Source organism: Corythoichthys intestinalis, chromosome 2, assembly GCF_030265065.1.
Source record: "Corythoichthys intestinalis isolate RoL2023-P3 chromosome 2, ASM3026506v1, whole genome shotgun sequence".
Taxonomy (NCBI): Eukaryota; Metazoa; Chordata; class Actinopteri; order Syngnathiformes; family Syngnathidae; genus Corythoichthys; species Corythoichthys intestinalis.
The window spans coordinates 54,683,598-54,809,719 of NC_080396.1; the positions used below are offsets into that span (position 1 = coordinate 54,683,598).

The following is a 126,122-nucleotide window of genomic DNA, read 5'->3' on the forward strand; positions in this document are numbered from 1 at the left end:
ACTTTCCTATATATGATTTTGAAATTAAGAGTTTTCCAGTAAAATATTGTCTAAAAGTTGTAAAGCAATAAAACAAACAACAAAAATGAATAAAACGAACAATAAAATATTTTTATAACGGTTCAAAATTGTTTTTTGAACAGATCATGTGACTAGCACCTTAGACGGTCATTTTCTTTGCCTAGCCAAAACCACTTGAGGGATATCTAATTTTTTAAAACCTAAGCTTTCAAAAGCGACAAAAACTACTGAGCAAGAACCAAGGTTTGAAAATGTGGACCATGAAACACCAGAGAGCCCTGCTAAAATAGTGAGTGGAGTTTAAATTTGCCCCAATAAAGACACTAATTGTACAACAGAGCCACCACCGGCGTGCGTACCATATTCAATGGATGACGATCTTGGTGAAAATGATAGCGGTCCTAGGCAGCCTGATTTAGAATTCCCCTCAAAAAATATGGGGAACAAAAAAAAAAAAACGCTAATTGTCAACTTATTATTATTATAAATAATCTTATAAGTTAATTTTATTGCTGACACTGCGCTTCGTGGTCATCAACATGTGACCCCCCTTGCCCCAAAAGTCAAACTCCGCCTATGTTCCTATGACCCCCAATGCTATGCCGAATTAATAATTCAAGGGATAATTTTGAGGCTAAATAATCTGACAAATAAAGAAAAGTATAAAAAAAACATTGTTATTGAAATAAAAACACTTACCATGAGGGCGGAAGTCCGGTGACGTAACGAATATGCAAGCCAATCGAGAAGGAGGAGAGAGAGAACAGGCAGCCATACATACACCGTAGCATTAGAGCATAACATAAACAAAACATTTTTGGTGTAATTAAACTGGGCAACATGATTAATGTTCACTTGTAAGCCCAAATGATTCAGATGCACTTTGATACAAAGTTCTATCACCGGAGGCAATAAGGTTGAGCAGCAGATGAGCAGATGGGGGATTCTGCTCATGTGTGATGCCGGTATGCTCCCATGTCTGCCTCACAGTTCTGAGATCAGGGTTCAATCCCATGCTCTGGCTTTTCTGTGTTGAGTTAGCATGTTATTCCCTTTCCTGTGTGGGATTTCTCGGGATTCTCCAGTTTCCTCCCACATCCCCAAAACATACAACGTAGGCTGATTGAACACTGTAAATTATCAATGCATGTCATGGGTGCATGTATGAATAGTTGTCTGTCTGTAGGTGCTTTTTGGTTACACTGGTGTAGAGATTTGGAACAAATTAGATCCTGCAGTGACCAGCTCAGGGTCATTGGCTGTTTTTAAGAGGAGGTATAAACAAATTTTATTAAACAATTATGTTGATGACTCAATCTAACTCTTGGTCATGATAAGAACTGTTCAAAAGGAAAATAAATGGGTGACAACTCAAACCTGTAAACAAAACCAAGTGTACCCAAAACAAAGGAGGGTAAAAAAAAAAAAAAAAAAAAAAAAAAAAGAAAATAACTCAAAGCTAATGCAAACAGAACTCAACCAGACATCAAAAGGACAGATAATCATTTGGCTCTGTAAGTGTACAGACAGTTGACTTTTAATAGTAGTATTGTGACATTCTGTAAAGACATGGAACTGGTCAATTGGTCACTGAGTGCCCTGGACAAGATCTTCTCTACAATGCGATCAGAACCCGGACAACGTGCCTGCCCGGGAAACACTTTCAAGTCTGTGTATATGTAGGATAGCTGGGGAAAATGGCTGCTTCTGTGTCTTACCACACTCGAAGTTGAAGACATCTTTTTGTTGACTGCTGGCTGCGATTCTTCTGCAGGGGCTTGGAGCCCACTTGATTCGTCGGACCATCATTAAAGTGTTGGAAAGCCAAACGAGATCAGTGGAATTGGACACTACTGCGGCCAGCGCTATCGCCGGAGTGCATGCCAGCCTCAACAAGACCAGTGATGACATATTACTGGTGCAGAATGACCTGGCGGGATCCAACACTGCCACAACAAGAATGGTAATGAAAATTACTACGGAGCTGCGCAACCTGGAGATGAATGTTAATCGGAATGCAGCAAGGAATGTAAACCGCGACGAGGATTAAATCGACGAAAGGGGGTGGCGGACACGGCCTGCCATCGGTCCTCAGCTATTCCCTATCTTCTGGATCGAATCAACTGAATGAATTATGAACTAATCTACTGGATTTAATCAACATAACGAGCACATCGCGCGATCGACAAGGACTATTGGGAAAATGAACAATCAAGGGGAGGGAAAAAAAAAACAAAAAACAAAAAAAAAAAACCTTGTCATCTCTACACAATCTGGAATATCAAAAATTGTTATTCGATAATTTCTGCATCCTATGGTATACTGGGGGCGGGACTCAATAAGCTTCGGCTTCTCCCGTCTGCCCTTTTCTTATCGGGTTGAATTAAATGTAAACACATATGACTGTGTATGTTTGTTTGGATTTGTCATGCCTGAAGGGAAAATAAAGAAAGAAAGATTGGCTGGCAACAATTCAGGGAGCATCCCATCTGCTGCCCAAAGTTAGCTCGGATAGACTCCAGCATCCCCGCGACCCTCGTGAGGATAAGCGGCAAGGAAGATGAATGAATGAATATCCCACCTGTCTTACCTGCAATGACTGATCAGTAAGGTGACCAAATGTCCTCTTTCTCCAGGACATTTTGTTCATGCTTCATGCCCTGTCTGATGTGTCCAGGTGTTTTTTTTTTTTTTTTAACTTTTAAATTAATTAAAGATCATGCCTGTTTTTCCTTTGGGGTGTGTGCAAGATAAATTACCAAGAAACATAAGTTATATAGCCTGCAGCACTAATCAGGATTTGGAAACAACAAACAAATGTGGTAACGGTTTCTTGTTATAATTGTGTGGAAAACATCTCTCTTCAGTTGGACAGAAAATAAACTGATGCTTACATATTTCAATATCCTCAGGTTTGGAATTTTTCTTGCAAGTGTGCTCTTTCGTTACTTCTCTTGGTCAGTTGTTGTGTTGTTTTTGATTGCCTTGTCTTTTGCGACAGGCATCTTAAAAATTCCTATTCCCTTTGATCGTCAGCACTGCAGCCAAGGACGGAGAGTTGGCTATTGGCATTCACTTCTTCAGACACTATTTCAGTTAGATTATTTCTAAATCATCTACAACAAAGAATAATCTCATGCAAAATCGAAGTACTGTATGTCTAGTGGCTGCCTGCCATCTATGCATCTGTCACGTCACACACCATAAACCAAAACAAAAGAATTCCTCCTTTAAAGTCCCCCAGGAAATGGAACTGTGCAGGCTATAGGGAATGCTTGGCTAAAAACAAGAAAAAATCCAAACAATGCATTGTGGTATCAGTGCAGTGCGGAAGAATCACGTTATTCATAGTGCACATTTCTTAAATCATGTTTAATTTAAAGAATATCTCGGATATATTGTTGTTAGTTAATGTTATTTGGTGACACGTTATAATAACTATCCGTTTTACTAGTTAATAGATCATTAGTAAACTGTTGATAAATGATTTATTGTTGATTTGTGAAGTATTTGTTAACAATTTGTTAAGCCTTTACAGGGTGTTCCAATAAGGTTGACCCCATTCTAAATGCCCAAGCTAGTTGATGGATCTTAATAAAACTATATACACTTTATGTTGAAGTTTTATTGGTTAAATATACAAAGAAAAGTACAAATATTTGTTGGTTCTATGGCAGATTTTCATAAATGTGCAACATGAGCGCTGCCTGCGAAATGCCTTCTTTTGAAGTGAACGGCATTTCTTAACCTGAAAAGATAGAAATGCCAAACGTTACACACAAAAACTTGAAACATTTCTACACAAACTGTGTTTCAGGTTAAAAACACCCTGTATATGCTTAACAAACTGTTAACAAATACTTCACAAATCAACAATAAGTCATTTATCAACAGTTTACTAATGGTAAAACGGATAGTTATTATAAAGTGTTACCTGCTATTTTACAATAACTACATTAGAATGTGAATGCTGTTTTATTTTAAAACGCAATGTGATGTTTTCTTTTGGAGAAGCCCAATGGAAATGAGGAAGACCCTGGTGCCTTTTGTTATTCCCTGAGCAGTGAACACGGAGTGGGAAGCAGGGAGTACATTGTCAATTGGAATGCAGCTATGAAATGAGTGATGGTGATTTTTATTTTTAACAGAAAGCATGACGCTTGCTTTCCCCCCAGCCATCCATAAATAAGCCCTGGGTTCCAATGTCGTGAAAAAACAGTAATGGTTTATGGTCCAAAAATGATGGTAATACTGTAGTACTGAGGTGAGAGAGTAAACCATCATCTTTGTGCACAGTTGATCTGACTTATCAGTCAGATAAAACTATGTACTGTAGCAAATGGTATCCCATTTGCTACAGTACATAGTTTTATTGTACCCAATAAAAGTATCAAGTAGTGTTGTAACTAGAGGTGTGCGGAATTTCTGATTCTTAGATTATTCGCAATTCGGCCGTGGAAGATTCGAGGACGATTCACAGACATCCAAATACCGATTATTGAAATATGCCAAATAAAGCGGAACTTAAGCACAATCAGCGCGCTTTTCGGGACGCAATGGGGAACGGACAGAGAGTGAACATCATGCTGAACTCATGCCGCTAGATAAAAAAACAATAATACCTGACTAAGGCCGACAACCGCTACAAACTACGCCCACATAATGCTACGGTAGATATCGAATGTTTATAGAACTAGATGCGAAATGACAGACTCGGCGCCGTTAGCACGTGTATAGAAAACTAGATGCGAAAGGACAGACTCGCCGGCGTTAGTAAACAGCCGCCATCTTAAAGCAGTAGACTTCTGTGGAAGGCTTTTGTAGCGAACCTTCCAAGCGAAGCTAATTAGATTTTTATGTAAAACACTCCTAAATCTTCAAAATCTTGACTTGAATCTATCTTTAAATAATGAAACAGTGTTACAACTTTCACATGTCGAAAGTAGACAGAAGGGAAATTATGAAATAACAGGAGCATTTTTAACTTTAACGGTTGATTCCCAACCTTAAATTAACTGAATACAGAATGGGGACTTGAGGATTTTATTTACTGTTTTGAACTGTTAACTTTGTACTGAAATAGTAGTTTATTTTAGCCTGAGAGGAGTTTTGTACAATTTTTGTAACTAATATACGAAACATTAAAAGCAGCTAATAGCTTGGGGGTGGGGCATCAATGATCGATTCATAATCGAATCGTAGCCTCTGAATCGTAATTGTAATCGAATCGTTAGGTGCCCCAGGATTCCCGCCTCTAGTTGTAACGCTCAAATGGGACTTGGTCGAGACCACATTTCGAAGATCTTGGTCTTCTAGGTTTTGATTCCCAAAAGTCTAGGTCTTGTCTCGATCGCTAGCCAATGTGGCGCATGTTGAATATTCAGTCAAGACCAGCACTTCAACTTCATTTATGTGATTTAGGAGTCTTGGTCTTATTTTGCTCTCATCTTTGAGGTCAAAAGTACAACATGAGCGATGGATTTAGAACAAATAGCGCCCATCAAACAGTAACCTGATTATCAGAGTAAAAAAAAAGCCAATAATAAAAGTGTAGAGTTGGTCATTTGCTTTTATCCACCATTCATGTAAAAATTTTGAATGTGCATATTTAAAACTGACAAAACAAACCAGGCAAGGACAGATGTGTTGAATAAATAACATTAAGGACAACAACACAACAACAAAAACAACAATAAAAGCTTGTGTTCATTTTGGGTGTATGTATTTATACATACATACACACACGTATACTGTATAATTTCATATTTTACTGTAAAACACATAAATATAACATGTAGTCCATATCAGGACTTCTTGGACTGAGGTAGGGTGAGGGGCAGGGGCGCCATGGGGCTGGAACAAAGATGCCCTGTACCCATTAGTATTTGTGTGTACTGTATGTGTGGGGGCGGGGACAAGGAATACAGTATTGGCAATAAAGTTGTAGTGGTCGTTTGGGAGATATTGTAGGCTCGGAAAATAGCTGGGCGGGCGGGGGACGACCATCACAATCAGCGTCCCAGTCGGCCCGCCCAAGACTTCCTGCTGAGTACGCACACGCATGCTGCATTAATGCGGATAAAACGCCAAGCTGTCCGTTCCTTGAAGCTAGTGAGGGCGCTCACAAATATGTGTGTGTTGGTGCAATATGAGTTCCAGTGGCGACTATCGATGCCGAGACAGCCCAAATTGCCCGCTTTGGAGCTCTGTTTGCCACCTCGCCCCCCCACCTTTCCTCCCTTTACTGTTCCCGAGCCCCTTCGTGTTGGGGTCCGGCAGGTGGTCTCGTAGAAGAATTGCTTCTTCACCACGTTGTTGATTGTGACATTGGGCAGCACGGTCACCTCATTTCCAGCGATGTCTGTTGCCCGGGTCATGTTGCCCACCCAGGTGTTAATGCTGTCGCACACTGAGTACTCTCCTCTGTGCATTGTGTGCAACCCTGCTCTGCGCCTCACCCGAGTCCCCCTCACTCCTTCAGTGTCATAGCCCTCGCCCTCCAGGGCGTCATGAGAGGGCGGCACTTCACTGAAGACAACTCGTGGTGAGGAACGGTACCGTCTCTTGGAAAAAAGTTTGGGATCCACCACTGGCACGGAGGGATCAGGTATCTGTGAGGGTTCCCGGTGACGCCTCTTGGTCTTGTGGTGGCTGGTCCTGTGAATGTCACCCGCCAGCACCGCAGACTGGCGCTGCTGTCCTAATAGGTGATTGGCTTTTGTCTGCTGTCCTGCTTTGAGGTTGGCATTCCCGGCACACTGGGCCAGTCCACCTCCCATGTTCAGTACAGCCTGGGCACCGATCAGGAGGACCAGGACCAGTGGTGACGACCTCATGGGCACGTGTCCTGAGACCAATGCAGGAAGTTAAAATTATTTCTCAATATTGCTCAATTGAATTCATGACAACTGGATTTGCTTGTTCATAACATTTTTAGCTACCATACTCAGAGGTGGGTAGAGTAACCCAAACTTTTACCTGAAGTAAGAGTAGCGTTACCTCAAAAGAATGTTACTCAAGTAAAATGAAAAGTAGTCATCCCAAGAAACTACTTAAGTGCTAATAAAAAAGTATTTGTTGAAAAGAATACTCATGTAATAAGTTGCTGCTTACAATGACTATTGTTTATTTTTAAACAATTGTATATGTATTTATTGGTGCCAAATAAAAACTGAGCCAGAGCTTTAAATGTGCGCTTTGAGTAATGTTGACGGCAGAACTCTTTGGGAAATAGTAATTTTTTATGGTGCTTTAGAGACACCACGTTGCGTGTGGTCTTGCTCTGTGTGATTGTTATAATGGGGTCATGAAATTATTTGTTGCGATGTCTCATTGGTAAACTGGTAGAGCTGTTGTAGGCATCTCAAGCAAATCTAATACTGAATGTAGATTAAAGAGGAAAAATGTAACCAAAGTAGTGGCGTAAGAGTAGCGTTTCTTCTTCACGAATCTACTCAAGTAAAAGTTAAGAGTATAGTGGGGTAAAACTACTCTTAGAAGTACAGTTTTCCTCAAATAGTTACTCAAGTAAATGTACCACGTTACTTACTACCCACTTCTGCTTATACTATATGATAAATATAAATTGCTGTGCAAGACTGACACTGACTGTTATACTTTAATCTTAATTGTGTCCTGAAGGGTAACTTTTTGTTTGAATATTTTTTGTGTTGCATTCTAGACATCACACAACCATACCACACCCACTTGCAGGTTAAGTAGAGATGTTTGAATGAAGAGGCAGCTCAAGTTGTGCCCCAGAGCATTTTCAGCAAGGAATCCAATGGCCACCAATATACAGATGTCTACTTTGGCTTGGTCATTTAATAAAAAAAAAAAAAAAAAAAAAAAGATTTATTTATTTTATTTATTTATTTACTTTTTTTTATTAGAGCTTACCTTTCTACTGCTGGTATGACTGTCCCCTCAAATAAGCGCATTCGTTCCAATACATTTTTGTTCGTCAAGCAATCGAGCTCCTGAGTCTTTTATTCTGCTCCATACACTCAGCATAGGGTAACATAGAATGTAGTAGTACAGTGGTACCTCTGCTTAAGAACGTCTCTGCATACAGAATTTTTAGGTTAAGACATGCCTCCACGGGAAAATATGGCCTCTTGTTGAGAAAGAAATTTCAGGATGGAGGAAAGTGCAAAAATGCAGTATGGCTGGCACTCGCAGCACCCAGAGTTTACTGAAAGTAATATACTTATAGCCACTCTGCCATTGGCTATTGCCTAACATTCCTGGCATCCAATTGGCTAAGATGGGACCTCTACTGTATGTGTATGTATATGTGTGTATCTCAGCATCCTCTTGATTCGTCTCTCATGTTCCGACAGCTTTACATGAGTGTTTTAACTTTTATTCTTTATTTTTGGTATTTTACATTACGCACAACTCAAAATTTATGTTTATTGCATAATAATCTAATTGTAACAGGTATTTGTTACATGTTTTGATGCATTTTTAGGCATTATAAAAGATTTAATTCAGAATTTTTGGGGGCTTGGAACGGATTAGGGCATTAACATGGGAAACGCGTGTCTACTTGAAGGAATTTTCAAGTTAAAGGGGAAGTTCAGAATTTTTGACATTAGGCTTACTTAATCTTCGAATTAGTGGGGGTTTAATTAGTTGGTGGAGTTGATTTCAACAAATTCTGTGGAGTTAGTTGTTTATTAGTTTCAGGGCTCCAGAGTGGCTAAATCAGAAAAAAAAATTACCTAGACTTCACGACTTGCTTCAATCAGACGTCACTCGACAAAATGCGCTGCCCATCGAAAAGCAGTCAATAATAAAGCTAAAGAAGGCAGTTTACAGTATGGTCTATTTACCTTAGGCGTCATTTTTCCTCCACTATTTGATTGCTTAGGAGAAGCCAGGTTTGCTGGAGGACATCATGTCTTTGGATAGCCCAAAAAAAGAATTGCTTGGAACGCTTTGAGTTCGCAACTGGTACCATCCAAATGGGCTAAGTCCGACTTCCCACCTTCCTTGAATGCAGCATGAGCATGAGTGACCGGCGCACTCCTCTCTATTGTGGTCTATTACACATCTAACCCGAATTAAGCGGTAGATGATGGATGGATGGAAAAATAGTCCTGCAGAAATAGATGAATTACGGCAGTTTGGTGTGAATTCCTTTGGGTATTTCCATGGGTATTTCTAACAATGACCTGCATTTTGAATTTATTTGACTATGTTAGATCTGTAAATATCGTTTTTTATTGGCATGCTAGGAAGGGACCATTGACTCGCATAAGCTTAGCCGCTGAAATTAATAAATAACTAACGAACTGTACAGAATTTGTTGAAATCAACAACACCGACTAATTTAACCCCTGCTAACTAAAAGATTAAGCCTAATGTAAAAAAATCTGAACTTCTACTTTAAGAAACTACTTCCAGAACCAATTCATTTTGTAAATTGGGGTACCACTGTATGTTTTTTTGTTGCACATGAAGAAATGAAACTACAACATATATAATGGTTTTGTCAGTCTTACCATGCAAACAACATTATTTTCACCACAAAGACGCACCTGTGGAATAAGTCCAGTTAAAGTGGGAGCCCACGGTGGACTCTCGAGCCAGACTCAAGTGCAGGCCGGGGCCCTCATGCCTGCCATCTGGACCCCCCTGAACCACAGCTCCAAAACACTTGCTGTTCAGAAGAAAACCAAACAGACAAGTTTAGAATTTCATTATTTAAATCCCAAATATTAAAGCATTTGTAATGTCTGAAAAGCATTGAAGCTAATGATGCCCAATGTGTAGACCTACATTTAAAAATGGGACATATGTTCCAACTCAACCAAGTACAGACTTTAAAGTATAAGAAAAATGCACATAATTGAATTTTCTATGTCTCTGTATACCAAAACAAACAAAACACTTGTCACAGCTTTGTATGCCATTGTCAAAAAAGGAATCACAAATGAGAAAATATTATTATATTCATTAGGTGGAGATTAACATAAAAGGGTTGCTATATATTTATTATACTTCTCAATTCACACACACACGGCACAATCTTTGCATATCCCTTTTTGCTTCAAGAAACTGTTTGCCTCTCAGAACTTAGGTTTGTCATCCATTTGAATGCTTGACATCTCCCATTGATTGCCTTATTAGATGTCACAAATACACTCATACCCATTACATTAGATACAGCGCACTTACGCTCTTTGTGGGATCTGACATAAATGCTGAGTCCATAACTGTTCTGGCATAAAAGAAAAAGAATCCTCAGTATTAAAAAAAAAAAAAAAAAAAAAAAAAATCATATGTCGGGTAGTGATTCCAGCATGACTTGCACCGTTTTTATCACCTCTGCATTTCCAATAAATTTTCAAAAATTCCTCTTTTAACTGTCTCACATCTCTTTTACACAAGGGGGCATAAGAACCTTGTACAAACACCATCATTTATATCCCACAAAGCCAAAAGCCATCCATTTCATATCACATTTTTCATTGGAGATAGCATTGTCATCTCACGAAAAATTCCACCCTGTGCATCTCCACATGTACATAACAGAAACTACCCCTGCTCAAGCCTCACAACCAAAATAAATATCCTGGAACGATCGTGAAATGATAATGACTTTGTCTCAATTTACTAACAAACGTACATATGTGTGTGTATACTGACGTACTTTCTTCTTAATCCAGAATGATTCATTTTGTTCCTGCCACTATAAGGCGTAGGCATATATAGGTGGGGCAAAAATATATTATTGGGATGAATTAGAGTAAACTGGAATATTCCCCAAGGCACACATGCTGAATACCAAAACTAGAAAAAAAACAAAAACAAAAGAAACTATTTTTTTTACTATGTCTATATTCCTAAATATCAAATAATAGTATTATGTGAGATATTGTCTGAGGAACCACTGTTTTAGCTTTAATAAGGCTGTATACACAACACACATGCACACACACGCATACAATGGAGCACAAATGGGGCTGCTCCAAACACGCAGTGGGTTGATTGATCCAGGCTGACGTGCAGCTCCCTCTGTTATAACAAAAAAAAAAAAAAAAAAAAAAAAAAAAACATCCTGAGTTAAGAGACTTCTAATGTTAAAAATATGTGGCTTGTGTTTAAAGCCGTTGGAGTGAGTTCAAATGCTGCTGTGGGAGCACAGAGGTCAGTGTGGTTTGGAGAGCACCTCTGATTTAGAGAATTCATTCCTCACTCCATCGTTGGGCTGTTTCTGTGACTCTGGCACACACACACACACACACACACACATGCAGTAAAGACATAACAAATGCGGTATCCGCTACCACACATGCACAAACAACCTCGAGAGATGCTCCTGAGGTTTTAAGATTTCCGGAACGGGAGTTTGGCTTTGCTCCCGATGCTCTTTGCTTGGTTTTATTGTTTGTTGAAACAAAACAGATTCACCGCGGAAATAGTTCTCTTACTGTGATTTAAAAGGTAACATTTCAAACACAATTACTGCATACTCAATACACCTGGAACAGAAAACAACTCAAAATGGTCCATCTAATGAGTTTTTCTTACATTCAACATGACAATATAATCATGCGGAACCGATAAAGCTGAGACAGAATGGTGTTTGTGGATTTGTTTGGGTAGTGTTTTCAAGAAAAACACAAAGTAAAGTCTTGCTCCTATGTACTATTCCAATAACAAAGGCACTTCAGAAACATATTTGAAAACATCTCACTAGCGACAAACACACCATGCTTCACATTACATTAATACAGTCCAGCATAAACAAAGCAGTTAGTCAATATGGCTTTTATGAGTCATACCTTCTAAGGTCCTTAAATTGGTACCATAGAGGATGTTTATGACATTGTGTCCCTTCTCCCTTACTGTAAATCAGGACCTTTTGCTGTGAGTCACGTATCAATGTCTACCATCAATGGATAGTTCTGTGCAAGGGCGTACGTAGGTTTGCATAGGGATGGTAGGGACATAACACTACCAACTTTTCAGGATGCGGAAATTGTCCCCACCAACCTTTAACCAGCTTTATATGCATTATATAATGAGTTCTGTTATACAGGTTGATTGTCTTCGAATATGTTGTAAGGATAGAATTGACCCTACCATTATTAAGTGAATTATTTTCATTATGTTCAAACTTACATTTATCCCTTTTCACTTGCTGAATGCGCCGCCCCCCCCCCCCCCCCCCGAAAGCACATTTGATTGGCTGATGATTTGACCCACCCCTGACAGACACAAACATGCTCACACTCACAAAGCCCTGACAGAAATTCATGTCGACAACATGCCGCTTCCTCTGCCCTCTTCGAACAATGGGACATTGGGACATTAGAAGTTTTTTTTGGCTAGCAGCAGCCACTGTAAGTAATTTAAAAGGACGCCAATGTTACGGAAGTGGGAAACACACATTTTTCTACCGAAAGTCCAACCTGCACTTGCAAAATTCAAGTAGGTAGCTGAGAGAAGAGAGAAGTGTCCGTCTATTTATGTTTTCTACTGTTAACGTTAATTAAACTGTGAGAAATGAATTGAACTCTGCTGGAAACTATAGAACCAGAAAAGCAAGAAGTTGCTTAGAGAGAGATGGGTGCTGCCTCACTTCATATGTTGGTCACACAACACAACATAATCATAATTAACTATGAATATAAGATTTTTTTTTTTTTTTTTTGATGTCACGAGCTACCCACACTAGCGTTTCGATCGACTGGTCGATCGTGATTGACGTAATGAGCACCCCAGATTTAGCATATCAAATTAATTAGGTTCATATTCGTGAGAAATGTAGCCCTGACGCCCGTTCACCCAATCTGTTTGGTCTTATTAATATCCCATCCCGAGCAAAAAGATTACATGCAGGTTATGCTGTAATGTCGCCCTTACAAATGTTGAGACCAAACATATGCCCTTGGTTTCGTGCATCATGTTTTTGTCAAGACAACGCATAACGAAAGAAGACGTATTGTACAGTCATGTTGCTGTTTGTTCATGACCTGCAAAAACATTCAATAAGGAACAAATTACTAGGCCCCAATAATGGAGTTCAGTCAAGTTTGACACATACTGACTAAGTTGAATGAGGTAATGATGACAAATTCTCATTTGTTTTGTTGGTTCGGTGCTTGTTTGACATTTGCATCCCGCAAAATGTCCGAATGTTTTTGAGGTCAAGGGCATGATAAAATCCACTGTCATCATGAACGTTTCTAAAGAAACTTGTCAACAGCTTACTCGAGTAAACACATACCTCACGTTGGCGGGTGTCGACAGCAGCCCCGGATAATCAGACGGCGTGAAAGCAAGGCTGACAGTCGACATGAAAGTGCGAGGAAATGGAGAGGAAGTTAAATGTTTTCCCAGTGTCTCTCATCAAACGGGTTCAAAGCACTTCCTCCTTCTGTCTTCCACTGGAAATTATTATTTGGGTGATGATTGCCAGGTCGACACACCCGCTTTCACATCCACACACTCTGGGACAATACATCTTTCTATCAGTCATGGATATTGCATAACTATTTCAAAGACGAGTTCGTATTCATTCTGGGGTTAATGGCATACTCACATTTACTTTACAGTGATGAGGAACTCTTATGTGTAATCCAAACTGAATTTCTAACTGTATTCGAAATCTCTCCTTGATGGAAAAAAATCTAGAAAAATCTAAAATCTAAAAAAAAGTTTAGACGGGTCACCCCTTTGAAATTAATGTCACACCCTTGGGCGTTATTTTATTTTGACTAAATTCTTGTGATTTTGTCCAAAAAATGGCTTTTCCTTTGAAGTGTGATTACTTAGTCATTTCTGAATATTTTTTCACTTTCAACAACTCAAAATGTTCAGTGCCATCAGACCTATCTACACAAATAAAGTTTTTTATTTTTTTTATTTTTCAATGCCCCCTATGGACAATAATAGTAGCATTATCCGAATAGCAAAACTAATTATGCTGTATATATATAAAAAACAAAAGTCTAATTTGAATATTACATATCACATAGTTAGAGGCTTGAATAAGTCCACAAGTCATAACAACCGATTTTTTTATGCATGCCCAGTTTTTACACATTTGCAGTTTTCTCATTTACACTAAACTCTTGTGATTTTGTCCAAAAAATGGCTTTTCCTTTGAAATGTGATAACCAAGTCATTTCTGAATATTTTTTCACTTTCAACCACTCAAAATGTTCAGTGGCATCAGACCTATCTACACATATATAGTTTTTTATATTTTTTATTTTTTAATGCCCCCTATGGACAATAATAGCAGCATTATCCTAATAGCAAAAGTAACTATGCTGTATATATATAAAAAACTAAAGTCTAATTTGAATATTCCATATGACATAGTTAGAGGCTTGAATAAGTCCACAAGTCATAACAACCGATTTTTTTATGCATGCCCAGTTTTTACACATTTGCAGTTTTCTCATTTACTCTAAACTCTTGTGATTTTGTCCAAAAAATGGCTTTTTCTTTGAAATGTGATAACTAAGTCATTTCTGAATATTTGTTCACTTTCAACCACTCAAAATGTTCAGTGGCATCAGACCAATCTACACATGTATAGTTTTTTATATATTTTATTTTTTTTTGCCTCCTATGGACAATAATAGCAGCATTATCCTAATAGCAAAACTAACTATGCTATATAGGGTATACATAAATCAAACTAAAGTATTTTATGTTCCATAATTACATCATTGGATAAGTAAAAGTCGTAACAATAGATTTTTTAAGAACAAGACTGTGACAAAGTGACAACAACTGATTTGATGATAGAATTTATGTTAACAATTTTACAAAACATATATATATAACAGTTAACATAATAACAATATACAGAATTCATGATGTGCACTTTGAGATTTGTTTTTTAAATGTAAAGTGCATTATAAATAAAATGTATTATTATTTATTATGATGTTCGAAGCCCGAAGTGGCTTTGTGCAAAGGCCACATTGTTTGCGCTTGGACGGGGGTCCAGCTCGCTGCTCTCCCAAGCCTTCGGCAAAAGGCGGTGGTTCCCGTTTTAGAACTTCTGGCCGAATTAGATCCTTGCCAAGTTCCTCAAGAAATAGTCGGCGCTTGTAGCTTTTCTTCACGTTCCACTCAGGGTAGATCTCCGTGAACAGCACAAATGCGCTGAAGGACGAAATGTCCAGCATGTGAAAAAACATTGGTCACCTGAGTGCGCGCCGGCGGCAGGAGTATGTGGCACAGGCCTGCAAATCACAAGCACGCACAACAATAACAGCTTTGATCTTTGATCAGCTTTTACAAGACTAACCTAGATATGCAAAACATGTGCTTACTCACTTTCGTCATCGCCTCGATCGCCGTCATTTTCGGCATGCACCTCAACGTGGTCATGTCCGTGCCCCCGCCTTCTGCTCCCCGCTTTCATCTCCGTCATTATGTTGTCATCCATTTCCCATTTCTCGTCAACAAAGTCGTCCTCCTCCGGCATCGAAAGTCCGGAAGAATTTCTTCAATGTCTTCTGGGTTCGCCGAAGAAGCGTCCGAACGAAGGTCATCGTCGGAATCAGGATTTTCTAACACCATCCGAATCGTGTTCTGCAGTGAAATACTTCTCGTCGCCATCGATCACAGTTGTGTTGGAAGAAATGCAAAATGGTGATTCTCGCGAGAACAAATACTCCCAAAATGCCCAGAACCAATGAGAGTAAAGAAATTCAAACACCCAACCAATAAGAGTTGAAATTCTAACGACAACAATAAACATGTGTTTTTTTGTTTTGGTTTTTTTGCATTTCCGGGAAGTACCGGTTTATTGTCTCGTGCACACGTGCAAAATTGCAAATATGCATGCCCAAATAGACTGAAAGTGAGCTCAGACACATAATGCCAACCATTTTTATCGCATTAATTTTTTACTAATCTGTATTGAGTTTCGCAAGCAAATTCATGTATTGGCCTATGGCTCCAACTAGTGACTTTTGGGTGACAACACACAAATTCCTCTTTTTGCATGTTTTTGACTCGCCAAAGAAGCGATTGCATCAATAATCACGGAAAATGCATTATAACACATCAGGTTTACAGCATATCAAAAATCATGATTTATAATGGGACTCAATGAGCCAAAAAATGGCAAAATAACAAGAGTTTAGTGCAAATCTTCCCAGCCTGTTTGCAATAAGTTAGAAATTCACGGATGGTGCCATTTCGAACTTCTACATGATTTAGTATCCTGCAGGAAATATCAGCTCCCTAGTGTATTTTTTCAAATGCTTTTTTTCCTTTTAAACACAGAAAAAAACGAAAAAAGCCAAAAAATGGACAAATAGCACCCAGGGGATTAATACACAGTGGTCATACGGTTCTTATCATGCTAAATTTTGTCATGCCACGTCAACGCAACATTAGGTAAACATCTCCCAGTGTTTTTAAATTATTATTATTTTTTTTAATATATGATATTTTCTATATATGATTTTAAAATTAAGAGTTTTCCGGTAAAATATTGTCTATAACAGTTGTGAAGCAATAAAACAACAAAAATGAATGAAATGAACAAAACATTTTTTTTACAATGGGTCAAAATTATATTTCAAACAGATCATGTGACTAGCACCTTAGACGGTCATTTGCTTTGCTTAGCCAAAACCACCCGAGGACCGAAGAGGCAAGATGGATATATGTAATTTTTTTAAACCTTAGCTGTCAAAAGCGGCAAGGATTGAAAATGTGGACCATTTAACGCCAGAGAGCTCCGCCAAAATGGTGAACGGAGTTTCAATTTGCCCCACTAAAAAAATTAATTGTACAACAGAGCCACGACTGGTGTCTTGCCAATGTAGTTACTCCCGTCAAAAATTGTATCCCCTGGCCGCGGGAGCGCACACACTCACATTAGTTATGAGTTATGTCGACTTGAACAATTAATTGAAGCCAGAAAAGAACTACAGTCATATATTTTGGGCATCGACGTTTATTAAATTTGAGAAACTCCATACAGGACTTGAATTACAGTAATAACAGTTATAGGTCATCCTACAAATAAAATTGTAAAACATTGCTTTTTTTTTTTTTTTTTTTTTTTAATGTTCAGTATGTATGTTACGTTATACGACAGAAAATAAACCTTTTTTTTTTTTTTTTGAATGGATGAGCAATGTTTTAAGATGTTTTAGATAACTACATCGCCAAAACACGGAAATCAAGCAAATAAGGGCAGCGCAGTGGCTCCGCCAAGGGGATACAATTATTGACGGGGGTAACTACATTGGCACGACACCGGCAGGTGTACCATATTTCATGGATTCTTGGCGAAAAGTATAGCTGTCCTAAGCAGCCTGATTTAGAATTCAAGTATGATGGGAAACAAAAAAAAAAAACGCTCATTTTCAACTTATTATTATGATAAATATATTTTATACGTTAATTTTATTGCTGACACTGCGTTTCGGGGTTATCAACATGTTGTGTCCCCCCTGCCCCAAAAGTCAAACTCCGCCTATGGTTTTAATATTTTTACTGGGCTTGTGAACAATGGCCCCCAAAAAACCCTTCAAATTTAGAGCAAAGAAAATGAATACTGAAGTAGTATTGCAATTGTCAAAATTACAAGAAGGTATGCACATCTTGGCCAGGAGCCTTTAGCACTCTCTTAAGCCTGAGTTATGTTCCTGCGTTGCGGTGACGGCGAAGTGACTACGGCGTCAATGAGCATTCGATAGTTTTGCGGTGAGAGAACGTGTTGCTCTGTAATTCATCGCCAAGCCACTAGAGGGGTGTAGCGTTATGTTTGTAGGGTTTTGGGGCATGCTTGTTGACTTCCTCTAGTTTAATGGAAAAAAAATAAACAATGGAAGATGCATCAACATTGAATAAATGTTGAGCATACAAATGTTGAGGCGCAGGCGACGCAGAAGACCGTTTCGAGGTGGTCTGTCCGACTTTTGATGCCACACACAGAGTTCTAGCCTCGGGTGGAAACCAGCAAGCTGTGGCGGCTAGCTTCCAACTGGCATCGAGCACTGCGTCCAGCGTTTTGTCCGAGGTCTGCAAAGCCCTCCAGCCCGATTTGTTTGCCGTGTCCTACAACCAGCCAGTGGGAAGCTGGCGGCTATTGTACCTCCCAAACTGCGTTGGAAGCCTTTATGTTAACGTGGTCATAAAAGCACCGAGACACTCTCAATCAGTGATGATGTATCGAGTTTAAACTGTCTGTTTTTGAAAATTAAACATCAAAACAACTCTTTTGACACCAAACCTGTGCTTTGTTCTTCATATACTCTAAGTGTGACACGTAAATAAGTCACAGACTCACAGCAAACATATTTACACAATAAATGATGAAGTGCACCAACCAAAAATACGACATAAAGCAATGAAAGCTGGCAGTTTTTGGCCAACTGGGTCACCGCTTTGTGTGGCCATTCGATTCCGAACAAACAAATACTTGTCCCGGTGGTTCTTCCATTCAATCGCTGGCTGACCTCCAGCCCCGTATTTTCAGAAATCTTCTCCCACAAATTGCTTGCCATTTGGCAATCTTCATAATGTCTTAATGAGACATTGTAGTAGTTGTTGTACTTGCTCTTCATTTATACACTTATCATTTTTGCGTGTAGCAAAATCATGTTTGACAATGGCGGTGATTTCGCGCTGAACCAAACAAATCACAGTCCATTTCCGTCACGTCATATGCGTTGACGTGACGTGAAGTCACAAAATTCTGGAGGTGCATGTCAGGGTATGGCGGATTGTCATAAATCGGGTCTTCCATGACGGCGAAAGTTTGACGCGGAAGCATAACTCGGCCTTTAGCCTTCACGGCAGACCATTTATCACACAAGAAAGTACAGGGTTGGTCCTCAATTTCTTAATTTTTATATTACCATTTCCTTCAGTTGAACCTAGTTCCAGCGCACCTTCCAAATTTGTTTTAGCAATATGAGATTACATCACCCAAGCCTTTCCAAGTTCTTCGTTCTGAAGAGGAGGCATCAATGAATGAATAACATTTACCTAAGCTAACACAATATTAAGTAAAGAACAAGTGTACTAAAGTTCGTGGTTTATGACCCCCCCCCCCCCCCCCCCAAATTCAATTGTTGAATGAATATAATTATAAATCTTAGTAGGCTTGTTGTTATTATTTATTTTATTGTTACACGTCTTCTTATTATTATTTCTATTAATGTAAAATTCAGCTGGAGAAGTTTAACATGTCAATGTTTATGGCTTATGAGGTTTAATAAAGCTAAAAATGTTTTTTTTTGTTTTTTTATTATTATTTGTTATTTGGCAATTATTGTTCTACAAAGTTACAGCAGGCTCCAGAAAAACAAACAAAACAAAACAAAAAAAAACACTACAACGTGATATAACTGTGGTTAGCGCTTCACAGCTTAACAGTTTTCAGTTTCAGATGCACAGTTTCAATTCCTGCTATGGCTGTCTAGTGTGGTGTTTGACGATTTGCTGTCATGGTCTGTGTAATGTTTTTTTTTTTTTGGGGGGGGGGGGATTATTATTTGTTGAAGCTGTTTTGTTTTCCTTTACTTCAATCTCATTTGGTTGTCATATTTATTTTTTCTAGTTAGCATTGTTTCCTGTGCCAATCAACTCTCTTTACCCACTTCTCCTTTGTCCAGGAGTGTTTAGTTGTCTTGCCAATTTATTTGGTTTTAATTCTCTGCTTGTTATATGGAAAAAAAAGCTGCACTCTGAATAAATTGAATTTAAACATGGAAAACATTTTGCTTTGCTTGAGGAACGGAAATCATTATAATACTTCAACAGTCAACATTCAATCACAGTATTAGTATTTCGTGCTTATTGCGACATCAATGACGCCCGACCACTACATCTACTTTTACTTCCAATATTATAATTATAGTTGAATACTGTTGTCAAGTACAACATGTGTATGCTTTTATATACTTTAACTGCATGGCTTGACCACTGCCAGCTGTCTTGCTCGCTCTAAACTTGAAAATGCAAACTAAAGCCATGTGTTATAGCTCATATTTATGAAAGTACCCTCCACAAAATTGGCTCATCCGCAGCACAATTATGGTTTTAAAATGCTAAAGAGATATTCCCTATAAAAAATTCAGACCATTTATTCCTCTGGTGATACAAGGCTTTACACTTCAACTAAGCCACAATTGCATAGCAACTGAAGTACATGAATGATGAGAAACTAAAGTCACATTTTTGTAGATATATCTGCCTTTCAAATGGAGTCAATTGAAACATCCCAAACTAATTTTGACTCATGTTGTTAATAAAACAGTGGGAACAAATTAGAGTTTGATGGATGAGCACCATTCAAAGAAGACTGGAATGCTATTTGTGGATTTGAATACCAGCCCAAGTACTACATGTCCTCATAATACCGTTGTTATCACTGTACTTAGGTTTCTGCCCCATCTAATAAAGCATACCCAGAACAGTAGATCTTCTGTTAATAGATGCACATATACACAATTTTTTGTCATATAAAAACAATTACTTTTGATATTTTTGGGTCTATTCTGACCTGGAGATTTTTTTCACTAGTATTCTACTTCTACTAATAAGATTATAATATTAAAACCACAAATAACAAGACAGCTCCATGAGCCTGCAAAGCTTTTGTTAACCTTTTAATAAAATCACATAGCAACTTTGGTTTTTCTGGCAACTGGCTCTTTAATAAAAACAAAGCACTGGGCTCAATCATGTGGATTTTCTTGGTATTATTGTAATATTTTACAATTTCAACAGATGAAATATGCTAGTGGAACATTGCTTGTATGTTTAGCTCTTCCACCCCATAGTTAGCAGGTTCTTACTTTTCTCCATGTATGGCTTATTTCCACATTCCCAAAGCAAAAATTACATATATTAAAATGTATACCGTGTGTGAGTTTAAATGGATGTTTAAAGGTACCGTATGTGCCTTGCAACTGACTGGTTTCCAGTCCAGGGTTTACCCAACCTCTTACCTACAGTCAGCGGTAATACTTTTTGGCACACTTGTGACTTTAATGAGGATAAGTCCTGTAGAAATTGGATGGATAAAACATATTGGTTGTCTCCCATTGACCTTCCTTTCATTTGCTGACAGCTAAACCCTGACAGACATATAACCAATACCTCAGTAGATTGCCATAATCTAATCTTCCAATCATCAAAACAATATTGATTGATTTATATAGTACTTAGATGTTTTAGATATCCATGTACATCTTAATCCCAACATTGACTGTCTGTTTTCTGACGTTTAGGATTGGAGGAAAAAAATGGCTACTGTTTAAGAAATTAAAAGAAAGTGGATTTGATCATCTGTCTTGGAAAGGAGCCATGTTGAAAGTTGGACAAGTATCTTTGAATGACTTCACTTTCACGTCATTAGTACCAAGTATACAAGAAATATACTGTATTTTTCGGACTATAAGTCGCAGTTTTTCTCATAGTTTGGCAGAGGGTGCGTCTTATACTCAGGAGCGACTTATGTGTGATTATTTACGGTCGGGTCGGGCCGACTTCTCTCTCGCTAACTTTTTTAAAAATTAATATATATTCATATATTTATACTAAAACTATGTATGGATGTTAAATAAAATAAATAATTTGGATAAAACAGAGAAGGCACTGTTCACGCATGTGAACGCAGTGGCCCCGCTTTCTTTCCAATCTTCCCCTCCGTGAGCATCCTGGTATTTTCTTTTCGATATGGAGCAGCAGGAGTGAAAAACAAACTAAAGACAGGGGAATTGCGAAGAAAAAATTTCGGTAGGAGGAAGAAGGAAGAAAGGATTCAAATTGATTGTTGAAGATACGGAAACCTGTGTCGGCTTCGCTGAATGTAAACGAATGTGGTGCTTTGTAGTGTTGTATCGGTCGCGAACGATTCATTCTTTTTGAACGAATTGTTTTGGTGAACGAGACCGAACTAATCATCATCTGCACTGATTCGTTCTATGAAGGTGGTGCTTGTTCGCTGCGTGGGAGGGCGTTGAGCAAGCGGCAGCGTCTTCTGACATCGCACACGACCAATCAGACGCCAGCCTCATCGCGGGCAGGGGAGGGAGCGGAAACAGAATCAGGGCGTTTGTCACTCACGTCCACGTGTGACCAATAAGCAGCCAGCGTGCAGGCAGGGGGGCAAGACTGAGTTTTGTCACTTCCTGTTCAGTGACTCGGTCCTCCGGTTCCTGACCTAGCTTGCTGTTAACTTGATTTTCCAGTAATGACTATGCGGTGAACGAATCAGAAAATGAAAGGAAATGACTTTGTCACATATTTGTTAACGTGGAGCCTATCAAATGCTGCTCAAACAGACAAAAACACCACACAAATCTAGCGAGCATTGTTTAGAGTAGTACTTTTCTCAACAAACTCGTGACTGCCTATGACGACATACTATCAAATTTACAGTAATTTAAAACACGGGTAGCTACGAGGCAAGCAAAAGCTGAGCTGCGGTCGCGTGACGGCAGTGAAGCGGGCAGAGAACTGTCACTATATGGAGGCTTCATGGCAGCGATATTTACCTCATATGTGCACAGAAAAAAATATTTAGTATGATCACCATAATACTGATTTGCAATGAAACTGTATATACATGTCAATTTTTTCCCGAGTGTTTTATTATTATTTTTTTTCGTGTCAGCGTGTCGGGTGTTGGTTGGTTTGACAAATTATGTCAATCCGTCCATCATGTGCTCCTCAAGCGCCCAAAACAACGCACGCAGACACGGGAGATATCGCAATATGTCTACATTTTTCTTAACAGACTAATGAGAGTAGAAAGGCGACATCGTAAAGAGCTAACAATTATTTCTCGTCAGCATTTGACGATCAGAGATGCGGGGACGACAGGGGAGCTGACCGGATTATTTTATTTATTAATACCAGTGCAAAAAAACAATATGATCACCATAATACTGATTTGCAATGAAACTGTATATACATGTAATTTTTTTCCGAGTGTTTTTTTTTTTTTTTCGTGTCAGGTGTTGGTTGGTTTGACAAATTATGTCAATCCGTCCATCATGTGCTACTCAAGCGCCCAAAAACAAAGCACGCGGACACGGGAGATGTCGCAATATGTCTACATTTTTCTTAACAGACTAATGAGAGTAGAAAGGCGACATCGTAAAGAGCAAACAATTATTTCTCGTCAGCATTTGACGATCTGAGATGCGGGGACGACAGGGGAGCTGACCGGATTATTTTATTTATTAATACCAGTGCAAAATTCAACACGATCATCTTAATACAAAAAAACAAAAATACAACAGAGCGAGATGTAAATATGATGTGTTGGTCGTTCCATATTCAGAAATTAAACTTTCGATGTATTTTTATTTTCGTGACAGCAAACATGCTGTATATGTGATTGTATGTGTGATCAAGAACCTGCTAAAGAAAGTCCGTGCGCCCCCGCCCCTTACTCCCCTCACAAAAGGAAAATGTTTAACCGTGTCCTAAATCGAAATGCAAGCACGAGCCATGACTTTGAGCCCATAGAACTAGGACAGACGACGCGGAAGTTCTCCCTCGCTTTTGCAGCAGCAGGAGGGAGACGAGGCTGTCTGTGAAAGCAGAATGATACCGCCTGTCACTCATTTCTGAAACTACGACGAGTGGTCAATATGGAAGAGAGGGAGGGACCAAGCAATGTCACTTCCCGTTCAGTTATACTGCGAAGCGGTCTTTGGTGATTCGTTCGGCAACGTCACTTCCCGTTCAGTAACCGAACGATTCGTTTGGGCGGGGAGGGAGATGAGGGGGGCGAACGATTCGTTGAACGATTTGTTTGAACGAATCTTTTTACTGAACGAACCGGAATGGATTCGTTTACTCAAGTGAACGACAAATCTCGTCACTAGTGCTTTGGTCTCATACGAGAAACATATGTAACAAATTTTTCCAGCGTTATTTTGTTGTGTAAATGCATTTATAATGATCATAAAAATATTGCAAACAAACTTAATATTACAAAAAATTTAAACATTGAAAAAACTTGTGGTTTTTATTTTGCCAACTCAAGGAGATTAGAATAAATGTCAAATCCACTATCCGCCTGTTAGAAAAGACACGCAAATATAAAAGATATAAATGTTTATTGAATATCCATCTTACAGTCTTAACTGGGAGAATTCGTCACAAAAGACAGGCTTTAATTTGTCATTGTGCATATGTGTGCCGGTATCATCACAAACGTGATCCCAAAAAACGCAACCACCCATCGCATCCCCACATTTCCTCCTTCTCCTGAGTCCTCACAAATAGAACATAAAATTTTGGGTTTTTTTCGGGCTCGGGCAAGCAAATCAAGTTAATTGATCGGACTCGGGCCACGTAGGACTTTAATACCCGCGAGCCGGTCGGGTCGGGCACAATTTTTTAAGCCCATCTAACTTATAGTGTCATGTAATGTTAGCATACCGTACCCGATCTAACTTTTGGCGTCATGTAATGTTAGCATACGTACACCTATTCAGCCTGTTGTTCTCTATTGTATTTAAAATTGCCCTTCAAGATGACATGTGTGTTCTTGGTGCTGGATTCTATCAAATAATTTCCCACAAAAAATGCTTGCAATACTCCGGTGCGACTTATATATGTTTTTGTCCTTTTCATTGCACATTTTTTGGCTGGTGCGACATATTCTCAGGTGTGACGTATTGTCCGAAAAATACGGGTAACCTGAAAATCTGCTTTTGCTATTTGGCTCATTTAGAAAACAAAACTACATTTTGCAACTATTTTGTCTTTGATAACAAAAAGTGAATGAATCTGACCCAAAAAACTTAAGTTTTTTCCTTGACTGAGATTTTGTTTCTGCAACTGATCTGACGGAATGAGACGCACTTCAAGTTACAATGCATTTGCTAGAATGTGTTTAGTTTGAAAGAACTTTGTGAAAAAGTAGCTAAATCTCTGCAATTTCACGTTCACCTCTTTCTTTATCTGAGCTATTGCTCCACATGTTCGGGGTTGAACCTGCCAGTAAGTTTATACAGTAGCTGTTGATTGGCTCCAGCACACCAGTAACCCTTGTGTGTATAAGCTGTATGAAAGAAGACATTAGAAGGAATGTTTAGATTGGAAAGACTGACTCAAACATCAATTACATGTGGGAAGGGGGGAAAAACAAGCCTAAAATCTTAAACTGCTAATCAAAACAATGCAGAACCACATGGTGGTTCCCTGACTGTGATGCTTTTTCTTGTTGGTAAAAACAAAGGTATGTTTAACTTCACTTCGTGTCTAACTGAGAAAGAATTCCTGTCAAATGGGATTTGTTTTTAGTTAATTGCAGATACTGCAAACACACAATGGCATACTTAGACACATAGTCATACTTATCATGAGTGCCAATGCGTTGATCAAAAGATCAAGTGGTCAGCCATAATTATGTTATATACTGTACTGTACTGTGCTTTACTATACTGTACTGAACAGAGGTTATCTAGTCTATTAATTTAGAAGTCCAGTTTGGTAGTTCATCTCTTAATTCGAGCAAAATTACTGACTGCTCGTCAATGACCAAATATAACTCACAAATTCTATTACAGTCAAGTTGAAACATCATGTAACATTAATAATAATAATGTTACATAATAATGTTAATTAATTCATGATAATGTTATCAAAGTTTACTAATAAATCAGTCAGTCAGGAGCACTCAGCAATGACACAACAGCTCTTTTGTGGGGCCAGACAACATCCAATCATTCACATTTGACTGGATCTCTCTCCATACTCAGCAGAAAAGCAGAAGTTTGAGGTTCTCATAAAGGAAGCTTGGAAAAGCAACAGAAGTTACCTTGTTGGTGAATTATTTAGTGTAGCTAGTAGTGTTCTGAATTTCATTTGAAATTAAGATTTCTTGAAAAACACGTTATGTACACCCACTCCATAAATTTAGCTTCCATGTTTTTAAGCCTGTAGTTAAAAAAAAAAACTAAACAAAAAAACAAAAAAACTAAACCTCTGTCCAAACTCACATTCAGTTGCAGCTGCTTTACCTATTTTAATACTCTAACTAGGTTTTCTATCTTCTCCAGAGGGGTAAGAACACATTTCTTTGGATAAATAAATCTGTGTGCCCTTATATCATATGTCTTTTCCTCACAATTGGAAATTATTTATTGCAGACAAGTGGAATTGCAGGTTTTCTTACATAAGATATTTTTCAAATTGAATTGATCACACTCTGAACGCAATGTCACATTAATGAAAGTGATCTCTGACATGTTGGCTCAAGACATCGTTACAAGCAACTCGTTTTATATCCCCATAATAAACTTGACTTCTGTTTTGGAACGAAATGAGAATCCAGCCATGAGAGGTTACTCTGGCTGTGAACCAAAACCACATTCCAAACACCATCATCCGTGCTAATGAGGCCTTCTATGCTACATCATCCACTAGTCAGTGCCAAGCCTATCCCACTTCCTGATGGCTCTTCCAGTATGTGAACAGCAGTCTTTGGAGGCGTCTGGGATGAACACAATGCCTAACATATTTTCCAGAACTTTGTTTTCTTACGACCTTGACATTGGCAGATCCGCTCAAGACAAGTATTAAATCTTTTGCTGATGAGAATTTGAGATCTCAGTAGAAGCCAGCTTCGCCTTTTGAGCCAGAGAATGAAAACGAGTGAGAGGAAGGGGTCAGAAATATCAAGGGATGGGGAGAGGCATAAAGCAAAAGAGCGTGGACAATGAACAGATAAAGGAACATTTGAGAACTAGGAAATAGCAGGGAGATATCCTACTTAGGGACACATTGACTTATATTTAGTTGAACAACGAAATCTTTGTTCTACCTGTTAGCAAAGTCCATTGTTCCAAAGCTGTTGCAGCACATGTTGCATATTTACTCAGGGAATCCCTCAGAGCAAACCCGTCAACATAGAAATCCTGATTACATGTTACACGATACAACCTTTTAGATAAAGATCAATGCATGAGGCACAGATGACTAACTAATTTTTTTCATTGTTCTGTTTTTTTTTGTTTTTTTTGTTTTTTTTAAAAAAATTATTCTGACTCTTTGGTCATTGTTCTGACTTTTTGCTCCGTACGATCTCATATTTGAACTGCTTTGAATTAGTGGTGGGCGATATGGCCTTAAACACGTATCACGATAAATTGAGCAGATTTACCTCGATAACGATAAATGACGATAAAGTCGCCCAAGCGGACTGTTATATAATTTGAAAATCTGAATCAATGCATGAAATACAGATGAACAGTTTCTTGATTTAGTTACCAGCATTCAATTTGATATATTTAACAATTGTACATGCAGTCTAAACATTAAGTTTATTAAAATGTATTGTAAACAATAAGAATTCAAGTATGAGCATTTATAACAGCGTGTATGGCTTGAACAATGTACATTGTCAAAATCAATATGCCTGTGCAAACATGTCATTGTAACACAAATGACTTGCAGCTTGAACAGTACACTTCAAAAAGACAATTTATTGTTAATGGCTGCTGTGACATAATTATTCAATACAAGTGTTTACTTTATGGTTTCAGGTTCCCCCCAGTGCATTTTTAACCCTTTAAGGTCTGGGCCTATTTTGTCTGATTTTGCATGCCTTTGAAGTTGCCTTTATATTTCAAAGACAGAATTGTTTACGATGGCCTGGTTTGGTCCCTTTTTTTGTGACACCTTGAACTTCATGTCCAAACTGTTGTTTCCTTCACTGACCAATTATAAATCATAATTTTGGGCCCAAAAAGACCAAAAATTCCAAAATCGTTTTGTCAAAATTTTTAATATTGATGTCCAATTGACAACCAAACATGCGTAACGAACCGTTTTGAAACTTTGTAATATTTATTCAACATGTTAGGATGAACATTCAACCAAAAAAATTTAGAATAAATAGTCTTTTATTTGACAATTCAACATAAACAACAGGTATAGCCATAGGCGTTTTTTGCATTTATACATGCTCTAGTCAAAACAGGTTATATACAGCAGACCAAACAGTGAAGAACAGTGAAAAAATATACCATCTAACACAAAAAGTGTTTAGAGGCCATCTCTTTATGAGTTTAGGTATTGCGGCCCATCACCTGATGAAAACTATGTACACACAATCAAGCTTCTTGAACACACATTTATATACACAAATTGAGAAGACTGATTGTGGGGAAAAAAATATATATATAACATTGGGGAAAAAAGTATTTTAAAAAATATTTACAATAAACAAGGTAAATTTTTTTCAGGCATGCCACTCCGAAAAGCAGTTTCGTCCTGGAATTAGACACAGGGCTACATCATAGCCCACACTTCCATGGGGTGTCGGTCCTCTTTCCACCCTTCCATTTTCATTTCACTTTACTTTCATTGTCACTATAAATGTACATGAAACAAAAGTCAGTATTTATGAAAATAATAAAGTATAAAATAAAAATATATACAGCGATAAATAATAATGGAAATCTATATGTATGACAATAGAAAGAATACCGTAGCTGAATATGTGCTACATCCCTAATCTTCATATAGAAAGAAGACCACAAATTATACTTTGATCTGATATGCACATTTTATTATTACATACACAAACACGCACTTATATTGCATCAAAATTAACTTTGTCTTGCAATATCAAAAGAAACTTTTACAGCATTAAAAAAAAAAAAAAAAAAAAAAAAAAAAAAGTGAGTTGGCTTACCTCTGCTCGTCGATGGCGTCACCCACGTGTTCAAATCCGTCACTATCTTCACTCGAGGACTCTTCCGAAGAAGACGATGATGACGAATTTGGACCACCCTCTTCCTCAAGTTGATCGAAAAGCACAATTGCTTGCGCTAAATTTAGTTTTCCGTTCATCCTCAAAGTCACACAAAGTCGCTCGCCCGCTTGCTTGATTCAAACGGCCGTCGCTCGCCCGTCGCTGCGTCAGAACACTCCTGCCTCTCGTTCGGTGGAACCTCGCACGGCAGTTATATTTATAAAAAAAAAAAAAACGCATTTTGTGCTTCCACTGTGACTTCGAAAGGGTTCGTTTGATTTGTGTTTTTTTCATGGAGCTTCCGTTTTGAAAAAGGACAAGAAATGATGGAAATATAGACATAAACAAATGATCCATGCAGCGTTTTAATGTTTTTTTGAGAGGACAATAAAACTATAAAACTTAAATGACAATATCTCACGTTTTAGTTGGTCGATTGACTTCAAATAACAACGAGAGTAAACCGCAACTTCCGCACTTTAAAACGAGACCAACCAACGGCATGTGGGTGACGTAATTAAAACGCGAGGGTGCTTCAAAGACGACGTGCGCTGAGGACGCGCCGGCGCGTCCTTCGACTCTCAAGGGTTAAATATATGCACGCATACATGAACCCCCAAACAGACATACATTAAAGCTATATTGATCTTCTGCAAATGAAACACTTAAGATTTTATGTTAGCAATAATGACACAGAATTAAGCACATACAGAAAAATAGCTGGGGCCATTTCTCGGCCATATTATAAGTTTCACCGTTGGATTGCGCTTTATGCTGAATGCTTTACCATCAAAAAAGCTATCAGAGAAATCACACACAGTCAGATACAAAATAACGCGACATAGTAATTCCTAGATGCAGTCCGTGCCCAATCCACTCATTAAGTTCAGCCATTTCGACAAGGTTAGAGCCGCTATCCGACTCCATCACGTTCATTTGTAGCGTTAGCCGCTAGCGGCCGTTAGCGTTAGCCGCTAACGTTAGACTGTGGCCTGGCTACCAGTAGAAAGCACTGAAAGCACCATCTCCGGAAATCGTGAGAACAAGGGAGGACAGCGGGTGAAAGCCCGTCAGGATGCCACCAAGAGTCTACTAAATGTCGGGTGAAAGTTTGGCGAACCTCCCTTAAGCCACACTCCATCACGTTTTGCTTGTAGCGTTAGCTGCTAGCGTTAGCTTACCGGGCTTCTGTTTGATTGGCTTCCTGATGATCACGTGACTCCCTACGTAAGTACATTGACTGGTTTCTTAAAGGGGAATGAACATAGACGAACAACACAGAGTCAAAGCGGGATGAAAAGCCTATTTTCTTGTTTTATTTATTTACCAAATTTACCGACATGGTCAAAATTACGTCGGTCATCGTGAAGAATTTCGGTGACGGTAAATTTTCGGTTTACCGCCCAGCTCTACTTTGAATCGATTTTGCAGAATTTGTACAATAGGCATAATTAACACTGTTAAGTGAATTCAGCTTCAGGTTTGACGTCATTGCTGAAAAGTTATAAAACAACCACAATAGCCTAAGCACTAATGCTGCCCAGTGATGTACATACTTGTTGGGTGCGTTCCAGGCATGATCTATGATATATAAGATATAGATGGTATACATACATATACATACATATATATATACGTATATATACGTATATGTATGTATGTATGTGTATATATATATATATATATATATATATATATATATGTATATACATATATATATGTATATATATATATATATATATATATATATATATGTATATATATATATATTGTATTGTATATATATATATATTGTATATATATAATATATATATATATATATATATATATATATATATATATATAATTGTGTATATATATATATATATATATATATATATATATTGTATTGTATTAGGGCTGTCAAAGTTATCGCGTTAACGGGCGGTAGTTAATTTTTTAAATTAATCACGTTAAAATATTTGACGCAATAAACGCACATGCCCCGCTCAAACATATTAAAATGATAGCAGTGTAACGTCTGCTTGTTACTTGTTTTTTGTTATTTGGCGCCCTCTGCTGGCGGTTGGGTCCAAAAGATTTAATGGGTTTGGGGAATGAGCATGGTGTAATTATTGACATCAACAATGTCGAGCTACTAGTTTATTTTTTGATTGAAAATTTTACAAATTTTATTAAAACGAAAACATTAAGAGGGGTTTTGATATAAAATTTCTATAACTTGTACTAACATTTATCTTTTAAGAACTACAAGTTTTTCTATCCATGGATCGCTTTAAGAGAATGTTAATAATGTTAATACCATCTTGTTGATTTATTGTTATAATAAACAAATACAGTACTTATGTACCGTATCTTGAATGTATATATCCGTCTTGTGTCTTATCTTTCCATTCCAACAATAATCTACAGAAAAATATGGCATATTTTATAGATGGTTTGAATTGCGATTATTTACGATTAATTAATTTTTAAGCTGTAATTAACTCGATTCAAAATTTTAATCGTTTGACAGCCCTAAAATATATATTATATAATATAATATAATATAATATAATATAATATAATATAATATAATATAATATAATATAATATAATATAATATAATATAATATAATGTGTATATGTATATATATATTAGGGCTGTCAAAATCATCGCATTAACGGGCGTTAATTAATTTTTTAAATTAATCACTTTAAAATGTTTGACGCAATTAACGCAGATGCCCCGCTCAGACAGATTTAAATGACGGTACAGTGAAACGCTCACTTGTTAATTGTGTTTTATGGAGTTTTGCCGCCCTCTGCTGGCGCTTGGGTGTGACTGATTTTATAGGCTTCAGCACCCATGAGCATTGTGTTAGTAATTATTGACATCAACAATGGCGGGCTACTAGTTTATTTTTTGATTGAAAATTTTACAAATTTTATTAAAACGAACACATTAAGAGGGGTTTTAATATAAAATTTCTATACCTTGTACTAACATTTTTCTTTTAAGAACTACAAGTCTTTCTATCCATGGATCACTTTAACAGAATGTTAATAATGTTAATGCCATCTTGTTGATTTATTGTTATAATAAATAAATACAGTCCTTATGTACCGTATGTTGAATGTATTTATCCATCTTGTGTCTTTCCATTCCAACAATAATTTACAGAAAAATATGGCATATTTTATAGATGGTTTGAATTGCGATTAATTACGATTAATTAATTTTTAAGCTGTAATTAACTCAATTAAAAATTTTAATCGCTTGACAGCCCTAATATATATATATATATATATATATATATATATATATATATATATATATATATATATATATATACTTACACTGCTCAAAAACTAAAGGGAACACTAAGGTAACACATTGTAGATATGAATGAAGTAAATATTTTGATTAAATGCTTTGTTCTTTCCATAGTTAAATGTGTTGATAACAAAATCGCAGAAAAATTATCAATGAAAATCAAATGTATCAACCCATGAAGGTCTGGATTTGGAGTTACGTATTCGCAAAACGAAAATGGAAAAACACACTACAGGCTGATCCAACTTTGATGTAATGTCCTTTATTCAAGTCAAATTGAGGCTCAGTAGTGTGTGGTCTCCGCGTGCATGTACGACCTCGCTACAACACCTGGGCATGCTCCTAATGAGACAACGGAGGGTGTTCTGGGGGATCTCCTCTCTGATTTGGATCAGGGCATCAATGTGCTGCTGGACATTCTGAGGAGCAACCTTGCTCCGCCAGATGGACCTAAACATAATGTCTCAGAGGTATTCTATTGGATTTAGGTCAGGCGAACGTGGGGGCCACTCAATGTTATCAATTCCTTCTTCCTTCAGGAACTGCTTGTAATCTACAACCACATTGTCGGGCATTGTTGTGGACCAGGACGAACCCAGGTCCCACTGCACAAGAGTAGCTTATGGCAGTGGGTCCAAGGATTTCATCCCAGGACCTAATAGCAGTCAGGGTGCCATTATCTAACCTGTCTGTGTGTCCTTCCAAGGATATGCCTCCACTTACATCACTGATCCACAATCACACCGTTGATGCTGAATGATGTTTTAGGCAGCATAACGTTCTCCACGGCATCTTCTGACCCTTTCACGTCTGTGCTCATGTGGTCAGGTTGAACCTGCGTTTATTGGTGAATAGCACAGAGCTAGTGGCGTAGTTGCAAATTCTGGTGGTCTATGGTTAAAGTCAATCGAGTTCGACAGTGATTGACAGAGAGAATGGGGCTTACTACAGGATGTCAGGCCCTCAGACCATCCTCATGAAGACTGTTTCTGATTGTTTGGTCAGAAACATTCACACCAGTGGCCTGCTGGAGGTCATTTTGTAGGGCTCTGTGGCAGTGCTTATCTTGTTCCTCCTTCAACAAAGGAGTGGATACCGATCCTGCTAAGGGTTGAGGGACCTTCTACGGCCCTGTCCAGCTCTCCTTGAGTAACTGTCTCTGTCTCCTGGAATCTCCTACAGGCCGCAAGGTTGCTCCTCAGACTGTCCAGGACCTCAGGGATGCTCTGGTCCAGATTTGGGTGGAGATTCCTCAGGTGAACATCTGCCACCTTTAACAGGAGCATGCCCGGCGTTGCAGGGAGGTCATACAGGCACACGGAGGACACACACTCTTCTGAGCCTCATTTTGACTTGTTTAATGGACATTACGTCAAAGTTGGATCAGCTTGTGGTGTGTTTTTCCATTTTAATTTTAAGTGTAACTCCAAATCCGGACCTCTATGGGTTGATACATTATATTTTAATGAATGTTTTTTTTGTTGTTGTCAGCACATTCAACTATAGAAAGAACAAAATATCTAATAAAAATATTTCATTAATTCAGATGTACAACGTGTTACGTTAGTGTTCCTTTTCATTTTCTTTTGTTTGTGGATTTGTTGTCAATTCAACCATGAGGAACCGCACAGTCGAAAGAAAACAAACTAAGGACTCCTCAGAATCAGAATTCCTGCTTTTTTGTCCATCTATTATCTGAATAAAAATTCTAAATCCTTTATCTCAGATCAAAGAAATCTGGTCTCAAATCTGGGAGGGGGGGGGGGGAATAATCACAGCATCTAGGAAGCCTAATCCCAAACCTCCTCCTCTATCTGTTGGGCCAAATCCCACACTTGGGGACACGTCATTTTTCCATGACGCCTGACTTACACTGTGCTGACATCTGATGCTAGGAGCAAGGGTGTAGGCCCATGCATCAAATAGGTATTTAATGCGTCAGACATTAGGGTATGTATGCATGCACACATGCATGGTTTTCTTTCAATATTCAATCTCGTATCGAGGAGTTTAAGGCATTGAGCGTTAAACATATGGCTTGTCCCCACGGTATAGAGCCACCGAGGAGATATAGCAGAGCAGAAGATATTTACATTCATAAGAATTAATTGCACACAAACTTGAAAGTCTTTTATAATAACAAATCAAGTAGCAGACTCTCATAACAAGTCACTGTATACAAGTACGTATATGGAGGGAATTAGACTGAGCCTGCAGAATCACAAGTTTATTTTTCTCTCTCAATTGCTTCCACTAAGACTATGGATCAGACTGATGGTAGTCATTAAATTCGCATGTCATACCAACCCATTGGGCATTGCAGATGAAAATTTAATATCAACACATTGAATATGAAGAACATTGTCTCTATTGTTTCTGTGGTGACATCTCACCTTGCTATTTGTAGTTGTGTAGAAAACTTTACCACACAATAAAATTAAATGTTAATATTTAAACAGGTACTAGTCTAGTAGTCTTGGAAGTCTTATACCAATATTCTAATATTCAGCATAGGTCAAAATGTTGTCCTGGTTGAAGTGTATTATTAATCTCTCTGTCTCTCTCTGTCTCTCTCTGTCTCTCTCTCTCTCTCTCTCTCTCTCTCTCTCTCTCTCTCTCTCTATATATATATATATATATTTATATACATATTTGATGCAATTGTAAGTTAAATGGTTCTGCAAACGGTAAGGTTTGAAATTTCTCAAGGTGTGATGTCACGCCATGTCTTATTATGCAAGTAACTGACCTCTTCGTTCTTTCTCCTCTCATCCTTCCATTAATATCAGGAGTGCTGAATACTGACAAAAGCCTTCTATAGGTTTCCAGTTCCTTGTTTTAATATGTGCTGCATTCAGCATACAGTATATAATTAAGGCATTAATTTAAAATCTATACATGTGCGTTTGCTGTGGTTTAGTACAATTCTTTTCTCGCATGACCAGTGACTGTCCCATGCAATTGGTCACCATCTCGTAGCCAACTGAGAGGCACTTTTCTTTGTTTCCTTTTTGCTTGGTCCTCAATCAATGTATTTTCTATTGTGGTATCTTAACAGCGCTATTTGGCAATATTATTTTATTATTTGAGTAGCAAGTTGTTTAACCAGCCTAAATTGTGTTCACATAGTTGCCACATGTTTAAAGATTGCACTTTACATAGAGCGAGTTGAGAGTTGGCTGCAGGCTCCACAGCAGGCTTACCTCCACTTCTTAGAGTGTGGGGGGCACCTGCCATTCTATTGGCAAGGTTGCAGTAACAAAGAAATTTCTTGGGGGTATGTCGGCTAAATTTGGGTGTACTCCCTTGTCCTCCAGACTCCCTAGAGAAATACAGCTATTTCATTTGGGTTTATTCGGAGACACAAGATGACTGCGAAAAAACTTTCCGCTTGTTCAATCAGAACGATTGTGTGTACCCGTGGGGAGTCTCCATAGAAGTCCCGTGGGGAGTCTCCATAGAAGCCCAACATGCTCCAGACACCAACAAGAAGACAATGACTTAGAGCAGGGGTCCCCCAAACTACGGCCCGCAGAACGGATACGGGCAGCCTCCACATTTGGTCAGGCCCCGTGAACAATTTTTTTTTCCCCCAATAGTGTTATTTATTTCCTGGCTTTTTTCTGTGAAGAACCCAGAGAGGGTTATTTGGTTATTATCTATTTTATTAATAGTGTTATATTATATTATATTATATTATATTATATTATATTATATTATATTATATTATATTATTTTTTTGGGCTGTCAAACGATTAAAATTATCAATCGAGTTAATAACAGCTTAAAAATGAATTAATCGTAATTAATCGCAATTCAAACCATCTATAAAATATGCCATATTTTTCTGTAAATTATTGTTGGAATGAAAAGATAAGACAAGACGAATGTATACATTCAACATACTGTACATAAGTACTGTATTTGTTTATTATAACAATAAATCAACAAGATGGCATTAACATGATTAAAATTCTGTTAAAGCGATCCATAGATAGAAAGACATGTCGTTCTTAAAAGATAAATGTTAGTACAAGTTATAGAAATTTTATATTAAAACCCCTCTTAATGTTTTCGTTTTAATAAAATTTGTAAAATTTTCAAACAAAAAATAAACTAGTAGCTCGCCATTGTTGATGTCAATAATTACACAATGCTAATGGTGCTGAAACCCATAAAATCAGTCGCACCCAAGCGCCAGCAGAGGGTGACAAAACACCAAAAACCACAAGTAACAAATGGACATGACAATGTGCCGTCATTTTAATCTGTTTGAGCAGGGCATGTGCGTTAAATGCGTCAAATATTTTAACGTGATTCATTAAAAAAATTAATTACCGCCTGTTAACACGATAATTTAGACAGCCCTATATATTATTTTATATTAAATTATTATTACTTTCTGAAAAATAAATTTTTACATTTAGGCACTCCTGCAATCGTCACACTTTTTCTGTTCCAAACTGACCCGACCCCTCATCAGAGAAAGGAAAAGTTATGTGGCCCCCACAGGAAAAAGTTTGGGGACCCTTGACTTACAGTCTTGAAAAACTGTGTCAGTGTGCTGACATTAAGTGTGTGATTGCTTCCTCTATGTAGAAATATTATAATATTCCAATATTCTATAGGCATTGCCAATGCTCATGGGCTTTCCACCGATACACCCACTCCACCGACGGCCAATCGGAGCAAAAGTATTCAAATTAAAACTAGTTAGATGCATATTAATGAGAAACCCCACGTCTGCAGAAGAGCCCCAAAAGGAAAACTAAAGTAACTTGCAGAATGACATTCTGGGCACTTTCAACTCAAATGGTGTTGCACACCTGGTAAAATGGGATCCAATGTTATTTAACAATTATTAAATTAAAAAAGAAACAATCCAACTTTAGTGCCACTTCAACATTGTGTAGGGTACTGGATTGTTGGTGTCTAACAAGTATCGTATACCATTTGGCTCACCTCCTTTACTTCCAATGTAGGGAGACACTGATACTGTACTTGATTCAGGTTCATGGTGCCTGAGCAATATGCTATTTAAAATTAATAGTGTGTTTTTTTTAGCAATATTCGAATAAAACAAAACATTTTTTTCACAACTGAGAGAAGTAATGGCCAGAATCAAGAATACTTGGTACGAACAAATATTTGACTACAAGTAAATGCTATCCTGTAAAAGTATTGCTATTTTAATTTCTTCCTATGTAAATTTAATAATTACTTGATTATGACTGTTAAAACACATAAACTACGCTACACAATTGTTGGGAAGTCACATGACAATTATGTCTGTTTTTTGGGGTTTATTTTATCAAAAAAACCACCACTGCTTTGATGAAAGGGGCACAAAAGAATGTGTTGTACGGTAATAAACCACCTTGTAATGACTCTCCAGTTATATTCAGTTTTTAACACTCCCATTTTTTTTTCGACTGCAATGTGCCTCTGTTCCTTAAAGACAAAACCAGGCCTTTTCTATTCTGTGTGGTCTCCACATCGTTCTGTCATCTCTTCCCGCCTGTGTCCACGCTGCTGAGTCCTAATCTCCCACACCCCCAACCGTAACTGTGTCTTGCTCCCCCTCAAACTGATGCCAACCACCTGTCTGAGTGGGACCTCCCAGGCCCGCACTCCGTCTGTTCGCGGCATGCCATGTTCGCCTGTGAGCAGATCTGCAGCCAGAAGACATAAAGCTCCCAGTATGACCTGGAGCTAAAGCACAGATGGTTTCATATTTACTGATGTGAGTTGTAGGATACAACTAACAAAAATGTCTTCTTCTACAAAACTCATGAAATCAAACAGAGGCAGAAAATCACCTACTTCCTTCCTACAGCTAATGACTACTTTTTACTAATTTGCAGTTGTGTAGGACACCGATAATGACTCATCGTCTAACATAGTGTGTATTCCAGATTGACATAATCCAAATAAGTGCATAACATGCGGCTGCACTTGTGCAAGGAGACTTGGGGCTAAGGCGTGTTTATGTTTGATGTGTATCCAAAACAAACATACTTATGCTTACGTATGTACACACTTGTCACAAACTTGTATAGACCACACTCCTCATGAATCAATTTTCTACCGTCTACAACTGAGCAAACTTTACCCTGGTAACTAATATAACGTTATGTTATGTAAATTTCAAATGCTACCAACTGCAAAAGCAACAACAACAACAAAAAAAAAAACATTCTACAGGATGTGAATAATTAAATTACTTTAACCTAAAATGTTATACAGTATAACCAGAGTTGGGTAGAAACGCATGTACATGTACTCCTTTATATTTACTTGAGAAACTTTTTGAGAAAAATGTACTTCTAAGAGTAGTTTTACTAAGCCATACTTTTTACTTGATTGGATTTGTGAAGAAAATCGCTACTCTAACGCCACTACTTTGGGCTACAAAAGAATCGTTACATTTTTCCTCTTTATTTAACATATTAGTTTTTTTTGGTTTTTTTTTGCTATGGATGCTATTGCCAAGAGTAGTGCTACTAATTTCACCAATGAGACATCGCAACAATAATCACATGATTCCATTACACCAATCAGATGCAAGCTTGCCGTTCTATGATTACGCAAGCCTGTTCAATCACGCGTCTTTAAAGCACTGTAACAAATGAAAAATTTGACATAGAGCGCTGCCCTCAACATGAATCGAAAGCATGGATTTTTATTTATTTATTTTTATTTGGCACCGATTGACAAGGAAAACCGGGGATATGATCCTTTTAATTTCATAATATTAACTATGAAGCAACTACAGTATTCTCTATTCAAACTAAGACCAATTTTCTCCACTAGAGGGCAGAGCACTCATGCTTTCTGGATGAATAATGCTTCGTTACTGTTTTTTTTCTCTGTTTATTTTAATGATACTTTTAAAAAAAATTCTTTAGCTTAATGTGGTTATGTAATGGGTTATTGTACAATATTGTTGTAATAACAGTTCATATAGATAAGTTTGTGCTGAGAGAAAGAAAAAACATTGTTTAAAAAAAATCGAACAAAAATAAGCAGTTACTCAAAATGTTACTCATTACTTGAGTATTCTTTTCACTGGATACTTTTTTTTTACTTGTAGTTAAGTACATTTTTTGGATGACTACTTTTACTCTTACTTGAGTAATATTATTTTGAAGTAACGCTACTCTCACTTGAGTCAACTTTTTTGCTACTCTACCCCCTCTGAGTATAACTTGAAACAAAAAAGTACAAGAAAAAGATATGCTTGCACCCACAGTAGCAGCAAGTTAGTTTCATGTCCCAACAAGCAATAGGTGATATGTATGGCTTCTAAGTCAGGCTGTCAACGCAATCGCAGAGAAACTATTGAGAATGGAACAGCAGCACCAAACTGACACATTTGGATGACAAGGGTATAATTTTAGTTGGAATAACAACTTGCTAATTCCAACACCAATTAGTCAATGTACGGCCCCGCCGCAGACACGTGTGAGGAATCAGCAGGCCGGCGTGCACATTTGGTTGTCAACTCTCAAAAAAAAGGCGCAGAAGACATACATGCACAAACGTGAATACATTAAATTAGAAGCATAGACTTCAAAACCTAGTGATGATGTCTATGGTAGAAGCATGCACAACAGGCATATGTATTTGTTGATGAAGCACCTGTCAAAGCTGTCAATTCTGTTGAATGCAAGCACGTACACTAACAAAAGTGATTTCCTATGAATATTCAGATTTAGTTAGGACTGAAAAACAAGTCTATACAGGTAACATATGTATCCAAATAATTTTTTCCAATTGTTGTGATCTTGAGACTCATATTTATATTGGGTGACATTGTTTTTTTTTTTATTTTTTTTTTTATTTTTTTTTTTTTTGTCTGCAGACTTGATTGCTAAGTTTACAATTTGAAGTTTTAATTCTTTTTTTTCTGTCTGTGTAACTTGTTGATCATCATGCCCCAACCAATCAGAGCTTTAGCAATCTTTTTAGATGTGGCTCATTTTGTCAGTAAAGATGACTGACTTAATTTAATTTTCCTGCTATTGTTTTTGTCTTTATTGATTCGTTGTGTATGTTAGGTTCTAGCCAATTGTTTTTGTTCCTGTATTATCCACAGCTTGTTCCGTTTATTTTGTTTGCATATTTTCTTGGTTCCAACGCGACATTTATAGTTGTAGTGTATTATCCTGTTTATGTAGCAACCTCAAAATACCCCACGATGCATTTATAAAAGTAGTGAAACACAGATGGTCATTAAAAAAAGGAATTGCAATGCATATAAAGTATACAAAAAAAGAAAATACAACATGAAACACCACCAACTAAAATGGGTTGACGGCATTAACCTAAAAAAGAATCAGATTTAAACTCTTTTATGTATTGTCTAAAAGCTTTGACTAGCTTCTGAAGGAGACCTAACTCACACATGATCCTAGCTCAGCATTATGAGATGATGTACACTTTGTGAATATGGATGTGTGTGTGAATAACTTGAATTGAACTGAGTTAGTTTGTTCAATATGAAGTATGTTTACTTAATATTAATTAGTACTATTATATATTAACATCCGATATCTGAGGTATATTGCTGACAATAACATTACAGAGAGTAATTAACAGCCAAGTAATGATTGAAAACTAATGATAATAATGATCAATTTAACTTTTGTTTAATGGATGATTTCACTACACTGTTGTAAAAAGAAAAGTCTTTATGTTCATTCTTTATTTTTTTCGCAGTATATACTGTAGTATAGGTATAGTCCACTACATAAAAACCTTATCTGTTGTATGATATACTAACCTAAATATTTTTAACTCAGCCTGGGTTCACAACAAATGGTCGCAAGAAAACAAAGTATTTTGTGATACATTGCTCCGTTCCAAAAAGTAAAAATATATTTTTAAAAAAACAACAAAAAAACAAAAAACAAAAAAAAACCCACAAGATTATAAAGAAGACAATTACAGAAACGATTGATGCAGAGCCTCAGAGACCTCCAGATCTCAATTTTCCTCCACCAACAAATAGCTTAACCCTGAAGTCGAACTCTGACCTGTAACCTCTTTGTTGAGTGCAGTTGAAACACCTCAAATGGTTTACCTTACACCAAATGCTTACAGCTCAGGCATATTTTTATTTCTAGATGTACACTGGCATAAATTTGACAGGATAATCAGGCAAGCATGGCACAGTAACCGACAAGGAAAATAATACCAATACAAATTATTAAACCAACCAACAATTTATGACAAAAAAAGCACATGGATGGACAAGAAAAAAGGAATCCATCTGATCCTGTGTTGCCTCATTCTTTAATTACGTTATTCTACAGTTTCTTTTTTAATTTAATTTTTTTTTTTTATCGGTCGATATTTTAGCAGTTATTGGAGGGCCAGTTTTTTTTCTTTGTTTATCTAAATATGAGTGCTTCAGTTACAAATTGTTTATAAAAACTTTTTATTGTCTTATCAAAATGCTCTTAAAAAAATCTCTTGGAATGCATTTATGTGCTTCAGACTGGATCACTTCTCCAAAAAGCTTGAGGCAATTAAAACACGAGATGTTGTTTTGGTAGTCAGCACGGCTGTTAAGGAAACAGTGAGGTTAGAGAGAGTGTGGTTGAAAGCAGAATGGTGAAAAAAATAACACAGTGGTTTAAGTTGTCAGCACTCTGGAAAAATCATGCTGACAAGTTGGAATAATTTACTTGAACCCATCCTCAAATTTGTCAAGCTGGGTTTAAGAAGGACAGATTGTTTGGGTAGTTATAACAAATGATTCATACAATAGACATCATAAACCGTTAAACGTTTACAGGCCATTCCATCTCAGAATGTTATAATGTGTATGTGTTTTAACGCAATAGAAAATCACCTGCTATTAAAATAACGCCTATTTTACATTTACATCTAATGGATAAGTGTTTGTTAGTCAATTTATTGATCTGCTTAATGAATGGGAAAATACTGAATGTAAAGAAAAAGTAATCACACGACACATGAATTGACATATGTTCCACGGGCACTCTCCCAGTTCATTGCTTGCCATTTGTTAGATTACTTCATTTCTATGAAGTATGTAGTAAAAAATAATTCACCGTTCTAAATCAGCACAGCGTTTTACATGACTACATGTGTCGCCATCGTGGTTTACATTCCAGACACTGTTAAAAGATAATTACTACCACGGCCATGTTCAAATGCATTACAAACTTAAAGTGTTGTTACAATAAAGCAAACAGTTTCTATATGTTGGGAATGCCATTTCAGGGCTAATCCAGCTACTTTTCTGTACCTTATTTACAAGAACGTAGGTTTGGTTTCAACATTGGTTGGACGATATAACAGCATAACCTGCATGTACACTTTTTGGCCAGGATGCGACATTAATAAGACAGAACAGATTGGGTGAACGGTGGTCAGGCCTACAATTGATAAGCTAAATGATAAATGCAAAATAAATCTGTATTGAATTCTACTAACTTTCAAGTGTATTGGTTCAGGTGATACACCGTTTGAGTCAAGCCTTTGTTTTCAAAAACTAAGAAAGAACCATTTTGAAAACTTCCAGAATAAATGTCTGGATTTTATTAGCAAATTTTAAATTGCAACATTTGAAAGCAACTTGAATTACAGGATATTAACACACACAATAAATAAATAAAAATAAGTACAAAAATAAACATTTCTCTTAAGACCACTCAACATTGTCCGTCTAAATAAATGAAAATTAACTGAAAAATCTTCTTAGTCAGGATAAAACAAAAATAAAAATATAATGGAGCCTTCCTTCAGGTAAAACACTACTGCTTTTGTCCACAAGCACAGCCAAAGTAAAAAAAAAAAAAAAAAAAAAATTACCTTTTTATATTAATGTATGATGAAAAATGAAAAATGTCTGCATAGGCTGCAAATAAAAATATTTTGAAATAAATATTGAAGAAAATAAATAAATTAGTGCTGTCAAATGATTAAAAAAATTAAACTGTGTGATTAATCATGATTAATCACATTTCCCTCTGGATGAATAAAGTTGCTCTTCAGGAAAAAAAAATTAGGAAAATACTATAATTGACTTAAATTTTGTTTTAAGATGGAATGTATGATGTGTGAATGAATTAATACTTGACCAAATAGTTTTAACATTTTATTTAACAACTCAGCTTGTATAAAATAAAAAATAAAATAAATTGTCTGTGTTATACAGCAAAGAGCTTTAACAGATTAAAGTGCCTCAGACTAACAATGTGGCTCAAGTACCGTTTGGCATATTACCTAAAATTAACTAACAATTTAAAGAGCAGACAAGCATAATATAGTAACAATAGCTAGTGTTTCAAAAAATGTGTAAACAACTTATCTGTTAAATTGAACATTTCACACAAATAAATGCAGCATTTGCAGTTTTACACTAAATGGCCTGAAAGCTGTGTGAGATATAAAAAAATAAACTGTACATTTTCACACACTTAACTGAAAAACATTACACTAAACTGTGTGTCAAGGTGTTTAGAAACACTGCTTAAGTTAGCCAGTCATACTCTATATTGTTTTAACCAACTGCTCAGGCAAACTAGCTTGTTGACATTTTCAGATAACAGACCTTTTCTTTTGAACAATGTGCCCTGTCAAAGAAAACAGTCTCTCGCAAGGAACGGTTGTGGCAGGTGTGACCAGATACTTTTTTTGCAAGGTGGGCCAGCTTACTGTGGGCACCACTGTGGGCAGATCACCACTGTAGTGGACATAAGTTGATGCTAGCACTGCCTTGTACCTGTCTAGTGGTTTGTCATTGGTTGTTGTTGTTCTTTGTTGTCATTTGATTTTCAAGGCCCTCGTCTTCGACTATGATAATGGGTCTACACTCGACAGTCTCTGGCTACCCAAATAGCGATAAGTAATCAACCTACTTGTTGTCTTTTTGTCCGAGTCTGCACGCTGCCAGTGTAGCTTGATGACTGCGGCTTGTTTCCGCAGTGTTAGCGCCATTGCTAACACTAGCGAAGATATGCTGGTATGAAGGTGGTACTTTAGGCTGGTTGAGCTTCAATCGAAGGACAGTTCATTACAGCAGTATGTGCACACAACTTTGGTTTTATCCAGATTTCCATTAGGCAGCTTTTTAAAACGGAATTTGCCATGAAGCAGTCCTGGGTCATCATCTTCACTCATTGTGGGTGGCTGCATTTTGTCCTGCATTGCCGCGCGGAGAATGTAAACATCAGCGTGTGGGACAACGGGAGGCAGTTGTGGTCAAACTTAGTGTGAGCGGTAAATTGCGTTATTTTTTTTAATGCGTTAATATTTCCAGATTAATCATGGTTGTTAACGGGTTATTGTTGACAGGCCAAAAAAAAAAACATTTTAAATTGAATAAAGTCATCAGCCAATAAAATGTGCGTCTGAGGGGAAAAAATGGATCGGCAGATTCAGCAAGTGAAAAGGGGTAAATGTAAGTCTGAACATAATGAAAATAATTCACTTAATAATGGTAACGTTAATTCTATACTTACAACGCATGGGAAGACAATCTAAATTACTGTATCAAAAGCCTACAATGGGTGCAGGATATCATTCCAACAAGACAAATGACAACACTTTTTCACCAATCTGGTGTTTTACAAGTGCAATCAGTTGATTGCAGTCAGGTGCTGTAGTGTTATATGCCCCTACTGTCCCAATGCAAACCTACGCCCTTGCGTATTTATTTGGTGGAATGTATAATTGTAGCCTTCATAGGTTGCTTAGGGCTGGCCCTGAGGTAAAATAAATAAAGAAAAAAAAAGCCACAATTAAACTGACAGTCCAGGTGTGTCATCACAGCTTGCCCAGGTGTCCAAGAGAGCAGTCAAGACTCCTCAGACCATTCCATCCTCATGTCATATTTTTCTTGTGTGTAGTATCACTCTAAGGCTTGTGTTATTCCTAATCGACCAGTTAATAACCGCGCATCTTCACATTTTTAAAACATATGCGCTGGCTAAATATGTCTACTGGCTTCCGTGCAAAACTTGATTAACATCTACAGTACTTATATTATGGATAACTGAAATACCAAAATATAATCACATCTACAAAGAAAATGTCCAATGTTAATGGGAGTGTTTGCAATTTTACCCAAAATTGCTTGCTGTCCAATTTGTTCAGAATGTCACTTTGAAATAATTATTTCTGTATGTGTCTGGTTTAAGCCACAGTGTCTGAGGAAAAGAACCTAATTACAGACAGAAGGTGTGAGTGATGAGGTGTCCAATCAATTGTATACCCTCATGGCAGCGTGCCGACTGCTGACATTAAAAAAGCAGCTTATACATAATATGTATAGTACCGTATTGGCCCAAATAAAAGACAGTGTTTTTTGCATTTAAAATAAGACTGAAAAAGTGGGGGTCGTCTTACATTCGCGGTCTAGACGTTATATGCATTCATGACGCTAAATGGCGCCAGATATCATTGAAGCGATGTTCTGTCATGACAGATCTCAGCTACTCTCTAGTTTAACCAGCTTGCATTATTTTATTGCAATGTTTTTCCTTATTCAGATTTGTTTCAAGACTACAGTTACAGTTAGACTTCACTTTGATGGTTAATGCAGTTATTGCGATTTTGTTGTTTTATCACAATAGATTGGTTTATTTACATTTCAAAAACCTCATTTACGAATGTGATTTCACTTTAGTTTACATATTTAAATGTTCAGATATTAAGATTTGAATGAGACAAAATAACATGCTTTTTCTCTCAAATATATTGTTATAATCATTTGTTTCAGATGCACTGTCATTTTTTCTGTATAAAAATTAATTTGGTGTTCAAAAAGTCTTTTTTAAAACTTGGGTGTTGAAAAAGAGAGGGTCGTCTTATAATCAGGGCCGTCTTATATTCGGGCCAATACGGTATTGCCCATCTGTTACTGATGATTAACGAAGAATAGAAAAAGGTAAAATTAAGGTGTTTATCCTGATGAAACAAAGGACCGTTCCGTGACTTGATAGATTTAGTAATACTCGTGGAACACAATATTCCGTGATTATTGAAAATTCAGTGAACATGCTTCGAAATGCCTGGCTAAATAGTATTGGTTGCATGCCATTAATTAATTTATTTTACTTTTATTATTATTATTTTTTTATAAGTGTTGGGTCTAAACTTACTATTGTACTAAGAAAATAATAAAGGACCTGAGGGAGGGCGGAGAGAGAATCAGACTTGAGACGAAGATAAAGCTTTTACGCAAACGGCTGTCAGGAGAAAGGTTGATGCGGAGCATGTGGCTCACAACAAGCTTATCTAATCTAACCCCCGAGGAGCGCAGCCTTTTATTAAGAAGTTGGAGAGCATTCATTGCACATGTGTAAGTTTTGTTTTATCGAGATTGTATCATTTACTGAGAACAGAAACTAGAATGAAACATTATGGTGACGTTTACTGAAAACAGAAACTTTACTCTTTCCATTGTGTAAACACTAAAAAGCATAAGTGAATAGAGAAAACATAATCATAACACCTAGTTTTAAACACACATAATTGCAATAACTATTGTAAATATTGTGAATATTGTTAATACTGTTATTGTGAATATTGTTAATACTGTTATTGTGCAAAAGCATTAAAGCACATCTCACAATAAGATTACAGAAGTATGCCTGCTTTCCGTGTGTCTGCAAGTGGACCACAAATTATTGTGACACCTTCTTTTTCTGAGTAGTGTGTCACTGGGCCCAGAGTTTTCTAAAAATAATCAGGCACAGAATTGGGAAAGGAAAAAATACCCTCCCCATACCACAAAAAAGGCTCATCTTGTCCAATCATGCCGAAAGTTTAAACCAATATGATGATATTTTTTTTCTCAACTGCCCCATTAAAATTTCACACCAAATGGAACAAGAGTAAAAACTAAAGCCCCTTTCAGACATACAGTATATCCTGGTAAATTTCAGTGTAAGGTGAAACGGGATTCACCCGTGTCATGACTTTCAGACATGGGGAGATATCCCGAGCCGGACACTTTCCGACTTGTTGACGACTTGACGCTCTCTGTGCAGGGAGGGTAGGGGGCTGGATTAATTCGGACATTATGTCATTTTTGGTCGGCAGTGGCAACAAAACAAACCACACATTTCCAGAGATGGATGTGGACTCTGTTTCTCTGCTCTAAAATCCAGTAGCAATTTAATTTCGTTATGTTTCCAGTTTAATTTAACTATTTCCAGTGCGTCTTGTTGATAAATGCGATGTTTGTTCACCACTTTTCGTCTTACTGCGAAGAAAGAGCAAATGACAATCGGCCTGCTATGATATTTACGTTATCAAGCTTCGTGCTGTGACTTGGGATTTAAACGGCTGCTTTCACATTTGCCACATCCTGGGTAAGTCCCGGACATTATACTGGGACGTGACCTGGTTAATGTCTGTTTCATCTCTGCGTCAGTCGACCCAGGAAATTGCTTTCAGACATGAGGGCTACCCGTTTAAATCTTGGGATTATAACATAGTTCAGCAAATGTCTGAAAGGGGCTTAAGCTATCTTTATACCTATAAGAAACGTGAATTATTTGAATGTCTTGCAATTTATTTAATTCGTCTAGGTTTTACTCCTATCGCTCTTCTGCCAGCAAAAAAAAACAAAAAACTGATGATACAAAAAGGTCTACAATCTGGATGTAATATCACATCTGTAACATGTGTGCAAGGCCAAAATATTCTAGACCAAGAGTCCGCCCACCTAGCAGTCCAAGAACGAGATATTCTCCAAGACACTCAAAGTGTGGTCTCAAGACTAAGTCTTGCAAGTAAAATTTCCATTTAATAACAATCTATTTTCTGCCCTCTAACCTGTTCAGTGTCACGAGGAAACTTGAAAACATCCCAGCCAACCATGTGCAATGCATTCACAAATACAGTATGTGCACACCCACTGTCACTGAGCTGAATCACTCTGATGCTGGCTGCTTATAGGCTCATCAATTGTATGCCATCCTCTGTGCTTTTTAAAAATGGCAGGTATATGGCCTCCCTTTCAGAAGCATCTTAGGTGATATGGACATTTAGGGTACAGGGGAAAATAGAGTCAAATTTCATGTGGACTTCCAAAAAAAAATGAAAAAACACACTTCCTGATTTATAGTATGTGGATATATTGTAAGATTTTGTTTACTTTATATGCAGCCCTGCCAGTCTGTCACATGCAAGCCTAGGGAAAACTGTCATTTTGCTTCAAAGGAAACCTGAGTTGGTCATGAATAATCATAGACAGCTTTGTCTGCACTGGAAAACTGTCCATCTGCCTTGCATTCACACACCTGTTTTTGTTTGTTAACTGCTTAAGAATGGACCTAAAGTGATCCAAAAAAAAAAAACAAAAAAAACAAAAAAAAAAAACAGCTCAAACAATTAATATTAATGAAAAAGTTAAGCTTTTAGCTTTTATCTATTCCAGTATGTAGCTTAAGTGCAAAAAAAGATCTATCGTTGAGGATGACACTTTTTTTTTTTTACTTTATGGAAATCTACATATGACATGGACAAAGTTATTACTTTGGTGATAAAAAGAAGACATTTTTCTGTCATTTGTCATTACACTATTTTAAGATTTAAATTATTATTATATTTCTTTCATTTCATATACTTAGGGAAGTTCAGTTCACACTCTGCTGCATACTGTTGTCACATGTCTCACAGAAAGCCAGACCACACATAGGAGAAAACTGAAGCAAGAGATGGTCCCCCATTGCAGCAGTAAAAACAGCTGCTATTCTCCAAAGACTTTTACTAGATTTCAGTGTTTCTTTTGGAAGTTTGGGGAGGTTAGATGATGCTTGTATTGGGCGAGAAAGCACTCACTCTGTTTTGATTAATTGGAAGTAAGGACTTATGTTCTTCCATTTGTACACCAAACACAAGTTATTACAGTTTACAGACACTGACAGGGGCAGTTCCCATACTTGTTTGAATGTCAAATAAGATAAAATAATTTTAAAAAAGTGATCAATTGGTGCCAACCATTTTGATTCTATGTGGATTTAATGACAGTGAATGCATAATAAAAATAAGAAAAGGTTCTTGTGTGGGGGAAAAAAAAAAAAAAAAAATCTAATTCTGAATCAGTCTGGAGGTGCACCTCCAGTGAAGAGGATGAAATTCCATGTAATTGTAAAATCTACAAAAACACACTCTTGCCCCATCTGCCACATGAAAAGAAGGGGAGAAAACACTTCCTTAAAAAGACCACCTCCTTCTCACAATAACATAATTACTGAACTATCGATTGGTTTAGGTTTAAACTATGTGATCTTCCATCAAACCAAGCTTCAATAACTGTAAATTTAGCAAAATACAAACAAATAAGTGAAAAAAAAAAAACGCACAAAAATTTACTTTGTCAAATACTTTTTTAATCTATACATATAAGGACATTAGTGCCTGTGAAAGGAATCTAGTTTGTAATGACTGTCTGAGGATGTCTAGTAAATTTGGGTGACATTCCTCTCCTGTCAAATCCAGAAAGGAATTCCCTTGTAGGAGTGGCAGGCATGAGGTCTTGCTTCAGCATACACGCAGATAGGGCAAAAAAAGAAAAAAAAATACATGCAGTATACCTGTCAAGGTATAAACAGTAACAGCCAGCTTAGGGTCTGCAGCTTGGCCCCACCCAAACATGCGTGAGGGGGAACCTCAACAGCATATTTCAGATTGGACATTGGAGCTCATCACAATCTACAAGGCCTTCAAGGGTTGTGTAACTTGAGCAGAGAGAGAGAGCAAGGGAGCGAGGGGGGCAGACAGATAGAAAAAAGGGTGAGGGAGAAAGAAGGTAACCTGATGTCTGAGGGGTTTTCAGAACACTAAGCTGCTTGCAATTTAAGTTTGGAGAAAGCCATTTTCTTGCAGTCCTCTCCAAACCAATTCCTTATTTTGTTCCTTTCAAATACAGGTGTCTTATTTATTATCTGAAAACTTTACATTCATCCCCCAACACATTTTTTCCCCTTGGAAGTAAGTAATAATTAGGCTTTGAGGTTTCTCCCATTAGTTATGAGGGCTTTTGGTGAACACAGTGTCAATTCAGAGGCTCCACTTTCACTTACAGGTGTTGGAAAGGCAAAAAGCCAACATCCCTGGAAAATTCCCAACTTTTACTTTTATCTGTTCAATATCTATACCACACTTGCTTATATTTAAAATTAACACTCACCAGATTGTAAATGCTCCTTCTCCTTCTATCCCTAGTGAGTGAAAACTTCCAGAGAAAGTTATTATTATATTCCACCAAACTCTCCTCCCAAAATGATGCCAAAGTCTGGTCGTTTTTCTGATTTAAATGCTGTCCATCCAGATCTGGGGCCATCCACTCCTGTCTGTCCCTTTCCCGCACGCTTTGGAAAATGGATTGTTCTAAAACTTTAGTAACAAGAGTCCCGATACTGCACCCTCCCTCCTACTGTTCCCCACTGCAGGTCCTAGTGCCGACTGCTCCCTCTTGCTGCCACAATGAAAGGGAAAAAACAGAGGTGAAATACATTTTGCCCTCTGTCGACTAAATTGTAGTTTAATCAAATAAAGAAAATGTACATTTCGAAAATTAACAAACATGTTGGAGGCACAAACAATATGAAAAGCACATTGTTGTCAGCATATTTTTTTCCATTAAATTTCCACATGATTCTTTACCCGTTAAGCCAGTTGACCATATGGAAATGTATTAAACAGTCCTTGTAAAATCCCAGCATAAACACAGTGCACAGGAGAGGAGAGAGTATGGGTTCACACCCTTTGTCGCAAATGCTTCCCAAGATTACGATGGATGTTTGGCACCTGAAGTATTAGTAGAACTACGTATCCCAAATAACTTCCCAGATGGACATAGTTGGTGACAACTGCAACAACTATGTCAGAAATGTGATGTAATATTCCTGCAGTCAGAAAGTAAGCTCTACGACTTATTTACATCAATAGAAAAAGTCCCCCTTTGCATCATTAATAACCACTCCCCCATTATAGACACTGGCTCCACCCAGCATTCACGTGGTCCTCAAGCCTCTGGTATCCACTACAGTGACATTTCTGTCTTGTTTTCGCATTTTTATTTTACACTTCTTCTCTTTTGCTTCCAAGTGCTGCTCTCTTACCCTTCTTCTCTTTGACTACAACTGTATCACTTCCAGAGCCCTTGGCCCTGACAGAGCAGACAGCAACCCTCCCCTTTCTCTGACAAATAGAAAAATAAGAGAAAGGAAGGATTGTGTGTCAGTGTCATCATTCTCTCCTCCCCTTTGAGGGGTGAATTTCTTGTACAAGTGATCGTCTCAAGTGAGATCACATCATGTGTTGATGCTCCTTTGGCGTTAATAAACTTCAGTGGGTGCAAATCAGCACCACAAAAATAGCACAGGTGCTAACTTAAGAGGGTTATCTCTTTGTATCTTACTAGCTGCTAAAGAATGTTGACCCACAAATCTGAGAAGTAACCCTAGTGAGCATTTCCCTAATGTGGCCGTGTGCCCAATCTTATGTCATTTGCCCAGGCCCTTGTTATCAGGAAATGGTTGATAGGGGAAACCCCCAGACAGTGGACTTTGCCCTCACAAACCACTCTGGAGTTGATTCAGGGTGAGAAATGCTGAGGAAGGGGGTGGACACGCTGGCGTGGTAGTATGGCGACGAGGTCAGAAGTGCACTAAAATGCTCATATTTCACTCTTTGTGTCGGCAAGACAGGTTCTGACATGGACGTGTTCAGAGATGATCTCATTTTTTATTCTTAACCTCAACAAAATTGTACAGGTTGGAAGTTTGGAAAACTTTTGGTGCGTTAAGAAAACAAACAAAACAATATAACGTGCCTTTAGGGATCCAATGTGCAATTAATCATTTTACCAGTACATGCATGCACATGCACAGTAATAATTAGGATGAGTCATAATCAATTTACAGCACTATAAATTCCAGTGAATTCCTGCAAAGACTTGAAGTTGTTCTTAATGCTCCCGTTAGTGTTAAACCCTTGATATTGACTTGGTTCGAGTCATTTCTGTTTGCAGGCAAGTCTTAAGGCCGAGTTATGCTTCTGCGTCAGACCTGCGCCGTCAAGGAAGACCCAATTTACGACCCTGCGCCATAGCCTGACATGCTCCTATTGAATTTTCAAACCCTAGAGTCACGTCAACGCATATGACGTAGCAGAAATAGACTGTGATTTGTCTGCTCAGACTGTTGTTTCCGGTTCAGCGCGAAATCACCGCCATTGTTGAACATTATTTTTCTACACGCAAAAATGGACTAAGCCGACGGGAGTATCATCAAAGAGCAAGTCTCGTCAAGACATCATAAAGATTGCCAAATAGCAAGGTCAGCGATTGAATACAAAAATGGAAGAACCACCTAGACGTGTGTGTTCGAAATCGAGTGGCCACACGAAGCAGTGACCCAGTCGGCCAAAAACTGCCAGCTTTTTATCACTTTATGTCGTATTTTTAGTTAATGCACTTCATCATTTATTGTGTACATATGTTTGCTGTGAGTCTGTGACCTATTTACGTGTCACACTTCAAGTATATAAAGAATAAAGCACAGGTTTGGTGTCAAAAGAGTTGTTATGATGTTTCATTTTCAACAACACAGTTCACACACGATACATCATCACTGATTGAGAGTGCCTCGGTGCTTTTATGATAACGTTAACATCAAGGCTTCCAACGCAGTTTGGGAAGTTCCATAGACGCCAGAAATGTGCTATGGCTTCCCACTGGCTGGTTGTAGAACATCAAGGCTTCCAACGCAGTTTGGGAAGTTCCATAGACGCCAGAAATCTGCTATGGCTTCCCACTGGCTGGTTGTAGAACACGGCAAACAAATCCGGCTGGAGGGCTTTGCAGACCTCGGACAAACCGCTGGATGCAGTGCTTGATGCCAATTTGACAGACCACCTCGAAACCATCTTCTGCGTCGCCTGTGCCTCAACATTTGTATGATCAACATTTATTCAATGTTGATAGCAGAAGATCCACATTCAAGCGTTCCATCTTGGATTGTTTATTTTTTCGCGGGAGGAAGTCAACAAGCATGCCCCAAAACCGTACAAACATAACGCCACACCCCTCTATTGGCTTGGTGTTGAATTACAGAGCAACGCGTGACCTGGCCGGAGAACCATCGAATGTCGAATGACGCCGTAGTCGCTGTGCCGTCACCGCAACGCGGGAGCATAACTCAAGCTTTAGTCCGGTGTAAGTTGTGGTCATGAATTAAAGGGATTATTATCATATTCATTATATGAAACAGGGACGCAGCTTGGGAGTTGCTGTCGTTTGGCTGAACCTGGGCCTCTAGGGCCTCTGTTTAAAGTCACTATACCTTTTCTGGTGTCACGTTCCTTACCATTTAGTTTTTTACCAGTTTAGACGCAGACAAATCGTTTGGTCTGGTGAAATGGAACGCTTTTTAGCAGCATTTTTGGCTGTATCTGACATCACGAGCAATGGTGGCCTATCTGAAATACTGGGATTTGATTACTTAAAATACTTCTGGCTTTTAAAAATGGCTGCTCACTCCAATGTTACCTGCTTCCTCGAAATAATGGATGTTTTTCTCCGTATTAGACAGCAGAAATATGTCAGTAATTTTTCAAATTTTTAAGATTCTGTCTGCTTGGATACAATTGATCATAAAGATTACAATTTCTTTAAAAGGACTAATGTCACGCTGATTGGACAATGTGTTTTATCAAAGCCCTTTTACACAGGATAACCCAATGTAGAAAGTAGGCAATCACATAATTATATATGGTGGAAAACACTCAGGTGACTTGAAGTTCCACCCTGAGACCCCTAATTTGGCCAAATTTCAAATTTGTCGGATATGCATGTGTGATACATCATTAGAAAGCTTAAAATCTAAATTTTCTGGGGGAAGAAAATTTTTGAACAGGAGGGCATTAAAAAAAAATTAAACAGCAAAACCTTATCAGGAGGTGAGAGCAAGCGAGAGCAGAATTACAGACGCCATGTCTTTAACGAGATATTATCACATACTTATCTTGTTTCAATCCAAAAGCTCCATGTAGCATGTGAGTGTCAAGACACAGCTGTGAATGGCCACAGCTTGAGTTTTGGGGGATTTTATGGGTGAAACATTGTAATATAACAAGGGCCGTGATGCCGAAATCGCAGACATGAAGGAGTGGACGAGATTTTCTTTGTCATTATTTTCCCCTTTTAAACATTTTTTTTTTTCTTTATTTTCTTTGTTTGGATCGATTATTTATCATCTAACATATCCGAAAAAATTCGACAGTGACAAAAAAAAAAAAAAAAAAAAAAAATATATATATATATATATATATATATATATATATATATATATATATATATATATATATATATATATATATATATATATATATATATATATATATTAAGGGTGTAACGGTACATGTATTTGTATTGAACCGTTTCGGTTCGGGGTCCTCGGTTCGGTGCGGGGCCGCACCGAACGAGTTTCTGACGAAATGTAAAATGCTGTCAAATTTAGCGCGGTAATGGGCTGTAAATTTTTTTTTTTTAATTAATCACGTTAAAATATTCAACGCATTTAACGCAAGCGCGGAATGCCCGCTCATGCTTCCCATAATCCCACTGTTACGTCCCACGGACGGCTGCTAAGGGCGTAACATAAAACGAGACACGCACACAAGTTGCAAGTGGACACAAATTTATTGACACAAGTCGAACTCGCAATGAACAAAATATACAAAATGCGGAAGAAGCTGGCTTCAGCGTAAGCCCAGGCCAAAACAACAAACAAAATGAAACTACCTTGAACCCCACCGGCTAAGTAAACCCTGATCGTAAAAAAGAAAAAACAATACAGCCACTGGCACTAACCTGGCTTCTACACAAAACAAAACGGGTTGAACGAAAACGGCAGTTTACCTCTACTGCTGCGGTGATCTTATTTACAGTCGTCAACAAAAACGATCCAATAACGAATGAACACAAAAGACCTCACCGAAAAAGCGGGAGTGTAACAAAATAGCGATCAAATGCACAGGTGAATGAATAGCGAGCAAACAGCGAGCGAGGAGGGACGCGGCACGTATGCTGTCAAATGCGTAGTTGCGAACTCGGAGTGTTGACTGTAAAATGACGAGCGGTCAGATGACTTTTGTTAACGCTGCCTTTATTTGGTTAACAAGACTCAGGCACAATACAACACACACGCGGGTATGCATGCTCAAACAACGGCCAAATAGTATTACCCAGAGCCGTATTACCGTGTATCGGATTAGCTGCCGTCAAGCAAGTGTCGTTATTGCCGCAAATGTAAACAAAGCGCTGCATAATGGATACATGTCAGACAGCGGCTAGTTCGGGTGGCCCGTCAGCGGCGGTGACGTCGTCAGCCCGTCCGGCGTCAATCAGAGTACGCCACGTTGGGAGGGGAGGCAGCCAGCTGGCGGACGCGGCGATCAGATGACTGACAGTCTCAAAAAAGATAACAATTAAACGGCCAGGGCCGTTGCACCACATACAGTAGAAGTGCAGTGAGCAGCGTGGGTAACGGTTATATGTTAACATGGAAGATGGTTGGCCCTCTGGGTGGGGAACTCAAATTAAAAAAGAATATAGATGGAACAACTCTTCACTTCAGTGTTGCAACTGTTCAACTTTGCACATCAGATATTTATTTTAAAGAAAAAGTCTTAGCCAAAGTTATTTTTTATTTTGTTTTTCATAATATCTACATTTCAGAATATTGTATTTTCTATTATTGAGCAGAATTCTAGCTTTGTATGGACTAATGTTCCTATTGTTGAAAGCACAAAAGTGTGTAATAAACAACTAGCACATTTATATTTTGCATTTTGTTTTCTTACTGTACCGAAAATGAACCGAACCGTGACCTCAAAACCGAGGTACGTACCGAACCGAGATTTTGGTGTACCGTTACACCCCTAATATATATATATATATATATAAGCGATAGTTATGAGGTAGATATTCATGGCTTTTTTACGGACGCCATTTTTTTCATTGTGACATAATTTGTTTAAAAGTTTAAAATATGCGAGTGAATAATTTTTTTAAAGTTTTTTTTTTTTTAAATAAATATTATGCATCAATTAATAATTCTAAGCTAAAAATGACAGACATTTTGAATAATAAATACAATTATTTACCTTCGTTTTATGGCTGGGTTGAAACAAAAGCGGTTGCGCGACGTCTGTACACGGGGGTTTCCAGGGTAAAACGGACAAATTGAAACTAGTGTGGGGGCTTCATGCGCCATGATATATATATGGTGATGATATATATATATATATATATATATATATATATATATATATATATATATATATATATATATATATATATATATATATATATAGATAGATAGATAGATAGATAGATAGATATATATATATATATATATATATAGAGAGATAGATAGATAGATATATATATACACATATATACACATATATACACATATATACATACACGCACACACACACACACACACACACACACACACACACACACACACACACACACACACACACATATATATTAGGGCTGTCAAACGATTAAAATTCTTAATCGAGTTAATTACAGTTTAAAAATTAATTAATCGTAATTAATCGCAATTAATCGCAATTCAAACCATCTATTAAATATGCCATATTTTTCTGTAAATTATTGTTGGAATGGAAAGATAAGACAAGATGGATATATACATTCAACATACGGTACATAAGGACTGTATTTGTTTATTATAACTATAAATCAACAAGATGGCATTAACATTATTAACATTCTGTTAAAGTGATCCATGGATAGAAAGACTTGTAGTTCTTAATAGATGAATATTAGTACAAGGTATAGAAATGTTATATTAAAACGCCTCTTAATGTTTTCGTTTTAATAAAATTTGTAAAATTTTCAATCAAAAAATAAACTAGTAGCCCTATTCTGTCCTCAATGTGTGTGAGTACACAAATTGACAGATAGCGAACAAAAGTTCCAAAAACAAATCAGACGGTGTGGCAAAGTTGCATGGGCTTTACTGAAGTCATCTCTTTTTGACAGGAGCACGTTTCTTGTATTTTTGTAAAACTGAAAATAACAAGGCAATGTGTCAATAACTTGCATAAATCACAAAATAACATAAAATGTACACACACGTGTCCATTTGAGCAGTAGCACTAGCCAATTAGCTCACAAGCATCTAACAATGTAACTGCATTTCACCATATATGTGAACAAATTCAAATACACATCATCAATAACTATCTAATGCTCATGAATATAAACAAAGGAGGAATATAACTCACAAGCGATGCATGTATTAGACACAAACAGTGTGATGGGGCTATAAGAACTGCCACTGAATACTGGATGCGGACATTAGCTGGTCTGAATAGCACTGTCTATTAGTGTGAGTTCGCGTCGACATATAATCACGTCAGAAAAGCGCGCCGAAACCCAAATAATCAGCTGCACTGGATCGCCAGAAGAGGGCGACATTACGCCACATAACATATGCAAGTCACACCCAAGCGCCAGCAGAGGGCGGAAAAACTCCATAAAACACAATTAAACACATTTAAATCTGTCTGAGCAGGCCTAGTGTGTTAATTGCGTCAAATATTTTAACGTGATTAATTTAAAAAAATAATTAACGCCCGTTAACGCGATAATTTTGACAGCCCTAATATATATATATATATATATATATATATATATATATATATATATATATATATATATATATATATATATATATATATATATACACATATATTTATAATTATATATATTATATTATTATAAGCGTCCTCACTAGCATTCATCTTTACTGTTAAATGGTCAAGAGTATTGACTGATGCTCTTTTTGTGCCTTTGTCAACTGCAACATGATTGAATGTCACCTGTTCTGTCTACTCTTGATTGTTTGCATACTGTGTGTGACATCCGGCATATTGTTGAGTTGCCAGACTTGTCCTCCTACACCCTTGTGGTGGCCTGGTGCTGACGCATCTGGAAGCCCCTTCACTCATTGACTCTACTGTACCCTTCCTCCCACGGGCTCTCTTCGCAGAATCCCACTATTGTCCCGCCAAGGACGGACTGTGGCATGCACAAGCTAGCGTGTAGCCTTGCACACACTCTCACGCACAGTGTGCAGTACGTGCTAATGGCCAAATTGATGCAATGTATGGGTTATTGTCAAGGCACTAACATGCTGCCACCAACTCTTCGACCAACACCGCATTTAACCTGTGCAACAACGCTGGCAATGCATACGGTATACTTTTATTTTTCAAAGGCAGCCTTGAGATATGATCGTGACTGCAAATAAGGGTGTCCAAATGTCGTCTTTTGCCCGGACATGTCCACTTTTTACATCCTGTCTGGAGCATCCGGCGGGGTTTTACAAATTCATAAAAATGTCCGGTTTTCTTTATTTTTCACAGGAACAATTGATGTGTGTTGAAATTGACTCACGCTTTGCGCAAAATACTACGGAACTGTGCTGCCTGTGACATGTTAGAGAACAAATTTGCGCATGCGTGCGTTGTCACAGACTGGCTTTATCAAGGCGTCAACTGTCAATTCTCATTCACAAACAAACCTTCGTCAAGACAGGAGCTCACAGGTTATCGTTATGTACACATGCTAAATTTACCTTTCGGCAACTGTTGACCTCTGTCGGATCATTGAACTGGTGTGATCTGTAAGATCCCGTTTGGTATCACATCGTCGCGCTGACGATGACTGTAAACTTCTATAGACCCTACCCACCGATGTCACAAAATCATGTGCTCGCTGTATGGTTCCGCCCCCTTGTCCGTCATTTTGTGTCTGTATTATCAATGGTCTCAATTGATCGAGCAATTTATAATGCATTTCATGGAAGACCCGGTGCTTTCGGATGCCGTAAACTCACTTGATGCGTTGCATAAAAGGCGTTATGTGGAAAAGCTTCAGTTTATCCATTCACCAGATCCATATTTGATGCCTAAATCGATGTTTTTCGACCCGCTGTCTCCGCCGTATTTGCCTGACATCTGCTAGCCACCCTGATATGTACAACTATCTTGTCCACACAAAATCAGCCTATTCTCACGAAAGTTTGAAAAACTTTAAGAGCTTGGAGGGTTATAAATACTTCGTTGCTGGTTGGGTGAAACAGGTCCTCGTCCACGAAAATTCGGCAGGAATCTATCTTGTGCTCGGAAAGGTGAGTTACGAAATTTTCAATTCAAAATCTTTTGTTATTGCTAACATCCACTGTCAAGTCTAATGTATTTCATGTCGTTTGTCAATGGAGTTAGGGCTTTTAATGTTTATATGGTTTAGCGATAGCACTCTCACTACATACATACGTGTATGTTGTCGGCGATTAGCCTAGCAATGATCTTAATTGTGGTTGTCAGCCCAAAACCCTCTAAATATATATTAAATGCATCTTACCAGATATGAAATGACTACTACATAATCGGTCTCTCGGAATCCGGTAGAACTTCAAGTCTCTCCGTCTTCTCCGTCTATCTTCTCTGTTATTGCAACCGACCGCCACACACGCCTTCACCATTTTGATTATTAATGTTAACGAGCAGAAAAACACGTCGTAAATAGGAGGAATGTACGTAGCCGTAACAGGTAAACATGATGTGTTGACGGACAATTGGGCGGCACCAGTCAGGAGGAAGGAGTTGTGACGTCACGTGGGTAGGGTCTATAGCAATGTTTGATTTTGCCTCGGCTACCAGTGCTCGCTAATAGGGTAGTTGTTAGTGAGCTAAGCCGTGCTAGGCATTATTGGAAATGTAGTTTTAAACTGCTGCATTTGGAAACATGCTGGTTGAATTTTTTTGTCTGTTTATTTCGATTATTGTTTGCGTGCAATCTAGAACATTGAATGACAATAATAATTGAGTGGGAATAACAATTTGTCAACGACAATTGTATTGATTGTAATTTATAAAAAATGTTTAGTTGGCACGTAGCCAACTGTGTTTGTGTGTATTGACTGGACTACATTTCCATGGGTCTGCATCATATTAATGAATTACTTATTTATTAGATTTTGAACAGCTTCTGTGTAATGATGACATTGCTGAATATGATTATATATTATGGTGATATTATATGTTTCCTAGGATTACCATATGCTTTCATTTCATCCTGCTGAAATAATCACATATTCTCATTCATTCATGTAATACACAATGAATACCATTTGTTATGACACAAGAGAGATCTCATCATATTATGAACTACAGTAGATCTTGGAATGGTTGGCACTCAGTCACATGTAAACAATTTTAAACAAATAATAAACTCAAATTACTAAATAGGTTTACTGAAGTGTTTATTGTTATTTATAGATGCAATGCTGGGTAGACATAATCAATAAGCATAAGTCGTTTTAGTAGGGTATACAGTATGTAATCTGTTAATTCATTGTGAAGTTGTATTGGCAGTTATCTGATCATTTTTGCTTTGTGACATTTGAAAAAGGCTTACATTGGATCGAAGGATGTGTTCTCGTTTAGTTACTGACCCGCACGCAAACAGTGCTAGATGAAAGTGCAGAATTGCGTCACTTAAGAAATGTAGTGTAAATCAATCGAGGGATGAGCCATCTCTGACCCATTACCAGAAATCAACTGACTTTTACAGATTTTGCTGAAAGGGTGTAGGATGGGCCAAGAAAGAGGAGGTCATCAACTTTAGTGACAGATCCATAAATATCATGCTTTTATATGTGCGCTTTGTCTGAATTGTGGCTTTCTCGGATGTTAGACATTCCTGGAGTGAGGCGTGGGATTATTGGTGAAATATAACGGGTGAGAGGAAGAGATGGGAGCAGTGGAATCACTTGTGAGGGGAGAGTTAAAAGAGACACCTGGGAGATGAACAAAGCAGCAGCTGGTGAAGCTTTATATCTCGACGCTTCTTTGCAAGTCTTTGTGAGGGGTTCAACTGTGTCGATGGCTGAACTCTTACACATGCAATCACACCTGAGAATTTAATGCACACACGCTTGCACACGTTTGTCTGCTGGGAATAAAAGGAGATTAAATGTTTCTGTCATGTTAAAACCGTGACCCTTTGTTATCAGTCTAAAGTGTTGAGTAGGTTATGTTACCCATAATATAATCCCCCTACATAGTACGATGCTTCACTTTGAAATTGTCACATTGAAGGTGTTTCCAACTCTAACAAAAGAACTAAATGCCAGACAAAATGTAAGTCATGCTGCAATGCTGTAGACATTTGCCATAAAGCAATTTTAAAGTATAAACACTGAGCCAATGATCTTTTACCTTAAACTTAGTCTCTATCTCGTTTTATTCAACTATTCCCCTTTGCTAAATCATAGACTTCATAATGTATTGACGTGCCACATTTGCCATTCACAGCGTCATGCCTTCCCAAAGGCCGTCCCACACTGCGCTTCATTAGCATTCGGTCACATGTAGCGAACTGACGCGAGATTTAGGTTGAAAAAGTACAAAAGCTGTACTGCATACGAACAGGAACGATTGTCTCAGGAGTGATTTGTTTGAGGATTCAAGGTAATTGTTATATTTTTCATACCATGCATTCATGTGAAAAAAAATCGATGGGAGAAATTAGCCGCTACAACATTAGCATTATACTTCACAATATTTACATAAAATAACCGCTGACTGCCCTTGTTCTGCTTTTAACCAAGAATCTATACTGTTTTACGTCCATATCTATAAAGAATGCAGAGATTAAAGTATTTATTTAGAAGAATTTTCAATGCAAAAAGCTCTTTCTTGTACTCAGGGGGCCACCACAGTGACTTAAAGACTAGCAGCACATTTGACGTATTTACATAAAAAGCAAACTGCACGTTTTTTTTTTTTTGCTTTTAACCAAGAATTAAGACTGTGTTATGTCCATATCTTTAAAGAATACATGGATTTAAGCATTTATTCACAAGAATGTTCAACAGTAAAAGCACTTTGTCTGTGTTTCCACTCGGTCAGCTTTGAAGGCCATGCCAACAATGCTGGCTACTACGCCAGCCTTGAGCTCCCAGAGGGCACCTGTTCCTACACCAACCCCTATGCAGACGGTAACAAGCAGATCTTCGTCTACTTTGACCCCGTGCACCTTTGGAAGAACATCTACAGCAGCTTCCACAACAACGGCTCTATGGTGCCACCCAGGTGTCCTGGGGCTGAAGTAAGTAGCCAGCATTATTCACTTAATAAAAAAGATTAATCAAAACACCTATCTTTCTAAAACAAACATGTATTTTATGAGCCTGAGAGGATGAGGACGGCCCGATTCTCAAGCCTGAAGGTGCTGGCCAGGTGGGAGAACTACAAGTCTGAGAACTACAAGTTGACCCAGACGGTTCTGGCGCGCTCTTTGATCGAGAAGCAGAGCGTTGGGCTCATCGTGGCGGTCGTCAACCTCACACTTTGCAGTGACCATGGGCAAGGAGGAACACAGGGACACGGCCGACATCTTGGAGATGTTACAGAGGACAAGGGAGAGCTGGAGATGGGCCGGGCGGTCCTCAAACGGCCATCTCTCCTCATGGCCCACTTGGTGTCCTTCGGAATCTCGCTGTGGGACTCCCTGATGTGCAGGAAGCACAAGAAGGAGCACAGGGTTAGGTTCCTCTGCCTTGCCATGCACCACAGTGACGGCTTCAGGCACCTGCTGGAGTTCCTGGTGGCCACAGACCCGACCTTGCAGTGGTACAAGTGCCAGGAGGGGCACAGGCTGGCCAACACCATTTTGCCGCACATCAGGAGGTCCCTCTTCAACTGTTTTGGTGCCAACTTCTTTAAGGATGTGACTTCAGAAGCGAGGAAGAACAAGGCCTTGGTTAGCCCGTCCAGCAGGAAGAGGAGCAGAGTCGAGGAGGGCAGAAAGGAGAGAGCGAGGAACAGGAACTTGTTCAAGTCGAGGAAGCTGACCAGAAAACGCAAGGCATAGAAAGAGGCTATGTGATTGTTGAAAGACGAGGCTCACATCCTGGTAACACGACATCGATTATTTGCACTTCCTGAATTATAGGACTATTTCATACACATTTTATATTTATGTTTATTTAGACTTCATACTTTATACTTGCACGTCACTTTTAAGATTTTACCTTATCTTATCCTGCACTGTAAAGGGAGATGCTCCACAATTTCATTGTACAACTGTATAATGACAATAAAGGGCTATTCTATTCTATTCTATTCTATTCTATTCTATTCTATTCTATTCTATTCTATTCTATTCTATTCTATTCTATTCTATTCTATTCTATTCTATTCTATTCTATTAAGTTGTGATTGTATATAGAATTTATTAATAATCTATTTATATATTATTCATAATTGATTTTGCATGTTATCCTCAAGTATAAAGTTTCTGATGTGAAAATTGAGTAATTTATTAGCTGTTGAAAACTTGCAGTAACTAAAAAAAAAAGAAGAAGCTGCTATTTTGGGCAAAAACATATTTGTTAAATATTGCCATTGATCCTAAAAATATAGGTGATTATCTCTGCATTTGGTGATTTTTGTGCATCTACTGTAAAATCTGAGAATATTATAGCCATTTTAAGTTTTGTCATACTTATATAAAAAACAATTAATGAGGATTTTATAAGGGAACAAGACTCATTTTTTTGATGAGGCTGCTCATGGAGACTCATATATGTATAAAGTAGGTGCCTGTTTTCGTTTTGGGTTGGTAGCAGCTTTGGTTTTGAAAATATGTGAATTTAAAGTTTTTGAAAATAGGCCCCCTACGGATCGGCCCTGCGCCCCGTGTCATGTCATGCCGTGCCAATATGTTATGAAGTCTATGGCTAAATAAACCAATACTCCACATATTGTTTATTCTTATCTTATACAGAATCTACTAAATATTTGTGCGATGATGATACATAATATATTTTAGTTGTTTGGCTTCATGGACAAAACACATTCTAATTAGGCCCACAAGATGAAACATTTAGGGAACCCTGATTTAATGAATCAAATGATGACTCACGGAGGCAAGGGCATAAGTAACAAATGACGATCCACTCATCCAAATATTTAAAGAGAAGAGAGCATTATGGAAAGGTTTTATGGGCTTTTAGGCTCATTCTTTTGTCCTGAGTTATCCCTTGGTGTGCTGTAACTAAAAGAGCTCAGTGTCAGAATGAGTATGGACAAGGGATTAGGTAAAAAATAGCAGCTTTCTTTTGCTGCCACCAAGAGACTGGGCTCAAGTCAAATGTAGAGCAAATGTATTCACACACATGAACATTTTTGGTAGGGATGGACATCTAACATGGCCCAACTGTGTGTACCAGTAGGTACATTTCTGTTACGTACATGTCTGGCCACAAAACACAGAGCTTACTGTAGAAGGGCTCACAAAGTCATTCAGTGATAAACAGAGACATCTTGATTATTCACAAGAACTTGTCTAAACACAGTCACAAAGTCACACAGTCATAAATAGAGATCTGGAATATTCAGGAAAATTTGTCCAAACACAGTAATGCAGATGCATACGTTCCAATGCTTTAGAAACTCTGGAGTTACTCTGGAGAGTTTCCAAACACAGTAACCAAAGCTGGGTTCTAAGCGATCACACATGGAGCGTGTTTCTCATTCATTTCAGGCCATTCTCACGCCTTACGCCATACTTCACATTTATCATGCTCCATAAAATATAACTCGACCACTGTCATCATGTACTGTAGAAATAAAATTAAAAATCTTAAAACCGTTCCATTTACTAAATTCGCTTCACAACGGCCATACTGTGCGCAGTCTCTACAGTGTCGTCCACCTCATAGATATCTAAATTTGCGGCTATCTAGCAACTGGGGATTTCTCTGGTTCTCTATTCTAGCGAACATAAGGTGAGTTATTTTAATTCATTCATTATTTCATCTTCTGAACAATGGGCAGGAGGTAGGTGGATGATTTTCTCTACTAGAATTGTTAATTTGCTGCTTGATGGATTTAAAAACGCATTGGTTTATAATAGTGATGCACGATAATATATTTTTCAACTGATACCGATAACCGATAATTTCCTCCTCATTCCAACCGATAACCGATAATGTCAAGTCGATAATTCTATTAAAAGATTTATTTAAAATTTTAAAGTATACACAAAAGAAAATATTACTGTGCAAAAATATAATTTATTGCTCTTTTTTTCAACATATGAACAAATATTCAATTCCAACATCTAAATAATGACAGATTGTCTGACATTGTGTAATGGTAAACTTTTGGAAACAATTACTTACAGAGTAAATACCGAAGTTGCACAAAAACGCCTTTAAAAGTAAGCCATTCCAAACATATATAACATTAATACACTGCAGAACACACCTCCTTAAAATTAGTCAGTTTTAAGTGTAAATCTATTGGAAATAAGTGAAATTATCTGCCTGCGCTTCAAGTGTATTTCTCTTAGATTTCTTGGAAGAAAAATAGCAAGCTGAAAATAATCTTAACAGCCTGATTTTAAGCAATACATTATTATACTTAGTCCTAAAAAAAAAAACTTCGAAGAAGGAAAGATTTTGAATAATATTTGCGGCTACAGAATATTATTGTGATTTCATTACAACAGGAATGTGCATATTTAAATTGATAAGGAGGTCTCGAAGCTGGGGGAACCGGGCTCGGCCCCGCCTCGTCGTGGCGGCCTGCCGGACCGGCCAGAGCGGCGGGCTCCGTCGGAAGATGGCTAGCTGCCAACTATCGGTCTCCAGTCGTGCTGGTGTTTAGCTTTAGATGCGGGTTTACCACCCGCCTTGGCCTGCATTCCCAAACCACCCCACTCTGTATCGTCACAAGCCCCGTAGTTTAACTTAGTTTGTGTTTACAATAGCTTTAGCATTCCCGCTAGGAGCAGCCTCGTATTCGTTCCAAAAATATTTGTGATACAGTTTTAAATGGATGCTGGGTTAGTGGTTTTGTACATGTTTCGCAGATGGCGAGAGCGTCGTTTATTTAGTAACAGCCGCCATAATATTCAACTACTTCTTGTCGTGTAACTCCGCCTCCTCAACCCCTCCTCCCTCAGGGGCTTCATAGAGGGGAGGGGTTGAGGAGGCGGCATGCTGAATTCTTCAGTTGCGCACATTTGGAGGCTAAATCAAGTATATAATTATCGGATTGCATTATCGGTTGAATTTTTTAAAATCTGGATTATCTGTGTGATGTCATAATTGCCATTATCGGCCGATAATTATCGGTGACCGATATTATCGTGCATCTTTAGTTTATAACAAACCATATTAACATGGATATGATTCTGTTTTGACAAAATGTTACAAATCTTCTTGAATGAACATTAAAATCACTGCATTTCCAAGTTTGCGATTAAACAATCTTTACGTTTCAAAATTGGTTGAGGATTGGGCAGTCCATTGCTATTTCAATGAACACACTCAATTGACTGTAACGTTATGTCAATCGAATGGCCCCGGCATAAAATGGCCAATGCCTGTCCTCGTTGCCTCTGTACAAGATGATCATTTGGCCTATCACTTAATTAGGTTATTCATGAGAAATGTAGCCCTGACCCCCTGTTCCATAATCTGTTTGGTTTTATTAATTTCCTGTACCCAGCTAAAAATGTACATGCATGTTGTGATGTTATATCGTCCCAACCAATGTTGAGACCAAACCTATGCCCTTGAATCTGTGAACGCCATTACATGTGAGGTAAAGGGTGAAAACAAATCAAAGGGACATGAGGAAGTGAAAAAATGTTCAGTGGAAAAACTGTATGTGCAACCAGATTTTATGCAGATGCATTTTCCATGGTGCTGGATCTTGTCATCAAAATCCTTATTCTGCAGCTTCTCTTGGTTCTAGGGGACTGTAGATTCTAACCCATCTGGCAAAATACACAGTGGACTGCTAGCCAGAAAACCTAAAAAAGAAAGTACAACATAGCAAATTCATTGAATATTTTTTAACATTCATAATCCCGTTAGATTTTTTGACAAAATTCAAACCTTTATTCAGTATATTACCTTTATAGTAATCAAATCATTCTTCAGTACTCAGGTGGAACAAGAGAAATTTTACCATAATTACTTTTCCTCTCTCACTGTTTAATAACATCAAGTTTACAAGTTTATTCACATGCAACCACGAGCACTAACACTCACAGACATTACGTCAGTCAGGATCCATTGGTGTATAAGGAATGTCTCTTTCAACTGTTTGCAAAGCATTATCCATTAAAATTCTCGGTACTGTATGCATAAGATTTGACAAAAACATGAGACAGTGGCAACATGATAAGTGACCCATATTTATGCAATTTTTTTTCATTAAAATTTTTTTAAGCGTCTGTGGTTGGCTTGAAAGGATTTTTCAATTTGAAAAACTAATTCGATCTAGTTTTTTTCAAACGTTCTATCTCGGGCTCCAGCCTTTCTGTGAGAAGTTTGCATGTTCGTCCCGTGCCTGCATGAGTTTTCTTGGAGTACTCCAATCTCCTCCCACATCCCCAAAATGTAGGGAAGTTTGTTTGTCTATGTGCCCTGCGATTGGCTGCCAACCAGTTGAGGGTCTACCCCCTCTCCTACCCATAGTTAGCTGGGTTGGACTCCAGCACCCCCATGATCCTTATGTGGATAAGCGGTATAGAAAATAAATGAATGAACGAAGTATATGATATTGTAGTGAATTGAGGTCGGAGTTTGGTTACAGAAGTAAATACAATTGTTAGGCTGAAGATATGGTAATATATACTACTATATATAAAAAAGCAATATTCAATGCTTCAAATACATTTATGTAAATACAGTACCCATTGCAGCTCAGTTTAGAGCAAAATGAATAGGGATATGTGGCATACCCCGCAGTCTTAGACTTTGGAAACATAGATATAAAGCACCCAAAAAATATACTTAAGGTTTTGTACAATAAATTTATACAATAAAATAAAAAGTGCTTTGAAGAGAACTACAATATGTGAACGAAATGTCCATTCTGCCCCCCCATAGTTCATCAACCTGAAATGAACTGCATTCCACAATCACTGCATCGTATACGCACAATATAATGAATTTTTACTTGTACTAGAATTCTACTGTAGCGTGAGCATCTGTAACAGTTGAATGAAACACTCTGAAAATGAGAACGGCATGTGTTCATTGATAAGCCGCTCTGGACTATAAGCCGCGGCTGTCCTCACTGTATAATGGGATATTTACACCAACAGATATTAACCCCGTAACACTTTATTTGACAGCTGCATCATACGACTGTCGTAATAACAAATGAACCACTATGAAGCTTTGAACCAATTGGCTCCAAAGCTTCATTGGTTTGGAAGCTTTGAACCGATTGGCTGCAAAGCTTCATTGCTTCAAGAAACGTAATTTGGCTATCACTGCTCCCTTGGGGGAGACAGTCAACCTCAGCTGCCATCTTCTGTCAACACTGTTGTTGTCCAACATGCTTCCTAACATGCATTGCGGCCCTACAGATGTAAATAACAATCAAAATTCATGTCCTGTGCGAATTCTTTCTTCAGTTACTGTCCCAGTTGTTTCATTAATTGCTAGTAATGTATTTGGTAACACTTTATTTGACAGTGGCGCTGTAAGACTGTCATTAGACGATCATAATTATGCCATGACACTGTCATGAGCATTAATGAACGCTTATAACAGATGTAATTTAGTGTTATCCGGCAGATTATCTCACTTTTGAATGGATATAAAAGATCCAAGCGGGACATAAATGGAGTTAGTGACATAATTTGAAGGATGACACTAAGGCTAGGTTCATACTACAGGTCTTAATGCACAAATCCGATTTTTTGCAGTATCTGTTTTTTAGTGTGCCCGTTCAGACTGCCTTTGTCCATTGAGACAGTTCAAGTATTACGCATGCGCACTAATTCGCAGTCAGAGATGCACTCAGCAAAGAGACCCGCATGCGCAGAAGCATCCAAACAAATTACACATGCTCGCTGTATGTCATTCCAGGGTGATCATATTTTGATTTCCAAAAAGAGGACACAAATAACAGACATTAACAATCCCCGTTTAGTCTTATATTCAAAGTTTATATGGACTGATAGAACGTATACACGCACACACATGAGCCATGCGTGAAATGATGTGGGTGCGTCAGTTTGCCCCGACTCGGCCATGTGTGCGATAATGAAATATTGGTCATTCGGCGCACAGAATGAAAATCGAAAATTGTAAGGCTTATCCTTTTCTTCATTTTATTTTTTTATGACTGTGGTCATGCAGGATTCGTGCTTAAAACCAGAGTTAGAGCCATGCACTAATGCCTACATCACTGCCATCCAGAGGTTGCTTTTTCGTTGTCTGTCATTTTGACTGACAGGGTCATAAAAATCCGGTCATAATCTATTTTTACCCGTCACTTAAATTTTTAAAATGATGATAATGACATTGTGGTGACCCTTTGTTTGGCATAATTCACCTTCCGTACTTGTGTGTCCATTTGGCCGAGCGCGTTACCGGCTACGACACAGTCACGTGACAGAGACACTTAAGAGCCGCGCGCGCTCCGGCTTGAATAGAGAGTTCACAGAGAGCAGCAGAGCTACAGCGGCTGGACACAGCAATTCGAGCTAACAAGACTCTTAACAATGCATACCGCTTCAACATATTCAATAGTACAGTGGTACCTCTACATACGAATTTAATTCGTTCCAGGACCTTGTTTGTAAGTCGAAATGGTCGTATGTCGAGCAGGATTTTCCCATAGGAATACATTATAATTCCATTAATTCGTTCCAAAGCCTAAAAACATACACTAAATTCTTAATAAATACTGCTGGCACGGTTACAAATGGCAATTAAACATAGAAAAACAAATAAGTTATAAATAAATAATTCAGAATAATATAATAATAATAAGAAGAATTAAAAATTATTCCTGTAAATAATGTAACGAATCGGATTCTAATATGGCGGACACTTTTTACTGTCCCTGAACGCACCGCGAAGCTCAGTCTCAGTGACGTCTCAGTGAGATAGGTCGGTGCGGTAGAGATAATACTTTCGTTTTCTTGAGAGCAGTCAACTGCTTAAGACAATGGGCGTTTTGTGTTGGATAAGTTCTTAAATAAATGATAAAAACGTGACGAAGCTGGCGATTTCCTTGGCAATGTTACCACAATAATAATTGTCACCTTAACTTATAAATAGTGGCGAATGGTGGTCGGAAGAGGACCATGGAGCGGTATTGTTGAGCCAGTTTAGGGACGCGCACCCCAAGCTCATATTTTTCTATGACTTGTATCTTCATTTCAAAGGTAAGCATCACTTTTTTCCTTGTTTCTCCAACTGTATCAACTTTTTTTGAAAACTGTGTTGATTTCTCACACAAGAAAATCCACCGTGCGGTCGTTTGCAGTGCTGTCATGTCGTCGTATTTCGAGCAACTCGTCGGATGTAGAAACAAATGGCGGCTCAAATTTTACGTCGGATGTCGAAAAGATCGTGTGTCGAAGTGATCGTATGTAGAGGTACCACTGTATTTAGTTTTCATTCATTTTAAATTAATATTCTGTCCAAACAAGCTTAACAGAGAATCCACACCATGCCATCATCACACATCAAGCAGATGAGGTTACATATGGAACAATGAAATTAACAGTTCACCTGCTGTGGCCTGAACGCAGTCTCACACTTTCCTCCTGGTGTGCATGGACTTGAATTGCGTGCCCACTTGTGCAGTCCCTCTTTTTTCACCTCTTTTATCAACACCATCGTCGTTTTGGGGCTTTTTGAAGAAACTTCTGACACTCAGTTGCCTTGACTTTTTTCAGAGTAAGGCCAACGACGTCATGCATCAAGAGAGACCATAGCTAATTAATATGCTCACTCGCCACCCTGTGGTCTGGGGTGTGAATTGCAACCGGTCAAAATGACAGATGGACTTCAGTTTTTTCCGTCACCATTTTAAAAAATCGGTCAACGACGGAAAATATTCGGTTAACGCGACCCCTGCTGCCATCCTACGTGCCTCTTGGTCTTTGCTGACGTAATTGCTGCATGAATTCCGATTTGGGAGTCTTGACAGTTCAGACCGTCAGTCACGTTCTGAAAAAATGTGGCCCAGATGGGATTTGAACCACATACGAAAGTGACCCAGATCGGATTTGAAATGGTCCACTTCTATGCGACTTGTCACGTTCAGACCGTCAAGTTAATGCCTCACGTGAGTCGGAAAAACACGAAAAAATCAGATTGGTGCATTAAGACCTGTAGAATGAACGTAGCCTTAGACATCTGTCATAAGCATTCAGTAATGCCCATGATGGTGCCATGCCACGTTCTTATGACAGTCTTATGACGCCGCTGTCAAATAAAGTGGGACATATTAACTCAAATAAATCAACAAATAAGGTGCATTGGACTATAAGCCGCAGGATTCAAAATGAAAGGAAAACTAGCGGGTTATAGTCCAAAAATTACGGTAGTTTGAATGTTATTGGCTAATTCTGGACAAATCTGCATCCCAATTATGGGTACACTTACACAATAACTTAGTTCACATTGATGGTGGATTTTTATTCATTTATTTATTTTTAATTATTTGTAAATTATTTACTTAGTCCAATTGTTTTATTCACAAAAATCCAACATTTCAACAGTGTTGTGTAGACTATTTATATTTACCTAATAAACATACCTTTAAATTGTAGATGCCTTTACAGTTCTACATTCAATACCCTTTTAAATTCCATTTTTCTTGGGTCAACATGACAAGGCAAGAATACAAAAATGCCTATGTTTTGTTGTAATTGAGTAAAAGATGTACTGTAATCGAAAACGAATGGGCATATTTCCAAGAATAACAATTACTGAAAGGTTCAGAATAGCTTGATGCGGAATCACTGGTGAAAGACCTAAATTGTATGGTTTAAACATTTTGGGAGAATATACAGAATAGACATTTTCCCCTCTGTGAGTCATCACCTTATCGTGGTGGAGAGGTTTGCGTGTCCCAATGATCCTAGGAGCTATGTTGTCCCGTGCCCCTGGCAGGGTCACCCATGGCAAACAGTTCCTAGGTAAGGGGCCAGACAAAGCATGGCTCAAAATGATCCCTTATGACGAATAAAATACATAGACTCAGGTTTCCCTTGCCCAGACACAGGTTACCGGGGTCCCCCTCTGGAGCCAGGCCTGGAGGTGGGGCTTGAAGGCGAGCGTCTGGTGGCCTGTCCCCATGGGGCCCGGCCGGGCACAGCCTGAAAAGGCAACGTGGGTTCTCCTTCCCATGGGCTCACCACCTGTGGGATGTGCCAAAGGGGTCGGGTGCGTAGGGAGTTGGACCGCAGCCAAAGGCGGGGGCCTTGGCGGTCTGACCCCCAGCTGCAGTAGCTAATTCTTGGGACATGGAGAGTCACCTCTCTGGCAAGGAAGGAGCCAGAGCTTGTGTGGGAGGCAGCGAAGTTCCGACTAGATACAGTCGGACTCTCCTCCACACATAGCTTGGGTTCTGGTACCAATCCTCTCGATAGGTGTTGGACTCTTTTCCACGCTGGAGTTGCCCACGGTGAGAGGTGCCAAGCTTGTGTGGGCATACTTACTGCCCCCCAGCTTTGTGCCTGCATGTTGGGATTTATCCCGGTAGACGAGAGGGTAGCCTTCCTCCGCCTTTGGGTGGGAGGACGGGTTCTGAATGTTGTTTGTGCTTTTCCACCAAACAGCTGCTCAGTGTACCCACCCTTTTTGGAGTCCTTGGAGGGTGTGCTGGGGAGCGTCCCCTCTGGAGACTCCCTCGTTCTCCTGGGGGACTTCAACGCTCATGTGTGCAATGACAGTGAGAACTGCTGTCAGAGTTGGGTCAGCATTGCCAGCAGTACGTCATATTCGTTCCCAGTGAGGGTTGGACTCTGCCAAGCCTCCCCTTTGTCACCGATTCTGTTCATAATTTTTATGGAGAGAATTTCTCGGCACAGCCGAAGCGTTGAGGTTTGGTGACCTCAGCATTGCATCTCTTTTTGCAAATGGTGTGGTACTGTTGGCTTCATCAAGCCAAGACCTCCAACTCTCACTGGAGCGGTTCGCAGCCGAGTTAGAAACAGTTGGGATGAAGATCAGCACCTCCAAATCCCAGACTATGGTCCTTAGTCTGAAAAGGGTGGATGCTCTCTCCAGGTCGGGGATGAGATCCTGCTCCAAGTGGAGGAATTCAAGTATCTTGTGGTGCTGGTCATGGGTGAGGTTAGGAGGGAGCAGGAGATTGACACGTTGATAATGCAGACGCTGCACCGGTCCTTAGTGGTGAAAAAGGAGCTGAGCCGAAAGGCAAAGCTCTCGATTCACCAGTCAATCTACGTTCCTACCCTCACCTATGGTCACGTGCTGTGGGTCGTGACCGAAAGAAAAAGATCCCGGATACAAGCAGCCGAAATGAGTTTCCTCCGCAGGGTGTCCGGGCTCTCCCTGAGAGATTGGGTGAGAAGCTCGGTCACCCGGGAGGGACTCGGTGTCAAGCTGCTACTCCTCCGCATTGAGAGGAGCCAGCTGAGGTGGCTCGGACATCTGGTTCGGATGCCTCCTGGAAGCCTCCCTGGAGAGGTATTCTGGGCATTTCCCACCAGCGGGAGGCCCCGGGCACAACCCAGGACACACTGAAGAGACTATGTCTCTTGGCTGGCCTGGGAACGTCTTGGGATACCTCCTGAGGAGCTGGTTGAAGTGGCTAGGTAGAGGGAAGTCTGTGCTTCCCTGTTAAAGCTGCTGCCCCCGCGTCCCCGGAGCAAGCGGAAGATGATGGATGGATGGATGGATGGATGGATGGATGGATGGATGGATGGATGGATGGATGGATGGATGGATGGATGGATGGATGGATGGATGGATGGATGGATGGAACAGACATTTTCAGTTCCAGTGTAAGTGTCTACCTAACCTGTAATCTAATCTGTAGTGTCCTCAATCCTGACCTCAACCCCTTTTTGTGGAGCGGGAATAACCTCATCCACTATTAGTGACCAATGATCACATTTATGTTCTTTTGGAAGAAAATGAAAAGTTTTCCAAGAAATGTGAAGTTATTATGTTAAAGCAACAAAATGTTAAATGATTTCATGGTCCTCATGAGCCATTGATTTCATTTGTAATAGTCTACTCAAATGTAAAATTAAACAGCAAGACTGGAAATGTCACTGTAAAATGTAAAATTACAGCAAACTCAATGTGATCTCAGTTGAGATTAGGGGAGTTGCTGTATGTTAAGGCCAAAAATACGAGCATGAGTGTGCGCGCATGCATGTGTGCATACGTGTGCGTATGTGTGGTTGAGTGATTAAGAGTGGGCAAACACACCCTTCTTTAGTGCCAAACACTTGTCCAATCAGTGAAGGCAGTTGGAGTTAGATGACTGCTGGCTAAGCCTCTCTAAGTGAGAAAAGATGTGGAGGTTTTGCCCTTTGCTCAGCATAGAGGCCAATTCCCGTGCTCAAAAATGGAGCAGTTTCACAATCATTTTTCATTTTAAGGGACCACCGCTGGATTTCGGTGTCCCATGTCCGAGTTGCTAGATGTGTTACAATGAAAACTGCTGTAAGCATTCCCAAGGGTCCCTCGGGTGATTGTCAAGCTTGCTTTTCTAGTAACTGCAGCCTTGTTTTCCAATCTGTTGTCCCAGAGAATTTTTTGACTCTTTTCTCCATAATATTAGAGTGGGTGATATACATATCTACAATTCTTAAACTAAGATTGACAAAATTAGGTTACTTTTGAGTTATCCCGTATTTTCTCTCTGAATACTGTATATACAGTAGCAGTGAAGATGTATACAAAGCTGTTTTTTGTTAATCACCAGTGGGAAAATTATTGTAGTGATTTTCCATGATCATTGGTAGACTTCCACCTTCGTGTGAGACAAGTCTATAAACATGTGCTAATAGCCATGGATATGTGTTAATACTTCACTGTGAGTTTCTCTCTCTCTCTCTCTCTCTCTCTCTTGCTCTCTCTCTATCTCTCTCCCGCTGTTTCTCTCTCTCTCTCTCGCTCAATTTTTTAATTTTTTATTATTTTTTTTACAGACTTTACCTTTTATAATGCTGGGGTGGAAATGCAGTGAATGCAGTCTCACATATGTAAGTGTCTGCAGGTGGTTGGAGGGGTGCTCTGATCAGACAAGTTTTGCTGGTGTTTAGTGTTGCCGGTTGAGCGTGAGACTCAGGGTAATAAAGATGTCTCCCTCACATCAAATTTAAACATCTAACTAGGTTACTCCCTCCTAAGTTGGACCACACAAGAGAATGTTAGAATGTTTCAATATTAGCAATGCATTAAAAATCCTGCAATAAAATTTAATAAGCCATCTAAAAAGTGACAAACAGGCAGTATAGACAATAGAGACAATACTGTTGGCTTGACCTGAAATTCTGGGTAAATCCAATTTCACCGTTGAGTATGTGTCTGCTAACATAACAATTCAACAGTCACTCAGATAACTATAGCCTAAACAACACAACACACCTTGTTCACCAAAGTCTCAATCTTACTCCAAATCACTATCACCATCCAATAAAGTCTTCATCCCCAGATACACTTCGGACAACCTCACCCAACTCTGGAAGTGGAGGGCACGGACGCTCCTCCTGTGGCTGACAGTGAAGAAAAAAAAAAAAATACAAAACATATAGTCAAAGAGCAAACAAAACAAAAACACAAGATGATTAGTTCACAAATGATGGTGGAGTAGGACTTCAAAGTTAGATTCAAGAAGAATATGATGAACAAGAAGAAGAACAAGAAGAAGAACAACTTGAGTGGCGCCTTGACAGGCTTTCAGCCCGTAATACAAACAAAAGTGTGTCATATAGTCCAGAAAATAGAGTAAGATGATTACTGTAGTTTTCTAAAAGTTATTGTTTTGTTAGGATTTGAAATGCCTTTACTGTTTCGGTAACATACTTTTATGGGTTTCAAATTGTTGACATGGGGAGATATTCACTTTCAGGTGAATATCAACATTTTTGATGGTCATGGTCAGGTCAGTCAACTTGCCACGAAAAAAAATAGTGCTTATTGTCAGAGTTACTTGATGTGTATGTGACTCTTACTGTGTTTCAGAATAAGGGTAATTCATAATATTAATAAGCAAGGGATCATTTTTGTGTCAGGTGTCAGGGTAAAGTTTGATTCTTCAGTTAAATGCCCCAATCAAATTTCCAAGTGAGTAAGGGGACGAAATACCAAACAATTGTTTCTTTGTGAACCATTGTTTTTGTGATGTCACTGCAAGCCGTTCTGCTTAAGGCAGGGGTCTCCAAACTATTCCCCATCCGGCTGCAGTCGGTGCTGGATTTCTTTGCAACAAAACAAGACGACACCTTTGCACCAATCTGGTGTCTTACAAGTGTAATCAGTTGATTGTACACAGGTGCTGCTTGTTTAAGCAGAAACCTCATTGGTTAAACGGTCTGTCCTCGATCGGTTGGAACAAAAACCAGGACCAACAGTGATCCTTGAGGACCGATTTGGGAACCCCTGCCTTAAAGTGGCTATGACAGGATAAAAAAAAAAAAGTCTTAAATAGCATTATCATGTGAATTAGAATCATATTTTGAGGCGATTCGACTATATACAACAATTTGGCAAAGCGCAGATGACGTGAAATTAGTCTTTTAATCTGCCGTTTAGCCCCTGCCTGTCATTATAGCGCTCTAGCGTCCCCAACAGGAGGATGACGCCGGCAGGGACATGGTTTCATCTGATTTAGAATTCAGCCCATTGAGGGGGAATTATTCAGAACGAGGAAAATGTGACGAAAATGCCATTGTTTCAATCTCTCTACTCTCTAATCTAAGTATTTTTCCCCAATTGTTAAATAAATGGTACGGTCATGATAAATAACAGTCCTGTGCAAAATGGAATATGAAATATTGAACATTTATTCAGTACAACATGGCAAAATTACTCCATAATGGTCAAAACTGTCGATTTCCTACACCTCCCGAACGCTATTTTATGCCACTCTAGTTAGTCTGGCTTTTGTCATTTCCCTGCTCCGGCTTCGGAGAGCGTAAACAAACCAGGAAGTGTGACTGCTAGCCCTCATGTTAACCAGAACTTTCAAAGACTTTCAAAGTCTTATTGTTGCCATTCAAAGCGAAAAATCACGCAAAACCGCCCTGGATTATGTCACATAGCGGCGGGGTTGTCGATTGTCTTCACCGATCAGCAACCCGTCCGGCGGGGAGCAAGTTACAGCTCGTCGTTCCCCTGCTGCGGGCAGGAGAGCTCGTTTGCTGGGGAAGCAGCTGGAGAATGACCGCCAGACAAACTGGCCGACGTCGGAGGAGCACGTAGCTGCCACAAGGGCAACACAAATGTGGCATAAATGCTTAACTACATGGCGAAGATTTAAACAGTGAGAGAGTGGCGTGCAGTTGTTGTGCAGCGACCATGGCAGGATGTGTCTGAGGAGAACTTTTCTATATGTCCGTCCGTGATCAAACGTAAATAGTCCTTTATTTAAAGAAAGTTTGTAGTGTTTACTTTATAATCGCTGCATTCGCGGCCATTTTCGACACGTTGTTGCAATTTCTGATGGAGTGGAAAATTTTACATAACACCGGGCACACAAAGAGGGCCATAAGCCTAGTATAGTACTCTCCAGGCGGGCACGCGAAGGACCGAGGGGGGTGTGCGACAAGCCACCGGTCGTCGGCCAAGTGGCATTTTCGGTGGACAAGGAGCATTGTCAGCCACAATATACAAGCCACCTCAGTTTTAAAATGCGTGTCATGATCCCAATCAGGGCCGGCCCAGCATATACGCAGACCATGCAGCTGCTTAGGGCTCCTGAACACTAGGGGGCCCCAATCTGTCAATTGTTTAATTTATATTTTATTTTGTTTACTACAGTTTTCTTTGACTTTTGTGAGTTTTGATACTTGATTACAAGCTTAAAAAAAATAAAAGTTCATCCTTAACTTCTTTCTTTCCTCTTTTAGAAAAAGGTTTGGCACTATCTACTGTAAGTACTGACAATCATTTGGGGTGAGAAGTTTAGAGTATGCAGTGCAACAAAATCTGATTAATATACAAAATATGGACGTATGGGTTGAATTGCATGTATGGGTTTCACAGTACACTGTGACGAAATGGTGGGCCAAAAATAAAGAGCCCCTTTGCATTATTTTGCTTAGGGCCCCCAAATGGCCCTGATCCCAATATATGACGTAATACAAAATACGATGTTTACCCACTTCCTCGTAAGTCCAATGGTCCCACAGCTGTCGGACTTGTACTGGCCATTCTCCAAGGGTGAACGGGAACTTTTTGAAACCTAAAAAGGCTCACACACCTCTCCCTGGTGCTGTCACAAATCCCCGCAGCACATTCGGCTTGCGTGATGCGAAAAATAAACAAATTAGTCCGCAAAATCAGCTGAATCCGCAGTCTATCTGCATGCTATAAAGCAATCCTGTATTGTGAGATGCTGACACGGTTGACGTCACATTCGCATTCCTCCTCAAAATAGGAGTTATTCATTTTCATGGCGCGGGATTCAAAAATTGAATAAATAAAACGATCGCTTCATCCAAGTGGTCCATTTCATTCAGGAGCATAAAATACTGCATTAAATATGAAATAAACATACATTTTGGTGTCATAGGCAACGGTTCTAAAAAACTTCCTGTGGTTCCTCACCCACAACCATGGCACGCCTTCAGGAACATGGATTCTTGTTGAGTGACATCATCGTAAATTAAATCGCATAAAAAATGACCTAGTTTGTGGACGAATGTGCTTCACACATTTTAATGCAATTCAGAATACCATGACTTACGGCCGAATTATTCTTCTGCGTCAGACCTGTGCAGTCAAGGAAGACCCGATTTATGACCCTACGCCGTAGCCAGACGCGGTCCTATTGATTTTTCAAACCCTTGCGTCATGTCAACGCACATGACGTGATGGAAATGGACTGTGATTGGTTCGCTCAGACTGTTGTTTTCGGTTCAGCGCGAAATCACCGCCATTGTACATTATTTTTTTTACAAACAAACAAATTGGGTTGGAGGACTTTGCAGACCTCAGACAAAACGCTGGACGCAGTGCTCGAAGCCAGTTTGAAGCTAGCCGCCACAGCTAGCTGGTTTTCACCCGAGGCTAGAAGAACTCTATGTGGCATCAAAAGTTGGACAGACCGCCTCGAAACCGTCTTCTGCGTCGCCTGTGCCTCAACATTTGTATGATCAACATTTATTCAATGTTGATGAGCTTAAGATCCACATTCAAGCGTTCCATCTTAAATTGTTTATTTTTTTCTCCTTTAAACTAGAGAAGAGGAAGTCAACAAGCATGCCCCAAAACCGTACTAACATGACACAACACCCCTCTAGTGGCTTGGGGGTGAATTACAAAGCAACGCGCCACCTGGCCGGAGAACCATCGAATGTCGAATGACGCCGTAGTCGCTGTGCCGTCACCGCAATGCGGGAGCATAACTCAGGCTTTAGCCCAAACAGTGACGATTGTTCTGATGACGAGCCTCGTCCAAGAAAGTCCATTCCACAACCAACTGCACATACTTACGAAGCAATTCTTCAAACCTCCTGGCCTCAAATCAAGTGCAAGCTGAGCTGCATTAGATGCTCAAGCTATGCTGTGTGACATTCGCTTTGCATTAGATGATACAAAACAGTAAAAAAAACTTTTACGTTTGAATTGTTTCCACTTATGGAAAAAGTGTCTGTTTTTACCCAATTAAACAAATGATTGTTTAGGAAGTGGGGGTAGTGTTTTTGGCCCAATGACTCACATCTAGTATCTTTTGCTCTGCTCCTTCAATGTTCGCCATACACCATACCGCATATCGTGACAGACAGATACAACTATAATAAACAGTGTTTAAACAGGAGCCTCATTTTTTCATCTCTGTGTACAGGACACACATAAATGAGTGGTTTATGTGTCCTCATAAGAAGCTGCAGGCAAACAGTCATTGTCTTATAAGTTACCTCATATGTTGAAGTACCAACTGTTTAAACACACCTCTGCTTGCCATTAAGGTTTTTAAGATAGGAGACAAGAGCTTGATTTTCCTAAAGTGTTGTCTCACAAATGGACAAGACACAAGATTGAAGTGTCAGTTTTATGATGTCTCTTAGTGTGTTATTGTTGCCGGTGTCATTTTTGTGTACAAAGAAACATCTGCCATCGCCGTTTGAACTTTTTCACCCCTTTGAAAAAAAGTTGCAAGCTCATGCTCCAGTTTATGGCAGTAATTGAAACTTACAGCCAGAAAGAAAGCTATGAAGCAAGTTCCGTGACTATCAACCGGACAAAACAGTGTCTTAATGATGGACGTCCTGTTTGCATTACGTCGAGCGGCTCATTAATGATATCACGTGTTGCAGTTGCCACGTCTCTGGTCTGCATACTATTGGCCAAGTTTGAACAGAGCAATGGTATGTAGGCTTGACCTACTCTAGGAAATTAGATTTTAAACTTAAAGAAAAAAAAAGAGACAATGGATTCAGAGAACAAGAAAGAGTTGGGGGGAAAAAATCTTTCCATCTCACTACACAAGGTGGGGCAATCTTGTTTGCCATATAATCTGTTCAGTTTTGCCCAGATATTACTTGGTCTCTGTTGGATGTTAAAGATCAAACGCAGGGATTCATTTGACCCAAAGTTTGTAATTCTCAACTTCATACTGGTCCTGACAGGAAATAGGCAAACCAAACTAAAGTAATGGGTTCGTGCTGTCAAACTGTTTAGAAGTCTCAGTTTAGCTTTTACAGAAACTCAAGTGTGTTCCTCAAGCCTGCTGTTACTTGGAAACTAAAAATGACATGTTTGACTGTTTGACACGTGCACTAAGCAATGGGTTACAACTCCACACACATACATGAACCGGATGGAGTCCGGAAAAAAAATCATTTTTTAAACCTATTTTAAATGCGCAAGACTGATATAGATCGTTTGGACTTTAATTAACGCTAATCTTTACTTGTTATTCTATGCCTATACAATAACATGCCTACAAATGTTTATTTTGAGGACATGATTCCTCATGTGAACCAGAAAATTGCTTGGAAGTGATCAATGTGGCCAAGGGGTTTGGTAGGTCATGCTGCTGCTGGTGTTTGAATGCCTTAGTGTTATATTTGTGACGGATGTGTGTTTATGTTTGTGTGTGTTTATAAGACTGTATGATTGGGGGTTGCCCCCTCAGTAAAAGGCCAGTTGTTTGGATTAACCTTCACAGTCGCCATCGTTTTTCCAGTGTTATCTGTCTCAATCCTCAAACTGTTAAAGAGACTAAGAAAGTCCAAAGGAATTCTAAATGTTTGACTCTTCCCGTGTAAGTAGACAGCTGCCGATGATTATCCAAGATCTGCAGTGCATAGATAAACATAAGGTGTGGCATTTGCACTACATTCCCAAATCAATTGTAGAAAGTGTTTTGCCCAAATGCTGGGGATCGGTCGACTTGAAATGATACTGAAGCATAAAAACTGCCTCCTGGTTACAAGATTTTGTTTCGGTTCTAGGGTGATGCACAGTAGTGTCAACTACCACCCAAGTGTAATGCATGAAATCCTTCTGGAATTTCCTTACACTTAGTGGCCACAACATTAGAGCCCACCTGCAGAATCTAAGTAGTAACAATTTAATTTCTTAGAATCACCACATTTCCCTTATTTGACTATACAAAGTTATGCCTGCTTTGCGTATACAAAAATTAACATTAACAGCCACATCTGTGTGGAAACAAATACGACTTTTCCAAGCAATTTTGAGTCTATAATTAAAACCATAAATTCCGCTGGAGTCTGAGCAGTTTTACAGGAAACTTCAAGCTGTATTAGTGTGACTACATAGTTCTCCTACAATTAACTCTGAGCAATATTGACTTGGCACCATCTGACATTTGGACTAAAGAAGTGATGATGCTATGCTTGTCCGAAAATTCCGACAAAAGTCCAACAACTGGAACTGCATAATTTCCAACATTAGTCACGGCACCATTGTATTTGTAACCAGTCTCATGTTAATCTGAAAATTTCCTTTCAAATTATTGTGAAATGTGTCTTGAAAAGTTAGTAGAACCAAGAATACTAACAGTTTCTATAAGTTAAGGAGAAGTGTGAGCACATGATACATTGTATGTTTAACTTCACTTCCTTCCCTCTTTGCTATTTCCTCCACGAAACTTTTTTTCTTTTTCCACACTAAAGACACAATCATTTTAACCCCTGGCCTTGACTGATTGTAACCAGGTGCTCACCATCACAGCACTGACTGCAGGAGAGATCATCTGTTGCGAGAGAGAGAGAGAGAGAGAGAGAGAGAGAGAGAGAGAGAGAGAGAGAGAGAGAGAGAGAGAGAGAGAGAGAGAGAGAGAGAGAGAGAGAGAGAGAGAGAGAGAGAGAGAGAAAGACAGCGAAGTATTAACAGGTGTCCATGGCTATTAGCACATGTTTATAGACTTGTCTCACACGACGGTGGAAGTCTACCAATGACGTGTGCCATCATGGAAAATCGCTACGATGATGTTCCAACAGGTGACTAACTAGATAAAGCTTAGTGTACGTATTCAGTGTGACTGTAGATACAGTATTCACAATTCCCAACACAACTGGGGCTCACTAAGACTGTGTTCGGACTGCAAGCATATCTGATTCCAATAGAAAACCTCCTCAAATCTGATTTTTTTATGCTTGCTGTTCACGCTATTTTTAGCAAGTGTCCAAGTCGGATCTGGGCCTGTTCAGACTGGGCTACTTTATTGATCCATCTGACAGGTTGCTGTGGCAGCAAAGGCGTCAGCCAGCGTAGAGTGACGTTACGGACGGTCAAAACCCAACTGAGCTGTTCAGACTGAGAAGCATCTTTTGCATATCTGGTATGAAACTACCTCCCAGAAGTGGATTCAATCAATCTTGCAAAAGTGGATTTTTGTGCTTTGTGACAGTTCGGACTACAAAAGAGTCACACAGTTTCAATCTGGATTGGCTAAAAATCGGATCTTGGCTACCAGTCTGACCAAGGCCTCAGGGTACAAAAAGAGAAACAATGGCCTTGTTCAGACTGGTACCCAAAATCTGATGTGTAGCCCTTATGTATACTATACAATACTGTGGCTCTACTATCATCTAGGTCTTCCCCATCAGCCTGTGTGGAGCACACTTGCAATTTTTCGCATAAATTTTGAAAAGTAACAGATGGACATTTTAAAAGTTAGAGGTAAGATCAAGTTAATGCTAGGGTTTGCGTTGTTCAGTGCTTTGGTCCATTTCATGTTTGTGCCATAGGGGTTTACGTGGTGACGCTCCGAGAATACGACACATTTCATGTTTGCATTTACATGGTTCCGTCTTGGTTCTGTCTCTATTCGAAAGATGTCGTAATTGGAAAACGAAAACAATCTAGCATTCATGCCAGGCCCTAGGGGGCTGTCCAGTTTTGCAAGGCGACAGCCAATGATGAATTTCCTTGACAACAACCCCCTCAGCCGAGAAGACAACACACCCGCTCACTTTTTTTTGCTCTAAAAGGCACAAAATGGTGAAACTTAAATATTATTCAGATTAAAAATATTATAATAACAGTAAACTATAGCCGACGTTCAACCATGTTTTCTGTTTTGAATGTTAAGTAGCAGCGTCTGTGCATGCCCAAAGTTACGTGTGCGCATGCTGACGTCATCAGAGCAAGAGCTTTCCATTTATTATTTTGTTTTTCCACAATATTTTTATTGATAATACACACTGTATAAGAACATGACAAAACAAAAAAACAAAACATTCCACAAGTCAAATAATTTCACACATTATGATACCACAAGTGGTTGTACACCCAACTTGTCAATAAAGTCCAATAAAGGTTTCCACATTTGTTCAAAATCCTCTGGCTTCCCTCTCACCACATAAGTTTCTTTTCTTGAATCTTGGAGGTGTGTCCATTTTCTTCCAGAATAGCGCAATGAGCTTCCTGGACTGTAGTAGACCAAAGTCAATTAAAGTCTGTTCTTTTTTGCAGATCACAAAGTCTCCTGGGTAAATACCGTATTTTTCAGACTATAAGTCACACCAGCCATAAAATGCCCAATGAAGAGGGAAAAAACATATATAAGTCGCACTGGAGTATAAGTCACATTTTGGGGGGAAATTTACTTGACAAAATCCAACACATAGAACAGATATGTCATCTTGAAAGGCAATTTAAAATAAAAATAAAATAGAGAACAACATGCTGAATAAGTGTATAGTATGATAATATTACATGATGCATGAACAACGAAATGCGAACATGGCCGGTATGTTAATGTAACATAGCAATTAAGAGTTATTCAGATAACTGTAGCATAAAGTACATGCTAACAAGTTTACCAAACCATCAATGTCACTCCAAAACACCAATATAACATGTGAAATGATACAATAATGTGTTAATAATTTCACACATAAGTCGCTCCAGAGTATAATTCGCACTCCCAGCCAAACTATGAAAAAAACTGCAACATATAGTCCAAAAAATAACGTACCCAGTATAAACAATTTTGCATTGTAAGGTACATCAATGCCAATATTTTTGCAGAGCAAGCCCCGCAATCGAATCCCTCCGCTTCGGAGGCCGTAATCAAAAGTTCACGTTTTTGCTGTCACGTCACCATTTTAATGCGAGGCCACTCTGCAATGCAATTGTTGCATCTTGCTGTCGCAGCGTCACCATGTAAACGGCACCTTAGTCTGTCTTGTCCTTGTGATTGCCTATTGATTTCACCTGTTGTGGCATGCTGCTTGTGTATCTACCAATGGGCTTCTTCTCGTGTCACCCATCTGTTCCCCATGCGTTACCCCATGTCTGTTTTCTCAAGCTCCCCGTGTTTGTTCATTCCATGTTAAGTGATTGTCAATGTCAGTGTTGACATCAGTTGTTTAGTCTGTGCGACCACCCAAGCCTTGTTCCTGGTCATTTGTAAGCGTTGCTTTTTGATAGCTGATCTTCAGTTTGCCTCCTGAATTTTTTTTTTTTTTTTTTTTTGTATTTTGTTTTTTGGACCTTCTGAATTTTCAAATACTTTTATCACCACCCTGCCCGCCCTCCGTGCTTCTTAGCACTTGGGTCCAACCTCCTCATTCCACACCTGCTAGTTCCCCCAGATCCCTGACAGTAAACTTTTAAACATGGTGCATTCTATATTCTTCCTGAAGCCTTACTACCCCTTACTTTTTTAAGTAGTGTCAACCAAACAAGTTTCTATATCCAATGCTAAACATTTATCAAAGTTGTGAAGTGGATGGTGAAATAAACAGAACATAGTTAATGTAACCCAGGTAGAGGATTTTGGCCCAATACCACAGCTCTTAGACCTAATGAGTTCCTCCTTCTTTTTAAGTTGGCTAGCTGGAGGATTGCTGTTTTAGTTTTTAAGGTCAGCAGGTTGGTGGGACAACTTGCATCTGTGCTAAAAATCCATGTATTCCATTATACCGCATGTGACTGGATGTACACCAATGATCATCAACAACAAATACTGTAGGTAAAAACCTGGAACATTGATGCAGCTACTCAATGTAAACCATGCAGCTGAGTGAGGCAGCCTCTAATAAGTAGTAATTGCCATGTTGCCTTTTTATTTTTAATGATGTCAGGGTTATTACAAGAGAGCCATTCAACCCTTTGGTTTCAGTTTGCATCCTTGTTCAGATGAGTGTGACCAGGGCACTGACATCTGCTGAATAAGAGATCAGGGATACACAGACTTATACACTGATGTCCTCCGTATGTTTGTACATATTAGTAAGAGTTTGTCAGATTTTGGCTAAAGCTTTGTAGAGGTATTTCGAATAATTTATATCATTGATCCCTTCGTGGTCCTTTTTAAAGAGATAGAACGGTGGATTTGAGACACACCCACATGTAAACCCAACCAATGTTGACACGTGCTAAATAAAACATTGCACTCGTAAACTAATCCTGCCCACATATGCGGAGCACAGCATGGGTAGCGTGCTGCATTGTATGGCTGTATGACATTTGAAGAGCTTACGTTTCAAAGTGGAAAATAACACATTATTCATATTCCCAATTTCGCGCCGCTAATCAAAATCATATGGGATTAGTCACTTCTAACAAGTGTACAATTAAGCCAAAAGAGACAGTGATCATAATAGTACGTCTAAAACAAAGTCCTTTGAAATGCCAGGTGATTTGTAGGACTTGCAACATGGCGAGAAGGTGGAAAACATCTGGAGGGATGGGGAAGGACATCAGTAAATGAAATTCTATTTGAATGAACATAATTTTCAGACTGTTACCCCCATCCCACGAAGCCTGCGGTTTATATTCCGGTGCGGTTTATTATGGAATTTTATAGGCTAATGAGCTGCAAATCTTTTGGTGTAAATAACCCACAACACAATCTGGGCATCTGCGGCTTATAGTCCAATCCAGCCTATATAGAAACATTGTTTTTGGGAGAGATTTGGTGTTTGCGGTTTATAGTCAGGTGCGCCTTATTGTCAGGAAATTAAAGAAAATGACATTTTGTACCAGCAGTGCTCTTATTATTTTTTTTTCTTTTGCGAGCTACTTTTCAAACTATTGCTTGTCAGTATGGCCCAAATGTGATTTTACGAATGTTGATATTTGATATGACTTGATAATGATTCAAATAAAATGAAGTATTTGGCTTTCCTTGTGAATTGATTGAAAGTTTAAAAAAAAAAAAAATATATATATATATATATATACTGTATATTACCCAACTTCTGGGTAACACGTTATTTGACATTGGTATCATAAAATGTCATCCGGCAATTTATGTCACTTTTGAAAAAATTGTCAGATGACACTTAATGACATATGTCATAAGCATTCATTAATGCTCATGTCAGTGTCATGTCCTAATTATGACCAATTTGTCAAAAGTGACATAATTTGAGGAATGACACTTAATGAACAAACACTGATCAACAAGTTAGTAGTTTAGCCCTACTATGCTAAAACTAGCAATGATCTAATGATGTGTGAAAACTATACCATGGTCATCTTAAAACCAGACCATGAGCAAAATTCACTGAACAGGATTGACATAAGAATATAATTACTTGAAATTGTGATTATGTCATTCCTATGTGCAGGAAACATGATTTACACCATACTAAAATAACAAAATAAGGTGGGGTCGGGGAATGTGAGGCATATGTGGTTGCACAGTTATGTGTTGGTTGTATTAGGGTGGTGTGTGATTCATTAGTTCACCTTGTAAAAATCCCAGCAACAGTCAAAAAATGCTGTATGTGTCAGGTAAAGAGGGAATTTTCAGCGTTAACTTCTACAAAGATTTGGATATAGCCTCACAGCTGCTATGTTGATTGCATGACTTATTCATTCTGAAGTGTAAAAACCTTTTTTACAACCCTCTTTTCCATAGAGCGGTCAGCGTGCCATGTTCGGTTGCCACAGTATTGTGATGTTAGTCTGCGCACCCAGTTGATGAGATGGTGGTGTAGTGATTTCAAAGGTGAAGAGCAAGATATTTTGTGATGTAGCCAGGCATAACAAATAGTATGATTAATAAAAACGTAAGTGTAAATTAATATAATTTTCATGTGTCTTCCCCTTATTGACTTGATAGATTTTTGGTCATGAGTCTTGTATCAAATTTGATTCCTTGGATAGATAATAAAAAAATTGTTACAATTTAAGACAAAACAGTAATTCATCCTACCACAATCTGATTGCATTAATGCTTTGGGTTATTTTAGAGAAGTGCTCAAGAACAGAAGGTCGTGAGCCATATCTGGTTGTTTTGATTTTTTTTTCCCATTTCATTTGATTATTTCAGACCATGTTTTTCCCTGTCAAGACAGAAAATATATACAGCTCATAGAAAAATAACAAAGAAGAGCAGCAAAACTAAGTAACATAGCAACATCCGCTACATGCCTGAAAAGGAGTGGGAAGAAGAAAATTTATTTAATCCCACCCCTATTGTCATCTAATTAACAACAAAAAACTTCTTGGTACTTCCTTCCAAAAATGTAGGCAACCAAAAATCATTTCAAACAGTTTTGTACAATTACATTTTTGCAACAAATGTTGTCCCTTGACATGAAGTAACCACAGGTAACACCCAAACCAAAAAACAATTTCATACCAACAAGGTAAATGAAAGTAAACCACCAACTATGGTAAAGGCCACATACACAGGACAAACAAATTATTAATGGCAACAATAACTATACCAACAATGGTAACAGGCAATATACCAGCAATGGTAAGAAACAACCAGCACCCATTCCAAGACAACTTATTGATGTATTTAAGACCTTATATCAGTATACTGTGACCAGACCATAAGTTTGTATAACCGTTTAAATCTGTAGATAGTTTGGCATTGCATGTGTTGCATTGTGTTGCATCCCCTTGATGAGGGGATCTGGCTCTACGTCAACACAGCATCTTAAATGTAGAACTGGACTTCTCGCCTTACATGAACAAAGTTTGCAGCATGAGCTTATCATATACTGACACATTGATCTTGGACTCTTCAAATGTACATCGCAAAAATATGGTTCAATACGAGACCCATCTGTGGTCTGCCCGTTTCAGATTGCGCGGAGACGGGTGTTGAGGCTTGCCTTCCAAGACTTGGAGCTGTTTGTCGAGAGAGCTCATTAGACTCCGCTCAGCCAGCAACATGTCTAGCCCATGTCTGGCTCAATGCTGAGCAAATTGGAATATTTTAAAATGTGCAGAAGAAATCAAATCAGAAAAATGAACTGTGCAGGAACCCAAGTCACACAGGTGCCTGAATGCACACAATCAGTTAACTTTCATCGGGCATGACATTTTCAGCTTTCAGATTGTCGCCACTTCAAGAAGAGCGAGGCTCAACAAACGGCTGCCCTGGGAGCTCCATCTGTCCCTGCCACTCTTGCGCACCCGTCCCTTAGGTTGTGGTTTCAACTTCCATCAAATACGCTCAACACCACACCATGTTTCTATTTGCTATTGGTAAAGGGGTGCGTGTGCAACTAATCAACAATATTGTAATTTCCCGAGGAACGATGGTAGGCCTTCATTGGGCTTTCCCCTAATTTTTTTTCAATCACAACATAGCAACTGCTGGTAAAAGCCAAGCATAAGCTCTCTCTCGCTTCCATGTATCCAGTGAAACCGTCAAGGTTTGTGTTTGTTGAGTGTGTTCTGGATTGGTTTCATTCTCAGTTGTTATGTTTGGTGTATTGGTTTTGTATACCTTTTGTGCTCGCCAGCTGTATCACGTCTCGTTACCCCGTCTGTGTATGTAAGCTCACAGTTTCTGTTCAGTCTTGGTGCATTGTCGCTGTCACACGTCATGTTTGTTTCCTCTGCTCTCGTCCTACCGAGTTCCTGTCTTTGTTAGTAAGCTGGGGTTTCTTGATACCTTGCGTTTTGTTTGCCACCTCAGGTTTTGTTTGGATGTTTTGAAAATTCGAACATTTTGATTTCCACAACACTGGCTTGCCTGCTTCCATGCGCTTGGCTCATCCTCTCCTTGTTCCTTGTCCACTCGCCCACTTTGCACTTGAGAGATATTTTTCAAAGACAGATCTCACAAAACAGATTTAGAAATGAAAAAGTATCTGAGCCTTTTGGAATTTCTCACATTTTGTTAAAGGTGCGTGAGCAAGAGAGGATCCCACAGCGGACACACAGGGGTGAGATGAGTGCACTTGACGGTCATGGCTCTCATGTTCTGATGGTGTGCTAGAGAACACCAAGATGTCATCCAAATATTCCACCACTAACCTGTTAATCATATCGCCCAGAAATCATTAACCAAGTTCTGGAAGACCGCAGTGTTAGGTTTTGTGTTGGTTTTCTCCTAGTGTGACTTGTCCCTGTGATTGCCCATTGATTTCACCTGTTGTACCTGCTCCTAGTGTATCCTCTAATCTGCATCCTCCTGTGCTCACCTGTTCCTCGTTGTGTCGTTACCCTTTGTCTGTGTGTGTATATAAGCACCCAGTTTCTTTTCACTCCTTGTTGCGTCATTTTCAATTTGCATGTCCACGTTCATTACAGCGTTTTCCCCAGTTCCTCGTCCTGTTTCTAGAGTAAGTTGATTTTTTTAGCCTGACTTTTGTTTGTTAAGACGTTTTGGATTTTCCGGTCATTTTGTTGGTACTTGGCATTAATTAAAACATTATTGCACCACCTTTTTTGCCTCGCTTCCCTTTTCCTGCGTTTGGGTCCACACACCACCTGCCTGCCCGTTTCCTGACACGCAGGGGCGTTGGTGAGCCCAATCTTCGTGAATATGGTAGCCCCGTGGAGGGGGGTGAACGCGGATTCCATAAGAGGAAGAGGGTATTTGTTTTTAATTGTGATCTCGTTCAGGCCTCTCAAGTCGATGGTGGGTCTCAGGCCGCCATCTTTTTTACTCACAAAAAGAACCCTGCACCGACTGGAGAGGAGGAAGGGCGAATAATACCTGTGGTCAGGGACTCTGTGATGTATGATTTTATTGCCTCCCTCTATGGTAGCGAGATGTTGTAAAGCCGTCCCTTGGGGAGGGTTGCGCCAGGAAGGAGAGTGATGACACAGTCGTACGGACGGTGAGGTGGGAGTGACACTGCATGGTCTTTACTAAAAACCTGTCCAAGGCCACGGTAGCATTCTGGCACCGCGGAGAGGTAAGATTGCTACGGTTCCTGGACCGAACAGGTAGGCACTAGGGCAGATTTAAGACAGTGGATATGACAGTATTCACTCCATGCAGTTAACTTAGGGTGCGTCCAGTCTATGGCGGAGGTATGAGTTCTTAGCCAAGGCAGACCAAGGACCAAGGGGGTGCGGGGATTACGGAACACGAAAAAGGAGCTCACCTCTCGGTGGTTGCCAGATAAGAGGACATCGATGGCTTCGGTCTGTCGGCTCACGCTGAACAGGGGCTGTCCATCCAGCGCAGTAGTCTTTAGAGGGGTAGGAAGCGGATGTGTAACTGGCTCACTAGGGTTTGGTCAATGAAATTCTCATCGGAACCACAATCTACAAGGGCAGTGACACTGCAAAATTGGCCCCTCCAGGAGAGCGTGGAAGTGAGCTGGAGCTGGCGTGAGGAACTGAGTGACATGTGGCTCACCAGTAGTCCCTCCTCTAATGGTGAGCCTATCAGTTTCCCGGACGCACTGGGCAGCTGCGAATAAAGTGCCCCCCCGACCACAGTAAATGCATAACTGAGTGCTGTCCCTGCGTGTGCGCTCCTCCTGGGACATCCTGGGGCGGCCCAACAGCATTGGTTCAGGTTTGTCAGCAAGGTGCAATGTCGTCTGTGCAGCATCAGTGGCCTGTACAACAAGCGGAGCCGGTCGTGGATGGGCAGCGAGGCGCGTGCACGGGGGGTTCGACTGTTCCCGGCGTTGTCTTCAATTTGGATCGACAAATTAATAAGGCCGTCCAAAGAGCCGGGCACATGCTGTGTGACCAATTCGTCCTTGAGGGACTCATTTAAGGCGCTGGTGAAGATCTCCTGGAGTGCCGTGTTGTTAAAACGGCTTTCAGTGGCCAACGTGCAGAATTCCACCGAAAATTCGGCGACACTCCGAGACCCCTGGTGAGCAGACCTTATCAGCATGGCAGCCTCTTTGCCACGGATAGGATGGTCGAAAATCTTTCGCAATTCATCGGTGAATTGGGCGTACGATCCACACACAGCGGACCCCTGCTCCTATACATACAGAGGAAGCCCAATCCAGAGCCGCTCCGCGTAGGCATCCGATCAGGTAGGCGATCTTTGCTCGATCCCCCTGGTACATGGACGACTGCTGTTCGAAAACAAGGCTGCACTGAACTAAGAGAAACGACATGTACCAAGGTTGCCATCGTAAGGAGCCGGTGCGGGAACGTTGGGTTCCCGGCCCGCAGCTGTTGATGCCAGGTTAGTTGCGGGAACATGACTCGGCGAGGCGGCGGTGTGATGGAGGGGAGACGGGGCTGTGCGTGATGAGGCAGTGGCGTGAGTTGTGCCTGGATGGCTTGGAGTGACTCAGAAATGTCCGTTTCCTTACTGAATAGGTATTCTATTGCTTGGTGGTGGTCAAAGAGTGACGTGGGCGAGCCGGCTGTGTTGTCCGCGGGATCCAAGCTGGCCTGATCAAACTGTTAAGGGTGCATGAGCAAGAGAGGATCCCAGAGCGGACACACAGGGGTGAGATGAGTAATCTTTTATTGGCGATCACAAGACTGTCGCGGGTGTAGACTGCTTGAATCAGGGTTGTTAAGCTTGCGTAGGACGAGGAGGCTCAGAATGGAGGCAGGCGTGGAAACCGATGAGGGGGCGCGCAGAAATCAGAACCTGGGACGAGAGCAAGTTAGTCGTAAGCCGGTGATCAAAGATATTAAATAGGAATGCGAGATACAACTGACGTGTGAAGCAGACGAGTTGATCGGGCGACGAGGTAGAGTGTCTGCTGGACTTTTAAAGCTGGGCTGATGTTAACTGCTCTCAGCTGTGGCCGCTCCACCCGTCTAACCTTAATCAGCTAAAAACATGCACACCTGCCCAAGGTGGGTCAGGCCTCAGCAGGGAGGGGCGGAGGCCCTAACACATTTCTGCATAAAATCCCCAACAAATGTGATCTGATCTTTGCCAAAATCACACAGATAAAAGAAACTTTCTGTTTTAACTAAAACCACCATTTATTGGTTTTCATTCTTATAATGAGGAAATTATGCAAAAAAATGACAGAAGTGGGAAAATAAGTAACTGAAACATGACATTTAATATTTTGTGGCATTTACTGCATATTTGGCAGCAATAAATTCAACCAGACGCTTCCTGTAGCTGCAGATCAGTCTGGCACATTGATCAGGACTAATCTTGGCCCATTCTTCTCTACAAAGCTGCTGTAGTTCAGTCAGATTCCTAGGATGGCTAGCATGAATCGCTGTCTTCAGGTCATGCCACAGCATCTTAATGGGGTTCGAGTTCAAACTTTGACTTAGCCACTCCAAAACGTGTATTTTTTTCTGACACTAGTCTAAAGTTGATTTACTTCTGTGTTTTGGATCATTGTCTTGTTGCAGCATCCATCCTGTTTTTAGCTTCAACTGTCTGACAGACGGCCTCAGGTTGTCCTGCAAAACATCCTGAAACCTTTGAATTCATTCTTCCATTAATGATTGCAAGTTGTCCAGGCCCTGAGGCAGCTAAACAGCCCCAAATCATAATGCCCCCTCCACCATGCTTCACGGTGGGGATGAGGTGTTTATGTTGGTGAGCTGTTCCATTTTTCCTCCACACATGACGTTGTGTGTTACTCCCAAACAATTCAACTTTGGCTCCATCAGTCCATTAAGTATTTTGCCAAAACTTCTGTGGAGTGTCCAAGTGCCTTTTTGCGAACATTAAACTAGCAACAATGTTTTTTTTTAGACAGCAGTGGCTTCCTCCGTGGAGTCTTCCCATGAACACCATTCTTGGCCAGAGTTTTACATATACAGTAGCTGATCTGTGCACAGAGATATTGGACTGTGCCAGTGATTTCTGTAAGTCTTTAGCAGACACTCTAGGGTTCTTTTTTACCTCTCTGAGTATTCTGTGCTGAACTCTTGGTGTCATCTTTGGTGGACTGCCACTCCTTGGGAGAGAAGCAACAGTGCCAAACTCTCTCCATATGTAGACAACTTCTCTCAAAGTCGATTGATGAACATCCAGACTTTTAGAGATGGTTTTGTATCCTTTCTCAGCTTTATACGAATCAACAATTCTTGATCACAGATCTTCAGACAGCTCTTTTGACCGAGCCATGATGCACATCAGACGATGCTTCTCATCAAGACAATTCTTACCAAGTATGTGTTTTATAGTAGGCAGGGCAGCTTTAAACCACTCATCAGTGATTGGACACAAACCTGACTTAAATTGATTGGTAAAATTGGTTTAAATTGCTTTTTAAGTCTCCTTAGGCAGAGGGTTCACTTACTTATTTTCCCTGTTCTGTCATTGTTTGCATATAGTTTTCATTAAAATATGAAAACCTATAAATGTTTCGGTGGTTTTAGTTAAAGCGGACACTGTTTTTACATCTGTGTGATTTTGACAGAGATCTGATCACATTTGATGGTGATTTTATGCAGAAATGTGAGAAACTTCAAAAGGTTCAGGTACTTTTTATACCACTGTATATATATATATATATATATATATATATATATATATATATATATATATATATATTAGGGCTGTCAACCGATTAAAATTTTTAATCGAGTTAATTACCGCTTAAACATAATTAATCGTAATTAATTGCAATTAATCGCAACTCAAACCATCTATAAAATATGCCATATTTTTCTGTAAATTATTGTTGGAATGGAAAGATAAGATACAAGATGGATATATACATTCAACATACGGTACATAAGGACTGTATTTGTTTATAATAACAATAAATCAACAAGATGGCATTAACATTATTAACATTCTGTTAAAGCGATCCATGGATAGATAGACTTGTAGTTCTTAAAAGATAAATGTTAGTACAAGTTATAGAAATTTTATATTAAAACCTAGTAGCCCGCCATTGTTGATGTCAATAATTACTTACACAATGCTCATTGGTGCTGAAGCCTATAAAATCAGTCACACCCAAGCGCCAGCAGAGGGCGGCAAAACTCCGTAAAACACAATTAACAAATGGGCATTTCACTGTACTGTCATTTAAATCTGTCTGAATGGGGCATGTGCGTTAATTGCGTCAAATATTTTAACGTGATTAATTAAAAAGATTAATTACCACCCGTTGACACGAAAATTTTTACAGCCCTAAAAATAATATATATATATATATATATATATATATATATATATATATTAGGGTGACCAAACGTCCTCTTTTGCCCGGACAAGTCCTACTTTCACGCAGTATCCTCGTTGTCCGGGCGGGTTTTATAAATTCATAAAAATGTCCGGTTTTTATGATTTTTTTTACGGGATCAACTTGAAGAGAATTCCTCCGGCCGCTAGGAGGCAGCGCTTGCCTGCGTTGACGTTGCTCCTACTAGTAGGGGCGGGAGAAGGAGTAGATCTTCTTCTTCTTTTTTGTTGGCAGTTCACCCTTTGTTTCATGGGGAATTACCACCATCTACTGACGGTTTGGCGAGAGCTCAGACTACAGTAAGGAGTTCAATAAGAATTTCTAAAAGACGTGGCTCCATACACCTTTCTGTAAGTTTCTCCTGTTAATGTCGATCACGTGTCTTCTGTTGTACATAGGGTTATATGTGTACACAGAGATGCAGTATATTGTATGAGTCTTGTAATTGTTCTGCGTTAGTTAGTGGTTGAATGCTAGTATAGCAAAATAGCTGTGTTGCTAATAAGTTTTTTTTTTTTTTTACAATAAATACGTATATAATGGCAACTGTTGACTTCTGTCGGAGATTTGTACTGGTGTAATCAGTAAAATCCCGTTTATTGTCGCATCTTTGCGCTGCCGATGGTAGTAAACTTTTATAGCAAAGTCTGATTTTGCCTCGGCTCCTGTATTCGCTAATAGGGCAGCAATCAGTGAGCTCAGCTGCGCTAGGTATTATGGGCAATGTAGTTTTGAATTTGAACTGCTGCGTTTGGAAACATGCTGGTTGAATCCCTTGTCAGTTTATTTCTGTTATTGTTTGCGTACAATTTAGAACATTATATGAGAATAAAAACTGAGTGGGAATAACATTTTGTCAACGACAATTGTCGTGATCGTAATTTTAAAAAATGTTGAGATGGCACATAGCCAACTGTGTGTGTGTATTAACTTGACTACATTTCCATGAGTCTGCATTATATTATTTTTTTAATAATTATTCTTTTTTTTTTTATTATTGTTTGAGTATTTTTTTTAGGAAGAATAAAGCCTGTTGAGTAAAAAAAAGTGGTAGCTATATGCATCTTTGAGTGATCTTCGAGTAAAATTCAAGTATCTCGAGGCCAGGCCGAGTGTCCTCTTTTTTGAAAATCAAAATATGGTCACCCTAATATATATATATATATATATATGTATGTGACCACATACACAGTGGGGCAAATAAGTATTTAGTCAACCACCAATTGTGCAAGTTCTCCTACTTGAAAAGGCCTGTAATTGTCAACATGGGTAAACCTCAACCATGAGAGACAGAATGTGGAAAAAAAACAGAAAATCACATTGTTTGATTTTTAAAGAATTTATTTCCAAATTACAGTGGAAAATAAGTTTTTGGTCACCTACAAACAAACAAGATTTCTGGCTGTCAAAGAGGTCTAACTTCTTCCAACGAGGTCTAACGAGGCTCCACTCGTTACCTGTATTAATGGAACCTCTTTTAACTCATCGGTATAAAAGACACCTGTCCACAAGCTCAGTCAGTCACACTCCAAACCCCACTATGGCCAAGACCAAAGAGCTGCCGAAGGACACCAGAGACAAAATTGTAGACCTACACCATGCTGGGAAGACTGAACCTGCAATAGGTAAAACGCTTGTTGTAAAGAAATCAACAGTGGGAGCAATTATTAGAAAATGGAATACATACAAGACCACTGAATCTCCCTCGATCTGGGGCTCCATGCAAAATCTCACCCCGTGGCGTCAAAATGATAAAGAGAACAATGAGCAAAAATCCCAGAACGTCACGGGGGGACCTAGTGAATGACCTACAGAGAGCTGGGACCACAGTAACAAAGGCTACTATCAGTAACACAATGCGCTGCCAGGGACTCAAATCCTGCACTGCCTGACGTGTCCCCCTGCTGAAGCCAGTACACGTCCAGGCCCGTCTGCGGTTCGCTAGAAAGCATTTGGATGATCCAGAAGAGGACTGGGAGAATGTGTTATGGTCAGATGAAACCAAAATAGAATCTTTTAGTAGAAACACAGGTTGTCGTGTTTGGAGGAGAAGGAATACTGAATTGCATCCGAAGAACACCATACCCACTGTGAAGCATGGGGGTGGAAACATCATGCTATGGGGCTGTTTTTCTGCAAAGGGACCAGGAAGACTGATCTGTGTAAAGGAAAGAATGAATGGGGCCATGTATCGAGAGATTTTGAGTGAAAATCTCCTTCCATCAGCAAGGGCATTGACGATGAGACGTGGCTGGGTTTTTCAGCTTGACAATGATCCCAAACACACTGCCAGGGCAAGGAATGGCTTCGTAAGAAGCATTTCAAAGGTCCTGGAGTGGCCTAGCCACTCTCCAGATCTCAACCCCATAGAAAATCTGTGGAGGGAGTTGAAAGTCTGTGTTGCCCAATGACATCCCCAAAACATCACTGCTCTAGAGGAGATCCGCATGGAGGAATGGGCCAAAATACCAGCAACAGTGTGTGAAAAGCTTGTGAAGAGTTACAGAAAACGTTTGGCCTCCGTTATTGCCAACAAAGGGTACATAACAAAGTATTGAGATGACATTTTGGTATTGACCAAATACTTATTTTCCACCATGATTTGCAAATAAATTCTTTAAAAATCAAATAATGTGATTTTCTATTTTTTTTCCCACATTCTCTCTCATGGTTGAGGTTTACCCATGTTGACAATTACAGGCCTCTCTTGTCTATTTCCAGTGGGAGAACTTGCACAATTAGTGGTTGACTGAATACTTATTTGCCCCACTGTATATGGGTGTGTGGGTGGGGGGGGGGTGGGGGTGGGGGGGCGTGGGTGTGTGTGTGTGTATCCTTGTATTGTGATCAGAAATCTGCCCACATTTTGTGATCCAACACAGCCTTGAAATACAGTAGCCTATTTGTGGACAAGGATGAGATGTTTTCAAGTTTGGGTATATAAAAGGTATCATTATTTTAACATAGCAACATTAAAAATGGGTAGAGTTTGACACACAGACAATCCAAGGGCAAAATAAATCGTATATTAGTTGTATTGAGTTCATTTTGTCTACACTTATATAATAGTTGAATTTTTTCTTTTATCACAGACAATTGTTTTACGTTGTTTTTTTTACCTGACATCTGTCAAATCTGACAGGTGAGTCATGCCTTGATCCATCAGATGATAACGACGCGTCACACCAGTGACACTCTGATGAAGGAGGAAGTTAGTCACCGAAACATGTCAGGTAAATAAAACAACTTAAAACAATTGTCTGTGATAAAAGAAAAAAAAAAACAAGTAAATGGTATATTTTATGGCTCTAGTGGAATCATACTTTTAATTAGGTGTGTTTTTCTCTCGCGCGCAATCAAAAAGGTTCCTGAGACCCCCTTTAGAGCTTGGAAGTCAATACTGTATAAACACATCATTTTGGATATTCTACTGAGGCCTTTGGTATGATGATATCGTGTATGCAGAGCAAAGATAGCATGTATGTTTGTGTCTGAGCAAGCAAAGTCCTATTATCTGTTTACAGCGTAGAATAGAAGAAAAAAAGCACTTAAAATTACTGTGTTATGGACACAATCAGAGCCGAGGTAGCTCTTTGGAATTCATAAAACTGTAATGTTAAACAGCCACTTCCGTTGCCTGGAATTCCAAATCTTCGGAAAGCAATTGGGTCTGTGTTTTGAACTGTAAAAATTCCTCCCATTGCTACAGACCACATTTGGCCTCCAGGGTATGTCTATAACACGACCAAGCTGACCTCATTGTGACTTAAGACTTACAGTTAAACATTTTGCACATGCCTCAATTTACTAAAAACAGAAGAAAAGCCAAAAATGTAGTCAAGCAAAAAACGTGACAGACGTTGTAAGAACAAGAAATGAAATATGTAATCTTCACCAATTATCATCATAACACTAAATATTAGCTCACCAACACTGGCACTGATATTCAAGTTTAGAGGATTTGGATTTGTTTTGCAATGCACTCATTTAAATATATTTTTTGAAGAAAATTACTGTTGAGGCCAAAGTAAGAAATTTTTGAGGCAGTGGTAAATTCCAAAGTTGGGAAACGAAAGCCACAGGATATTTGGGAGGTTTGGCTGGTTAGTTTTTTTTTTTATTTATTCATTTCTAATATCAGAAAGATACTCATCTCGGAACAAATAGCAAATGTGGACTATATTTAAGCAGCTTGATAGGGCTAACAAAATTTATGAACAAATAATAGTTTGAATTTGACTCAGTTGGACTTTAATAATTTTCACAGGGTTGCTCAAACGCTAATTTGACATATGTGAGCTCCACTAGCTCCACCTTGCCTTACCTAGAAGCAGGAACAAAATTCTTGTGGGAAGGGGCAATAGAGAAAGCGTGAAAGGGATCACAATGATCAACCCTGGACTGCCCAATTTTCTTCCCCTTTCACCCTCAGCTGCCTCACCCAAAGTGGAGACCCAATATTCCCCTTTGAATTTGAGGATAACAACAGGCGGAGTTTTGCTAAGCCAACTTCTAAACCATGATGATCCTTCCTGTAGAAGCAGATTGTTCTAGTTTTGGCCAAGATAAAGCAAAGTTTACAGATCAGTGCTGACCAATGGCAGTTGAATTGTTAGCCTGAATTGTCAGGTTTGTGGTTATTGATCAGGTAATAGGCTGATAAGGAGGCGGCAGTCTTCTTACTATTTGCCCACAAACATCGGAGGGATATTGCACAAAACCAGGGTAAGGGATGAAGTCCGTAAATATTAGTCATTCCGGATGATCTAAACCTCAAATTGGATACACAAAAGGAACGTGTTTCCACACACGTCTGATTCTGGGCAAGTCACTGTGGTGAATCAGCCCTTGCAGATAGCCTGCTAGAGAGCAAGTTTAACTTCTTAGATAAATATTATCCATTATCTTATTCCTTATTTTCTTCTTCTATTGGCTTCTATAACACATGGATGATGCTGTGCTGCCTTATACTGTTACATTTTTTGATGAAGACAAGGGTGCCAAAGCTCATTTCGTGATTAATTTAAAGAATTCCCTTTATTGTCAACTATGCTTTTCTGAAATCTAAAAGTGCTTGTGAACAGAATTTGTCTGTCAGAAGAATATAGGCAAGTTTCCTGAGCGAAACATGGGCGGTGCCATCTTTGATAATTTCTGCTCCGAACTTCCGGTTTAGATAGAACAACATGAAGTGCGGTTGAAGTAAACAGTGTGTTGACAAAGTTAAAACTGCAAAATCAAACCAGAGGAACCCACGGAATCTCCAAAAATGGACTCAGCACAACGTACAGTAGATGAGACTCCGAGACTTTCTGTGCTGTCCGTGAACTCCTGGAAGCGCCTATATGTATGGTTGGAAGTGGAATGTTTTGATCAGCGACCAGCTAGTAGCTACAATCCGCCAGTGTGGATCAACCTCGCCTTACGCCTTAAATCGAAACCAGCTGCAGACAATAAGTCAAGGATGTGCTTTAAACCTACCTAAAAGATTGTATGTTTGTTCTTATCACTCCGTTGATCATTCGAGGACAAAATGATAACAACCTGTGCAGCTTGTGTTAATGAGAGAAAATGAGGTGAAATTACAAATACAAAATATTACAGTTGCTGAATGCAGAAGGGCTGATATGGATTTTGTTGTTACAAGGAAATGCTACAAGGTATGTACATATAAACAAAAATAGTATGTCCATAGACTGTGGTATGTCATTCTTTTTTATTGCAGATATTGATCATAAAAAATCATTTGGACAACAGGATTCCATTTTTTGCTTCATTTAAAACGATTGGTGCATGTGCAAAACAGATCAATAAATCACAATTTATAACATTTTTAGAAAAATATTGATGAAGGTGGAGCATAAGTCGAGCCTTCCATCATCAAAGAAGAACGCACGTAGTCTCAATATATATCTATTGACATACAGTAAGTGTTGTTGTGAGGCACATCAAGTTGTCTTCCCTTGCCTAACAGCGTTTTTAACCTGTAAACAAATAAACAAAAAAAAAAGCAATACTTGCATTTACATAATTGTGCCATCCTAAACGTACTGATTAGCAACAGGCTAGCAGCAGATAGCATGTTTTGCAGCACAGCAGTACAGTAGTTGTAGTATATAGTATTAAACATCATCATAATTACAATCATCATTGTAATAACAATATTAAAGACAAGAAATTGTTTAAGAACATACCTTCCATAACACCAGCGGCAACATGGCTACATAAACATCCGGTCTTTGTGGTGGCACGGGCTTGGTTCCACATCTGCCTTCATAAACATGTTGTCCTCCCATTTCGTGATGATGGCAGATGGATGCGGTATTTCCAAATTAGTGGTCTTTTTTGAGGGATTTTGATGAGTGATGCCACTCCAGCTACACTGTTGTTTTGGATGGAGAAAGTGTGAACTGGAAGTCGCGAACAGAAATGCGGAAGTAAAGCGGAAGTACCTCGGAAACCTGTATTTGGCATGCAATGTCAATACTGTTAGAAATTAATGTTTTATTCAGTATTCCCATGTTCTTCCCAAACGTTTAAACTACATTCAAGCATTTTAACTACAATCATTTAATTTGCTATTATTCATTCATGCTAAATATTAATATTATTTTAAAAAGTATGATAAATTACAGATAAGTACTCCTAAGAGAGCTCCTGCATTATAATAAAGGGGGGGGGGGGGGGGGTATGCTGGTGTTTCACAGAGGGATAGCTCAAAGTATTGTTTTCTGCGTGCTTTCTGATGGCGGAGGGGCTCAGCGGCAACTGCTGCTCGGTAGGGAAAGAAACCAGAGTTAAAGATACATATAATTGATCCACATAATTGATGATATTCATTCTAATATTCACTAACTGAACATTCCAATCCTATCAGCCTGCTTTGCACCTGTTTTGGGCTCATCATGGCTGGTGCTTGCTGCTGCATCTCCCTCGTGAAATGCTACAAGCCAAAGTTTCCACGGTTATGTGTTGTTGTCATATCACACGCCATATTGCTTTACCATTTTCATTGTAATTCTCTGTTGTTTTTGCACATTTTGCCCATTCTTTTACAAGCGCTTTTCTCTTTTTAACTCTTATTTTTTTCGGCTCCACTCTTGGTCTTTTTATCCATGATCCACCAAAGCACTGAGCTAGCATCAAACTTGGCTCAATACAGACTCCGATTAGCGGGCGGAGCTGCGTGTTTTTTAGCCTGCACACGTCAGGATGCCTCTGAAAAAAAAAATCAATATAATAATACAAAAAAATAAATAATAAATAATAATAATAATAGACATCCCACAGGGACAGCGGTAACAGCATGTAAGTAATACTCACTGTCACGAATAAATAAACAAATTTCAGCTCCAGACAGATAATCCAATCACTATGCAGAGAAGCAGAGTGTCCGGGCCAGCCGAGGCCCGTCCACTGCCCATGGGCAATATGCACACAATATACATTTAATCACTTTTTTTGTTTTAAACATTTTTGGGGAAGCTGGGCTTCCCTTGCAGTCTTTGACCAATCACTACTGAGTTATTTATGTATCGCCACAATGACCACGTGGATTGGTTCCATAAAACCATATTATGATAAATTTGCTTTAACTTTAACAATATTTCAATTCATTCATTTGGTTTTAGCCAAGAGTTATGTTGAATACTAATAAAGATTGCATGTGGAATTGCTGTCAAAGGTTTGATTTAGAAGTGTCTCATTTATACTTGACATAACCTGAACCTTACATGAACTACAATAAAGGGAAAAAAAAAAAAAAAAAAAATATATATATATATATATATATATATATATATATATATATATATATATATATATATATATATATTGAATTGTGTTAAGGTCATCCGCACTTCCTCCTATAACTTTAATGACAGTTCCTATGGAGTACATTTTATTAATCTATTGTACATGTTTGGGCTATTGCCTGGAGATAGCTGGGATAGGTTCCAGCACCTCCTCGATAAGTGGATAAGTGGTTCACAAGATGGATGAATGAATGAATGGATGAATGTTTGGTCTACATCCACAATAAAAAGTTCCATCTGAAAAAAATTTTTTTTAGCAGCACTGATGTTTGCTTTTTGGCAAATTCTGGCTCGTAGTTCTTAATGTTGTTGAAGAAGCAGCTCTTGCTACATAGGGGTAAATGAATACGTGCATGCGTTGTCCATTGTTCCACCTGTGATTCAGTGATTGATTTTGTGAACTTGTGTTGTGTGAACTTTTGTGTGAACTTTTGTGCACATATCCTAAACATCCACACTTGGCTTGATTAAACTGTGTCTCTTCATCCTGGCACGGCAATCATGCAACCAATTGTGTTATCATAATTATCCTTTATGTCTTAATCCTACTTTTGTGCAATACCCCTCTTCATTGTCTTCAAATCCGAAATCTGAGCAGGCATTTTTCAGTTTATACAGTCAATGTTTGACCCACGCCCCTCAATGCAAAAAAACCTCGCACGGATAAGCTTTTTTCAATTTTTTTTTTATTTTAAGTAACACATTTGATGGATGTGTTTTTATTTTTAAAACCCTGGAATATAATTTGTAATGTCCCTACAGAATTTTTGTGGAACTGTTTTTAAATGCCATTTTTTAAAACATGCTGCTCTTATTGTGAATGCAACTTTAAAATATGTCTGTTTAACATTAGCTCTTAATGTGGTTAACATGCCCACATGTTCCTTGGCATTGAATGGTTGTATTCTTCTTTTTCAGCTGATACATATTCACTGTATGTGATTGCAACCACATGCATCAGATCTTTGTCCTTCATCATTTCTTTCAAACCACTCACCACTACTTATCCACTTGCCAAGATACAATAGCATCTGACCGCACAGTGGCCAATTACATTGTAACTCTTTATTTGACATAGGGAAACTATGACTCGATGACACTGGAGAGTTTTTATTTATTTTTTTATTTTTTTGTAAACAACTATAATGATTGGTTGATATGAATTTAGTAGATGGGATTTGTTACAGTATTTTTTTTTACCATCACTTAGTGAAAATATTTAAAACCACCACTTTGATTTGCATGAAAGTTTGTGCAGGGTTACCATGTAAGCCACGGAACATCCCGATATGGTCTAATGTATATGGATGTTTTTTTAGCACAAATATTTTTCTTTTTTTTTTCTGTATTTCACCGCAACAAATGTTTCTTTAAAATTCAGAAGTAATATGCAATCAGCCAAGAATCAACCTACAGAAGACTGAGGTTGAATACATGTCATTTTCAGGAGACTAATTTCATTTTAAGGCCTCAAGAGTAAATTTTTACTCCAAAATCAGGGAGTCACAGTTAGAATTTCTGTTTGTTGCTCTACCTGTTTTGGTTTACCTGTCGCATCAATATTGAATGTATTATACCATGAAATTTAATAAAAAACATTGTTGATCTACAGAACAGCAAAGCATGACTTCAATAACTGATTTTTTTTCATCTTAGGTCTAAGGTGCAGTACGGTAAAACTAAATAAACATACCTGATACTTGACTCATAATGCACAATTTTTTTTAATTTACCTTTTGTTCATAAAGGTTACCACTGTTTCAGTAAAGTAAAAAACAAAATGTTTTCTTGGGTTTTTATTAGATGCTAGAAGAAATTTATCACATTTCTATGATAATTTCAGTTTTGGGAGAAATGGTCATGGGATGAATTAATCTTGTATCTCACGGCACATCTTAAAATCGTAAAATGGTTTGTGTTTTCAGTTTGTACCAGAACATCAGAAATCTTGCAAGCGGTTCAAAACAAGCATTCCCAAATGCTCACATTCCATTTCTGGCGTCTTCTGTGCTGGTGTCAATGGTTTCTCGCTATACTTTTTACTTTTGCTTGAGTAGATTTGTGAAGAAAAAACGCTACTCTTACTCTGCTACTTTGGGCTACACAAGAGTTACATTTTATTTATTATAGGGCTGTCAAACGATAAAAAATTTTAATCGAGTTAATCACAGCTTAAAAATTAATTAATCGTAATTAATCACAATCAAACCATCTATAAAATATGCCGTATTTTTCTGTAAACTATTGTTGGAATGGAAAGATAAGACACAAGACGGATATATACATTCAACATACTGTACATAAGTACTGTATTTGTTTATCATAACAATAAATCAACAAGATGACATTAACATTATTAACATTCTGTTAAAGCGATCCATGGATAGAAAGACTTGTAGTTCTTAAAAGATAAATGTTAGTACAAGTTATAGAAATTTTATATTAAAACCCCTCTTAATGTTTTCGTTGTAATAAAATTTGTAAAATTTTCAATCAAAAAATAAACTAGTAGCTCGCTATTGTTGATGTCAGTAATAATTATGGTGCTGAACTCTGTAAAATCAGTCGCACCCAAGTGCCAGCAGAGGGCGGCAAAACACCAAAAAACACAAGTAACAAGTGGAAATGACACTTTGCTGTCATTTTAATCTGTTTGAGCGGGGCATGTGCGTTAAATGCGTCAAATATTTTAACGTGATTAATTGAAAAAATATTTAATTCCTGTTAACGCGATAATTTTGACAGCCCTAATTGATTATATTAGATTTATTTATTTATTTATTTTTTGCCAGCAATGCCAAGTAGCTGTACCAGCTGTAGTAGTAGCAAGTAGCCCTACCGTTTCACCAATGAGACGTCGAAATAATAATAACACGACTCCATTATATTAATCAGGAGCAAGCTTGCCGTTCTATCTTCACGCCAGCCTGTTCAATCATATGGTGTCTTTAAAGCACCGTAAAAAATGAATCATTTGACATGGACCGCTGCCGTCAATATGACTCAAAAGTGCTGATTTTAACCTCTCTCCCAGTTTTTAATTAGGCACTGATTGACCACGGAAAACAGCAGGTATGATCCTTTTAATTTCAAAATAGTAATTATGAAGGAACTCTTCACTATTCAAACAAAGAACTACTGTATTTTCTCCACCAGAGGGCACTCATGCTCTCTGGACAAATATTGCTTCAATAATGTATTTTTTTTTTCTCATCGGAATTCAGTGTTTTTTTTTTTTTTGAGTGTGTGTTTCTTTGGCTTAATTTGGTTATATAATAGGTTATTGTACAGTATCATTATAACAGCAGTTCATATGAATAACTTTGTGCTCAGAAAAAATACCATTGTTTAAAAAAACCAAAACAAAATATAAGCAGTTACTCACAATGTTACTCATTACTTGAGTATTCTTTTCACCAAATACTTTTTTACTTGTACTTGGATAAATTTTTTGGACGACTACTTTTATTTTTACTTGTGTAATACTATTTTGAAGTAACGCTACTTGAGTAAACTTTTTGGCCACTCTACCCACCTCTGGGTATACAAGATATACACAAGGGTGAATCAGAACGTCTTAAAAATTGTTCCAGTTAGGTTCTTCACGCTTTTCAGAAATGTTTTTAACCTTTTAAGGCACATTTAAAGTCACAACAAGTTTGAGAAAGGATCTGGATCGAACGAACACTTTCTTGGGAGGACTTCATCAGTTCTAAGCTGGCAGTGTCAACTACTAACATGCTTGTTTTTTTTTTTTTTCTCCCGATGACAGCTTCCTATTTCATTATACAAAACAAGAAAGTGCACCTGGTATGGACAATAAATCCCTATCCTAAATCACATTCCTATTACATTTTTTTTAACTGAGGCTGTGAGTAACTGCAGTCTGCATATGTTTTTAGGCTTTTGAAGTGAAGAGGAAGTCATGGCTAAGTAATGGAACAACTGTGCGTGTGTGTGTGTGTGTGTGGGGGGGGTTGTACAGTTGAACACTACATGTGTCTGTAGGGATATGAAAGTAAAACACATTTGCAGATGAGTTTTTACCTAATGCGGAAAGCTTATGAGGTTGTGGAGATGCACTGTCGTTACTTATAATGAAAACCTAAGTCTGAATGTGTTTCTGAACTTTGTGAGTACCTCTTTCCCAGCCCACTTTCAGTCGAGGCCCCTTTATTACAGTCAGTTGGAAACACATGACACGTTCCATTCAGTTTTCAGTTTGACCAGAAACTTTGATGCATCATTGATTTTTGCTGCCCTCTAGTGGAAAATAAAAATATTGCACGTTTATTTTAAAAAATAACTAACAAAAATGCAGTATGTGCACTCATTCTCAAAAATAAATGTCATCTTGTGTGAATTGTGTGTAATCCTTTTTTGGAATCCCCGTCCTGCCTTCTGAGTTTGTGTCTTAAGGACATTAACTTAATGTGCAATGTAGATCAAAGTGTGTTTTTAATGTTCATTGATACTGGATTCCCATTCATCCCCACCGCGTCCCTAAGGACCCGCGGCCCCAATGAACTTGCAACAGGCCGCTCTGGAAACCCACACCTTCATTATCTGCATCATTAGTAAAAGCGACACAATGTGCATCTGCTCCCCATTGCTCATTTTGTCCCTAGATGAAACCTGCAGACACACATGCACATGTGCCATGCACTTAATGCCCTCGTTTGTCTCTCTGGGCTATGGCCCTGCCGATCAGGTATCTGAGTTTCTTTGTACTCTCTTTTGTATTGTAACACAATGACAGGCTTTTTGCCTTTCGCTTTTTTTCCTTTGACATTATCCACTCATCTTACCAGCATGCCCCCTCTTCCATTTATACTCCATTTAATCACTCACTCCTTATTTTTTCCCTATTGCTCCCATATGAAAGGCAGTGGATGATTGGTCAGTTCCCTTTAAAGACCACCGGGGAGCAGCAGTGGCTGTCTAACTATAAAGCTGAAAGAGAAATGTAAGATGCAAATTTTAAATAAAATTTAAAAAAACAAAAAACAAAAGTAGGTCAACAGTCCATCAGATTGCCTCAATGAGAACACGTAGAGCTCTGTGTTGCTGCCACATGATTGTTTGAGATTTACACATTGATTGAGTCGCTTTAATGAAGCTTTCAAATTATCCGTAATTTAATGCATACCTGTAATTAGCAAAGGTTTAGAATGAATAAATAATACACTAACATTGTAAATGAACATATTTGACCATAAGATTAGCATTTAACTAGGTACAGGCATTGCACTGGAATCTGATTCGGCCTCACATTTCTGATGCTCAGGTTTTGAGTCAAGGCTCTGTCTCTCTCTGAACGTGTTTTTCTTTCCAGTGATTTCATATTATTACCAATTTAAAAAAAAAAAAAAAAAAAAAAGTCTTCTCCGCTAAATCGAAAATAAATTCTCTGTTAATGTGAGAGCTCCTGGTTCTGTGTGCTTTTTAACTGGATGTTGTGTCAAGTCAAGAGTGTATTCTCCCTCTTGGATATTGCCCACAACCGGTAATGAAATTTACCGGTAAGTATATGGATTGAAATGAGTATTTTTAATGCATTCAAGTCAGAAATGTAACTTTACCTTACCTTACCTTACCTAACATTTGTTCAACTTTACACTCTTCTTTATATCATGTACACTGTATCTGAAACCGTTATTAAATGCACAGTTATGATGATCAAATTTGAATAAGTTAAAAAAAAATATATATATATATATATTTTTTTATTTTTATTTTTTTTTTTATTGTTTTCGTAGAGGATATGTAGATTACAATGCAATGTACAGTATAAGTTCTGCAGCCTTGCTGAGGTTAGCAATTGAATAGAGGGTCATTTTGGTTGGAGACTGAAGGCAGACCTAATAGCAGAAGGGAGGAAAGGGAAAGTTTAAATAGTCTTTATTGGGTGAGTAGGGTGAATCCAAAATATCGTGAGCGGCGGTGCGTGAGCTGGCAGTGGATCTTGGCTGACAGGGGTTGAGGGTAGGCTACAGCAGGAGCAGATCACTACACACTGAGAAGTATTCATCATTATTCACATGGTATTTACTCCTTTTTTTACTTCGTCTATTTTGAAAGTCGGCCTCTTTACAAAAAAAGAAAGAATGAAAGAAACGCTTATTTGAATATTTGGCCAATGAATATACAGTGGACTGTAAAAGATGAATTCAATTGTTCAGCTCTCACACAGATTATCCATCTGGTTTCCTGGGGCATAATTCCATCATGTGTAATCATGGCAGAAAACAAAGTTCAACATCAGTATTCCAAACATACACGTGCATCACTCTCACTCTTGAATACATGTACACATAGACAAGTACAGCGATTTTTCCTGCTTTGTATATACAGAAGAAATGAAAATGTTATGTACAGTGTATCACAAAAGTGAGTACACCCCTCACATTTCTGCAGATATTTAAGTATATCTTTTCATGGGACAACACTCACAAAATGACACTTTGACACAGTGAAAAGTAGTCTGTGTGCAGCTTATATAATAGAGTTAATTTATTTTCCCCTCAAAATAACTCAAAATCTAGCTATTAATATCTGAACCCCTGGCAACAAAAGTGAGCACACCCTTTTGAAAGAACGTACATCCCTAATTGTCCAAATTGACTATTGCTTGTCATTTTCCCTCCAAAATGTCATGTAACTCGTTACAGGAGTGCTGTCAGCATTGCTGCAGAGATTGAAGAGGTGGGGGGGGGGTCATTCCCACCACCATGCTTGACTGCAGGCATGACACACCTATCTTTGTACTCTTCACCTGGTCGCCACCACACATGCTTGAGACCATCAGAACCAAACAAATTAATATTCGTCTCATCAGACCGTAGGACATGGTTCCAGTAATACATGTGCTTTGTTGACATGTCTTCAGCAAACTGTTTCCGGGCTTCCTAGTGTATCGTCTTCAGAAGAGGCTTCCTCCTGGGGTGACAGCCATGCACACCAATTTGATGTAGAGTACGGCGTATGGTCTGAGCACTAACAGGCTGACCCCCCACCTCTTCAATCTCTGCAGCAATGCTGACAGCACTCCTGTAACGAGTTTAGGGCTGCAGCTATCGAATATTTTAGTAATCGAGTATTCGACTGAAAATTCTATCGATTAATCGAGTAATCGGGTAAAACCTTTTTTAGGTGAAGAGCAATTATAAACATACATGAGAAAACAAGACATTTTACCTAAGATCGAACCATTTTCAGACAATCAGTTTCTTTATTTTCGACGTACATTGTTGCAAACAGCCAACAATTGCATCTCAGTCGTGAATAAAGAAATTAAAAAAATAATAACGAATTCATGGTTTTCACTCAAAAAACTTCCAGATCTTAAAAAAAAAAAAAGAAAAGAAAAAAAATTATATTTCTTACCAAAAATTATCATCACGCTGATAGGATTTTGAGTTTTGCAGTGTTCAAAATAGGGTTGCAGCTATCGATTATTTTAGTAGTCGATTAATCGATGAACTACTTAGTTCGAATAATCAAGTAATCGGATAAGGAACATAAAAAATGAAAATACCTGAGCTGGGCCTCGAATGGTATTAAAAAAAAAAAAGATCTATGTACAACAAAAGAACAATGGGCTAACTTACATAGCAAAAGTCCGCTAGCTTAAATGCTATAAAATGCTAACTTTTTTTTACCATGCTCTTAACAAATGGTTCAACACATATGCCCACAAAAACAGTTAAATATACCTATAAACTAAATTAGAAATGCATTAAAAAAAACATGAGCTCAAACAAAAACTTAGCTTATTGTGGTCTTAACAGAGAGCAGCTGGAGTCAGCCATGTTAAATGAGGCACAGTAGAGGGCAGTGTATCCATCCAAATCAATACAACTAAATGCAAACACTTTCAAAACAAACCATTACAATGCCACTATAATTAAACGAATACTCGAAGTAGCAAAATTGAATTCGAATATTTTTTTTCTAATCGAATACTCGAGTTAATCGATTAATCATTGCAGCACAAAACGAGTTACATGACGTTTTGGAGGGAAAATGAGGAGCAGTACTCAATTTGGACATTTAGGGATGTACGTAGTTCCCATGTGGTATACTCACTTTTGTTGCCAGGGGTTTAGACATTAATGGCTATATTTTGAGTTATTTTGAGGGGAAAATAAATTAACTCTATTATATAAGCTGCATACAGACTACTTTTCATTGGTTCAAAGTGTCATTTTGTCAGTGTTGTCCCATGAAAAGATATACTTAAATATCTACAGAAATGCGAGGTTTGTACTCACTTTTGTAATACACTGTACTTCACTGTATCCCAAACTGATTGTCTTGAATCTGTGCAGCCTCAGTCACTTGTTGTTTTTCTCTTAGCAGGATGTAGCCACCAAACACACAGGTATAGAAAATTGAGAGCAAGTCACGGATGACTTTAGCTCTTCGACCGCATGCTTTTTTTGTATGCATCTACTGTCTGTGATGGTGTGAATAGTTGTGTGCCTGAAGTAGGTGAGATGGATAGGCTCGAGTTGCTTGCTGCCATGACCAGGATAAGCGGTTAGCAAATTAGATGGGTTGTATTATTCTAAAATGCACTCATCTAAATTCTCCTGAATATTTGTGGAAGTAGCTCACTCTGTAGAAGCTACCGTAATAGAAAGTTTTTGATTAGTAAATTTTTGAAATGTAAATTCTGGTGGAAACTTCAAGAGGTAATACATTTACTTTTGGGGAAATTTGGCTAATTCCGCATTGCTTCTCAATTCTCTCAGCAGTGATCCTGTCATGATGAGTTTTTATTGTCTTAATTTTTATTGAATTTGGTTTTATGCTTTTTTGTCGTTGTTAGAACATTGTTTTTTTTAACTTGGTTAAAATGGTGATTTTAAGCTACAATGTACTGTCTTTGACCTTTTTGTTGTGTGTGTGAATAGATATTAATCTGCCTGTTTTCCTACTCTAGGGGACACCTTCCTTTGCCTCACAACACCACAAAACCCATATCTGCGACGGCTCCCTCTATCGCCTCCGGTGGTATGTCCTCAACGAGTATGCCAACTAGTGCACGAGAGATGATTGACACCCTACAGTCATGCCTTTTGTCTCTGGCTGGTTATTGAACTGGTGATCTCTCGTGAATGAAAATACAGCACAGCTCTTTTGCAGACAATCTAGTCAAAGTCAAATATACAGTGTAAAAATATATACAGAGTATCACAAAAGTGAGTACACACCTCGCATTTTCTGCAGATATTTAAGTATATCTTTTCATGGGACAACACTGACAAAATGACACTTCCACACAATGAAAAGGCAAGGCAAGGCAAATTTATTTATATAGCAAAGTAGTCTGTGTGCGATCTTCAGAAGAGGCTTCCTCCTGGGATGACAGCCATGCACACCATCTTGATTTAGAGTGCGGCGTATGGTCTAAACACTAACAGGCTGACCCCCCACCTCTTCAATCTCTGCAGCAATGCTGACAGCACTCCTGTCGAGTCACGTGACATTTTGGAGGGAAAATGACAAGCAGTACTCAATTTGGACATTTAGGGATGCACGTATTTACTAAGGGGTGTACTCACTTTTGTTGCCAGGGGTTTAGACATTAATGGCTATATTTTTAGTTATTTTGAGAGGAAAGTAAATTAACTGTATTATTTAAGCTGCACACAGACTACTTTTCATTGTGTCAAAGTGTCATTTTGTCAGTGTTGTCCCATGAAAGATAAATATCTGCAGAAATGCGAGGGGTGTACTCACTTATGTGATAATCTTTATAATAATTATTTTTTTTTTTTTAAATTGCAACTCCCTTTTAACAGAAGGGTGGCAACATTTGTGTACATGATCAACACATCGAAAGATGTTGTTTGAACACTCGCAACACCTAAAGGAAAAAACAAGTTAAGTGGGTCACAAAGGAAAGACTGCGAGGCATGTTTATAACTACAACACATATTTTGGAGGCTGTGTTTCTACATACAGTTCAGAAAAAAATACTCTCATGCCTGTTCTTCCTTTCGCCACTAAAGAATGCAAAGAACATTTTTGACCTCTTTCAGAGGACAGCACCAATACATGCATGCATGTCTTGTGCATGCACGTGCAAATGTTGAATGGCTTCTATTGCTCATGTATATTTGTAAGTACAAGTAACCATATTAAGGCAGCATTCATAGCTGTGTTTGAGAGCTGCAAATTGAATACTAATGACTAACAGTTTGCCAGGAAGTGACAGGCTCCGTTTCTTTGCTAATTCAAAGGGCAGGAAGTGGTGGCGGTGAAAATCCCTGTGTAAGAGTGTTTTAACTGTGCAGTGCAGTTGTCTACAGTGTAACACATGTGTCTTCCTTTTGCTGGTTTGAGTCCACATATTATCCATATCAATTTAACTTGCACTCTTTTTGCTGACTTGTAGCATGCAACATTCCCTCTATAGACGTGCGAGACAAAAGTAGTCAATGTATTAAGCATCAGATTGCTTTATAAATGTCAGAGGGCAGTTTTAGTGCACTTTCTCACCGTGCATTTCATGTTTGCCAACTACCACAAACACAGACACACATACCTATCCGTTTATATTTTTATATGTCATGAGATGTTTGCAACCCACAGATCCCTTGTTTCTCTCGTGAATTACATAAGAAGCGAATACCTTTCTTCTCGTCCACTCTGTCGCTCTCACTTGCAGTGTCATTTGTTTTCTCCGCCCTATACCTTCCCTGTTCTAATCAGTGCCTGTGGTGAATTATTCACTCGGTGTCGTAGCGACCAGAGCATTTTGATTGACAGCTTTATTCTCTGGTCTGCTTCATTATTAATGCACTTCTATTAGACCTTATTTCTACAGTGGAAGCCATTTCAAGCAAGAGGACAGTCAGCTCTGTAATAGACCAAGCCACAGCACCTACTTCTAATCATACACCTAATTTTTGCTTTACCTTCTAGCCCGTCATCCCTCACATTTTTTTGTCGTTCCATATTTAGTTCTCCTGAAGGTCAGAGCAGCACACGGAGAGTCAGGTGGCCTTTTCATAAGGCTTTTGTGTGCACTCTACTAGACATGGAAATTATGAATATTTCGAGCCTATCTTTTGGTCTTTTTACATAGCTACTATGAAGGTAGAACACTGGCAGTTTACATGAGCATTCCACCATGAACTGTCTATTCAAAATACATGCATAAATGATTTTGAAATCATATTCTTGGCATTAAACCTTTTTATCGCTGAATAAATTAAAAAAAAAAAAAAAAAAAAAAAAAAAAAAGGTATCATTCATATAGTGCGTCCTTTATTTTAACATTGATGGTGTGTGAAATGTGTATTCCCAGGTTATTATGCCAGTTTGAATTACTTATCAATACGGGCTTCAAAGGTCAAAATACATACAGTGAGGAGTAGAAGTATTTGCAACCCTTGTGATTAAGCAAGTTCAGCCACCTAGAAAATAGGTAGAGGTCTGAAATTTCAATCATAGATGCATTTCCATTTATAGAAACATAATCTTAAAAAAAATCTGGAACCCACATAATATGATTTCTCAATAATTTATTTGTAATTTACTGGGGTTCATAAGCATTTGTACCCCTAAGAAAATCAGTGCTAATATTTAGTGCAGAAGCCTTTGTTTGCAATTACTGAGGTCAGACGCTTAATGTAGTTCTTCACTAGGTTTTCAGCTATGGAAACGGATTATGGCCCATTCCTCCACACAAATATCCTCTAGATCTGTTAGGTTTCGGGCCTGTTTTTGAGAAACATGAAATTTGAGCTCCATCCAAAGATTTTCTATTGGATTGAGGTCTGGAGACTGGCTAGGCCACTCCGGAACCTCGATATGCTTTTTACGCAGCCACTCCAGTTCAGTTCAGTTTAAGTTTATTGTCCCCTAAGAAGGGGAAACTTGTCTTACAGCAGGTAAGCATACAGATAACAGATAACACAACAACTCATACACATACAATAAATAACACAGACTACACAATTAAAATTCTATAGACAGCTTTGCGTCTAAGTGCAAGAATTTTGCAAATTTAGCAACCGAATTGCACTGGGTAAGAAGAAGTTCTTTGTCCTATTTGACTTAAATCAAGGGACTCTGGATCTCCTACCTGAAGGGAGGACCTCAAACGAGCAATGAAGGGGATGGTTTACACATTTCAGTATGTATTTTGCCTTCCTCATAACCTGCCTCTCATAAATATCTGTTAAGGAGACCTGTGGACAGCCTATTATCTTACCAGCCATCTTAACAATATAGTTGATGTTATTTTTCTCCCTGAATCCTTGGTTAGCTTGCCTGTGTGCTTCAATCATTGTCATGTTGGAAGATCCAGCCACGACTCATCTTCAAGTCTCTGACTGAGAGAAGGAGGTTGTGGCTCAAAATCTGACTATACATTTCACCATTTATCTCCTGCTTTATACAGAACGGTCGTCCTGTCCCCTTTGTCAATAAGCAGCCCCAAAGAATGATGTTTCCACCCCATGCTTCACAGTGGGGATGGTGTTCTTGGGATTGTACTCATCCTTCTTTTTCCTCCACACACGACAAGTAAAGTTTGCACCACAAAGTTCTACTTTGGTCTCACCTAACCACATGACTTTCTCCCATGACCCATTGGCATCATTCAGATGGTCCCTGGCAAACTTCAGACAGGCCTTCACATGTACTCTCTGAGCAATGCATGATTTTGAACCATCGCACCGTGGTGTTCTACTGACAGTAGGCTTTGAAACTGTGTATCCAGCTTTTTTCAGATAATTGACCAGCTCCTGCCCTGTAGTTCTTGGCCGAGCCCTCACTTTCCTCCCCATGACTGATGCCCCATGAGGAGAGATTTTACATGGAGCTCCAGTCCGAGGTAGATTATCAGTCATGTTTAGCCTTTTCCATCTTCTAATAATGCTACAACTGTTGATTTCTTCTCACCAAGCTGCTTTCTGAATGTCCCATAGCCTTTTCCAGTTTTGTGGAGCACAACAATTTTTTTCTCTGGTGTCTTTCAAAATCTCTCTGGTCTTGACCATGGTAGAAGTAGGATTATGACTGACTGTGGGGTGCACAGGTGACTCTAATGAGCTCAAACCAGTGGTTACTCATGGGGTAAAAGTGGATTTATTTTTTTTTAAGGGTAGACTGACCACTCTTTGAGTATCATAATTATTGCTCATTCTCAGGGGAACAAATACTTATGAACCCCAGTAAATTACAAATACATTACTAAAAAATCATACAATGTGAGTTATGGATTTTTTTTTTTAGGTTATAATGATGATTAATGCTTATGATTAATATTTCAGACATCTACCTATTTTCTAAGTCGGTGATCTTGCAAAAAATCACAAGGAGTGCAAATACTTCTGCTCCTCACTATATTTTGTTCTATAAGTACATAATTAGCAAAATTCCCATTTCTTAAATAGCACAGAACTTGATATATCTTAACTTTCAATCTTTGTGGATTTTCGTCTTTATCATTGTTTTTATGTTGGTTAAGTTTAAAATGAAGGGGTTTTTAGCTTTAGATTTCACCTCTTTTCATGGTGGTATTTCTTTCCTCAAATTAAGCTATTAAAACATTTGAGTGTTAAAATACAAAGTGCACAGTCATAACCATATACAGAAATTCACAGGATGAAAATCACAGACTTTAGCACAAGATCAGGACAAGTGGGCATCTGAATCATCCGTCACACACATCAAAAACATGCCGGAGCAACCCGACATTGTTTGAGCTACGTGTAGAGGAAGGCTGGATCTTGAAAACTCCCGTGGGAGGGGAGAGCAGGTGCCAGGAAAAGATGAGCCAAAGGGAAATACTGAACTTGGAGGGAGAAAGACAGGACAAGTCCAGAGGAACTAGCCATCAAAACATGAAATAAATAAATTAAATTGAACTAAATACCACACCAAGGATCATACGGTGATTCCTAAGGAGCTGCTCCTGCAAGTGTATCACACGATGACTTGTTCAAAAAACAAACACAAGTGAGATTATCCATTGTGCAAGCTTGAGGTGAGAGACAAACAATACCACACATTCTGCCAGCATGTCAAAGCATACTCAGGCAAGAAGGAAACAGGTGGTGCCACAAAAAGATGCTCCTGACACTCGCCAACACCCTGGTGCAGGAGAGGTGCAATAAACGCCAACCATATGGGATAAAATATGAATGAATTGCTACAAACTACACCAAGATAAATGGCACCACAACCTGTTAAAAAGGTAGATGTGGGATTAACACCGACGTTCCCAGGTTCTGGGTTGCCAGGGACCGAGCGATGCGACACAAGAATGTTGTAGGTGAGATTTGAATCCCCAAGCCTCAGAACTGTGAGGCAGGGGCATACTGAAAAGCAGGGGCGTAGGTTTGGTTTCATTATTGGTAGGGAAGATATGACAGCATAACCTGCATGTACACGTTTTGCTGGGGACTGGACATTAATAAAACCGAACAGATTGAGTGAACGGGGGTCAGGGCTACATTTCTTACCAATATGAACCGAATTAATTGATAGGCTAAATGATTTATTTAAAATAAATCTGTATTGATTTATACTAACTTTCAAACTAGAAATTTATAACGTCTTTATCGATATTTATTCTTAAATCTAGTCGGATAATTTTCTACATCTTGTTTTGAGTGTTAAAGACTAGTTAACAGATTAATGTGTCAGATTATTCCACTTTTTTAAAAAATTAAATATTAGTATTAATAATATTAGTATTTGTTCTTCTCAAGGCCATACATCTAAAAGTTGGTCGTTTTTCATCTAGATCAACAATAAAATGCTTTCAAATAACGTTTTGAACATGATTTATTCTTGAATTAGGAACATTTCTGACAAACAAGTTTTTAATATTAAATATACAAGCTTTTTGCTTAAAATAAGCTTATTTTCAGCTAGGTATTTTTTCTTATTTCAAGAAATCTAAGTGAGTAAAATTTACTTGAAGAACTGGAAGATAATTTCACTTATTTCTAGTAGATTTACATTAAAAACAAGGGAGTTTTTTTTTCCCAGTTTTAAGAAGATGAGGTTTTGCAGTGCATATACAGGTGGGCAAATAAGTATTTAGTCAACCACTAATTGTGCAAGTTCACCCACTTGAAAATATTAGAGAGGCCTGTAATTGTCAACATGGGTAAACCTCAACCATGAGAGCCAGAATGTGTAAAAAAAAAACAACAACAGAAAATCACATTGTTTGATTTTTAAAGAATTTATTTGCAAATCATGGTGGAAAATAAGTATTTGGTCTATACCAAAAGTTCATCTCAATACTTTGTTATGTACCCTTTGTTGGCAATAACGGAGGCCAAACGTTTTCCGTAACTCTTCACAAGCTTTTCACACACTGTTGCTGATATGTTGGCCCAATCGTCCATGGAGCTCTCCTCTAGAGCGTTGATGTTTTAGGGCTGTCATTGGGCAACACGGACTTTCAACTCCCTCCTCACCCCGTGGCGTCAAAATGATAAGAAGAATGGGGAGCAAAAATCCCTGAACCACACGGGGGGAACTAGTGAATGACCTACAGAGAGTTGGGTCCACAGTAACAAAGCCTACTATCAGTAACACAATGCGCTGCCAGGGACTCAAATCCTGCACTGCCAGATGTGTCCCCCTTCTGAGGAAAGTACACGTCCAGGCCCGTCTGCAGTTCGCTAGAAAGCATTTGGATGATCCAGAAGAGGACTGGGAGAATGTGTTATGGTCAGATGAAACCAAAATAGAACTTTTTGGTAGAAACACAGGTTCTCTTGTTTGGAGGAAAAAGAATACTGAATTGCACCATACTCACTGTGAAGCATGGGGGGTGGAAACATCATGCTTTAGGGCTGTTTTTCTGCAAAGGGACCAGGACGACTGATCTGCGCAAAGGAAAGAATGAATGGGGCCATGTATCGAGAGATTTTGAGTGAAAATCTCCTTCCATCAGCAAGGGCATTGAAGATGAGACGTGGCTGGGTCTTTCAGCATGACAATGATCTCAAACACACAGCCAGGGCAACAAAGGAGTGGCTTCGTAAGAAGCATTTCAAGGCACTGGAGTGGCCTAGCCAGTCTCCAGGTCTCAACCCCACAGAAAATCTGCAGAGGGAGTTGAAAGTCCGTGTTGCCCAACGACAGCCCCAAAACATAACATACATACATAACAAAGTACATAACAAAGCATTGAGATGAACTTTTGGTATTGACCAAATACATATTTTCCACCATGATTTGCAAATAAATTATTTAAAAATGAAACAATGAGATTTTCTGTTTTTTTTCTTCCACATTCTGTCACTCATGGTTGAGGTTTACCCATGTTGACAATTGCAGGCCTCTATAATATTTTCAAGTGGGAGAATTTGCACAATTAGTGGTTGAATAAATACTTATTTGCCCCACTGTATATTGGTGTGGGAGGAACACCGTTCAATTCAAACCTTTGTTTTTAAAAACTACTGAGGAAACATTTTAAAAACTTAAAAAAAAAAACTTTAAAAACCAGAATAAGTGGGGATGGACTAGTGCATTCAGCATGTGAAAAGGGGTCATTGTAAGTCTGAACATATTGGAAGTACTGTAATTCACTTAATAATGGTTGGGTTGATTCTATTCTTACAACTACTAAATAACCTATATAATTGGAGTAATTATATACCGTAATTTCCCGAATACAAGGCGCACCCGTGTATAACGCGCACCCCAAATTTACTTGTAAAATCTAGGGGAAATTATTGTACCCGTGTATAACGCGCACCCTAATTTTAGCACCAATAAATAGAAGAATACAATTAAACAGAGCTCGTGTATAGATACCGAAATGTCATTTTACTGACTGGTAAAACACAGCACAAGCATAGCACATAGGCAGTTCAAAACATTACCGTAAACTTACAATATGTACGGTAATAATATGATCTGATAACTTCTTGAACTTACCAGAATCCAGGAGAAAACAAAACAGATGTGACTTTTCTTTTAAAGGCTGCTGTATAACTTGCTCGTTTCATTATGATGAATAAATGTTTCCTCCATGGATTGATACGGTAAAATTAAAGTGAGAACGGAGTCGGAAGTCCAAGAGAGCTCATCGCTGTCGACACAACAGTAACAATAGGAACTATTGTTATTTGGGTTTGAGTTTCCCGAAGGACAGATACAGTTGACGGACACAGGAAGTCCGTGTTGTTACGTTTGTTATGGTCCGAGTTGCGGAGCTGCAAGAAACGTTGACTCAAATGAGTTCGAGAAACTAAATTCTGTGCTTTATGAAGAGTGAAAAAAGCAGAATTTTACACAGACGAAATCATTCGGCCGATCAGAGTGAAGTATTACCGAAACATAATGGTGACGTCACGTACCGTGATGGTCGGCAACGGATCGCCGCATATGTTTCTTCAACACAACATGGCCGTGTCAATAAAGAAAAAATTGGTTTATATGTATATATATATATACATACGGACAAACGGATCGCCGCATATGTTTCTTCAACACAACACCAATTTTTTCTTTTTTTATTGACACGGCCATGTTGTGTTGAAGAAACATATGCGGCGATCCGTTGCCGACCATCACGGTCGTATGTCATGTGTGTGTATATATATATATATTTATTTATTTATTTATTTATTTCTGTCTCCATCCATGTACCTGTTTATAATGCGCACCATGATTTTACAAGTTGATTTTGGGGAAAAATAGTGCGCGTTATATTCGGGAGATTATGGTAATACAAATAAGGTTGCGTGAAAGGTGGTGGGGACAATTTGAGTATTCTGAAAAGTTGGTAATGTTATGTCCCTACCGTCCCTATGCAAACCTACACACAAAAAAAAAAAAAAAGTTGCTGAAAAGTGATCCAGAACATACTCATCTTTATTGTATTACATTATTTCTTAATTTGTATATCTGTTAGTTCTTTGCCTAGTTACACAAGGTGAAAGATAAGTAAATTTGGCTGTGGAACATAATACAAGATTTGGCCGCTAATGTGCTAAATATTTTCCTCGGCAGCTGTTTGAGACGTGCGAGAGACACTGTTATTTCTGCCACTGTGAGGGAAAAATACCCTGTCGTTTTTTTTTTTTTTTTTTAAACTGCAAAAATAAGTGATGGAATGATCACTTGGTGTCATGTCAATCTGGCAAAAACAAAACAGTTTAGGCCAAAGAATAACACTTTACCTTTCGGTGATCATTCTGAACCATCTAAGCTTCATATTTTCCCAGCTGTATTTTCCTCTGAAGCCACCACACGTTCACTGTCTAAGTCATTTAGCTGTTGTCTGATGATATAGATGAGGTCAGGCACAGATATGACACAGGGAATTACGTTTATGAGGTATCCGTTCTTCCGCAGGTTCAGAAATGACTTCTCCAAAGACAAAAATCTTTGCTTCTTCTCTGCCACCTTTTTTTTTTATACTTCAAACAAGTCTTTCCTGCAGACACATGGTCACATGCATTAAATACACGCATAGAAAGAGTCTAGGTGAAGGACGTTTTACATGCTTTACTTACATTTATAATCAAGATGAGTATGTGCTAAATCACATTGCGCAAAGTCATCTGTCAACATTTCTAGCAGTGGACGTCTGCAGCCGGTGTGTGAGACTTGATGTTTTTATTTGCTGTGTTTCTTCCACTTTTTCCCCCGGGATTTAAACTATTAGTCATTCTCTCTATTTTAAATGGATAGCAGAATGGAAGCCATATTGTGGTATACCTTTTAAATAAAGCGATCTTTCAGACAATTAGTTGGTTAACCCCAATAGAATCTTCTTGTCAGTTTGCCAAGACAATCCTACTCCTCCAACATGGTAATAATTTGGGGTTCCAGAATGAATGTGCCTCAGTGCAAAGAGTAAGTCGTGGAAGGATGAGTATAGGGAGCAAGAATTTGACCTCTAATCCATGAATTACAATGGAGATTTTTGTATTTTTGAAATGTGGAGACTCTGACTTCACAGATGTTCTTGTGGGTGAAGACAAAAACATCTCCAATGACTAGAAACTATTGGGCTGGGCTATAAAAGTTTACTATATCTCATTATTAGAGCAGCTACGGATTTCAGTAGAAATGTTAAAATCTTGATTTAAAACTAAAATCTTAACACTCATGCGTTTATTAAAAGTACAAAAGGGCCTGTTTTACTGCCACTTGTCTTCCTTCCTCCCCCTTTCTTTCCTGCTAGGTCCTCAAGAAAGATGTCGCTGTATTGAATATTTTATGACCAATAGGACTGCATCTGTGGACCACTTCACTGGAGGTGCTCATATGGAGCATTTTGCATTGACCGACCAGGCTTGGTCCTATAAGGAAGGAACACTTTTCCAGGGCAGGCCAACCTGTGGTGCCTCATCTTATTACATGGAATCCCATGCTGTTTCAGCTAACATTGAATATCACCACAAAATGATTTTGTATTTTTCAAACTATAAGGCACACTTAAAATTTTTTTTTGTTGGTTGTAAAGTTTGCCGATGATATGTAGCAGTGGTGTCCGAAGTAGACACATAGCCTGTATTTTTGTTCATATTCAACTACCATGAATTCGTGAGTAAAGGCGTTCTTTTCCACAAGCACATCTGTACTTATACTCAAACCAGAGGATGAACCAGGCATAAAGGGGGCACTGGTTGGCGATGGTACGTTCTCAAAATATTGCATGATGATGATGCGTGGCGCTATAAGAGAGTGTAAGTGTTCAAATTTATTTACCTTCCATAGTACTATTTTTGTCCTGTACATTTGTTTAGACGCAGAGAATGGTAAATTCAAGTGTCTTTAAAGGTTCAAACAATTTTATTGCGCCACATGGAGGTTTGGTGGGCTCCAATTGCGGTTGTTTTGACTGTGTCATTTATTCAGGAATGTAGTTGGACATAAAGCTTGTTGAGGGGTAGAGAGAAAGAACAGAGGGAATAGTGACTAAAGTTTATTGAATATTAATTAACGCTACCTAATGTAAGTAGCATTGTTGTTTTGATACATTGCTCTTACCGAGATGACACCATGTGGGGAGGAGATACGTAGTAACTGAAGAATAAAAAGAAAGACAATAGATTAGAAGAGTGTGATCAAGGAGGTGAAATGGGGAAACTAGCATTAGAACAAAACAATCACTAATCTTGTCCCTAACAGTTTTACATAAGAGTATGTGTCGAGTGGCACCTAATATACAGTAAGTGTACTCACTCTGACCAGGGCCGGCCCAGGCCATTTGGCGGCCCTAAGCAAAATAATGCCAAGGGGCCCATATTTTTGGCCCACCATTTCGTCACAGTGTACTGTGAAACCCATACATGCAATCCAACCGATTCGTCCATATTTTGTATATTAATCAGATTTTCTGGCACTGCATCCTTCAAACTTCTCTCCCCAAATGATTGTCAGTACTTACAGTAGATGGCACCAAACCTTTTTCCAAAAGAGGAAAAGAAAGAAGTTAAGGAAGAACTTTTATTCTTTTAAGCTTGTAATCAAGTATCAAAACTCACAAAAGTCAAACAAAGCAAACTGTAGCAAACAAAATAGAATATAAATTAAACAATTTCACGGTCTCGCAATGCACTGTACAGTCACAACCAGTACAATAGTACACAACTGTTGTATAAGGTGAAAGTCAAATATCACAACAGCAAACAGCAAATAAAGTATATACAGTAAGATACTGTATATATATTGAAACAAATGAATTGCACAAACAGAAGCCATGACTAACTTACAACTAAAAGCTTCTTTCACGTGTAAAGTGCAAAAAATGTAAAGAGGAAACTTAAATAAAGAACTTTTGTTTTTTAAACTCGTAATGAAGTATCAAAACTCACATAAATAAAGCAATCAGTAGTCTACAAAATAGAATATAAATTAAACAATTTCAGTCTGCACAGCTTCCTTCAAGTACAAAGTGCAACAAATGTAAACAGAAAAACAGTTAACAATAAAAACAAATACAAAAAAAAATTACAATACTGCAATATTTCAAACCATGGCCATTAAATCACTAAGATTATTCATTCACAATTTTGCCCTCCTTGCTTTCTGAGCTGCAAAGTGATTTATGATACCCTTGTAGCTAATCTGTCTTTCTACCATGTGGTTGATACTGATGATTGCTAACCCAGTCAGGCAATGACAAGAAAATGGATGTTTGTATAGATAAACGTCAATGCACGCCACATTATTCACTATCCTCTATTAACAATGTATAAAATGAGCTTGCCAGTCTGGGGGCCCCCTAGTGGTCAGGGGCCCTAAGCAGCTGCATAGTCTGCGTATATGCTGGGCCGGCCTTGACTCTGACTTGAGTGTTAGTGATGAGGTGAATGAAAATGTTGCACGGGAGCCGTCTGACAGGCCTGACGCCACCCCCACCTTCCCAGAGGGACGAAGCTCGGCACTCCTTCCTTCCCCAGGCCACACCACGCAGCAACACAATGAGGTGATGGAAGTACAGTATGTGTTAAAATCAGAGGTGGGTTGTAAAGGGTTACATGTACTCCATTACTTTTACTTGAGTAAATTTTTGAGAAAAATGTACTTCTGAGAGTAGTTTTAATAAGCCATACTTTTGACTTGAGTAGATTTGTGAACAAAAACACTACTCTTATTCTGCTACTTTGGGCTACACAAGACTTGTTACATTTTCCCTCTTTAGTCTGTATGTTAGATTTGTTATTTTTTTTGCTAGCGATGCTATTAACAAGAATAGCGCTACTAATTTCACCAAATAGACGTCATAACAATAATCATAAGACTCCATTTCACCAATCAGACGCAAGCTTGCCGTTTTATGATCACGCAAGCCTGTTCAGTCACTCGTCTTTAAAGCACCGTAACAAATGAATTATTGGACATAGAGCGCTGCCCTCAACATGAATCGGAAGCACGAATTTAAAACTCTCGTCCGGTTTTTATTTGGCACCGATTGACCACGGAAAACCGGAGATATGATCCTTTTAACTTCATAATAATAACTATGAAGGAACTACAGTATTCACTATTCAAACTAGGAACTATTTTCTCCAATAGAGGGCAAGGCACTCATGCTCTTTGGACGAATAATGCTTCATTACTTTTTTTCTCTCTGTAATTTTTTTGTATTTCTTTGGCTTAATGTGCATATGTAATGGGTTAATGTACAGTTGTACATTATAACAACAGTTCTTATAGTTTGTGCTGAGAGAAAAAAAAATACAATTAAAAAAAATATATATATACTGTATATATACGTATATAACAAAAATAACCAGTTACTCAAAATGTTACTCACTGCTTGAGTATGCTTTTCACAGGATACTTTTTGTACTTGTTGAGGTGCAGGTGAGGAACCTGTCCAGAAAAACCTCAAAAACAAAAGATACGATATTTTGGTTTTTGTTTAGATGAGCTTACTAAAAGTCTCTTAAGACGCTGTGGCCCACTGAGTTATTAAAGTTTGTCATATGATAATATTATAAGTGTTTATATTTTAATTAACTATATTATACAGTATGTTATCTCTTTTTTGTTTGGCTGTTTGTTTACTAATTTACTTCATAAAACTTAAAAATATATCACCTTCATGAACCAAGTTCTAAAAGTTTCCTGTTTAACTGAATTAATTCCATTTAAGATGTGTGAACCAAACTTTAAACGTAATTGTGTAAAAAATAAAAACTCCTAAGACTACACATGGCCAAAATAACAAAACCCACACAAGCACCTGAGGGAAAATATATTTTGAGGGTTATTTTGGCATAGCTTGGTAGTTGAACCTTTGATCTCAAAACTGTGAGGTGGATGTGATAACCAGTCCAACACTGCACCACACTTTTCTAATATATTAAATTTATTTAGAAACAAATTATCAATAAGAAGATAGATAGATTGATTTGACACAGTCTTTAACCTACGTAAAGCACATATTCCTAGCCCCTCCTCCTTCTGTCCTCCTTCCTATCGTAATAGAATGAACACCAGATTCTCACAGTATGTAGTAGAGTGAGTGAAAAGTGCAGGTGTACTGACTTTATAGTCTCACCATTTCTTAAAATAGAATTCCAATATCTAAAGTTCTTGGATAATTTTCAAAGTTTTATCTTAGACGTGTCATGCTCTCTAATGACTCAAGCTATCAAACCTATTAAAAAAGACAGATAAATCATTACTTTGTCCATGTACAGGCTATTTATGGAATACTGTGGGAAAATTGGGTTAAACGTTTTAACTGTCCTTCTATACAACAGGGATATAAAAACTAATTAACAAGAAGAGAATTAGGCCATCGGATATTTCAAAGACACACGCACACGGACCCACACACAGAAAAGTCCCAAAGAAAATATTTTAAAAATGCAATTTTTACACATACGTATATTACAGTAAGCGTGTTTGTGCCAT

General features: G+C 38.6%; 2 protein-coding genes across 4 annotated transcripts; one reads left to right on the plus strand and one right to left on the minus strand.

The window, feature by feature from the left end:
• Positions 1-5,629: 5,629 nt before the first annotated feature.
• On the minus strand, positions 5,630-50,416 carry ngfa (nerve growth factor a (beta polypeptide)). Of its 3 annotated transcripts, none has more exons than XM_057830346.1 (3): positions 50,248-50,416; positions 9,567-9,688; positions 5,630-6,868 (listed from the first exon to the last, which is right to left on the minus strand). In XM_057830346.1, the coding sequence occupies exon 3, from the start codon at positions 6,855-6,857 to the stop codon at positions 6,033-6,035; it is 825 nt and encodes a 274-aa protein (XP_057686329.1). In that variant the 5' UTR covers positions 6,858-6,868; positions 9,567-9,688; positions 50,248-50,416; the 3' UTR covers positions 5,630-6,032. The 3 variants fall into 3 exon arrangements, with proteins under 3 accessions (XP_057686329.1, XP_057686330.1, XP_057686328.1); XM_057830347.1 differs by lacking the exon at positions 50,248-50,416 and adding an exon at positions 43,964-45,063; XM_057830345.1 differs by lacking the exon at positions 50,248-50,416 and adding an exon at positions 13,265-13,533.
• Positions 50,417-52,852: 2,436 nt separating this feature from the next.
• Positions 52,853-63,341, plus strand: LOC130911949 (uncharacterized). Its single transcript, XM_057829649.1, has 2 exons — positions 52,853-53,277; positions 62,079-63,341. Exon 2 carries the CDS (start codon positions 62,368-62,370, stop codon positions 63,040-63,042), a length of 675 nt encoding a protein of 224 aa, XP_057685632.1. The 5' UTR covers positions 52,853-53,277; positions 62,079-62,367; the 3' UTR covers positions 63,043-63,341.
• Positions 63,342-126,122: the final 62,781 nt, after the last annotated feature.

What these genes read in the sequence shown, in the direction of transcription:
- LOC130911949 (XM_057829649.1), top strand. Translation starts at nt 62,368, where the DNA reads ATGAGGACGGCCCGATTCTCAAGCCTGAAGGTGCTGGCCAGGTGGGAG.
- ngfa (XM_057830345.1), bottom strand. Translation starts at nt 13,335, where the DNA reads ATGTCGACTGTCAGCCTTGCTTTCACGCCGTCTGATTATCCGGGGCTG. An exon ending in TCGACACCCGCCAACGTGAG is followed by an intron (nt 9,689 to 13,264) that starts GTATGTGTTTAC and finishes TCTTCTGAACAG; the next exon opens with CAAGTGTTTTGGAGCTGTGG. An exon ending in TAACTGGACTTATTCCACAG is followed by an intron (nt 6,869 to 9,566) that starts GTGCGTCTTTGT and finishes CATTGGTCTCAG; the next exon opens with GACACGTGCCCATGAGGTCG.